This window comes from Schistocerca piceifrons, chromosome 4 (assembly GCF_021461385.2).
Source record: "Schistocerca piceifrons isolate TAMUIC-IGC-003096 chromosome 4, iqSchPice1.1, whole genome shotgun sequence".
Classification (NCBI taxonomy): Eukaryota; Metazoa; Arthropoda; class Insecta; order Orthoptera; family Acrididae; genus Schistocerca; species Schistocerca piceifrons.
The window spans coordinates 607096048-607240226 of NC_060141.1; the positions used below are offsets into that span (position 1 = coordinate 607096048).

Below are 144179 nucleotides of genomic sequence, written 5' to 3' on the forward strand. Positions count from 1 at the left end.
TTTAACTGCGGGTAAGGCAGGTCACGTGGCAAAATATTGTCGTCCGCATAAACGAGTAAGGGTAATTGAGACAGAAGAAGAAAGGAAGCACACTCTGGGGAAAAAGAGACGGAATGGCTAGCGAAATTAGAAAGATCGAACTCGGAAAAGCTAGCAGAAATCGAGCGAGAATTCAAAGGGCATTGTAGAGAAACGGACGATCTTATACTAGTAATGTATTCCCAGTGTAAATTATCAGGACACAGCGCTCCACGTACAGAATCAAGTAATGTAAAAGTAAGAACGACAGTTCCCAAATAGAGAGTTTCGGAGGAGAAACGGAAACGATAGGGTGTAGGGTGGCAGAAGCCGGGAGAAACAGTTACTTTAGTGCGGGCGCGGTAGGAGCCGGGAGACAACGATGAGTTTGCTTGTTTGCGGTCGAAACTGCAGAGTGAGGAAAAGGTTTGTCGAGAACGGCAGGTTCCGGTTCGAATGCAGTCGGAGCCGCAGAACGAGAAAAAGGTGTGCGGATTACATTAGGTGCCGGTTCGATGGCGGTCGATGCAGCAAAACACCGAAAACTTAACGCAGAAGCGGTTGAAACCACTAGCAAGCAATGTGTTGGTCCTGTTGTGGTTTTGCAGCATTAATGTCAATGACACGGGGAAGAGAGAAAATGCAGTGTCCAGAAGAGTCTGAAAGCACAGGATTGCACTCTTCACACCAGAACGAAGCATGTCCGTAGGTATGCTGGTTACCTTTCTTCATATGCTGCACTTCACATCAGCACATGTGTGAATGTCCCCTTGGTAAACACTGTCCTTCATGTAGCCCCACAACCAGAAATTAAGAAATCGCAGGGAGTGAGATCGGCTGACTATGGTGGACAAGCATTTGGAAACGATTGGCTGATAATTTGACCGTTTCCAAATGTGTTTCGGAGAAGCAGTTGAACTTCACGAGCGACGTGGTGGGGGTCGTATTTTGCATTTTGCATGAAGATTCTTGAGTTCAATGTGTCTCTCTCCTACAGGGCGGGTATGACATGCTGGTTAAACATATCACAGTAACGCTGGCCAGTCACACTGCGCGTCTTTGGTCCTTGAGCGGCAACCTGTTAAGAAAAAAGAGTGCGCCAATGACATAAGTAGCCGTGAAGCTACACACTGTGTGACACGTTCACCATACAGACGAATTTCATGCACAGTGATTGGAGGTGAAGATCCCCACACTGTGTGTTCACCTGATCCATCCAAGAAAAATGATATTAGTCTGTCCATAGGATGGTCCCTCGTCATCTTCAATTCTTGCGAGAAAGTGTAGAGAGAAGTGAAACTGTCGTTGTGCGTCCTGTGGTGCAAACTACTGTATGATATGGATGTTGTATGGTTAACATTTGAGAATGGTTCAAAGCCCCTTCCGGGCAGTGGACCACCTGATACATTTCGTGTTCTCCACTTAGAATCTTGTTAATTTTTCTGTACTGGTTTCTGTGGCTTTGGTCAAACAAGAGTACCAAAAGTTATCGCCTTAAAACAGGTGAAGGAGTGCTTGACACTAGAGGAGGACACCATAAGGCTGGAAAGTATAGTGCAACAAGGAGAAAGGTAGCTGAATTCATTTCACATTTACAAGCAAGGGAGAGTCACTACTCCACAAGTAATCTTCTTCGTATGCCAAGTGACCAGAGCATAAACAAACTTTTCCTTATGTATAATAATTCAGTCATATGTGATCTGAAAGTAAAGAAAACATTTTATACGAAAATATTAAATACAAAATATAATTTAAGTTTTGGAACCCAGCAAGTATATCTGCAGCTTTTCCCATAGAATGTGTCACCAATAAAAACTGCTAGAGACACAAAGAATAAGCTAATGATTGAACTTGGGCCATATAAATTAAGAACCAGAGCTTTTCGCAAACTAATGAAGGAAACGTATGACTGTAGCCTGACATTTGTCGTAGATTTACAGCAAGTACAACCTCTCACATTATGTGTTGGTGAGGCATACAGTTATGACTGTACTCCTCTTGTGTAAGAAATGTGGCAGGTAGAGAACCTACATTTTACGTTTGGAATGAAACGCCGGCAGGTAGAGGTTCAGAAGAAAGTTCCTCAGCCATCACCGAATTCTTAAAGAAATTGACCATTGACACATCTGTCACATTTTTCAAATTGTTTGTGAATGGATGTGCTGGCAAAACCAAAAATCAGCAAGCTATTCTTGCTTTCTTTTTATTCAAGGAATCTCCAGTGCGTGTGACTGATGTACTTCTCTGCTTACCTATTCGAGGACATTTCATTTTACCTCCTGAGAGAGTATTTGGACAAGTAGAAAAGAAACTTCCTAAAATTTCAGAAATATTGATTCCCAACACGTACCAGGTTGTTTATGCAGAATTGTGCAAAACAAGGATTTTAGGGAAAGACTGGGAACCATTTGATTTCATGGAACTAAGTAGAATTCTGAGGCCTGTAGAAGGGATTAGTGATCTGAAAAGGATCCATTTGAAAAAACATATGGTAGGTGAAAGGGTAACTGATGTGAAAAACAAAACGCACATCGCCTACTGTTCTGATGATCCTTCAAAGCGATTTTTGCTGTAAGGTAAACGTGGATACAGCTTGAACCAAGTATGAAATAATTGTAAAGTGTCATCACTGATGAGGTTGAAACAAGAATAGGAAAACCACGAAGTCTCAGATATGGAAACAACTGGAGAGAAAACGAAATACTTGAATTTTTCACTCAGACTATCAGGCTTCCATGTTACGTGCGTATTGCCTAAGATACTATTTGTGATTGTTAAGAAGAAGAGCCTATTTCTGGAAAAATATTGTGAACATTCTTACTGTAAATGAAGCACATATTCGATTTTATTCCTACTTCTGGTGTAAAAATGTTTTATTGAAGGCTACAAAATGTATTTTCAAACAATAAATGATATTTTTACGTTCTATATCACTGAGAACTAATCAAAACGCTTTAGGTCCAAAATAGCTGACATCAAAAGGCAGATTGTCCAACAGAGGCAAAAACAAAACCGCATTTTGTCCATCACTGAAATGCTCATGGCTTGAAAGTATAAAAAGCAATTTCCTTGTATTAAACATATTTTGTTCAACAGCCCTACCTGAATATGTGGTGTAAAATTTGTAAAAGTTAATCGAATGTTCTCTCAGTATACTATTTCTCTTCACCTGAAACATTTACTTTTTCAGACATAATGCGTTTTGAAAAGTACCTCCTCAATTTTTTATATAAATAATATGAATTACTTTCATCTTTTAAAAAAAAGGAGATACATAAGTTTCTATTTCTTAAATTTACTAATTTTTAATGGCTATACTTAACATTTCTCATCAAATGAATAAACAGTAATAGATACATTAAATACAGTCTTCATGTTTGGAAAATTGTCAACCACTACAGGAAATACCAAATCTTCAAGTTTCTGATCAAATTCAGACAAACATTTTTATATTTTGTATCTGTTACTGAATTTTTATCTATGGTATATAATGCTGATTTTATAGCTCAGAGAAAGCCTTTTTGATCATTATTTCTCATTAAGACATGTTTTTTTAGATTTTTATTTGATTTGGTAATTCAGTGTAAGATGAACCTCTCAACAGAACTGTATTTGTTTCCTATCTTGATTGATGTCGCTGAAAATAGCCCATACACGATAAAAATTTTTGTTTATTAATCATAATATTTTTAATTCACACGCTTTCATTTGTGATCCTATAGTTTTGTGTCTGGATATTACTTTCCAAAGTATTTCTCTTATTCTGCATTTGGTGCTCAAAAATAGTTTAGAAATTACCTTCAATCCACAATGGATTCATATTCTTTCTTGTACAATTTTCGTAGTTTTCGATTTTACTCCAGTCAAGAAATGATTAAATTCAATTGACTTCATATTATTTTTGAAATTTATACACTGTAGTCTCTTTGCAAATGCTATATCAAACAGTTAATCATGAACTGTTCTTCTGTCTCCTAGTTTCTCAATTAAATCAATATAAAAAGAAAAAATTTATTGTTAGTTCTGTTTCTGTTTCACAAGCACATTAGCAAAAAATGGAAATATCTCTTTTAATCGTTTTGTTTCATTACTTTCAAAAATTCCATCATCCTTCCAATTTTATAATGAGGTAATTGTTTCCAAACACTTCTACCACATGTTAGATGATGTCTAGTAATAAATCGAACTAGATCAACCTTATTTAATTTACTATAACCTCAAATTATTTCTTTCACAATAATCCTGAAGTTCAGCATCCATAAATTTCTCCATTTGGGCTTCCTGTTCACAGAACTTAAAATTTATTAGATCTGTAAAAAATAATATTAAAAATTTCGACTAGCAAATATCTTTACTTAACAGCTATTTAAATATTAATTACAAGATAAACCTCTTTTCTTATTTTCACATATTGCAAAGCAAATTTTTACATGTATTAATATGTTTATGTTTATGTGATGAATTGACACAGAAAGGATGTAAATTTTTAATCACTGGACAAGTTTTACATTTTTTGTATTTGAAACAGTTTCTTGTTTTTATCATTATTTATCGATAATAATATTTTCGAATGTTCTTCACTCGGAATTCACTGTAAATGATTTATGTAATAAGATTTAGAAATATTTTTTCCACAGCCACAAGGAATTCGTTTACTATTGTAATTTTTACCTGAAATTTATTTACTTATTGTCTAGACATTACTCTTTACTCATCTTCTATATATTTCTGGAAAGTAAAATTATCAGTCGACTTTTCAGAGTTACAATATTTAAAAAAATTTGATTTGAGACTAGACTGCTCTGGTTGTTACGAAACATGCTCCATTTTACTGAAACATTTTTACAGGAAAATAAAAACTTTAATAAAACATTTTCTCTTAAATGAGAACGAATATAGATATTTACATCTTTTCCGCAACAAAAATGTTCAAATGTGTGTGAAATCTTATGGGACTTAACTGTTAAGGTCATCAGTCCCTAAGCTTACACACTACTTAACCTAAATTATCCTAAGGACAGACACACACACCCATGTCCGAGGGAGGACTCAAACCTCCACCAGGACCAGCCGGGTAGTCCAAGACTGCAGCGCCTTGGACCACTAGGCTAATCCCACACGGCTTTTGGCAACAAGTTTAGATATGATAAAACCAAGTTGTTATGATTATTAATGAAAAGTATAACCCAGTATTATGCAAATAAAATCTCATCTTTTAGGATACGATGGTCCTAGAAATGCGGTTAGCGCATATTGTAAAGCTTACGAAAATTTCAGTATGTCTGAAATAGTCCTACTTACATATACACAAAATTCAACAAAATATGTCGGTGCACCTAGCCAATGTTCTATAGTTATGAGATCCAAAACGCCTTTTGCTGAAAATATCAAAGATTGGCTTTATGCCGAAGTTTTACAGGCAATTAAAAAACTTGGAGAATACAAAATTAAGAAAGAAATAAAACTGATGCATTAACCCGTTAAGCACCAGTGACCTATTTCGAAGACAGAGCACATATTTGTTTATAAATACACAATAAATTATTAATTACTGTTCTATGTCATTTGTTGATGCTTTTTGTAACAAATGTATGCTTAGAGGAAATTAAAAGCAATAAATCCTACCATTCATTCATTATTGAATACTAAGACACACTTGCATTGTTAGCTCAATTGGAGTTATATTCATTGTTTTCCATTGTTATAAAATTCGGTGTACTCGAAATAGGACACTGGGACTTGGTGTTATCATTTCAGTTATTTGTATTGCTGCATGTTCCAATATGAAACTCTGCTACTGCTGATGTATTTTCATTTTAGAAAGTGGTAATTTTACCAGATTTGTTGCTGAAGTAGTGATGACTCCTCTTTTATATATAAATTACAGGATATAAAGCTACTTTGAAATTTACAGTGTATTATGTAAGTGTATTTATGAATATCTTACCCATTAGTAAATAATACAGTTCCGGATGGCCAGTTTATCCGAGGCAAGCCTATTAGATTTGGCTATAAGTTGTGGTCTCTTTGTGGAGCAAGTGGCTACTGTTTCAAATTTGATTTATACTGTGCAAAGGATCCAGAAGATACTGCAAGAGATGACCTACTATTGGGATCAAGAGTAGTCCTAAACATGTTTGACTGCATTGAAAAACCCGAGAATCATTGTGTGTACTTTGACAATTTCTTCACTAGTACAGATATTCTGATTCACCTGAGAAATTTGGGTTTTCGAGCAACTGGGACTGTCAGAGAGAATCGAGTCGGTGACTGTCCACAACCGAGCAGCAACGAACTGAAGAAGACAGTTCGAGGAAACTATGACTACCAGTTTGACAGGAATGATGACGTCTTATTTGTTCGATGGCACGACAACAGATGCGTTACAATTGATACAAATTTTGACCAAGTTGAATCTTTGGGAACAGCTACGCAGTACAGTAGACAAGCAAGTAGGAAGACCAGTGAAACAACCTGTCGTTTGGAAGTCGTATAACGCGTAAATGAGAGGTGTTGACCACCATGGCTGGTTAGTTGGAAAAACTGTGGTGGTAATTAGACGGAAAAATGGTTCTGGGTCCTATTACACGTTTGCTGGAAATGGCCCTCGTAAATGCCTGACTCCTATACAGACTAGCACATGGGAAAAATGCACAGGATTTACTGGATTTCAGACGTGCTATTACAGTTACATACCTGAAATTGGACACTGGAAGACCGAATATTGGACGTCCAATGGAATATCCATCAAGTCAGTTGAGAGTGATACCAGATATCAGGTTTGATGGAATTGGTCATATGATTGACGAAAGAAGCATGCAAAGAAGATGTGTCAGAGCTAAATGCAATGGGAAACCAAAAACATATTGTGTTAAATGCCGTGTAACACTGTGTGTGAAGTGGATTGTACCATTTCACAAGAAATAAGTAGTTGAGACTAGAATACAGTTTAGTATGCTATACGATACTGTTAGATCACAGTGTCCTATTTTGAGGATGGCCATTATGTCAAAATGTATAAATATTCTTTGGCTATTTTTGAACTTATTGTGGTTCATACACTATCTACATTATAATTAAGGAATAAAAAATCCATTTAAAAAAATAATTTGGGACTTAATGGGTTAAGACCAAATAACTCACTTAGGAAATTTAAATAAAATCAAGAGACGATCACATTCGAAATTTAAAAGGTAATTGAGTCATAGAAAGTTTACATGAAAGAAACGTGCACATAAATATTTTAGTACCTCACATAGTTTCTCAAACAATTAATGCTAAGTTTAGAGCAAGTTTAACTCTTGTAAAATGATTTAACAATAATTGTGGATATTCGTATTATGTTCTTAGAAAACAATGAAGTAATCTAAACAACAATTGTATAGGTCGAAAATAGACATCCTGATAGTGAAGAAATGTGAAGACATAATTATAATTGTAACTCAAAAATTTGTATCAAGGAATGAAAATTATTTTTAGAATTATTATTTGGCAGAATTAATTCTATATTTTAAATTATTACACTCAAGAGCTGTTGGTTAATGAAATAATGAATCTAGGTTTGGCAAACTGGGTTTGTACTCTTAATTATATATCTACACAATTGAAAACTAACTTTTTCTTTTAGCCATTCATCAATATTATCTTTATGAAACATATGAATACATTACACAAACATATAGAACAATCATTGATTTAAGATTGTTCTTTTAGTACATACATTTTTGATATCTTTTATTTGAATGATTGAGATGATTCTTGATGTACTAAAATATACATCCAATTTAATTTATCTTTAAATTTTATTATAAAATCTTCAGATAATATTTGTTCACTTGATAGTTCGTCCCAGTTTACTTTATCGTTAAATTCTCTAATAAATTATTCAGACAAGTTTTGATCACATGATGTTATATTCCAATTACCTTTATCTCATAAAACCTTAGATAATTATTTATCAATTGATATACCTGACCAGTTTAATTTATCTTGAAGTTCTCTTATGAAAGGGTCTAATAATTGCAGATTTTTTGTTAAGTTTTTCCAATTAAATTTATCTTGAAGTTCTTTTTTTAAATTCTAGAGATAATTTCTCCTTATTTGATATAGTATCCCTATCTAATTTGTCTTGAAATTCTCTTGTGAAGTTATTACATAAATTGTCATGAAATTTTGCATTGCAATTTACTTTATCTTGAAAATCTCTTATAAAATATTCGGACTGTTTTCGTGTACTTTATGGAAGATCCTGTTGTCATTTATCTTGGATTTCTCTTCTTAAGAAAAATCTTGTCATAATATTGATATAAAATTCCAGTCCAATTTATCTCGAAAGTCTCCCATAAAATCTTCAGTTAATTCTTACTGTCATGATATACACCTAGGTCCACCCTGAACCACTTTCATTGCTATTTTTAATATAATCACTAACTTTACTTCTGTATGTATTACGTGTTGTAGAAAAAATTAAATAATTCATCAATATACAAATTTTCAAAATCATATTTAATCATTGTGGTAAGTCTTTTGCTATTAATTTATAACATTGTTCAATTCCTGGTTCTTTTGCTTTAGCTTTTAGTTCTTTTATACTGTAATTTTTCACTTTATTGCCATTATTCTTTTCTTCAGTATTATTATGACTATTGATGTGATCAACAAGTGGTTGTTTTCTAAGTTTAGAATATCCTGTAGTGCCTAATTATCCTGCTGCATCTTTTAATTCGTTTAGATTTAATTGCAATCTATATGTTTGTGACTAGTACAGCTCCATCTATCACAAAGCGAAGAAAGTGGTCCAACTAAAACATTCATATTTCCTTATGTACTACACAAATATGTAATAAAAAAGGGGGGGTTCCTATTTAAAAAACGCAGTTGATGTCGGTTTGACCGAAGGTTTCACTCTTCAAGCTAGACGAGTTTCGTTCTTTGTAGTTTTTTCGTTTGATGCTTATTTCGTGAGATATTTGGCATGGTCACTATCAATGGACCACCTTGTATGTCTCACACATTAGACTTTATTTCGTTTTTACTGACCAATACTCATTTAGAAAAACTCTCTTGAATTCCTCATAAGTAGGGCAATTATCAATTACTTCACTCTCACATAAGGCGGCATCACCTTGACTATGGGTAGTGACAAACTGTGTTTTCTGTTTATCGTTTCATGACTTTGGTAGTGTACCACTGAAGCTTTTGATAAAAATGACAGGGTCTGGTATTTTGCGATCAGGTGTTAAACTCTGGAATTGTCTCTTCCATAAGTATGTTAGAAAGAGAACTGGCTGCCCCCTGTTCACAAGCTACGTGAACAAATTGCGGACTGGGCATTGTTGCCGAACAGCTGTTTGGTGTTGCTGCTCGAGATGTCACAATCTGCGTCTGTGGCAACTTATTAGCATGTAAATGAGCCACGCCGGCTGCGTCTTTTATCGCTGCCAGCTCCCATTTTAATGTGTGTACTTCATGTGTAAGTGTCTGTTTCCATTTATAAACTTTGTCGGTGTTTTCACCTAACATTTTTGCCGTGGACAGAGCTTCATTTGTCGCTTTCTTTACGGTTACAGGCAGTTTGTTCCGTAAACATTTTTGAAATTCGTCGTCTCTCATGTTCAAAAAGTTTACAAAGTCAAGAGTATATCTCTACATAAACTTTGCTTCTATAGATTTCTGTTCTTCGATAGCTAGTGCCTGTACCTGTGTAGCTCTTTGCTGCACACAACTTTCTAATATACTTTGTGCTACATCAACTTGGTTGACCTGCTTGGTTACATTATTGACAGCTTCGGGCAAGTGCTTGTATGTTTTTCGAATTTCGTCAAATTCAACACTAATACTTTTGAAGTTAGTTTCAGTTTTACTGAATTTTGTATAAAATTCGTCAGGAATTTGTGTGGAGACAGTTTCTTGTATTTGATGTGAAATGGAGTTCAAAGTTTCGTTTACTAATGTTGGTATATTATTTTGAATTTTAGTGGCCGCAGTTTGAAGTTTTATATTGAAACTGGCGATCACATTTTCAAGTTTTGCGTCCAAACTACCACTCATACTGGTTTTGGATCCTGTGGCTGCAGTTTTGCAGTTTTGCATCTAAACTGTCTGTTACTGTCTTCTGAACTTCTATCAAGTGTGCATTTTGTTCATGAGCTGGACGATCTAAACCTTGCATCTGTTCTCTAAAAAAATGTGAACAGTTCCGCGAAATTAGTACGTACTGATTCACTCTGGGTGGGTTCTTCAGTACTTTCGGCCGTAGGTGCATTTTCACCCGCCGACAATTCATTACTTTGATTTTCGCGACCCGCCATATTTTGCTCGTCACTGCCTACATATGATACTACACCGCGCGGTGTAGCCATTTTGATGTTTCTACTGAGTTTGCCCATGAATCTAAAAAATTACCTCACTGAATTTAATAAAATTGACCGTTAATTCTCCTCAGTTTACACAAGGCAAATGTTATTTCATAGGAATTACTGTTATGTATAGCGAGTTACTATAAAACCATCTAGCGACGACTCTCAGTCGCTCTAGAAAGCGGCCATCTTGCTGACATAACGTTTTGCAAAATTCATAAAAACATTTGAAAGGAATTATGAGCAACGTTTTTTTAGAATTTAACACTCCCTAGCTGACTTTTGCACACCAGGGCAAAGGACAACATTAACGTCCTTATCTCCTTTCTTACTGCGCTTCAGCGACGTCTCGATTCTAGGTTTTTTTCTTTTAGGGATCGTACTGCACGTCTCGTATTACCAATTTCGTTGAAATTGTCTCGTAACGCTAAGGTGGTTTTTCATGTAACAGAAATATACGAATTGTTTTTAGATACCAAATTTAAAATAATACACATACATGCTAGTATACATACATATATAAGTCCTGTACTAAGGGAGCTGTTTTTGGTGGTGGTGGTTGTTTTCATTTTTTATTATTATTATTTTGTTTTGAAATTATTATTTATATTTTAAATATTGAAATTTTGGAATTTAATTACCACCATATTTTTTAGCTTGGTTTCTCAACTGGGATTGTCTGTTGGCGAGTATAATTTCTCGACGCGATTTACGCCTAAAAGCTATAGGACTTGGTTTAGCAGAAGGTGAAATATTGGATGTAGGTTCTATTTTCAAAGCAAACCAAACGTATTGCTCTGATTGGGGCCGTTAATACGCGGTCATTCACCAACAGACATCCCCACGCAAAGTAAACCTTATTTACTAATGAAATTCACAGAAAAAGCTATGGTTATTCTTAATTATAAATATAATGAAATTAAATTATTATTATTGTTACTCAAAACGAGCACAAATAACAGAATCTCTACTTAACTGCGACTATAGCGGACAATGGCTGATCAAGAAGAGAGAGAACAACATATTGCTGGACCGGTTCATTTAACATTACATAGATCAATAAATTACAGTGAGGTTTTATTGTAATCACAGTGTCTATTAAGCAAGTCGTCGCAAAATCCGCTAACACTTTGGGAACATTACAGCTGGATATGCATTCCTCTGCTCTTGGGACAGTACTTTTTTTCTCATGGCACTTAGCTGCACAGGTACAGGCAGGACTGCACAATATAGTCAATGTGTTAGTGCCTCGTGGGATTTTGCAGTAGTTTCCCATCCCTGTTTCTTGTTAAGTCTCAGTTATTATTCAAACTTCTTCGTCCTTTTCCCACCAAGTCGATCTGAAATTATGGCAGTTTCAGTTGGATGAGCCACTTCACAAATGGAAACTGCATCAGCTTCCATCCTGATCCACTTGCAGGACACTACAATATCACTTTAACTACACAGTAACACAAACATCTGTATATGAGGAGCTATTGAGAGCATTATGATTCATTTTTATAACTTCCATTTGTGATACGCTTGCTATTTAGAATTTACAAATCTGTACTAGTACAGAACCATAAAGTAAAACAAAATTAATTACTATTGTTTCACCCCACCTTGTTTGTTTTGAACATGTGTTTATAATCGTCATTCTTTTATTATTCGATGTGACTGACTGCATATCTGTGTTTTTCTAGTTATTATGCATTGCTTCGATGTGACATACTATGTACTTATATTTGAATATGTTTTACTGCACATTTTTTCTGCAAAAGAATTCTCTTGTGCGCATGTCATGTGGTAGGCCATGGTTTCATGCTGTAAACTCATCAGTTTGAGTCGAGTAACTTCCTGCAAATTGGGTGGTGTACGCATGTTAATGGCAAACCATCTAAGTGCATTGTCCAACTGTTGAACATTAGAGAAGTAACTAATAAGAATGCGCAGTTTTGCAGTTGTTGGTGTTCCCCTTATCGCTTTATTCTTCTCAAAATTAAGTATTACACCAGTGTTGATGTGTGTAGTGAGGTACCAAAGTTGTATTTGTGGATTCACAGGATGTTTACCTTGCGAGTTGGTTGAAAACTGTCAGCTGTAGGATGCATGATACTCATCACCTGATGAAAGTCAGAGAAAAAGTAATATTAACCGTTCCCAGTGAAAATTTCCTTGATGAAGTTATGTGAATCATAGCATAACTTCATCGGCATCCATTATATTTGGAGCAAGAAAAGTTTTTTTAGGTGGCCAGTTTTCTCTGAAACTGTCCCCCAACACATTTTAGAATATTTTATGCTCATTTTCCTTGATAAAATAGTCGATTCGTGATCGTACACATAAGAAATGGAATCTAGCGACAGTACTTTCAGTGACTTTTCTTTTTATTGCTTTTTGCTCACTTTTCTTCTTTGACAGAGTGAAGGGACTACCCAGTTGGAAGCCTACAAGCTGGCTAGTGGAGGATGAGAATCCTTTTAAGACGACTTTGCTAATATAAAAGTGTTCCATATGTGAGTAGAATTTGCAGCCACTGGTAAACGTACCTTCGCAGAAGTCTTTTAGCAACATACGAGATCTGTAGCCAGGTGTCGGTCCCAGAGGAACGTGTGATTTTTCGATACGACGCCTTGAAGTAACGTGCGGTTTAAACTTTCAGTATCCAGGGTTCTGGATAATTCTTCCTATTATTTTTCCGTAGAGCACGGGGGTATGTGTCGAATGTCTTACAGTTCCGTTTCGTTTACAAATTGTGCCATGCAGTGGGATCGATTTTCTGCCTTGCCCCACACCTCAGAGCATTATTGGTTGAAAATAGCAAAAACATTCAACAGTGGGAGATTGTGTAACATCCTTACCTGCGTCTGCTTGGAAGAATCTCGGGGTCTTTGCCATTACTAGCCGGCTAGTTCGTGCTCTGACGGAAAACAGCCAAGTTGTAGCGCGTCCGAAGAAAGATACTTCTCACAACACGACAGAATAAAATACTTCCAATTAGGAGAGAGTGGATCAAAGAGTTGTTGCTGGAAGAATGATGAGGCGGGTCTTGTGGTTTCACAGAAAGATGTTTCCACTTGACTACTGTGAACAGTGTGTGTGTGTGTGTGTGTGTGAGAGAGAGAGAGAGAGAGAGGGAGAGAGAGAGAGATGAACTCATGGCCTCCAGCCGCTGCCTTCTGCGTAACGCTAAGAGTACGGTAAGGTACCATCGGCTGTTCCCCACGATATTAGTTCACTCCTTCAGGAGCCAATTATTCCGTTTTAATATTTCACAGTTAGCTAGTTTGCTTTCAGTATGCGCTTTGGTGATCTCACTGGAGTGTAATACTATTTTTTCATTTTCTTCTGTAATTTACAAACCCCGTTTACATTCACTGATCCTGTTCGAGTGTTATCTGCATAACTTTTGCATTTGTCGTGCCCACCCATCTTTTGCTAGTGTTACAGTTCACCATTAGAATCCCTTTGTTCAAGTACTCAATGTTCAATTGTTCATATCTGTGGGTAACTCATGTATTTTACTTAAGGATAATATATCTCATTGTTACAGGGATTACATGTTTCTGTTATAGATTACCCCTACTTTTATTAATGTGACCCTGTGCCTGGTGCTATATCCGTACTGTCTTGTTTTATTGGTCCACCATTATTAGTTTTCATTCAACAAAATGTTTCCAATATGTGACATTATTTCCGTTAATGAACTTGCATAGCTGTATAGGGTGCTTACCTTAACTGTAGGTCATCAGAGATCGGAATTCAGTACTACAGGGTACGCCAAACAGCACGCCCGACACCCTATCACGTGATAGCACTAGCTTCTAGGTTACAACATGAAAGATACAACAGATCGAAAACTTCTGTCGTCAGTAGGTTCAATCTTAGACTCATCTGAAACTGTATTTTATAACTGTGCAGTGAGGATTATGAGGACAACAAGAATATGTCTCTTTTGCGATCTTATAAGCCTAGAACATATTAAACGTCACTTATGGAGAATAAGACATATATATATATATATATATATATATATATATATATATATATTGTAAGTAGGCTGTTTATGTTTTCTTATTGGCAACGTTACGTAGCGCTCAATATGAAAATCACTGGCTGTGCTGTGTGCAGTCTGTGGCTAGTTTGCATTGTTGTCTGCCATTGTAGTGTTGGGCAGCGGCAGCTGGATGTGAACAGCGCGTAGCGTTGCGCAGTTGGAGGTGAGCCACCAGCAGTGGTGGATGTGGGGAGAGAGATGGCGGAGTTTTGAAATTTGTCATGAACTGCTATATTTATATATGATGATATCAAGGTAAATACATTGTTTGTTCTCTATTAATATCTTTCATTTGCTAACTATCCCTATCAGTAGTTAGTGCCTTCCATAGTTTGAATCTTTTATTTAGCTGGCAGTAGTGGCGCTCGCTGTATTGCAGTAGCTTGAGCAGCGAAGATTTTTGTGAGGTAAGTGATTTGTGAAAGGTATAGTTTAATGTTAGTCAGGGCCATTCTTTTGTAGGGAATTTTGAAAGTCAGATTGCGTTGCGCTAACAAAATATTGTGTGTCAGTTTAAGCACAGTCATGTATAATTGTTCAAAGGGGACGTTTCATATGGCGACCCTGCCAGGATTCGAACCTGGATTCTTCTGATTTTTTCTTGTAGTTTGTGTAATTAGTGTAGCTATTGTTTATTGCTAGCGTGTAATTGTAGAGAAAATCTCCTTTGTAGTTGCAGTCTTTCATTGTTGTACAGTAAAACAGTTGTGGCATGCATGTAGATTTGCACCAAGTATTTCGCAGCTGCAATTAACTAGATATTATTTTCAGTGCTATGTTAATGTGTTCTCTTATTTTTGATCTTCAAATTGTGTTTCTCTGTGTTGTCGTGTGAAATACTGTGACAATAATGGCGTGTGAAAAACGTAATACTAGGCTCCAAAGTAAACTGAGAAATGACAGTGAAAATGAAAGCAGTGTGTCAGCGCCACCGAGTAATGAATTAACTGATGTTCAAAGTAGTAATTTGGTAATTGTGCATAGGGAAATGGAGCGGGCTGCAAACAATAGTGTAGACATTGAAACAGGTAGTCAACAGGGAAGCATTATCGATCAATCGGTCGGCAACAGCTCGCCTCAGGGATCTGAAATGACAGGACACAATTTCGCAAATACTGTAGATTCAGGTTTTGGGTCATCACCGTTTTCTCAAATAAGTCAAGACACATTTTCTGCTTGTCAAAATGTGAATGTTGCTGGTGCAAATGCACTGCCGAAAAGTATAGAGAAACAGATTCCAGACACTAATACATTATTATTGCAATTAATGCAACAAATGGAACAAAATCAGAGACAAATGGGACAAAATCTTAAAAAGTTAGACACAGTGGAACAAAATCTTAAAAAGTTAGACACAGTGGAACAAAATCTTAAAAAGTTGGACACAATGGAACAACACCATAGACAAACACAGCAACAGTTAGACACAATGGAACAAAATCTTCAAAAGTTAGACACCACACTTGAACAAACACGTGAAGATTTAACTACTGAGTTACATAACATTGAATCGAAATGTCAAAAAGTCTGTAATGACGTAAAAACACAAATTTGTGAGCATTTTCAACCTATTTTTTCGCAGCATGAAAATGCATTACAGAATCACGAAGCAGCCATAAAAGAACTGCAAACCATTGTTCATGAAAATCATGAGACCTTGTGGGCTAAAATTGTCTCAGTTGCATCTACCAATTCGGTTACGCAACTTGCAAAAACTCAGGAAAACTTAAAGGACACAGTAATATACTCTGAAACTTGGTTCAGAAAGACATACAGAGGAAATAATTTCACTATCGGGGAAAGTAGCCGAACTTTCGGATCAGGTCACTAACTTATCTACAAAGGTAGATGATGATCTGAATGACACAAGACCCGTAGCCTTCACTGACACAGAAGAGTATGAACAAATAAGAAAATTCAAACAAAATCAAAATCAAATCAATACACAGTACAAAAGAGAGATCCGGGAAGTACAAGATCAGCTGACACAGGTAATACAAGAATTACGTATTTCAGAGGATACTCGCGCCCCAATACGGGAAGAGGGACACAGAAATACGGAACAGCCACAAAATAATAACACAGGGCATTTCGGAAATTATGAAAGAAATTGGCAAGGTGCACCGAATTTTGAAATGGAACCGCCGAAACGACGTAACAATGACCGATATGCGACTCGCCGACATGATGACTTTGACTATAAGCTGTTCATTACTACACGTAAATTCAAAACATTTAAGAATTCTGGCAACGACATTCATCCACAAGCGTGGCTCCATCAATTCTCTCATTGTTTTCCTCCCAACTGGTCATCAGAGCACAGATTAGAATTTATGTGTGGCTATTTAGAGAATGAACCAGCTGTAAGAATGCGATCGGTAATTCACGATTGTCACAGTGAAGGAGAAATTTACCATGCGTTCCTCTCAGCATATTGGTCACAAGCTACACAAGACCGAGTAAAACATAGCATCATGATGATGAAACACTTTGAACAATCTGAATTTTCCAGTCTTGTCAAATATTTTGATGACATGTTGCATAAGAATCAGTACCTGTCAAACCCATACAGCCCCTCAGAACTCATCCGCATTTGCTTAATCAAATTGCCTGAACATTTACGACATATTATTTTAGCAGGACGTTGCAAAGACGACATTGAAGCTTTTCAGGGACTGTTACAAGAATTAGAAATTGACACAGACAGTCGCGGGATTCGAAAACAGGAAAACAATCACCACAGGTCACATCCGTCACAATTCCGTGACGACAGAAATAATAAATGGACACGACAAGGCTACTCTCACAACACAAATCGTGACCAAAACAGACACCACCCTTATGACAACCGTTGGCAGAATAATAGTTACAGAGAAAGATCGCATTTCCGTAGTAATGAATATGACAGAGATAACCATAGAAACAAACAATATGGGTACCAAAACAATTATTATCAAGGGAGGCAGAATAACTTCAGACGCAACAATTCGACGCACAGTTACGATTCAGGGAGATATTCTCCACCACGTGACGGACAAGGAAGAAACTACGGAACCTACCGACATGACGACAGACGATATACTCGTAACGACAGACCTGAATTGCATCAGAACTGGCGGGATTCAAACAGAGCAGGGCACTTTCGACAACGTGAATTTGTAGAAGCTAGGTCTCCTAATCCCAATAACGACGCGCGCCAACAAAGGGACAGACAATGACTCGCACCGCAGGCAGCCGCTTGCGCCGGCTGCTCAGAGAAAAATGACATAGACGCTAACCTTAAGAAAAATTCCAGTATTGTTTAACGACGTATACCGCACGATAATTGCGTTGAAGCTGAAACTCTGCGTACTAGGAAGACTAAAGGTTTACACCACATTTCACACATAAAACCGTTTATTAAATGATAATCGCTTTTTAACTTTGTCTTTGCCATAAAACGTTTCACTTCACTTTACTAGTATGCTTCAGAGACTGTTACCATGCAACAATGTTTGAAGTTAAATATCCAGTCTAGAACCTAGGGAACATTTTTAAACAGAAATTATGATTGCATTGTTATAGTGAACAGATGACACAGTGTTGTATTTGTACATTCTTGCTTGTTAGTTGCTTGATTACGTAACAACTATCAGGCTCACATACTTAGAACATATACCGGCACTGCTAATGAGAATTTAATGCAACATTTTGGTTTACTTGAAAATATATTCTGGATTTAAAGTACTTTCAGTGACATACCAGATGGCACAGTGGTTAGTTTATTTGACAGCTACACGACTATATCACGACGCTACTAATGAGTGACAATTTACAATGTTGCTTTTGCAGTGTTTCTGTTTTATATCTGCACAGTTTTCTGTTTTATTCTGGAAAGTAAAACAGGTTTTAGTAGTAACTTTTGTGGTATAGCTACAATGAGACTGCCTTTTCCGTAGCACAACAATACGTTATAGCACAGTACTTTCCTCATCACGGCAATAAGCGTAATAACTAAGACATTTATACGCAAAGCATTTCACTTTTGTGTATTATGAGGTAAGTACATTGACTTTAGCAGAACTTAGCTTTCGGAGGACGATAACTATGACACTTCCACACAGATTATGTTGCAACAAGACCCACATTTAGCGCTACAGTACACATATTTGAGTGATTAATTTTGTACTTAAAACATTTATTTTTAAAGATATTTGAAGTTCAATAATACAAAGGTTTTCCGTAATGCATTTCATTCCACTGCTGTAATCTGTAACACCTGAGGGTATAATTACATTAATCCTCAGGGGGGTACATGCTTACTTTGTGTACCATGTGTGTGGCAACCACAAGGAACCCTAGCTAATATGGTATTTGCTTATACAACTTTACACATCGGTACCATATTTCTCTAACACACAAATTACACAGCTATCTGATCATTTAACAGAGAAAGAAACTTTTTTTTTTACTACATCAGTGACAGATGTTTAAGTAATTACACAGTTGGATAACTTCACACTTATGAAATTGTATTTTGTCAGTACTTTGTGAAATGTTCATATTTTTTCGGAACCATTGTGATACTATGAGAGCTTTGAATGTCGTATTTGTTATGGGATCATGATTTTTAAAGTACGTTTGAGGTAGATGACACTATTGAAATGAGTAGAGAATTTTTTTTAGGTTTTGAAATTATTGCAGAAAGCTACGACGTTTTTGAGATTTGACTGAGGTGTTATGATGTTATTATTACGACGATGTGTACTATGCTGTTGAGATATGTTTATGATCAATAAGATGATGCTACCGTATATGAGGAATAAGAAGTATGTTGGAAACCAAGAATTGTACTTTAAGAGTTATGAAATGTGCGTAAATGCGTGACTGTATCACAATGCTGACGAATATTTTATTTGGACACTTATATTTATAGGATTTTCTTTCTACAGATTTGCAACGCTAATTCTTGACCTGTGAAATATTTTTATGTGAGACTGTCACTGTAGTGGAAACTGCTGTCGTAAATATTTCCGTAAGAAAGTTAAGTGACCACCAGCACATAATGCGTCGCGGGCACCCATCTGGGCGACAGCCGCGCGAAAAAAAAAAAAAAAGCCATTAGCCTTTCAGCAGCACAGGTAGAAAAAAAAAGGGGAGGCCATTATCCTCGATATTGACGTTCCTTTGTAGAAAGCATCGCAAAAACGACACGATAATGACAAGTGTCTTTCTACGAGAGTTGAGAGCTACTGACTTACGAAATGCCACATAGCTATTGAATGATGTTTTATGCTTTGGTTTGCGTAATTGCTTATTTCATTTGACATCTGTTTTCCAGCTGTGTTGCAGCATTGGTTTCATAAAATAAAATTAAATGCATTTGCTAATGTGAACACTTTCTGTCAACAGATCTATTAAATAATAATTTTGTGATCCACATTCTTCAAAAAAGGAGCACTTGGAAAGGAAAGAACAATAAGAAGGGACTAGTAACAGTAACTGCACACATAATTTTCTTTTCAAGTACATGGTAATATTTCTTTTTACAATCAGTTGTTGTGGTGCGCCACTTTAATTACATAGACATTAAGATGTGAATATACATTTCCCTTATCTGCATTGTTGTTTTTACGGTAATATTTTTTCTGCTTGAGCTATGTCATGTTTAGGTATAAGTTACTGCTGTTTGCCAGGCGTAGTGTTACTGAATTTGACTTTGTGTTACTCTGCTAAGCCAATTTTACTACTCATTTATTTTTCTTGTTGCTGCACATTGGCTCATATTAGTTGTAATGTTGCATTGCTTGGTAATCTAGATTTACTGTAGCTTGCTTTGCAATTTTCCATTTTTTTGGTCATTGTTGTTTGTGTTACTTATTTTGTGCTGCTGCATTGCCTCGTTCCTTAGTTCAGCATCTGAGCTCTGTAGATTTAAGTTAGCTTCAGAGGGGGTAGCCTCTAAGAGAATGAGTTGTGATGAATTGGAAGAAATGCATTGAGAAGTTATACGAAAAAAGTACAGAAAACAGGTTTAGGTAGGATTTTCTTGGAAATAAATGTTGAGGTAAGAAATGTGTGAACATATAAATACAGAAAGCATGCTTAGATAGAATTTTTTTTGGTGGAAACAAAGGATGAAATAAGAGGAAAGATATATGAAGTTTTGGGTTGGACTGCAGTACCACATGTTACACTGAAAACGAACGCTGTCCTTTCCTATTGGTGTTATCCCACTATATGTTTGTGTACCCTTGTGTATTTGTTTTCTTCCTGTCTCTGTGTACTGTTTCATAGAACTTTTTTCTCTTCTAATACTAAGTTACATTCACTATGATGAGGAATACTGTTATCCTCAAATACAATTGGCATTAATAATGTGTTATTTACTTTGTAAAGATGTTTAGACATTATTTATTCTGTTTTGTGTTAATGCTCATGTGTGAAGTTGATGTTTCGAAAGTTATTCTGATCTTTTATATATTTACTTATGTCATAATTCCTGTAACATTGATGTATATGTCTATTTCTATTCTTTTGTAAAGCCTGTTTTACTACAAATGTTATCTGTATTGTTATGTTCTTTAATGATGTATTCTGTACCTTTGTTATTGTATTCTCATGTTATAAAATTGTAATTGACACCAGTTTATCAAACTAAGTAACTTGTAAGCATTCATTTCACTGCACACATTTCCGTTGGTCATAGTATATGGACAATATGTGAGAAGTTGGGACTGTTAGTGTTTGCACGTGTGTTACTAATTCAGCAAGGGACTGGATAACAGCATTGCTGGTTCTAAGGACAATTCCAAACTCTTTGTGAGTGCAGAAGTGGTGGTTTATGGACTTGCTATATTCTCCGCAAGACTCTTCGATGGTGAATGTGCACCTGCACAATCGCAACAGATGGCTGCTGGCCATCTCTACAAGGCCTACAGTGGGTCTGCACCTCTGGTGGCCCACCAACGCCATTATTTCTACAAGGACTACAGTGGGTCTGCATCTTGGATGACCCACCAATACCATTATCTCTACAAGGACTACAGTGGGTCTGCAGCTCTGGTGGCCCACCAATACCACAATCTCTACCAGGACTCCAGTGGGTCTGCTCTGTGACGACCTACCTACCAATATTCTCCAAAACTTCGAATGACTCTGCTGTGGGTTTGCTCCATTGTGGCCCATTACCTGTCAGCATGTCAAGAGTCAGCACTGTCTTTCCGTTGGAAGGACATCACTACTTCTTCAAGACTGCATGGAAATCCACTGTGTGCAATTTCTTTTACTAATGAGACTTTGTGAAAAAAAACCTGTAATTACTATTATGATGAATGATCAGGACTATCTTTATGGACTGTGAGAAAATTTTAGCTTTTGACCAACATTGTATCAATAAGTGTGTGCATTTGATTTCTTTGTTATTGTAATTATGAAAAATTTTATCAAATCATTATTGGCCACTGCCCAAAAAAAATTTGTAAAATTTTTTGTCGTTACGTAGCGCTCAATATGAAAATCACTGGCTGTGCTGTGTGCAGTCTGTGGCTAGTTTGCATTGTTGTCTGCCATTGTAGTGTTGGGCAGCAGCAGCTGGATGTGAACAGCGCGTAGCGTTGCGCAGTTGGAGGTGAGCCGCCAGCAGTGGTGGATGTGGGGAGAGAGATGGCGGAGATTTGTAATTTGTCATGAACTGCTATATTTATATATGATGATATGAAGGTAAATACATTGTTTGTTCTCTACTAATATCTTTCATTTGCTAACTATCCCTATCAGTAGTTAGTGCCTTCCATAGTCTGAATCTTTTATTTAGCTGGCAGTAGTGGCACTCGCTGTATTGCAGTAGCTTGAGCAGCGAAGATTTTTGTGAGGTAAGTGATTTGTGAAAGGTATAGTTTAATGTTAGTCAGGGCCATTCTTTTGTAGGGAATTTTGAAACTCAGATTGCGTTGCGCTAACAAAATATTGTGTGTCAGTTTAAGCACAGTCATGTATAATTGTTCAAAGGGGACGTTTCAATATATATATATATATATATATATATATATATATATATATATATATATATATATATTTGAACGAAGATTAAGGAAAGGCAAACCTACGTTTCTAGTATTTGTAGACTTAGAGAAAGCTTTTGACAATGTTGACTGGAATACTCTCTTTCAAATTCTAAAGGTGGCAGGGGTAAAATACAGGGAGCGAAAGGCTATTTACAATTTGTACAGAAACCAGATGGCAGTTATAAGAGTCGAGGGACATGAAAGGGAAGCAGTGATTGGGAAGGGGGTGAGACAGGGTTGTAGCCTGTCCCCGAAGTTATTCAATCTGTATATTGAGCAAGCAGTCAAGGAAACAAAAGAAAAATTCGGAGTAGGTATTAAAATCCATGGAGAAGAAATAAAAACTTTGAGGTTTGCGGGTGACATTGTAATTCTGTCCGAGACAGCAAAGGACTTGGAAGAGCAGTTGAACGGAATGGACAGTGTCTTGAAAGGAGGGTATAAGATGAACATCAACAAAAGCAAAACGAGGATAATGGAATGTAGTCGAATTAAGTCGGGTGATGCTGAGGGAATTAGATTAGGAAATGAGACACTTAAAGTAGTAAAGGAGTTTTGCCATTTGGGGAGCAAAATAACTGATGATTGTCGAAGTAGAGAGGATATAAAATGTAGACTGGCAATGGCAAGGAAAGCGTTTCTGAAGAAGAGAAATTTGTTTAAGTGTCAGGAAGTCGTTTCTGAAAGTACTTGTATGGAGTGTAGCCATGTATGGAAGTGAAACATGGACAATAAATAGTTTGGACAAGAAGAGAATAGAAGCTTTAGAAATGTGGTGCTACAGAAGAATGTTGAAGATTAGGTGGGTAGATCACGTAACTAATGAGGAAGTATTGAATAGGATTGGGGAGAAGAGAAGTTTGTGGCACAACTTGACAAGAAGAAGGGATCGGTTGGTAGGACATGTTCTGAGGCATCAAGGGATCACCAATTTAGTATTGGAGGGCAGCGTGGAGGGTAAAAATCGTAGAGGGAGACCAAGAGATGAATACACTAAACAGATTCAGAAGGATGTAAGTTGCAGTAGGTACTGGATAGAGGTACAGGATAGAGTAGCATGGCGAGCTGCATCAAACCATTCTCAGGACGGAAGACCACAACAACAACAACAACATATATACAAAACGAGTGGATGCTATACTACAGATTCAGTAGTTCAAGAAAGGTCTGGAGAGGGACAAGATAAATTCTTTAGAACTTAGAAATGTTATGCCAGTATTACACGACACACCCGTCCTATGCATGATTGTACCAGTGCCCCAAGGATAGACATTCGGAACCACAGGCTTATTTACGTGGGTTACATTGTTGATTGTGAAAGTCAATATTCCTGTAGAGCTGCTATTTACTAATATTGAAAATTCGGTGAAGCTCTACTGTGCTGCTGTAATTAAGTCACTTTGTGACTCTACAGAATAATGGACTACAATGTGCATTTTATGTCATTCTTGTACAATGTTTACGTTTCACAACGTTTTGGGCAGGGGAGGTGCAATTCTCTATGCACCACTCACCGTGGCAGAGTCCGCCCTTTTTCCTTAGGAGAATGGCAGAACGACCACGTAATGCCAGAAGTAGGAATTCGGTTTGACACTAGTTTGGTAGAAGGGGCGAAGGCAGGACCATATACTCTCTGTTAATGAAGAAGGTGAGGCTCGAAGATCCACAGGAATTTAGAAACTTCGTCACCATGGATATGCTTTGTTGTACGTGCATGATGGGATTCGCGCAAGTGACACAGTAATGAGGGAAGGTATTTCACAATAGGGCAACCGCAAAGACGATAAATAGCTTTGTAAGACCTCAATGGTCGCGGCCGGCATAACTGCTTCGACTCTTGTGGTTGTGCTCTCAACCTGTTCTTCCTGGAATGCTGAAATAACACAAAATATGCAATCAAACCAATCACATGAGATGCTTTCATCAAGTAAAGTCATACGTACACAAATCGAAAGCAAAGTTATCTGTACATTTACGTAAAACATATAAAATTAGAATTAAACGTTTTTAGACATACTTTATTATGGTACAGTGTATCGCTAGATCATGTAGACACTTGTCCTTACTGTAAACTTCAGTAAGCATGCTTATACTTCCTTAGTTTGATTTCATTTGTGGTAATTCCTTTCCTTTAGTCCTATGACGAAGGAATAACAATCGCCAACACAATGTACGTTGCAAAACACTTTTACTAAATAACTGTAGTACATATACACGAAGCATGAGTATTAGAGAGAGATACAGCGCAAGGAATTATGTGTCAAAGATCGGCTATCAAAGAGTCCACAATTCAAAATCGAAGATGATTTTCTTGAGGTCGTTAGTAGCCACAGAGAGGAACGGCTATTACTTTGTGAAAGGAAGAAGTTTTTTTGTGGGAATGGTTATTCGGTAAATAGTCGAGAAAAGTGCTAAAGGAATATTGTCACGGGAAAGCGAGGGACTGATATTCTCTTAGAGGTTGTGTCACCGTTACGAAGAGGTTGTCGGAGATGGTGTAATGTCGTGATGCGATTATGAGCCAATTAATTTTTCTATAGAGCCTTAAGTTTCTAAATTATTCAGTGGAGAAGAATGCTTCATAAGAGGCATTAGGAGATCAGCAAAAGAAAAGAACGATCTAAATACTGTCGACGCACGAAGTAATCAAATATGAAGAGACGAAAGAAAGCATCAGAAAAATTACAATGTTTGGTCTGTTAAAGAAGCGTGGGGGGAGCGGAAGTATACAGGAGACAAAGGCTGGTTAAGTTATTTGTTATTTATCCGTCAGAAGAAAAGTGTAGGTGAACTGCAGCCACAGAAATATCTGATTTCACATCTTTACATTCAAATCAAAATAAAAAGCCTGCTAGTAGACATCTATACGAACGCTATAGATTTGCAAAGACGATTTTAACTCGATTAATTCAGACATTCTGACAGACAAAATGTTAAACTTAGTGAGCAGTTTTGAGCAGTGGAAATATTCGTGTGTTACAGCAAAACCTATTCGGTTGCTCACAGCTAGTTATATCCCAGTTCTGTTTAAACCGTGGAAGTACTCGTATAACGAAGGGCGATGGCGCTGCAGACTTAGTCTTCTTCTAAATATCTGCGCTGTGCACGCAACAGTTGTTTTAAGTAGTAAATGTTACAGCACGTTCGTGAATAACACAGGGTCACAAATGTATTTTATGATTTTTTTCCTTTTATCAAATGCGTATTTAACCAGTAATTTATTTTTATGTATTTCATTAACAGTACAAAGTAACCAACCACCTTGAAATGTAAGGTGGGTCGGATGCTTCTAACTCTAAAAGCAAAGGCTTCTCATTGTTACAGTCTTATTGGTATACAGTTGTTAATGCTTTATTGTAAATAATATATAAAGATTTCTCTAAGGTTACAGAGAATTGAATGGTTAAAAATTGTTAAAGTTATTCCATATAATTTGTTTCTGCCTAGTTGAAGAGAAAATAATTTATATAATGCAAATGTCAAAGAAAAACAAAGAAAAAGAAAATGTAATACAATGAGTGTGGTTTAAATAATTTGCAGTATGTAGAGGGAAGTGATATACTATATTTGGATGTGTAATATAGTCTGAGTAATATGTTGGTTGATAATAGCCTATTCTACCTATTTCAGGTGAGAAGGTCTCGGTAGAACCTCGAGTTATTCTCACCTGAAATGGTTTGTGCTTAAGTATGTTTACTGCGTCTGAGTGTATTGGTATATTACTGGGAGTGTTGCAAGTCAGGACAATACATGCTATTCAGCAGCTGTTTGTTTTTCCCATTGTTTGTAGTTGTGGTATATTCTATGTGATACCTTAGATACATACACCTCGTGTTATACAGATTAAATACTAATTGAGCATTTCATCCATACACTTACGTTTGTAAATTTCTTAGTAGAAACAGAATGTAGTTCATTGCTAATTGAATGCATTATTCCTCAAATAACTCAATATGTTACATTTTTAGTTTTATACATACTTTATACAGAAAATACATTTGATATATAAAATTCATTGATTGTAGCTTTGAATAGAGAAGAAAATATACTTCTGTGTACACTCAACAAGACGGGCAATACATTACTGCTTGTGTGCAGTATACTTTAAACTTTGGTCATGTTCATTTAGTGTTTCTTCCTCGGTTTCGCAATCTGTGGTCGTACTTGTGTCCTCCCATGTGGTTTTTTGTGTTGTTTGTGCTTGTCTACACCTCCTTCCACATGGGTCTTGTCGCTTGTATTCTTCATGCTGACTGTTCGATACAATGTCGGCTGCGTTATTGTGTTCCAATCATCGGGAGTACGTATTATTCCGGCGATGTATTGTCGTTCTGTATAGGTCTCACTTGTGTTAGCGTGTAGTATAGCAGTGTGACATGTTCTGGTGTTCCAGTTTCTCCGCAAAAGCCTACTTCAACGTTAGTTAGTCCCATGAGGTGTAAATGTACCGGATACGGCCTGTGGCCTGTGAGGAAATGGGCCATCCCCCGGCTTGGATGGACGTGTTTCTGTTGTAATCTTTCGCGTGAGTCAGGAAAGAATGAGTGCACTCGTCGAGCCTTGTCGGATGCGCCCCACTCTCTCTGCCATGTTGAATCCGCCATTGTTCCAGTCAGTTGTGTTTTTTCATAATTTAGGTTCCCGTAATTTCGGTGACTTTATGGAGCAGGTCCCCCTTAAGCCATCAAAGTGCAGCTCCATAAATTATTGTTACGTATATAGGGCAGGTCCCTATCACAAACCAAAGTGCCTCTGGCGATGTGGTGTTGTAGGCTCCGCTCATTCTCAGGAATAAACTACGCGGACCTCGTCTTGCAATTGTCTTCTTAGTCTGTATGTTCAGTGTGTGAGCCCAAGCACTTGTGGCGAAGCATGTGACGGATTCAAATATCGCAATTTGGTTGGTCCTTATCGTCTTAATAGGTAATTTGTACTGAGCTGTGTTGAGTCTTGCTAGTTTGTGCATAATTTAGGAGGCTTTATCAATTGTCAATTTGATATGATGGTTGAAATGCTTTTCTTCGTCGAGATGCAGTCCTAGATAACGTGTGGCTTGCTCCCTCTGTATGCTTTTACTGTCTAATTTTAGATTTGGGTTTCTCTGTGTTGTCCCTCTGATCAGTAAATATACAGTTTCGTTGAGAGCAATTTTTTATTTATTTTCTTTGCACCAACTGTTAATTTTCTGAAGCAGTGCTGCTCTCGAGTTGGCTGACACCACTACAAGCAGGTCATCCGCTTACGCCACCATAGCTCTTACCCTGTCGTCACTGTCCAGGTTGTTTAGCAAAGGCTCGATTCCGATGTCCCAGAAAATTGGTCCGCAGATCGAGCCCTGTGGACATCTCTTTGGTATTCTCTTGACAGTCTTTTGTGTACCAGCCTTCCACTCAGCCACTCTGCCTCTGCAGTAGTCGAGGAGGCTATTGTAGTCGGAAGCTGACATCCTCTTTTCCTTTAAGCTGGCGAGAGGGACGGCCACCAAAACTTGTCAAAAGCCACGGCTCTGACGATGATATAAGATTTGTTTGAGTACAAAAACCTTTTACTGTTAATTTGTGTATCATAGTCGAAAAAGCTATTCACCCTTTTAACAACAGAATGCCCATCTAATAATGAAGAATGAGTAATAATACTGTCTGTGGCTGTGCCACTGTTACCCTGCACCCTGGTTCGAAAAACACGGTCTGCATCAGATCATATGAGTTAGGATACCTTCCAACATATTTTTCCTTGCACAAAAAAATTGTTCAAATGGCTCTGAGAGCTATGGAACTTAACTGCTGAGGTCATCAGTCTCCTAGAACTAAGAACTACTTAAACCTAACTAACCTAAGGACAGCACACACATCCATGCCCGAGGCAGGATTCGAAACTGCGACCGTAGCGGTCGCGCGGTTCCAGACTGTAGCGTCTCCAGGCGGCTTTCCTTGCACAGTCACTTACAAAATTAATACTGAAGTCACCACATGTATTAGGTTATTGGTACTTCATATAAACTGAACTAAGAACACTCTAGATTGAGCAGAGATACCCTGAAGTCAGAGTTAGGGGGCCTATAAAAAACAATTGGAAGTTTAGTTTCACTAAAGTCATCTCCCCTGCACAACGTTCAAATATCTGTTCAGCGCAGTGCCGAGATACGACTATGGGCTCAAATGGAATACTGTTTTTCACATTCATGTCCACTCCCCCACTCCGCAAAGCACCCCCTGAATAACAGCCAGCTCATCTGTATCCCTGTAGAGGAAGCCTCTGAATTGTCAAATTGTGTAAGTGTTGCTCCGATATACCAGTAATGTCAGAGTGAACACCTACAAGCATTTCACTAACTTTATCTCCAATACCTCTTATATTTTGATAAAATATGCTAATTCCTTCTTTGCTTGGGTAACTGACCTCCTCTGAAGGTGATTCATTTGTTAGAGGGATATCCTTTGAGCAGGGATAACTATCAGTTGACTTCAATCTGATAAAGTTGCAGCTCTAACACCAACTACTATAGGAACATTTCCATGAGTGATCCCACCACCAGCCACTACAATGTCACCTGCCTTTTCTTCCCTTACCTACTGAGGTGCAGGCCACGCCTAGTGACATCCGTTCTATTGATAGACTCACGTGGCACCTCTGCATGTGAGCCATGGCCTCCGCCATCAGTGCCTTCCCCAGCCTCATGTTAACATGGTGATGAGCAGCATTAAGATGAGGCCAATTATGACGTTCAAACACTAGCACGAAGTGCACATCAGTGCCACCAATTTGAGTAGTTATCTTCACCAGGTCATGACCTACGTCATATTCCCCATCGCCATCAAGACTATTCCATGCTGCACCCACAGTCACTACGTAGCCCTCTTTCGTAAAATTCCTACATAACTACCCTATGTTAACAGTCACCTGAGCCAATCCTGCTCTAGGCTTCACGAAGCTGGTGAACTGCTACTCACTCCCTAACATTTCCTGTTGCCCCGCAACTCTGCCATCCCATCTATCTAGAGGCAGAACTTTCTCTTTCATGTTGCAGTTTGCAACTGACTTAGGCTCCCTAATATCTGAGAACTGCTGCATGTTTGCTACACCTACAGCCGCAACAGGCTCCTCTCTTTTCAACTCAGACAGTTCGTCAAATCTAGTGGTTATACACAAAGTACAACTGTCTGAGTATCTCCACCTCCTAGCTGCCTTCTTATCAACTGGCAGTTTCCATTACCCTGCGTCCTTCACTCTCCTCAACCTACCTAGTTCCTCCTTTGCTTCTTGTTACTGAACCTGAAGGACACGGATTTACGCTCCTGCTCCTCTGTCACCTCATTTCAGGTACAAATTTTGCATTTCCAGAATAGGATCTACCAAGAATACCCACTGCCTTCCCCACTGCATTCCTCCAAATGGAAATAGTTTGAACAAATCTCACACCGTAACCCATTACTCATAAAACCACAACGAAGCACACACTTCTCACTCATGGTAAAATTTTAACAGTTAATGAAGAAACTAAAGGTCTACGTTACCCAAGTTCAACTACAACAGTAGAACTGTTTAGAGAACTCACAATACTCGAAATTCTCTGTCTACTAACAAAGCAACTATTCTTTATTAGTACTACTAAACCACAACTAATACCAATACGACCAAAACTTCACACAGTTACTTAACAAAACTAAAAATTCAAGCGCCCACTGAAACACTCAACGAAATTAAATACAGTGAACGAAAATGTTACTCACATATTTTACCACAAACGGTGGGAAACGTCAGCTGAAAACTGTAGTACGAAATTTAACAAACGACTTCAAAGCACAAAAAACTCTAAAAAAAACCAATGGGCGGAAGTTTCAAGAAGTTTATTAAACCGTTATTTCGCCAGAAAAAGCACGAACCACTACTGAATTTAATAACTGAATAACAGTGCACAAACATCTTTGCCTGATCTTAATTTTAGAACCGCTGCAGCTGCAACTGCACGCCGCGAAATGTGAACACACTGCTAGTATTTGGATGAATGATTGAAAACTACTAAATTTAATATGCGAATACAGTGCAGAAACAGTTTTTTCAGTAGCTAACTTTGCGGGCCGTTGTGGCCTAGCGGTTCTAGGCGCTTCAGTCTGGAACCGCGCGATCGCTACGGTCGCAGGTTCGAATCCTGCCTCACGCATGGATGTGCCTCATGTCCTTAGGTTAGTTAGATTGAAGTAGTTCTAAGTTCTAGGGGACTGATGACCTCAGATGTTAAGTCCCATAGTGCTCAGAGCCATTTTTTTGAGTATAGAGAACGGTTACAGCTCCAACCGCACGCGGCTAACTGTAAACACATTGCTGAGGCCTGAGACTTCGATGAACGACGCAAGCCAACTCACGAATAACAGACCACTCGATTCAATAACACAAAAAGGAAGACTGAGATGAAGGAAAATCCGTTAATAAGTTACTTGTACAGCAAATATTAACATCAATAAACTTTAAAATAAGTATCTGAAGTCTAATGGCGGTCCACTGATCGCAACCGGGCCAAATATATCACGAAATAAGCATGAAACGAAAAAAAACTACCAAGAATGAAACTCGTCTAGCTTCAAGGGTGAAAACAGGAAACCAGATGGCGCTATCGTTGGCCCGCTAGATGGCGCTGCCATAGGTCAAACGGATATCAAAAGCGTTTTTTTTTTTTTATAATTAGGAACCCCCCTTTTTTTTACATAATCATGTAGTACGTAAAGAAATATGAATGTTCTTGTTGGACTACTTTTTTCGCGTTGTGATAGATGGCGCTGTAATAGTCAAAGACATATGGCTCACAATTTTAGACGAACAGTTGCTAACAGGTAGGTTTTTTAAATGAAAATGAAGAACGTAGGTACGTTTGAATATTTTATTTCTGTTGTTCCAATGTGATACATGTACCTTTGTGAACTTATCATTTCTGAGAATGCATGCTGCTACAGCGTGATTAGCTGTAAATACCACGTTAATGCAATAAATGCTCAAAATGATGTCCATCAACCTCAATGCATTTGGCAATACGTGTAACGACATTCCTCTCAACAGCGAGTAGTTCGCCTTCCGTAATGTTCGCACATGCATTGACAATGCGCTGATGCATGTTGTCAGGCGTTGTCGTGGATCACGATACCAAATATTCTTCAACTTTCCCCACAGAAAGAAATCCGGGGACATCAGATCCGGTGAACGTGCGGACCATGGTGCTTCGACGACCAATCCACCTGCCATGAAATATGCTATTCAATACCGCTTCTACCGCACGAGAGCTATGTGCCGGACATCCATCATGTTGGAAGTACATCGCCATTCCGTCGTGTAGTGAAACATCTTGTAGTAACATCGGTAGAACATTACGTAGGAAATCAGCATACAATGCACCATTTAGATTGCCATCGATAAAATGGGCCCAATTTTCCTTCGTCCCATAATGCCGCACCATCCATTAACCCGCCAAGGTCGCTGATGTTCCACTTTTCGGAGCCATCGTGGATCTTCCGTTGCCCCATAGTGCATATTATGCCGTTTTACGTTACCGCTGTCGGTGAATGAAGCTTCATCGTTAAATAGAACGCTTGCAAAAAATCTGTCACTGTCCCGTAATTTTTCTTGTGCCCAGTGTCAGAACTGTACACGACCTTGAAAGTCGACGCCATGCAATTCCTGGTGCATAGAAATAAAGTACGGGTGCAGTAGATGTTGATGTAGCATTCTCAACACAGACGTTTCTGAGATTCCCGATTCTCGCGCAATTTGTCTGCTGCTGATGTGCGGATTAGCCGCGATAGCAGCTAGAACACTTACTTGCGCATCATCATCTGCTGCAGGTCGTGGCTGACGTTTCAGGCGAGCGGTCAGTACATTTGGATGATGTCGTCCAGGATGCCGAGCAGCATACATAGCACACGCCTGTTGAGCATTTTGATCTCAATTGCTATACACCAACACAATATCGACATTTTCCGCAGTTGGTCGATTTTAACACGGGTAGTGTATCACGAAGCAAATACTGTCGGCATTGGCGGAATGTTGCGCGATACCACGTACTTATACGTTTGTGACTATTACAGCGCCATTCATCACAAAGCGGCAATGTGGTCCAGCTAAAACATTCATACACTTCTGGAAATGGAAAAAAGAACACATTGACACCGGTGTGTCAGACCCACCATACTTGCTCCGGACACTGCGAGAGGGCTGTACAAGCAATGATCACACGCACGGCACAGCGGAAACACCAGGAACTGCGGTGTTGACCGTCGAATGGCGCTAGCTGCGCAGCGTTTGTGCACTGCCGCCGTCAGTGTCAGCCAGTTTGCCGTGGCATACGGAGCTCCATCGCAGTCTTTAACACTGGTAGCATGCCGCGACAGCGTGGACGTGAACCGTATGTGCAGTTGACGGACTTTGAGCGAGGGCGTATAGTGGGCATGCGGGAGGCCGGGTGGACGTACCGCCGAATTGCTCAACACGTGGGGCGTGAGGTCTCCACAGTACATCGATGTTGTCGCCAGTGGTCGGCGGAAGGTGCACGTGCCCGTCGACCTGGGACCGGACCGCAGCGACGCACGGATGCACGCCAAGACCGCAGGATCCTACGCAGTGCCGTAGGGGACCGCACCGCCACTTCCCAGCAAATCAGGGACACTGTTGCTCCTGGGGTATCGGCGAGGACCATTCGCAACCGTCTCCATGAAGCTGGGCTACGGTCCCGCACACCGTTAGGCCGTCTTCCGCTCACGCCCCAACATCGTGCAGCCCGCCTCCAGTGGTGTCGCGACAGGCGTGAATGGAGGGACGAATGGAGACGTGTCGTCTTCAGCGATGAGAATCGCTTCTGCCTTGGTGCCAATGATGGTCGTATGCGTGTTTGGCGCCGTGCAGGTGAGCGCCACAATCAGGACTGCATACGACCGAGGCACACAGGGCCAACACCCGGCATCATGGTGTGGGGAGCGATCTCCTACACTGGCCGTACACCACTGGTGATCGTCGAGGGGACACTGAATAGGGCACGGTACATCCAAACCGTCATCGAACCCATCGTTCTACCATTCCTAGACCGGCAAGGGAACTTGCTGTTCCAACAGGACAATGCACGTCCGCATGTATCCCGTGCCACCCAACGTGCTCTAGAAGGTGTAAGTCAACTACCCTGGCCAGCAAGATCTCCGGATCTGTCCCCCATTGAGCATGTTTGGGACTGGATGAAGCGTCGTCTCACGCGGTCTGCACGTCCAGCACGAACGCTGGTCCAACTGAGGCGCCAGGTGGAAATGGCATGGCAAGCCGTTCCACAGGACTACATCCAGCATCTCTACGATCGTCTCCATGGGAGAATAGCAGCCTGCATTGCTGCGAAAGGTGGATATACACTGTACTAGTGCCGACATTGTGCATGCTCTGTTGCCTGTGTCTATGTGCCTGTGGTTCTGTCAGTGTGATCATGTGATGTATCTGACCCCAGGAATGTGTCAATAAAGTTTCCCCTTCCTGGGACAATGAATTCACGGTGTTCTTATTTCAATTTCCAGGAGTATATTTCTCTGCGTACTACAGGAGTATGTAATAAAAATGGGAGTTAATATATAAAAAACGAAGTTGATATTGGTTTGATCTATGGCAGCACCATCTAGTGGGCCAAGTATAGCGCCATCTGGTTTCCCCCTTCAAGCTAGACGAAATTCGTTCTTTGTAATTTTTTAGTTTGATGCTTATTTCGTGAGATCTTTGGCCTGGTCACTATCAATGGACTACCCAGTATATAAAATATTGGCGAGCAATTTAAACAGAAGTCCAGCACATGTGACGTTGCACCACAGATCCAAAGAGAATGAGCTCCGCAAACTGAGCAAGTCAATAAAGCGTAGGTACCCCTCTGGCCCTTACGAAAGCAGTTGTTCGGCTTGTCAGTGGTTGATAGACTTGTTGGATGTCCTCCTGAGCGATATCGTGCCAAACTCTGGCCTACTTTCGAGCTGGATCGTGAAAATCCGAAGACGGTTGGAGATCTATGCCCAGAATGCTCTAAATGTTCTCACTGTGGGGAGAGATCAGATAACTTTGCTGGCCAAGGCAGAGTTAGGCAAGTAAGAACAAAAGCAGTAGAAGCAGCGCCGTGTGCGGGCGGGCATTACCTTGCTGAAATGTATGTCTTGGTTGGCTTGCCATGAACGGCAACGAAACGGAGCATGTGACATCGTCGATGTGTCGCTGCACTGCAAGGGTGCCTGCGGATAACCGAAGAGTTCCTGCTATGAAAAGTGATGTCACCCCAGATCACCATTCCTGGACGTGGGGGCCGTGTGGCGGGCGACAGTCACGTTGGTACCCCACCGCTGTCCGGAGCGCCTACTGAAACCTCTTCGGCGTGGTATTTCAGTGGCTGCAGTAGAATTGTCTTCAGTGATGAGTCCCATTTCGAACTGACTCCTGATGACCAGGGTAGAAGGGTACTACCTGTTTCGGCGTAACGACAAGCGCTGGCACGAACAACAAAAACGCAGGAGCAGAGAAGGCTGTGAAACAACGTCACCCAACAGCACGCTGACTAGGATTGCATCAGGACAGGAGCGGCTACTGTCCGAAGAGAATGTAAGAGCCGTTCCTACCAGCCCCAGAGATAGTAAAGGACGCGCCCTAGCAGGTCCGGACGCTAGTAGAGGAGAGGCAATAGAAAAGCCGTAAATTGTGATCCATATGAACTTGGGTGAATTATTGGTATGGACATTGCATATAGTGAAGGATATCGAATATTTTTATGTCGCCAATTTTTTACGACCCAAAGTTAAGTACGCTACTGGCCATTAAAATTGCTACTCCAAGAAGAAATGCAGATGATAAACGAGTATTCAATGGACAGATATATTATACAAGAACTGACGTGTGATTACATTGTCACGCAGTTTGGGTGCATAGATCCTGAGAAATCAGTACCCAGAACAACCACCTCCGGCCGTAATAACGGCCTTGATACGCCGGGGCATTGAGACAAACTGAGCTTGGATGGCGTGTACAGGTACAGCTGCCCATGCAGCTTCGACACGATACCACAGTTCATCAAGAGTAGTGACTGGCGTATTGTGACGAGGCAGTTGCTTGGCCACCATTGAACAGGCGTTTCCAATTGGTGACAGATCTGGAGCATGTGCTGGCCAGGGCAGCAGTCGAACATTCTCTGTATCCAGAAAGGCCCGTAGAGGACCTGCAACATGCGGTCGTGCATTATTCTGCTGAAATGTAGGGTTTCGCAGGGATCGAATGAAGGGCAGAACCACGGGTCGTAACACATCTGAAATGTAACGTCCTCTGTTCAAAGTGCCGTCAATGTGAACAAGAGGTGACTGAGACGTGTAACCAATGGCACCCCATACCATCACGACAAGTGACACGCCAGTATGGCGATAACGAATACACACTTCCAATGTCCATTCACTACCTTGTCGCCAAACACAGATGCGACCATCATGATGCTGTACACAGAACCTGGATTCATCAAAAAAAAAAATGACGTTTAGCCCATCGTGCACCCAGGTTCGTCGTTGAGTACATCATTGCAGGAGCTCCTGTCTGTGATGCAGCCATGGTTCCGAGCTTATAGTCCATGCTGCTGCAAACGTCGCCGAACTGTTCGTGCAGATGGTTGTTGTCTTGCAAACGTCCCCACCTGTTGACTAGGGGATCGAGACGTTGTCTGCACGATCTGATACAGCCATGCGGATGAGATGCCTGTCATCTTGACTGCTAGTGATACGAGGCCATTGGGATCCAGCAGGTAGTTCCGTATTACCCTCCTGAACCCATCGATTCCATATTATGCTAACAGTCATTGGATCTCGACCAGCGCGAGCAGCAATGTTGCGATACGATAAACCGCAATCGCGATAGGCTACAATACGCCCTTTATCAAAGTCGGAAACGTGATGGTTCGCATTTCTCCTCCTTACACGAGGCATCACAACAACGTTTCACCAGGCAACGGCGGTCAACATCTGTTTGTGTATGAAAAATCTGTTTGAAACTTTCCTCATGTCAGCACGTTGTAGGTGTCGCCACCGGCGGCAACCTTGTGTGAATGGTCTGAGAAGCTAATCATTTGCATATCACAACATCTTCTTCCTGTCGGTTAAATTTCGCGTCTGTAGCACGTCATTTTCTTGGTGTAGCAATTTTAATGGCCAGTAATGTACTGTCAATCTACTTTACTGTAATAAAAACCATTAATGTGATTTGCTTGAATTGTTGTATAGATATCAGAGTAAGCAGTGGCGGCCGCTGTGGCCTAGCGGTTGTAGGCCCTCCAGTCCGGAACCGCGCTGCTGCTACAGTCGCAGATTCGAATCCTGCCTCGGTCATGGATGTGTGTGATGTTATTAGGTTAGGTAGGTTTAAGTAGTTCTAAGTCTAGGAGACTTATAACGTCAGATGTTAAGACCCACAGTGCTTAGAGCCATTTGAACCATTTAGAGACAGCAACATCCTTTAGGCACCCTATAAGAGATGAGTGGGCAGGAGGCCACACTAACCTTTTTTTCGTTTAGCGAAACGAACATGTTTACATTTCTGTACCTTTAAAGTAAGATGTCACTCTTTGAAACATATTGACAAATGTGACGGAAATATCTGGAGTTATTTTCAAACAGTACGTCGTTACAGGTAACTGCGTCATCTGCATAAAGTTTCTAGTATCTGGTCAACCAGATCAATAACATGTAACATGCGTAACAAGGATCCCAAAAAACTTTCCCGGTGTACGCCTGAAGCGACTTCTGCCTCTGTCAGTAACTCTGTACTTTAGAAAACATGCCATGGCTATCGTACTAAGAAATCCGCCATCCAGTTACCAATTTTGTTTGACGTGGTACCAAGTAATATGTTTCTTCTGTTGCCAAGAAATATTGCATCTGCCTTTACTTGGTCCACGGCATTCCGAATGTCATGTGAGAAAAGTACAGGACTGGTTTTCGCATTGTCGATGTTTTCGGAAGTCATGCTGATTGGCAGGGACGAGATCATTCCGATTGAGATACGTCATTATGTTTGAGCTCTGAATATGTTCTAGAATGTTACAACTGATGGACGTCAGTGAGAATTTTGCCGATTAATGATGTTATGATTATGGTTGGCAGCAGTGACCTATGCTTTTGCCAGTCACTAGCCACACTTTTTTGTACAGCCTACAAGTGATCTACGGTACAATGTGATGCTTATCTGCAAACTCTGTGTAGAATCAGACAGGCATCTCATTCGGCCTTGGAGTCCTACTTAATTTTAGCGACTTCAGCAGTTTCTCAACGCAACTGACAATTATGTGACTCATCTTGGCAGTGGTACGAGAAGTAAAGTAGGCGGTAGTTTGGTATTTTCCATAGTAATGGCACATTTGAATACGTAATTCCAATTTTCTGTTCTGCTTTGCTACCCTCAGTTTCAGTTGCTGTGCCTCTGACACACTGTACATATAACTATAGCTTTCTAGGGTTTTTGCTACAGTTCTTTCGATGGTATTTTGATACGTTAGTCGTCGAAGGATTCAAGCGTTCCTCTCTTTCCAGCCAACTGTGTTTCATTCAGCCTCTCTCTATCCCAGGTCCTATGTTTTGTTTTACATCAGTTTCTTTAGAAATTTCTTTACAGCGACTGTATCCCATGGAGGGTCTCTACTGTTGTGAACATACCAAGTAAGTTACTATCCAGAATACGGTTTATTATTATTTAAATGTTGGGCCGCAGTTCTTCTACATGATCCTGTCCAGAGGTAAATGTATTGAGTTTCTCTCCGAACATCCTAAATGCGTGTACCTTCCTACATCTTATAGTTGTCCTGTGTGCTTTAGTAATTATTGTTGCTACAAATGCCTCGTGGTCATTCGTATCAGTTTCAATAAGGACATTCATACAGAGATCAGGTCTGTTTGTTGCCACTAGGCGTATTTCCATCATAAGTGCGCTCCTGAACTTTCTTTTCTATGTGTTTCTCAGGGAATGTGACGCAAGGTGTGCTGTCTTCTCCCAATCACTTCATCGCTGTGCAATCACTACAACCAATATTTTCTATGATCTTTATTTCACTCGTTTTCTGCCCTTCTTATTTCTCCTGTCTATCGTCCCTCCCAAGCGCAAGCTAACTATTCCTAGATATCGTAGCAAGTTAGCTGTTCCTAGATACCGTAGCATGTGCCCCACTAATCAGTGAATTCCTCTTGTGTCTTCCAAAGACTTCTTTACTCCTCTTGCTAGTATGTCTTGATTTCGTACTCTTATCAAATTTTGTTCGAGGTATTATTTCAATAGCAACGTTCGTGAAGTTTACGTATAATGTTGCGTTGTACGAACATATGGGCCATAGATGTTACTGCCGAAATAGTCGAAATTGTAAATTTGACTAAGGTTTGACTTTTACAGATACTTTTATTCCAGTAGAGTCACTTCATACAAGAGTTATATTATAGTCAAAAATTCGTGAGCTATATTTTGCTGACATCTTTGACGTTTCATCGCAGGGCGCTGAGGATTATCTTCGGCGCCAAGCATGTTCTGCATGCGTAGTGATAAACTGCCTGATTTTCTGTTACTTAAAGTAGATTCCATTAGAATATCATTTCCAGACGTGTTAAATAGAACCCAAAATTAAGTGTACCTCGCCCAAATTAGCAATTTTTCTGTAATATCGGTAATAGATATGCGGATCCTTTGTACTGCATTTTTTTTAATCATTTGTACAAAACGTTGTGCGGATCACCTTTTCTGCAGTGCGTTCAAAGGTTTAGATCTCTTAACGGAGTCGGATGATTCATTTAACCTACGAATTAAATCAGTTTCTCTGATATGTACACCGTCTTTTTGTACTACTTGTCCACGTGGTGGTGCAATGATTATACAACTCCTCCTTTGACTCGAGTTTCTTATTCTGATATGATGGTTTCAGTTATCTTACGTAACATTCACCTCACTATATTTCTACAGAAATTGTAGCTAACAAGGAATTACCTATCAGTCCCATTATAGTTATGAATTGGGTCTTATGTTCACCCCCGGTAGCTGAGTGGTCAGTGTGACAGAATGTCAATCCTAAGGGCCCGGATTCGATTCCCGGCTGAGTCGGAGATTTTTCTCCGCTCGGGGACTGGGTGTTGTTTTGCCCTCAACATCATCATCTCATTCCCATCGATGCGCAAGTCGCCGAAGCGGCGTCAGCTCGAGAGATTCGCACCAGGCGAACGGTCTACCCGACGGGAGACCCTAGTCACACGATATTTTTTTATTTTAATTCAGTCTTATTACATTTATTTTTTTTTTATACAGGGAGTGCAAAACCTTTACTATTACTATGAGATAGAGGAGATGCTTTTAAGCTTGCATTTATAAATCTGCTGAAACCCTCTGCCACTATGAAATGCGTATGTTTCAGCAGTTCTCTAGTGACTATGTTTTCTGTGCAGCGCCGGCCGGAGAGGCCGAGCAGCTCTAGGCGCTACAGTCTGGAACCTTCGAATCCTGCCTCGGGCACGGATGTGTGTGATGTCCTTAGGTTAGTTAGGTTTAAGTAGTTCTAAGTTCCAGGGGTCTGATGACCTCAGATGTTTAGTCCCATAGTGCTCAGAGGCATTTGAACGATTTTTTTTTCTGTGCAGCTTTTCTCTTTTCTAAATCTTCCAGATTGCTTATTAAGTTCCGATTTCAGTTACGTCAACTGAAGTTTCTTCTGGCATCTTTGTCTCTGAATCTATTTCCTCTGATTCCATTGTTTCTTGTAGAACTCAATACATCTATCTTTATGTTTCAAGTTATATGCACTTAGTCCTTAATTTAGAATAACAGATTTCTAAGATTTTGTCATCAATGAACTGGTTTAATTTCTTCTGTTTAACTGTAGCCTGTCATCCAAGATGATGGTGTCTATTCATTCCTGAGTACCCTGGCTCCGTGAATACTTTTATCATTTGTTATCATCTAACAGCGGTTAAACAAGTTACGTGTGTTCCAGAGTGAACCGCTTGTGCAACATTTTCGCAGTTCCTGCCATAAAACCAGTTCAGCAGGTTTTCTGAAGTAGCTCTAGGTCCATCGCCGCGTGCGGAGCAGTAAGACAGCTGAGGACCATCCTCTGACGGTAAGTGTTTGCGCATGTTTAACTTTGTATAGCGACAGTCCTTGGCGGCCAATTGTTGTTTTTCTATTTTGAGTTAGTTGTGAAACCATATGAAATTGAAAACTCATACAATTTTAGTTGATTCCGAACGTAGTCTATTCAAATTTTGTTACGCTGACTGAGTACTACATGTTGCTTTTGTATCTGAACTAGTAGTTAAGTGCTCAATGATACGCTGAAACTGACAACAGGGAATGCAGCAAAGAAAATCAGTGTCCACCACACTAAGATATTAGTGAGTACCCAGTGAACTTTTAAAAATTTGTTAGAGCATCATTAATTGAAACTGATACGTATATCGAAAACTGTAAGCATTTTCGGCGTACTAATAGAAACAATATAGAAGGCGGTGTCTGCACTGACGATTCGTTCCCAAATAGTGAAAACTAGCAGTCAATAACATAGGCCTGCAGCACATCGTAGGATTTAAGGATTAACCTAAAAGGTACTTTTGTACCAGTGATGCCAAATCTCTGAGTCTCTCCTCGTCACTCTGACATGTAGAACCTGCACAGACACCGCGAACTGATATATATATATATATCAGATGCGCCCTTTGTCTTTCAAAACTAATTTTGTACGTGTTGCATTGTGTAGTTAGACGTACATCCCTACTGTTAAGTAAACCTACGTCTCTGCCGAGTTTTTTCGTGATGACTGATGAGTTCATCTCTAGCTTTGTTATCTATAAACTCTCTCCATCCGAACGGGCCTCTGTAGGCCCAACGATACCGACCGACCGCCGTGTCATACTGAACCGATAACCATCACTGAATGCGGATATGGAGGAGCATGTAGTCAGCACACTGCTCCCTCGGATGTTGTCAGTTTTCGTGTTCTCAGTAAGCTAGCTCTTCAATTGGCCTCACAACGGCTGAGTGCAGCCCACTTTCCAGCAGAGCTCTCATAATAGGACGGTACCCAATCCAAGTACTAACTAACTACGACAGCGCTTAACTTCGGTGATCTGACGGGAACGGTTGGCTTGTTGTCGGTGATCAATAGGAATCCTAACGTGCTTCTGAATAGGCATATTTTCTACAATTTCTTCATCGTTTTGTAAAATGTAATTATTATTATTTTTAGCTCCGTTTGGGCCTTACCGTTCAATTTGCATTTGACATAAATATTGTTTTCGTCTCTCTGCAGAGTTACCTCACATTTCAGTTGTCACACAAGTTTTCCACTAATGAATCGTTCTTAAACTGTTGTTCTATTTTCGCAAGAAGCTCCTGTAGATTCGTGGTAACATCGGGTATGGTCGCTTCTAAGTCTGTAATTGTTCTTAGTGGTCTTCCTCTATCTCATTACACAGTGAGCACGTTAGTGCAAAGTCTACAATGATTTTCATAAATATATTTCGTTTCTTTTAAAACAGGTATCAATGTTCTGACAATAATTAAATATCTGTAATACTGAGTTTAATTGTCTTGTTTTCGATAAAACCCACACCTCAATTTTCTCCTTGTTCACTTCCTCCGTAGCAAAAGACATACATCTTGATTTTAACTCTATTTCTCCTTCGTTTTACTCTGCACTTCTGGCAATCATTCACTTTTGGCCTGACTTCACTAAACTATCCTAGAATCTTTTAGTTCCCTGTGTCTGCCGCTGTAACGTTACACGGCCTAAGGACCTGACTGAAATAGTCGAGCAGTGCTAAACCTCGTCAAAGCGTTGGTCGCCACCGTCTAAATAATTCTTAGTCTCAGATTCTACTCCTTAATTTCAATGACAAATATCGTCATTTACCAGTAAGTCTTTCTGACAATCAGTGTCGTTGCATATTCTAATAACCTGAAATTTTCGGGTAACATGAAACTGTATACCAGTTGACTGAGAGAATTTATTTATTTACACGTCATTGAGGAGCAAATCCCCAAGGTCATGGAACGTGTCAGTACATGAATTTACAACATAAAAGTAATAACAGATAAAAACTGTTTATGAACCAAATACGTCAAGCTGTAAGTTTAAGTAAATGCAATCAACAGTACAACATAAGAATGTGCTTAATTTTTCAAGGAACTTCTCGACAGAACAGAAGGAGTGACCCATGAGGAAATATTTGTTTCGGTTTAAAAGTGTGTGGATTACTGTTAATATTTTTGAATTTTTGTGGTAGCTTATTGAAAATGGATGCAGCAGTATACTGCACACCTTTCTGCACAAGAGTTAAGGAAATGCGACCAAAATGCAGGTTTGATTTCTGCCGAGTATTAACACGAGTGAAAGCTGCTTGTTCTTGGGCACAAGCTGATACTGATAACAAGAAATGACACTGAAGTACATATATATTGAGAGGCCAATGTCAAAATAACCAGACTAGTGAACAGGGGTTGACAAGAATTTCGCAAACTTACACCATTTATTGCGCGAACCACCAGTTTCTGAGACCAAAATATCCTCTTAGAATGGGAAGAGTTACCCCAAAATATAATACCATAGGACATAAGCGAATGAAGATAAGCAAAGTAGACTAATGTTCATATCGAACGATCACTCACTTCGGATACCGTTCGAATAGTAAAAATGGCAGCATAAAGTCTTTCAACAAGATCCTGAACCCGGGCTTTCCACGACAGTTCACTATCTATCTGAACATCTAGAAATATTAACTGTTGAGTTTCGCTAATCAGATGCCCATACTGTGAACTTAAAACGTCTGGTTTTGTGGAATTGTGCGTTTGAAATTGTAAAAAGTGAGTCTTACTGTGATTTAATGTTGGTTTGTTTTCTAGAAGCCATGAACTTATGTCGTGAACTGCATTATTTGAAACCGAGCCAGTGTTACACGCAACATCCTTTACTACCAAGCTAGTGTCATCAGCAAACAGAAATATTTTAGAGTTAGCCGTAATACGAGAGGGCATATCATTTACACAAATAAGGAACAGAAGTGGTCCCAACACTGAACCATGGGGCGCCCCCCCCCCTCCCCCCATTCGACCGTACCTCACTCAGACCACACATCACAACTATTCTCAACACTGTCAATACTGACCTTTTACTGTATGTTACTAAAGTAATAGGAGAACAAATTTGAGCTACTCCCCGTATTCCGTAATGGTCCAACTTCTGGAGCAATATTTTGTGATCAAAACAATCAAACGGCTTAGTTATTAAAAAAAAAGCCTGGCGTTGGAAATCTTTCGTTTAATCCATCCAGAAGCTCGCAGAGAAAAGGGCCTATAGCATTTTCAGTTGTAAAGCACTTCCAAAGCCGAACTGTACATTTGATAGCAAATTGTGTGATCCAAAATGATCAATTATCCTTAAATACACATCCTTGTCAATAACATTAGCAAACACTAATGGCATAGAAATAGGTATAAAATTGTCTTAATGATGCCTTTCTCCCTTTTTATAGAGCCGCTTTACTACTGAGTACTTTTATAGTTCAGGAAACTGACCATTCCGAAAGGAAAAGTTACAAATGTACCAAAATACAGGGCTAACATGTGCAGCACAGTACTTTGATATTATGATAGGTACTCCATCATATACATTAGCATCCTTAGTCTTCAGTGATTTAATTGTTGAGTCAATCTCCCACTTGTCTGTATCACAGAGAAGTATTTCAGACATCAATCTCGGAAAGGCACTTGCCTAGAGAGTTATTTGATTCCTTGTAGAAAATAGATTTTTATTTAATTCACGGGCAATGCTCAGAAAATGATTGTTAAATACTGTACATATATGTGATTTATCAGTAACAAAAATATTTTTACCACGAACTTACTTGATATCGGCTACCTTGTGCTGCTGACCAGACACTTCCTTCACAACTGATCAAATGGTTCTAATTTTATCCTGTGTATTAGCTATTCTATTTGCGTACCACATACTCTATGCCTTTCCAATAACATTTTTGAGCACATTATAGTCCTGTATGTAAAGGGATACTGTAGCTTGATTGTGATCACTTCTAACATTTTGATATGATTCCCGCTTCGTTGTGCATAATATCCTCATCCCACTAGCCAGCCAGCCAGATTGCCTTTTACTGGTAGTACCCCGTTTCGAATGTTTTAATTAAAAGAAACTCTCAAAGAGCATGAGAAATGTGCTAAGGAGAGCATTATATTAGTCATAAATGTTACTGGCACTATAAATATCCTGCCACTATTGTTCCTTGATGAGGTTTAGAAAACTCTGTATTGGCGTTGGATTAACTTTCCTACATAGTTTCTAATTATATGTGACATTTGCTTGGGTACAAAAGTCTTTTGTGTTAAAATTTGTGCATCATGGCCCGAAGGGAAATTCACCCATTTGCTAATAGAATGCCAATCTACTAATGAAGAATGAATAAAATACTATCTACGGCTGTGCTACTGTTCCCCTGTACCCTAGTTGGAAGAAACACAGTCCGCATCAGATCATACTAATTTAGGAGATCTGTCAACATCCCTTTTCTTGCACAATCATACACAAAATTAGTATTGAAGTCACCACATATAACTAATTTCTCGTTCTTCCTATAAAGTGAATCAAGAACCCTCTCTAGTTTGAGGAGAAATGCTCTGAAGTCAGAGTTATCGGACCTATAAACAACCACAGTTATAAGTTTGGTTTCACTAAATTCAACTGCCCCTGCACAACATTCAAATATTTGTTCAGTTCAGTGCCGTGATACGTGTATCGACTCAAATGGAATACGTTTTTACGTAAGTGGCCACTCCTCCACTCCGCAAGGAACTCCTTGAAAAACAGCCAGCTAATCTGTATCCTGGTAAAGGAAGGCTCTGAATTGTCAAATTATTTAAGTGGTGCTCCGCTATACCAATAATTTCAGTCAACATCTATAAGCAGTTCATTAACTGTATCTCGAATACCCCTTGCATTTTGGTGAAATATGGTAATTCCTTCTCTGTTTGGAAACATGATGTCCTCTGGAGGTTATTCCTTAGTTAGAGGGATTTTCTTTAAGCAGGTATACCTATCAGCTGACTTAAATCTGAGAGAGGTACAGTATAATGACTGGGTCTACACGTTTCTATACCTTTATTCTATGCAATACTGATAGCCGCTTCATTACAGCTCATATCAGTTCATACGTCGTTACTTACGCAGTAACGTATTCAAATTGTAGAGAAACACGATTCGGTGTCATGTCGACCGAAATGTTCACAGGGAAGATATAGTTCCTCCTTTCATAATAGTTCCTAAATATCATTCCTGGACTTACAAATCCGGCAAACTTTCTTCAAATTCAGAAGAAAGGAAACCTTCAAAATTCGAGATCATAATTTACATTTCACTCACAACACTGGAAAAGTCAGGAAGAATGGCGAACTCGAAAAATCAATCATATTTCCTAGGCTTAGTCTTACAAAAACGAGGTTTAAAAAAGTACCGTTTAAAAGTTAAATCAGCTTATCCTATTGTTTTAACTGTTACCTCATATTTTCTGTATTGGATACATAGGGTATTAGTTATTTCTTGAAGGAATATAATTCCATTTCACTACTTCTGTATACTTCCTGTGTACAATATTTTCCACTAAACACCTCTAAATATGTGTTCTGTGGTCTGTTACGATCAGATTCGATATGTACAGAAAACTATCGTTGAGAAAGATTTTAGCTCGTCCGAAAATTCGACACAGCACCTGCTGCAGATGTTGTACAACCCGAAATTCCTGCAGTTTTGAATTTGTTCCATTACCTCATCGACTGCTATCGTAAGGGCGCTTGCAATAATTGCCGACAAACTACGACAGTTTCTCCATCGTATTGGATTTAAACTGGACACTGCGTGTGCGCATCCAGCAAGAAGCGTAAAAGATGATTCCCGATACGGTGTGTACCACTTCTTCAATGATCTGATAGCTGACTAACGTAGTCGTTGGTTTAGTATATCTGTAGAGTCTTAGGCTAGATGCACAGTTGTGACGTCCTTATAATTAATACCACGAAATTTCGACATGAATGGAAGTTGGTTAGAACACATTTCAATATTTTTGTTTCTGTACCCAAACGTTTAGAGGGTCGCGTCTTATTGCAACACGCGTAGGATTGACTATGTATTGATCTTGAGCACCTGGTATAATTTCGTTGTATTCTATATGTAATAGTTTCTTTGTATAATTGTAAATCATCTGTTGGCTATGCCATTTATTTCTGCTAACTTGTATTCTTTATGACGCAAGGGTCCTTTCATTGCCAAGAATACCCACAAATGTTTTGTGTCTATGTGTATTCTACATTAAATGGAAACAAATTTAGATTGCGCAATAGAGGGCTCAGTCTTCAATTTTAGTTACTAATATACAATACGTTTTAGTCAATGTTTGACCTTCTGCCTAAGTTACTGATACTAGCTGGGGAGTTTAGACATTTTTCCATGGTGTATGGGTCATCCATACGGACAGAGTATCGTGATATATTATTTTAGTTTCTATTCTGTTATCAACAGTTCCAGAGAGAGCTGTATTAAAAAGTTTCCCATGCCGCTGAGCAATAGTCATACAATATTTATTGAAGGAATACACTTCCATTTCAGTACTTCTGTATAGTTCCTGTGTACAATATTTGAGCTTTCGTACCATTATCGAGTACAACGCTAAAAATAAGAATACGAAAACAGTAACACATGAAGTAAAAAGATCAAAAAAATTACGATGTATTAGATGGAAGTCGGTGTAAAGTTAAGAGATATGCACTTACGTCTTAGACCATTAACGTAATTTGCTGTGTACTGTGCAGGGTGACATATTATTTCACGTAATTATCGAGTACAGTGCTAAAAGCAAAACATGCAGATAACAATCTATAAAGTAAAACTTTTGAAGTAAGCTAATATACAGTTACGAGAGATGAACTTACTTCTTAGACAATTGACGCAATTCTGCTGAGTACTGGCTGGATGAGATTTACACAGTTCAACGCATTTGCTTAACATCACGTAAATGGTGCAAAATTAACATCTTTGTAGGAACGCAGCACATTATCGTACAAGCATACCATATATGGGAAAATGACCCCATTGCAGGTAAACAATAGACTAGCAAATGTCTTTAAGGTGTAACTATGAAAGTGATGTCAAGGAACGTAAACTCAAGACGACTTGACACATTAAAATGTAGAAGGATCATAGATACACTGAGGTGATAAAAGTCGTAGGGCAGCGATACGCACTTATAAAAATGGTGGTAGCATCACGTACACAACGTATAAGAGGACCGTGCATTGGCTAAGCTGTCATTTATATTCAGCTGATTAATATGAGGTTTCCGACCTAATTATGGAACTAGAAGCATCAGAAATTACATTTCTGAAATCGTTAAGGAATTCAATATTCGGAAATCCTCTGCGTGAGGAATGTGCCGAGAATATCAAATATCAGGCATTACCTCTCACAATGGACAGCGCAGAGGCTGACAGCTTCTCTTAACGACCGAGAGCAGCAGCGTTTCGCATAGTTGTCAGTGCTAATAGATAATCAACAGTGCACGTAATAACCGCAGAAATGAATGTGGGGCGTACGACGAACGTGTCCGTGGGAACAATGTGGCGAAATTTGGAGTTAATGGGCTCTGGTAACGGACGACCGACGCGTCTTTGCTAACAGGACGATATCACCTGCAAAGACTCTCTTGGGCTCGTGACCATATTGATTGGGCCCTAGACGACTGTAAAACCGTGGCCTGCTCAGATGAATCCCAATATCAGCGGGTAAGAGCTGGGGTTCGAGAAGGGCGCGGACCTCACAAAGTCATGGACGCAAATTGTGAACAAGGCACCGTGCAAGCTGGTGGTGGTGGTGGTGGCGAAATAAAATACAAAATCCAAAGAATCATACACGACGATATAGTAAACTCCATAATAATGTAAAGAGTACTAAATATAACAACAGAACTGAAAGAACAGGAATGGGGGAAGGGATGCTAGTGGGAAAGGAGGTGGGGAGAGGAACGGGAGTAGCTATTGTTATGCGACCATCTAATAATTTTGTACTTTTTTTGTTCATAATATATGTGCCCTTCATGTTATTAACGATGCGATGTTTACAAGTAAATGCAAAGATGATGTTTCAGAGGGCCACACCCAAAAGAAACCACATACTGTACGGTTCGATAAGATGTAATGCTTGTAAGCTTGTATCATTTGCATTTTAATGTGTCAGGTCTTCTAGAGTCTGCATTCCTTGACATTACTTTCGTAGTTACATGTTAATGGCATGTGTTAGTCTCGTGTTTACCTGTTTTGGGTTGATTTTCCTGAATAAGATGTCCTTGCACGATAATGTACTGCATTCCTACAAGTCATTATTTTCTACCATTTATATGATGTTAAGCGAATATTATGCTGCACAGTACTATTTTTATTTCATATCTTACTATCTGCATATTCCTACCTTTGGCACTGTACTCGATAATGGCGTGAATTTACGTATGTATTTGTTTAGACCCTCTATCTGTTTAAGTCACTTATCTTACAGAGGACACCTGAAACACTGTAACATTGTAGCAAATGAAAATCCACATCACCATCCAGTTTTGATTGTTACATTGTATGGTTGCATTGCACACGAATTGCGAAACTAAAACATGCAACACAAGGCACCACCGCCAGTTAATGTGTCGCGTTTCCTTCGCGTGTAGCATTACGACCTATACTGTAATATGCGACAGATAAATTGTACTTGAGGTGTCATTCTTTTGTGTTACAGAAAGTTTACTTCAGGAAGTATGGCTACCGCAATCGAATTCAAACTTCCGACGGAGGAACAAAAGGCGCTTGTTCGGCAAAAAGTGGGAACGACTGAGGAAGACATTCGACAGGCTGTATCGAGCTTACGCAGCTGGCTGCTGGCACAACCTCATCTGCCCCACCTGATAGGTCAGTCACAAAGACCGGTTCAACGCGGAAACTCGTTTCCGTGAGCAAGGTCACTAGACAGCGGTTATATGACATACGTCCGCGATGACAGCGGTAATGGTAGTAGTAGTAGAAGTAGTAGTAGTAGCAGTAGAATATGTTTTGTCATTATAAACCAAAGAGAAATGCACATTCTGATTGTGAGGCAATACTGCCTCGAATACCACTTTAAAAGGAGGACGCACAAAAGATTGTTACTTGCGTTGATCTGAATCATCGTCCTCACGTGCAGAACAAAAATATTACTTGCACTAACAGTCTTACGATAGAGGGACGACGTCCTTCACCACATTCATTCAATAGACACACGATCTAATTTTTTTAATCTGATAAGAGTAACTTTTTTATTCTCGTTCTGCTGCCTTAAGTGACCGGTACAGTCAATATAAATGTAGAAAATGGGTTGTTTATTTCAGTACACATAGTCGCGATCGCATTAAACTTGTTTATTTTTGTTTTTCGCTGACAAGTTTCGATCTACTAAGAGATACATCTTCAGATCTTATATTCGTTGATGACCGTAGGAACCGTTGGTGTGGAACAGGTCCATCTGTGCAGGTGTGGAGAACGCTGGATTGCTGCTTTCACAATAGCTTTGTTACGGAAAATCATTTTCCATTATAAAACATAGAGCTGTATTACTATTTTTTATTGGGGAAAGCCGATTTCGGTCCAATATCAGACCATCTTCGGGTCTCAAAAGCAACTTAGTTATGCATTCTCACAGTTGAAATACCAATTGCAACTTGTATTACTATTAATAACTGTGTGTGTATAACGTTTATATCCTGGCAATGTCAGACAATGTTGTGTGCACTGTTTTAACAAAGAACTCAAAACATGATAACAGGACCCAACAATCGTCTTTGTTGTTGTCAGGACATAAATGTTATGCACAAACAGTTAATAATAGTGACGGAATGGTCTGATACTGGACCGAGATCGATTCTCTTCAATAAAATAAAGAGTAGTATAGCAGTTTATTTTATAAAGCACTTCTTAACCTCCCTAAAGGCTGTTCAACTCAGCCTACACAAAATGTTTCAATTTTTTACCGTGTCTAGAAGTCGCTCTTCTAATCTGATTTTGTAACACTTCAGTTTAGGCTGTGGTTTGGGGGCAGTATCTCTGACTAGTAATCCAAAACGTCCTGGGTTACAAGTCCAGCCTCTGATTAACCTTTCAATAAAAATCGTCATTAATGGCCGCCGAAGACCTCTTCATTCTACCAATGTCAAGGACGACGGAAGAGCAGAAAGAGTTTCAGGGCAATCTGTTCCCATTTGGGAGAAACCTGCCCCCAAAAGGCGGAAGAGCCAGAAATGATCCACAGAATGAGGATTTGGAAGGCAATGGAAACCACTACATTAAGAAAACACAGGGTCATAGTTATATGTGCCCTGTATAGTCGGGAAAGTGTCATGATGATCTCTCCATGGGCAAATGATTCTTAGTTAGTCCTCCATTCGGGTCTCAGGGAGAGAACTGCCTACAGGGGAGCTATATAAGAGTAGAAGATTATTCGGTGCAAGGGTACCCTTCTACAGGTCGGGCCATAAGAGATTTAGAAAACCTGAGAAGCGATACGCAAAGGTTCAAAAGGTTCAAATGGTTCTGAGCACTACGGAACTTAACATCTGAGGTGATCAGTCCCCTATAACTTAGAACTACTTAAACCTAACTAACCTAAGGACATCACACACATCCGTACCCGAGGCAGGATTTGAACCTGCGACCGTAGCAGCAGCGCGGTTCCGGACTGATGCGCCTAGAACCGCTCTGCCACCACGGCCGTCTATACGCAAAGGGACAGTGTACATATAGTGGTTGTCATTTAAATGAAAGATGAAGTTAAGTTAATATCAACAGCAGATGGAATGTGTGTGAATGTAGTCTGTCTCAGCGTACTAAATTATCAATGAGAAGCTCTCAGGTTTCCAGGAAAATGGCAACATTAAAATACCGCGGTACTTTCGTACTGATTCCGGGATAGAAACCCGAAAGCTTTTCATCGGCAGGGGAAATGCTGCAATGGGAGTAGGATTCGTTATGAATAGGATGGGAGGGCAGAGAGTCAGTTATTTCGAATAATGCAGTAGCAGGATTGTTCTTATCGTTATCGGCAGCTAACCAACGCAAACAGTAATAATGCGGGTATATACGCCGACATCATAAAAAAACAGAACATGAAGAGATAGGAAATACCTATTAGGGCATTGGAAAGGTAACAGTATGTAAATAAAAATGATAATATAATAGTAATGGCTGATCGGAGTGCTAGGGCAGGGAAAGGAACTGAATACGTTTTACGGGCGAATATGGACTCGGCATTAAGAATGAGACAGGAGAAACGCCAAGAAACCTCCACAGTTAACCTCAGCTCGTGATATCGAATACACTGTTCAAAAATTGCAATAGGACGCAATAGGACGCTTGGAGACTCGGGGAGATACCACATGAATTATATCATGGACAGGCAGAGATTTTGAAATCAGATATTGAATTACATAATAATGTGAAAAAAAACAATGGAATACCTCCTAATATCGTGTCAAACCTCCTTTTGCTTGACGTAGTGGAGGAACCCGACACAGCTTGGCCTCAACAAGTCGTTGGAAGTCCCCTGCAGAAATATTGAGCCACACTGCCTTCATAGCGCATACGATTGCAAAAATGTTGGCGCTACAGGATATTGTGCACGAAATGTACTCTCCATTATGTTCCATAAATGTTTCACAAGATTCATGTCGGGCAATTATGATAGCCGAATCATTCGCTCGAAATGTCCACAATGTTCTTCATAGCAATCGCGTACAACTGTGGTCTGTTAACGTGAGGTCGTTGTTTGGAAAAATGAAGTCCGTGGATGGCTGAAAATGGTCTCCAAGTAGAAGAATATAACCATTTACAGTCAATGTTCGGTTCATTTGGACCAGAGGTCCCAATATTTCCATGTAAACACAGCCCACACCATTATGGAGCCGCCACAAGCTTGCAAAGTCTCTTATTGACAACTTGGATCCGTGAGCTCGTGGGGTCTGCGCCACACTTGAACCCTTACCATCAGCTCTTACCTATTTAAATCGGGACTCTTCTGACTAGGCCACGCTTTTCCAGTCGTCTAGAGACCAGCCGATATGGTCACGAGCCCAAGAGAGGCATTGCAGGCGATGTCGTGCTGTTAGCAAAAGCGTCGCCCAATAACGCCAAATTTCGTGCCACTGTCCTAGCGGATATGTTCGTCGCACTTCTCACATTGAATTCGGTGGTTATTTTTCGCCGTCTTGTTTGTCTGATAGCACTGACAACTCTGTCCAAAAGCCGCTGCTCTCGGTCGTTAAGTGAAGGCCGTCGGCCACTGCATCGTTCTTGATGACAGGTAATACCTGAAATTTGGTATTCTCAGCACACTCTTGACACTGGATCTTAGAATATTCCTAAATGGAACGTCTCATGCTTCTAGCTCCAGCTCCAGCTCCACCAAAACAATGTTCTTTTATAACTTGTGTACGCAATAATACCATAATTGGTATATGTGCATATCGCTATCCCATACACTTGGTCATCTCAGTGTAAAGTGTACCCAGTAGCAGGTATAGTCTCATACCACAGTTTAAAGGAGGTTGAATTTTAGTAGAATCGTCAGGTAGAATGTAGGTCACCAAAGTACTGACGAATTTCTGTAATGAATACCACAACGTGTATTTCAGTTGAAGACCAACAGACCTCTCTATAAGGGGCAATGACAGGAGATGCGCAGACGAATACATATACAAGGAAGATACTGCGACTAACTTTGCCTAACAGAAGAAATCTTCGACTAAATAAAGGAGTATAAAAACTTGGAGAAGAAAACGTATAAGTAACTAAGGAATGTAATAAATAGGAAATGCATGGAAATAGCAGCAGAAAATATTTCAACAAATCGAAAAAGATCTGCTTTTCCCAAGGAACGCCTTGAAAAGTGAAAATAAGTTTCGGTAAATTTAAAGCAAATGCTTCAACATTTAGCGTGGAGGAGGAAATCCTCTCAACAAGAGAGAGGACCAGTCTGATGAAGTAATAGAGTAAGACATGGGAGTCGATGTGAAAAACATATGGGAACTTGTATTAGATTCAGAGTTCAACAATGTTTTGGAAGACTTGTTGTGATCAGATAATATAGCAGAGATTGATAACTGTCTTTCAGAAAGTCTAAAATCATTGGTGGAACTGACATTCGTAGTTGGTTCTTAATATTTCCTAAACTGCAGACGTACCAGTACCCTTCCTGAAAAATATCATCCACACATTTCTGAAGTTAGCTATAGTTGATGAGTCCGAGAACAACCACACAGTCAGCATAACAGCTCACGCATCAAAGGTGCTGAATATCTTAGGTGATGAGCAGCTTGGCTTTGGAAAACCTAAAGGCATCAGAGAGGTTGCCCTGACGTTTCTGTTGACAATGGAAGAAAGTCTTACGATAAATTACTATAGAATTTGTCGATCTAGAAAAAAAAAACATTCGACGGTATAAAATGGTCCAAGACGGTCGGAATTCTCAAGAAGAATGTGCAAGCTATAGAAAATACCGGATAAAATGCGATACGTTAATGGCGATGATTAAGGGTTTGGGGAGCAAAGAAGGCACGATAAAAACGAAAGACCGAGATCAAGCAACGAAGGAAGTAAAATATACATCCATGAGTTGGATTCAAATTCAGATTAAAGTAGTATCTGTAGTAATATTTACTCATGACTATTCTTCCCTCTGGGAGTCGTAGAGGAAGACGGAGTTTGGAACATATACTCCGAAAAAGAAATTGAAACGTTGTATGTAACCCCTACTTTAATATGAAGAGACTCAGTGGTTGATAATGGACTGACTCTTTAAGACAAAAGACTGATGAAAAAAAAGAGAGTTGTGGAAGTTCAGTGTGGTACAACACAGTGTGGAAACACGAAACCCACTTGTGACTGGTAGAAATAGGATTCAGACTCCTTTCGTCTCATCCGCAGTTGTTTTATGCCGTTTTCGCATATCAGCTGAAACATATACAGCGATTATTGCTTGGTAAAGATCATGACAGTGGTCTTTCGTCATCCTTTTCCATAAAGAGCTTATGCTCTGTACAATGCCTAGGTAGCTGCCGGGTCCTGAAAAATGCGTCTTCTTCATTATCTTTATCTCAGATGTAATTCTTATGGTGTTCTCAGTGTAGCAGAGACGACGTCTGACCTTGACATGTATTAACGTGACTTTCTCACACCATTTTTTTTATTTCCTGTTGTTTGCGAGTGTAAGGCCGTGTATTTCTCAAGCCACGGATAATTAAATAAGGTAGTCTTTTTTGCTGAGTTTCTTTTAGAGTTGCGTCTCTTCTTAACTCGCGCGATTTCTGACAGACCAGCGTTCAAAGAAACTAAATCAGCGTCTCACAACACGAATTTTAACAAAACTCATATTTCGCACAACACAGAAGCTCTATATCTGACCGCCGTGTAAGTTCTTCAGATGATGGATAACGTAAGTAATAAAGTAAAATTTGATTTATTTAACAATTTATTTTGGTAGCATTCTGTAGAGCAGGGATTAAGAAACTTTTTCTCAGGGGGAACATTTTGTAAATACCGGCACTATTACGGAGCACTTAGTTTACGTTGATGGTTAATAACATTTTCTATTTCAAATATGAGAAATACTTGCTTTAATCAGTGATTACTTCAAATTTAAATAACTAGTAATAAAAAGGTCTAGATAAATTAAAAAATACTCTCTTTAAAATGTCGAAAAATGATCGCCATAATGTTATTGATAATAACTTTCGGTGGTGCAGTTATTTATTTCCCGCGGAAAATCTAATTCCCGCAGAACACAGTTTGCGAAACCTTGATCTAGAGGATAATGAATCAAAGCAGATTTGTCCATGTGAGTGAACAGTTCGTGTGGTCACTTGACTGTTAGATAACTACAACTAAGACATTCCAAATCAGGCAAAAGACACATCACATTTAATAAAATGTGCCGGGCTCTTTTCCGGTGATCAAATGGATCCACACTGAAGCGCAACGTTTTGTCCCCATTTGTCGGGGACAGTCCCAGGGAGGATCGTAGCTTTTTTGAATGTCCAATTCACACACTGAATCGCTACTGACAGCAGCAAAATTCCGCTGCTGCGTGCTTCCGCGCAGTGGCGTGACGGCACAGGTTTTGAATGCCCAACCGCAATTGGCCGTTGCCGACTGTCGCCGTCCGCCGTTGCTCATCACCCCATTGTGGAAGACTGGAATACATCTTTAGCACCGTAATCCGGATGTTATTCAATTCCACGTCCACTTTCTTCCTACTGAAATTCATAGGGTGTTTTACAATCCCTGTGGCCTCTCTGTATATAGCCTTTCAGAGTATCCTCTTGTGACTGTCAGCACTTGAGTCTAATCAAAATGAATGTGATGGTCTCGTGGCCGGAAAGAAAGTTCCGCAAAGCTGGTCTGTTAATCTCGTCTCTTCTGCAGTTGCCCTTTGCTCTTCTAGTCGTTTTTGGCCGATCTTTTATAGTATCTACATGTATCTGTCCACAGCTACAGTGAATCGCATAAATTCCCTTTCTTCTAGCGGTTGATGAGAATCCTTGGCCAATTTTAGTTTATATTGTACCTTCCAGGTTGTTTGTAGATTACTGTAATGTTCCACTTTTTTAAGATTTTTCCTACGCGGTCAGCAACGTCCTTAGTGAAAGACAGGGAAGCTTTCGATTTCACCGGCGCTTCAGCAACGCTATGATTTCTACGAGGTGGTCTTAACTTTCTTTTCACCTCATCGAACGAATAACTATTCTCGAGCATTGTTTTGTTGAGAAGTTTTTATGATGCCTCGTTTTTGTTGTGCTGCCAATACCGGTGTAGATGACGGTCTGTGTTCGTGGGTTCCGGTACGTGGATGATACGTTTGGTTTGTGGCGGGATTGCAGAGAAGAACCAGGTCCTTTTCACAAACATCACAAATGGGTCAACGTAAGTACCTTCTCATTTTTTCTCACTTAATATTATGTAAGTGCATTGGTCCAGGACAGATGGTGAATTAACGTGAATGGGTTGGTTTTCAACATTTCTTGTGTACTCCGAACAGCTAAGAATTACCACCGTTTCCCCAGAAGACAGAGTTGCCTTATGCAGAGCAAAAGTTAGTGTCAAGATTGTTTGGGTCCAACGTGTCAAATATTGCCGATGTCTGCCAATTAGCGATCACAAATAGGTACCAGCTCTTGTGAACACCGATGTGCATATGTATGACATTGATTCTGTCTTACCAAACTTTCCAGACGTGGCAGATTTCAAATGTTTGGTATCTAGGAGTTGGGGGAGTGATGGATACGCAGATGCCCTTCACTGCACGAAATTTAACGAAACAAGGCAGAAACAATCGGCTATGCGAGGGGTACTCATAAAAAGTTTTAGTTTTCATCAAGAAAAAATAGACATAAAAAATTAATTTTTAGTTTATCATTCCATTAAGAATGCGGATGCACCCAACGATTGTGATATGACGTTCAAATAACAGAGCACAGCAATTAGTTGTCCTTTTCTTTACTCTATTATCAATGCAGTATTTCATTATATCAATGCATGTCCTAGTACGACAGTCCACTATTATGTGGACTTCTGTGACAGTTCGTTCAATACTGTACTCTATCATGTGAAAGTTTCTTGTTTATTAGCAGGTTAATGCCAGCAGTCCTGGAGCACATTGAAATGCCGCGCCGTAGTACCATAGCACATCGCTAAACGACCCGAGAGAAAAAAGAACATCCCACTGACATATGCTAACGCAAAAAAGAAATATAGCAACACCAAGAAATGTTGATGTAAAGTAATGGAATACATTTGTTATGGTAACATATTTAAGGGATTAACACTGCAAGTGACAGCGCGAGAAAAGCCATTGGAAATGCGCCATGCTGGTACATTAATATCCAGTGTAACAACCCGAATGTTGAATGCAAGCATGCAGACGTGCATGCATTGTGTTGCGCAAATGCAGAATGTCGCTTTGTCAGATGGACGTCCATGCGTGTAGCACTCTGCCAGTCTGTAGAGGGACAGTTAGTTCAAAAATGTTTAAATGTGTGTGAAATCTTATGAGACTTAACTGCTAAGGTCATCAGTTCCTAAGCTTACACACTACATAACCCACATTATCCTAAGGACTAACACACACACCCATGCCTGAGGGAGGACTCGAATCTCCGCTGGGACCAGCCGCACAGTCGATGACTGTAGTGCCTTAGATCGCTCGGGACAGCTAGTGCTGCTTGTGCATGACCCTGGAGTTGTCGTCCGATTATGTCCCATGTTCATTCGACTGGAGACTGATCTGGTGATTGAGGAGACCAAGGCAACATGTCGACTCGCTGTAGAGCTTGTTGGGTTATAACAGCGGTATGTATGTGAAGGTTATGCTGTTGGAGCATCCCCTGGAATGCTGTTCATGAATGGCAGCGCAACAAGTCGTTCACCAGACTGACCTGCAAATTTGCAGTCAGTGTGTGTGGGATAGCCACGAGAATGCTCCTGCTGCCATACAAAATCGCACCCCTGACCATAACTCCAGATGAAGGCCCAGTGTGTCTAGTATGCAGACAGGTTGGTTGCAGGCCTTAAATTGGCCTCCTTCTAACCACCGTTTCCCCACTTGCACTGAGGCAGACCCAGCTTATCAGGGAATAAAACTGACCTCCAACCGCCCCTCCAATGAGCTCTAGCTTGACGCCACTGAAGTCGCAAATGGCAGTGGTTTGGGAAGAGAGGAATGTGTGTTACAGGCCATCTTTCTCAGAGCTGTCCTTGAAGTAACCGATTAGAAACTGTTCGTTATATCACTGTGGTGCCAACTGCTGCTTAAATGGCTGCTGTGATAAAGTGATAAGCCGAGCACCATAGTTTTCCCTCTCGGTAGTGCCAATTGGCTGTCCAGTGCCCCTTCATTTTGCGACTGTATATTCCTATGACCACTGCTGCTAGCAATCATTACAGTGGCTACATTCCTGTCAAGTCCTTCTGCAATATCGCAGATGGAAAACAAAGCATTCTGTAGCCCTATTACTCCGCTTCGTTGAAACTCAGTAAGGTGTTGATAATGGTGTAGTAGTGGTACCACCGTTTAAGGCAGGAAAACGTTAACTTTGGTGCGATGTTTCTGAGCACTCAGGTTACAGCCAGGTGCTATTGACAGTAAGTTGCGCTGACCAGCGATTGCGAAGTAGAATGGAGGCCACAAGGCCGTAGGCACAATGAAAGGAATAAATGCAGCGCTTTGCATGGCGCAAGATACAGGCAGAAGAGGGCCACTGGCCCAACCCAGGTGTTATGAGTACATGACTCAGAGCAGTGTGTTAGAAAAACAGAGGCGCACAGCTGCACATAAATAGGCGCCGGTTCACTAACAAGGCATTCAAATGTGACAGCTCTCCGGGATGGCGGGGCGTGTCACACCACCGGCTACACACAGCGGCAGATGGGGTGTCAGTGTTCCAGCCCACGGCGGGTCGCTGGTTCGTTCCTCTGAGGCCAATGCGAGTCTGCGGCCAGCCAGTGGCATGCCACGCCATGGCTCGCTACCTTGGACAGTCTTCTTGGCTCCCAACACATGCCAGAGGCGTCCCGAGGCAAGGGCCACAGATTCGGAGGCTGCATCGCAGCCGCTTGTTGTCGCCGCGATCTTAGCCACGCCAGCGAGGAAGAACGCCGCGGGCCGCCTTGCAGATCCCAGTGGGTGACGCTGAGGCAGCAGGGATGAGGACTACTGAGTTGACTGCCAGCACATCCTGACATTGCCACATCTCTGCGGCTGTACAAGGCCGACATGCAGCAATGCGTTGCATGGGTCGCTGAGGCAGCCATTCTATGCCAAGCCGTTTTGCAGAGAGCAAAATGGTGTCCTCAGCATTGCGGGACCCGTTGATGCAGACCGAGAGGAATGGGGGGCACTGTAGCTCGAAATAATAAATCACTTGGGAACTCAGACGAGTTTTAATAAGGCGCATCCTTACAGTTTCCATCCACGTCTAAGTTCCCTCTACAGCGTCTTTATTGCTTTAAACATCTAACATCCCTCCACAGCGTCTTTATTGCTTTAAACGTCGAGTCTCATAGGTATCTAACGCTCACGACCCTTACAGCATGTGTTTAAAGTAAACATAATTGCACTACTAAGCACCACTATGGTGCAACTGGCGAGAAATTTGGAAAGACATCACCTTTGAGACGTAGAAACACGCCAACCAGCCATCGTTTATGATGCACAACTTCGTCTTGGAGCTGCGATTTTTTTCCGTCAGTGTAATTATGGCTTTTTAGAGGCATGCTATTGTACCATGGTGCAGGGATTTCAAAGATTGCAAATATGTGTATACAAATTTATTTAAGTATTGTATCTTTTTGAGGTGACATTTTAGAAACTTCGATTATGTTTTGTACAGGTACAACTGCTACAGCGAATAGATATATACAGAGCATGACATGAGATTCCTCAAGTCCGATTCCGTTTTCACATCTTTCACCTCCTTCACATGAGAGTTGGGTGGCCTGTTATAGAACACTGTTCTTTTCAGCCAAATATCCCAGCTGGCTATGAGTGGGGTAGTTGGGACAGGGTTTCAGGTTCTGGCAAACGCCAAGGAAAACCTCTCGAAAATCTTTACTGGAACCAGGAAATCCTGATGACAGCCTGATGCAATTGTCACTTGAAACAAATGAACTGGAGATTTCTTGATTATCTGCAAGACAGGAAAACCAAATAAAGTTACGCTAGTAATCTATCCATAAGTATTACAGGCTTAAGACTAGATCTCGAATACGTTCTGCAAGAAGCAAACATAGAGAAAATAAACCCTCTGCAAGGAAACAATCCAAGCAAGATTTTGGTGACCACTTATTGAACTCCCTGAATACCAAGTAGGCTTTTCCTTTAAATGGTGGTAGCGCTGTTGCATACTTCCTAACAATTCGTGTAACATAAGTGACACAATGGTGGCTTATGCAATGCTAACTATTCCTTATTTCATAATTTTGCCAGATGATGGGCGCCTGGAACGTATGTACATCAGCTGCAAATGCAGCATCGAGAAAAGTAAGAAGATGTTGGACGCCTACTATACACTGAAGAACAGATTTCCAGAGCTCTTATTGAACCGGGACCCTCTGGGCGACGACGTACAAGACATCATAAAATATGTGTAAGTCAATAGTTTATGATAATAAAATATCGTATATCACAGAAAAAATTAAATATAGTTATATGTTTTGTTATATAAAGTATTTTCCTTGAGAGATATTTATGCCTGAAGTTATCTTTCAGACATCACATTAATTTAGAATTTTAAGTAATGACACTGAAAAAGCCGTGATTAAATTCAATGTCTGGTTATCTCCATCCATATGTATTATTTACTTAAAGAGGTTTTCCGGTCTCGAGATTCCAAAAAGTCTTTTTTACGCTTATTCTGTCTTAATAATATGCGATCAAAAGGATTTTGTCAGGAAATTATTTATTGTACCTGAAAATCACCTTTGAATGGAAGCGAGCGTACGCCCAATCTAGTCGTACTCGGCGTTTGGGCCGTTTGCGACTCCGATCGATATATCTTTCCCAGTACAGCTGTTCTAACATTCAACGTCGAAAAAAATATCGATATAGTTGATGTACTGGGGCGCATGATGTCTCAGCTACACGCTTTCGACAAAAGTGAGATGAAAAAACAATTTATGGCGATAGCTTATCACGAAAGTCCAACGAATGACAAACTGCAGCACGATTACTGTTCTGAAAGTTATAAACGGAAGCAATCTGACATGAACAGGATAATGGATGCTTATGATCGTAAGCCACTACTGACGAGTGAAGTTATTGAAGCTATTTCTGACGTGTACACACATCTGACTGACGACAGTTTGATGCAAAGTTGACTTGGAGCGTGAAACAATGAGTTCATTAATTTGGACTTACGCCCAAATCAAGTATTTTCGAGTATAAAAGTCGTACAGATTGCTAACAATAGGATGTGCGTCATTTTTAAGGACGAATTTATGGTTTCTGCATTACATTCATGTCATGGGACTTATTATCGGCACCACAGCTTGCTCTTTCATCAAGAAATGAGGCCAGAAACCTCTCAAGTACGAGGGTAAATCAATTAGTAACCACACTTTAGTTATATTTTTGTGTATTTTGGTAGTATTATCGTTTTACGTTGAACACGCATGCTTTGTTTATTTGTTGTTATATCTTTGCAATTTTCAAGTTGCTAGGTTAGTTTCATTATCAAATGTTTTTATTCCAGTCTTTGATCACAATATGAATTCTTTAGACGATGACCGGTTTCAGTCCGTAATGACCAACCTCAGATCTTTTTTACACCATGTCCTAAAGTGATCAGTATTGGAACATTATGGGGAAAGGGGCACAAAGACAAACTGTGTACGTTACAGCGAGATGCTTACTGCCAGGCTGAAGCCTGCAGTTCGAAGCAAATGCCGAGGATTGCTGTCTAAAGCTGTTATGTTGTTGCACGACAATGCCTGTCCGCATACTGTTGCCCACATTGCTGAAACGCTCCAGAAACTAAAATCTGAAGAATTGGATCATCCTCCATATAGGACCGATCTTGCCCCTTCTGACTATCACTTCCTTGGTGCACTCAAGCAGGCATTAGGGGGCCGTCGATTTGTCTCGGACGAAGCAGTGAAAGAAGCGGTGCATTCCTGGCTCGCAGCTGAACCGAGAGCCTTTTTTTATGAGGGAATCGGCAAGCTTGTACAAGAACGGACCAAGTGCGTTGAAGCGCAAGGAGACTATGTCGAAAAATGGTGTTCTTGTAAGTGTCCGATTTGATTACAATAAGATTTTATAACTACTTTCCGTATAATAATTGACTCACCAACGTATTAGGAACGGCGCATATTCCAGATTAGCTCCGTGGCTAAGATAATTGCAACTAGAAAGCCTCGTGTTTCACAAGATGAGATCTTCGGAGAAGAGGAAGGTTCACTCTATGGCCCAGGAACAGCAGATTAATGGAAAGTTGAAACGTTTTAAATGTATACAAAGAAAAACTGAACTCAAAACATTAAATCGTATTTCTCGAGTCAAGTTTTTAAAGTGATTCGCACTGTTAAAAACAGCTTGGTAAAACTGGATGCCGATTTATATTCAATAAAAGAGACAGTTGTAATTTCAGCTTTAACCTTAAAGAAAACAATTCATTTTTCATAAAGTTTGTTATGTGTTTTCATGTAAAGGTAACAGAAAGATCGATTTTCCGTACCTACATTTTCAAGTGGCCGCTATTTTGATCTGCACTTCAGGAAATTTAATTTTCGTGTTTGACGCTATCGATAACTGAGTTATGATAACGTACGTATGTTTAATCTTGACTGCAGACCTATACTTCACCCTCAATAGTACGAACCGTTAGTGGCGCGCTGGTTTTTAGCTTCCAAATTGTGCTGCATAGGCTCGTAAATATACGGTCTAAAGGATATTTAAATAGTGTTCAACATATGTAATTTTGTTTGTTAACAACTATTTGTATGAAAAAAATTTGTTTTTGCATAGAAAATGTAGAAAATGAATATAAAATAAGGCACCAACACAGGTAAACCCCCTGTTCGTTCGCCCTTGATACCTGCCTAGGTCACTCTTTCGTTTCGAAAACTCTATTCATTGTATGATGTAGACGTTAAGCGATTTTTGCGTTAGCAATTTCTTATTACTTCGCAGGACTCTGGTAATAATGCCGCGTCTCACGGAAGACGGTCACCGTGTTATCTGCCTAACGGACATTTGTCCCGACGCAACCAACATGGAGATGTTCATGGTGTCTAAATTGAAATTGATGGCAACAGAATATATCCTTTCATTCGACTATTCTATTGGTTATGTTGTCATCATGGATATGAAGAACCTTTCAGCCGCACACGTAATGAAGATAGGCGTCCGTGACATTCGGGCACTGGAAACTATTGTCAGGGTGCGTATCTGTCACGAAATATTAATGTAATGAACAGTGTGAAGATATTGCTAATTATGAGAGATATTTTTTCTTTTTCTCAATTCTTTTCTTCTGTTTTATTTATTCTGTACGTACAGGGTGATCAAAAAGTCAGTATAAATTTGAAAAGTAATAAACCACGGAATAATGTAGATAGAGAGGTAAAAATTGACACACAAGCTTGGAATGACATGGGGTTTTATTAGAACAAAAAAACTTCACAAAATGTCCGACAGATGGCGCTGGACAGCAAAATCGCTACCGTGACGGATGAGAGGTACGCCGATATATTAAAGAATCGCATCATTCCCAGCCTGGCTGATAAACACCTGCTGGAAAGAACGATGTTTATGCAGAATGGCGCTCCACTCCATACTGCTAGACGCGTGAAAGATATCTTGCGCGCGTCGTTCGGGGATGATCGTGTGCTCAGCCACCACTTTCGTCATGCTTGGCCTCCCAGGCCCCCACACCTCAGTCCGTGCGATTATTGGCTTTGGGGTTAGCTGAAGTCGCAAGTGTATCGTGATCGACCGACACCTCTAGGGATGCTGAAAGACGACATCCGACGCCAATGCCTCACCCTAACTCCGGACATGCTTTACAGTGCTGTTCGCAACGTTATTCCTCGACTACAGCTATTGTTGAGGAATGATGGTGGACATATTGAGCATTTCCTGTAAACAACATCATCTTTGCTTTGTCTTACTTTGTTATGTTAATTATAGCTACTCTGATCAGATGAAGCGCCATCTGTCGGACATTTTTTGAACGTTTGTATTTTTTGGGTTTTAATAAAACCCCATGTCATTCCAAGCATGTGTGTCAATTTGTACCTTTCTATATCCATTATTCCGTGATTTAATCAGTTTTCAAATTTATACTGTGTTTTTGATCACCCGGTATATCTTTGATGGTTTAGAATGTTATTTTCTGTTCAATTTTGTTTTGTTATGCGATATGTTACTATGTTTTGCTTTACTTATATTGCTGCAAGAATCTCTTCCAACTCAATGTGCAAAAGTTTCAATACGTGTTTCATTTTCTTTGTAATGCTTATGTGCAATGCGCTGTGGAAAACCAATTGCAATATGCAGCACTGTTGTATGAACAGAGAAGTGAGAGCGATATCGACAGTTGCATTCGAAGAGTGAAGACGGATGGTGTACAGTTTTGTGGCATCCGTGTGGTTTAGCTTTGTAATCGTGCTAGACCGAAGTACATGGAAATTAATGGCCGCGTTCCTTTTTTTAGACTCTTAACATTGTGAGTTTAATTGAGTACTATAAACAGCAGTGACAATGTTTGTGGGAATGTACTATTATTGTCGTGAGAAATGCACTACTTTGCAGCTAACGGAATTGAGTAAACCAAATACTTTCGAGTTAATATCTCGTGTGCAACTTAATGAGCTTCCACGCAGACTAAAACATTAACGGTCGCCGTGAAATCTTTCAGATGGATTGTAATTTGTGGCACTGTTCTCGCCAGAACTGTAAATTCGCGATGGCGATTGTTAAAAGCGTATGGATCGTAATATCAAGATCATTGGGTGGAACTGAATACGACACTGTTTTCAAAATGTGTAAGGAACGTTAGTCTCAGACCCATGCGTATGGAAAGTTGTAATCGCTCGTATACGAAATCAAATCTATACAACGATTACGTCCGACCAGCCAGTGACCACAAAAACGGGAAGTAGGATAATGTTTTCTCACGGTGGAGCCCATGGAAACTGTGTTTACATTTAATAAGATGTCATACTGTGGCATTCTGATTGTCAAGTTGAGTATTTTGGTCTTTTACAGTTGTATCTAAACGAAAATATCGTTGTTTCCTTAATTATTCACAAATTTATTTGTGAGAGTTTTCGTGTTAAATGTTCTACTCATGTTTGTAACAAGACTCTTACATGGTTACTTTCGGTAAGTTAGCAAAGTAAAACAGGTTTCCTTTGAGTTTAAATTTTCGAATTCACGGTCAAAATTACGCAAAGAAGGTCTTTGGAAACCGGTTTCTTCACAACAGGCAGTCCTACACAGATGTACAGCTCGGAGTATACGATCGCGTCATGATGCATAACCTAAGCTGACTCCATTTCTGCTTTGACCATGATGGTGTTCATAATGAAGGCCACCTATCACTAACCATTTAGTAGATTTCAAAATTGCAAAAATTGGCTGTCATATTTCTGTCATTGTAGTCAATTAGAGCTACAAAATCTATGGAATCGAGTATTTCATTATCTCGTTGCTGTGACTAATTTATTTGTAAGCATAGTTATTATCTAAATGCCTACCTAGTTTCTGTCTTTGTTTCTAGAGATTTCGCTTGAAAATATTACGTGCTGTACGCTGAACAGAGTAGTGCAGCTCCGAAAGTAAATTCTGTGTAGAATGACGAACTAGCAATTATAGTAGTGACGAAAATCTAGATGTAAATGTTGTCAGGAAATAAATTAAGAAGGTGTTTTGTCCTTACCTTCTACAAGAGTAACTATTTTAACTATATTTATATGAAACTGAAAGTGGAATAAATTATTAATTGAAGATAGCTTAGTTGATATCATTATTTGCTATGATTCTACGGAAGTCAGTTGAAGATTAGATGGTTAGATGTAGTAACTAATGAGCAGATAATAAATCGAGATGGGGGGAACAATTTGGCCCAACTTGACTCAAAGAAACGCTTAGGAAGCAAAAGTTGTTACACGATCTGTTCTAAAAAGAGTGCGCAAATGACGATATACTGGCGAGTCTGCAAAAAGATCGATGCGCGAAGCTTAGTGCAACTACCACAGTCATACTTTAGCAAAACGTCTTGTCCAGAACTCGAGAAAATTTAGGTCCAACGTAAAATCACGATGTAGATCTAAGGCTTCTATCCAGTCACTAGTTGATCAGTCTAGGGGTAGGGTGGCGGGTGAGGAGGGGGTGGGGGCAGCAGAAGAGAAACAAAAGCCGAAGTTTTTTAAATTTGGCATTTAAGAAAACTTTGATGCAGAAGAACTGTAAAAACACACCGTCGTTTGACCGTTGCATAGACTCCCGCATGGAGAGTATAGTAACAAGCATCGCTGGTGTAGACAAACAACTAAAACTATAGAAAGTAAATAAGTCGCCACGTCCTGATGGTACCCCGATAAATTCGGTTAGGCGAAACGGACTATACAGCATTGGACCCACTGGGAAAAAAAAGCGCAGGTGACTCCTCTGTAAGAGAAGGGTAAAAGAGCTAACCAGCAAAATTACAGACCAACGTCTTTAACATCCATTTTCTGCGACTGAACAGATTCTCAGTTCGAATATGACAAATTTCATTGAGAAGGAAGGGCTTCTCTCCACAAATATGAACGGTTTTAGAAAACATCGCTCGTGCGGAACTCAGCTTGACCTTTCTAGCATGAGATCCTGCCAAGCCTTAAAGAAGGCCAAAAGCCGCATTTCATATTCCTGGATTTCCGTAGAGCATTTGACACCACACCACACGACAGTGTTGATTGTTAACGAGGGTATAATCATACGAAATAGGTTCCGGGGTATGAGAGTGGCTCGACGATTTCTGAAGTATCGGAACCAAGCACGTTGTCCTCACGGCGAGTATTCATCGGAGACAAGGGTATGGTCGGGAGTGGCCCAGGGTAGTGTGGTTTTCTATATACATAAACTTTCTGTCGGACAGGGTAAGCAGCTGTGTGTGGCTGTTTGCTGATCATCAGAACGTGTCGCTGTTGTGTGCAGGAGAATAAAATATAAGTTAGACAACATTTTTAGTTGGTGTGGTGAATGGCAGCTGGCTCTAAATACAGAAAAATGTCAGTTAATGCAGAAGATTAGAAGAAACAAGCCCATAATGTTCGAATATAGTACCAGTAGCCTGCTGCTTGACAGAGTCTCGTCGATCAAACGTCTAGGCGTCACATTGCAAAGTAATATGAAATGGAATAGTGGGGGAGGTGAGTGGTCGACTTCAGGTTGTTGGAAGAATTTTAGGAAAGTGTGATTCATTTGTAAATGAGTCCACGTTCAGGACGCTAATGTGAACTATTGTTGAGTACTGTTCGAGTGTTTGGGATCCACACCAGTTCGAATTAAAGGAAGACATCGTAAGAATTAGGAGGTGGGTTGCTAGGTTTGTTACCGGCAGATTCGAACTACACGCGAGTATTACGAAGATGCTTGGGGAACTCAGTTGGGAATCACTAGCAGGAAGGCGACATTTCGAGAAGCTCTCTTGAGAAAATTTAGAGAGCGGGCGTTTCAGACTGACCACCGCCAATGTAAATGTCGCGTGAGGATCATGAAGATAGAATTAGAGAGAGATTATGGCTCGTATGGAGGCATACAAATAGTTGTTTTTCCCTCGCTCTGTTTATGAGTGAACAGAAAAGAAAATGACTAGTAGTCGTATAGGACACCTTCCGCCACGCACCGTACAATGGGCTTCCGGAGTATGACTGTTGATGCAGATGTAGGAAGAAAGGATCAGTCGATACCATACATCATGAAGAGTCAAGGAATCGCCAATTTGGTAGTATAAATGTGAGTGTTGAGGGTAAAAACTGGAGGGAGAAGGAGGCATGGATACGGTAAGCACGTTCAAATGGTTGTAGGTTATAGTAATTATTCGCAGATGATGATGCTTGCACGGGGTAGGCTAGCGTGGAGAGTTGCATCAAATAAGTAAAATCTGTATGAAAGTAAAAAATTTACAATCATTAAGTTTGGGTAGCTTAATTGATACAATAATAATAGTAATACTTGTTGTTCTTGTTGTTGTTTCTGTTATCTACTGACTGTCTCTTTTTAGAATGATATTACATAATGGTAACAATTTATGAAGGTGAGTCAAATGAAAACCTTAAATTTGTAATAACAAATCGAGATTTCGCGTCGTTATCCTGTAAGTTGGTAAGCGTGCTACAAACAGCGTACAGAATGACCTGTAGGTGGCAGCATACTGCAGATGCACATATACCGTCGCAGTATCGGTATAAAGATGGCCGTCCCACTTGCGACTTGCACCAGGGAAGAAAAGCGTTCTGTTATTCGGTTTTTGCTTAGTGAAGGTGTGAAACCTATTGAAATTCATCGACGAATGAAGGTTCAGTAGGGTGATGGATATTTGTCACAGCAGCAAGTCTACGAATGCAGCAGGAAGTTTGCAAATGGTGTGACTTCAGTGGAAGATGCTCCTCGTCCAGGTCAGGCACAACGAGTTGTGATTCCACAGAACATTGCAGCAGTTGAAGCCATGGTGAAGGAAAACCGCCGAGTGACACTGAATGACATTGCAGCATGTTTACAAATTGTTCATGGGTCAGCACACCACATTGTGCATGATGTGCTCCAGTTTCACGAAGAAGGGTGCCACGGCAGCTGATTCCTGAAATGACAGAACGACATGTTGATGCTTGTGAAGAACTTCTTCGGCGCTTTGGACGAGAAGGTGATGGCTTCCTTGCAGGAATCGTTACTGGGGACGAAGCCTGGGTTCACTTCCACCAACCGGAAACGAGAGTCTTCCTCATCCACCACACGTATCAGACCTTGCCCCAAGCTATTTCCATATGTTTGGACCACTCAAAGACGCAATAGGAGGAAAGAATTTCCATTCTGATGAAGAGGTACGCCACGCGGTGCATGAGTGTCTGCGCGGACTACCAAAAGAATTGTTTTCTAAAGGAATTTATGCACTCTGTAAGCGCTGGAGGACTTGCATTGAGCGTGGGGGAGATTATGTTGAAAAGTACCACTTATGCACAATAAATAATATTTAAAAAATATTTAAGGTTTTCATTTGACTCACCCTCGTATTTTACAAATTAACACATGCAACTCGACGATCTGCTGTGCAGATATTCTGTACACCTGTATTCAGCTGTCGCCAACAGTCTTCGATATTATCTGCGGGATTATTAGTACCCACAAGTGCAGTTTTACATCATATTCCTCACTCTTGGGTTGCTCTTCGTCTTCATAACGCGCAATAGGTTTTGTTAAAAAATTGTCCCATTTTAAGTAATTTTGATCCAAAATGTAGGTCTTGTTAAGAAAACTCATTCACTTTTGATTACGTGTGATTAAGCATACATTTTCGTTATAACTCACAAATCAGGCACTGAATCTATAATGCCGAGTATTTCACATATTTACGGTATTAATATCATATCCAAAGAATGTTCTAATTCATGGTACTCTGTCCGACCCGTAACGATGTTCCCACACTAATAATTCCTTCAGTGATGGAATCAGCGATGTCTCAACCTGCTTCACTGTAGCTCACGTAGGGTTCCTTTACAGGGTATATTTGATATTTTAAAAGATAGACAGAGAGGGAGAGAGAAAGGTTGGGGGGAGAGGATTGGAGCAAAGGAAAGGAGAGACAGATCAACTTATACATGGAATTGTGCACGAATCGCATTAACTGCTTCAAGTGGACGCTGTGCTAGAATTTAAGAACCAACATGGGACTTAATCTTAACTGTAATGGTTGCCAGAATAATATGTTTTTCATCTTAAATTTTTCTCAAATTGACTGATACCTTTTACAATATTATTTTACCTATACCTATGTGTTGCACTGTTAACTAACTTTGTCTCTTTTGTTTTCGTGTGCATTTCACAGAGAGCATATTCCCGACGTATTGTGACCGTACACTTGATAAATGCACCGAAGGTAATTGATATGTTACTTTCAATCGTGTATGCAGCCATTCCGGAAAAATTACGGAACAGGGTGAGTAAGTGGACTTGACTACAAGCGCTCTGGTAATGGGTTTTAATGATAGTCCAAAAAGCAGTGATGTTCGCCAGTTTATATGCATTATGTAACAAATTTGATTTGCAAAAAGACTAAAGTTTCTCCTTTGCCTTAACACGTGTCTGTCAAGAATATGACGGCACAAAACTGAAATAATCAACCATTAGAACTAAGAAATGAAAATTTCGATTTTATAAATTACACGACGGTTATTTTTAACTACATATTAAAAAAAAAGCGGTATATTTATTCGATAATCCGTTAGTAAGTACAATTGACGCTTCTTAAACTACGCAGACACACCTACTTATGTGATAAATACAGTCGGTGACAGTGAATTTCAAAGTTTTGTGTCTACTATCTTCTGTTTTATCCTTCATAAATGAAGTTCTGCTGCTGAGATAGCTCCTAATTTCAATGAGCAACGATTTTGTGTCTGGCTTCGATCGATGTGAATACACTAATCAGCCCTAAATACACCAATCAGCCCCGTGCATATTTAATTTTTATGTCTTGTGAGTAGCAAATAATTGTTCTTACTCTCGATATTAGAAAAGTAGCAGTTAAGCAATTAATTTTCCATATTGCAGTCAATTGTGATCCTCTAAGTTGTTGGGAACGAACTATGTTACGAAGGTAGTAATTGTAATGTTGTTGAATTATTTACTAAATGAACAGAATGAAATGAACCGATTGTTACTTTCACCGAAACAGTAAGACAGACGCCATTTCACATTCTGAATATGCAACAATCGTATAATACAAGATACTTTCTGCCCCGTTTGCTCCAGTAACGGGTTTTTCTATTACACGGTTCTTATGTATCAAATAATCTCTCACAGCAGCATGGCTGAATCATCTAGAGTCCTTAATCGTTCCTATGCAATGCTGTATCCATCTAAAACGTTTCTGACCCGTGCTTCCTCCCAAATGTATTCTCGTAGCATTAAAGTATTTTCCAAGATATTCCACGTCTTTTCTGTATTCAAATTACCTTTGCTTTTAATCCATCCACATTGCCTTCATATCCTTGGACCCACATTCTTCCCGAATATTGATGTCCAGTTTACACTGTTCTCCAGTACTGCATTGCAGAAATAAGTTAGAGACATCTTTCTTAATAAGGCAGCTACTGAGATCGTAATGTTTTTATGGATAGCTTTCTTGACGAGTCCTAACCATTCACTTGTCTTTATTGCTTTCAATGTGAGCACATTTCAATAAAGCTTTGATTCATTTTCTCTTATTTTCAACTTTTCATCAGGTGCTGCCTCTTTCTCATTGTTACTCATTGCTTGTTTTCTGCTGCTCACAGTTGCACCTAAAAACGCTTCATTTTAATAGATTGAAAAAGTCTTCATTAAATACAACGCCCTGGGTATCGGCATCCAGTGGCATATCGGCATCTAAATTTATCCTTTGCCATTCCCACGACATTTAGTACTGGTACTGTAGAACTCTTGTGTTTCACCACGCATATAAAACCAATAAAATTCTAACAAACAGGATTCGAAAGCGGTTGACATTTATAGAACGCTTTATATCCGATATTTACAGAGTTATTGTCTACTAGTTGTGGAAGTGCCTAAGCCATCTGTTCTTTTACTAATTACCACCAAAAGTAGGGATCATTTGAATTTGAGAACGGGAGATTTGCCAAAACGGCGCTTAGTAGACTAATCTCAAGAATATTTTTTCTGTGATACAACTAGCTAACTACCCGGCATTGCAAGGGTATGCACTTAACCCAGCTTCTTAGCCCATCTCTACCTACCTCCTCAACCCCCACCCCTCTTTGCCTGTTACCTACGCCCTCTTCTCTGTCCGTCTCCCTCACCTCCTCTCTGTCGACCTCCTCGCGCCTCCATTCTCTGTCTATCTCGTCCTGTCCCAGTCTCTGTCTGTCTCCTCCTGCCTCCTCTAACTGCTCTGCGTCTGTCCATATCCTCCATTCCCCACCTCCATCTCCAACTGCCCCTCTCTCTGTCCATCTCTTGCTCCCCTTCTCTCGGTCATCTCAGCCTCCTCTCACTGTCTGTCCATCTCCACTTCACTTTCTACGTTTATTTATTCCTCCCCCATCTCTCTGCCCATCACTTCTTCTTTCCTCTTTCAGAGCATTGCCTCCTCCACACTCTCTATATCCATCTGCCCTCTTTCCTGTATCTGTAGTGAATTTCCTCGTGCAGTTTCTATTTCAGGCACTTCACTCTCACTGACGTCATGTCTCCTGAACAATGTGCCGTACAGTGGTGTAATTTGCAGATGCATTTAGTGGTGTATTTTAATGCTGTCTGCGAAATGTGTTGGGCACAGACTTAGTTACAAAGATGAAATAAATTAAAACATAATGCATGATGCAGCATTGCTTCATGCAGCTCAGTGTTTATGATGTCATATCTATCTACTATCCCCCCCCTCCCCTCCAATTTCTTCTTTCCCATTTCTTTGTCGATATGTCCACCTGCCTCATATCTGTGTTCAAGTCCACCTGCTCCTCTCCCCTTTCCTCTCAGCCTTACCACCTCCACTCCACTAGAAGGTTGCCGGTTCTTACTCTCACAGTATTTCTTTCCAGCTAGTAATATTTGTATCAAATTTGGTTCAAATCAACGCCGATATTTACGAGAAGCTTTGCCAGAACACGCACGTGTTAATGTGCACTGATGAAAAGAAAATGGCAAAGGATGCAGAAGGAAATGTAAACTACTGCATTAAATACACAGAGCGTGTATTCACAGGATATGTGAAAGAAAAAGTGATTGATGATATCTCCATTGGCAAAAGATTCTGGACTAGATCCTCATCCGGATCTTCACCATGGGACTGTCAAGAGGGGGGGAGGAGGGGGAGAAGGTGATCATCAGAAAAACAAACTGAATAACCAACGAAAGCTGAATACTCTACGAGTCTGGGTGTGGAATGGCAGAAGCCTGAATGTGGTAGGGAAGCTAGAAAATCTGTAAAGGGAAATGTTAAGGCACAATCCGGGTATAGTAGGGGTCAGTGAAGTGAACTGGAGAAGAGACAAGAATTTCTGGTCAGATGAGTTTAGGGTAATATCAACAGCTGCAGAAAACGGTATAACGGGAGTAGGATTCGTTATGCACAGGAAAGTAGGTCTGATAGTGAGTTGCTGTGTTCAGTTCTGTTGTAGGGTTGTTCTCATCAGAATCGATAGCAAATCAACGTTAGCAACGATATTTCAGGTATACATGCTGAAGTAACAAGCCGAAGATGAATATATAGAGAAAGTATGTGAGGTTACTGAACGAGTAATTCACTATGTAAAGAGAGATAAAATGTAACAGACATGAGGGATTGGAATACAGTTGTAGGGGAGGAGTGGAAAAAAGGGTTACAGTGGAATAAGGGGTTGGTACTAGGAATTAGAGAAGAGAAAGACTAATTATACTTGGTGAAGGTCGGAGCATATTTAAGTGAGTTTATATTATGGTCAGATAGAGATTCCGAAATCAGATGCTGGATTGTAAGGCGTATCCTGAAGCAGATCACAAAAGTAGGCTGTAAATTAAAATATATCAGGAAGAATCAGTGCTCAAAGGAGTGGGATACTCAACTACTAAGGAATGAAGAGATACGGCCGAAGTTCTCTGAGGGTATCGATACTGAGATCAGGAATAGGTCAGTAGGGCTGCGAGAAGCTGGATGTACCTTCTGTGATATTGCAGAAAGTCTTGGCAGGAATATAGCTACTGTACATGACTGCTGGCAGCGGTGGTCACGAGAATGTAAGATCGCAAGAAGACCGGTCTCCGAACTGCCGCATGGCACTGCCGAGAGGGTGGTTCTGGTGCATCGCACTGCGTCCACAGCAGCAGTTTGAGCAGTGGCTGCCACCACAATGAGACAACAAACTGTTACAAACCGGTTATATCAAAGACATTCTAGGCCAGGCGCCCTGTAGAGTGCATTCCACTGACGCCAAACCACCGCTTGCGAGTTAGGTGATGACATGCGAGAGCTCACTGGAGGGAAATGTTGAGAAATGTTGTGTTTCCTAATGTAGGCGAGTTCTGCCTCGGTAACAGTGGCGTTGTTAGGACACCAGTTTCGGGCCAGCAACCAACCTGTCTGCGTACTAGACACACTCAACCTACACCTGGAATTTTGGTGAGGGGTGCGATTTCGTATGACAGCAGGAGCGCTCTCTTGGTTAGCCCACGCACTCTGACTACAAATTTGGACAACAATCTGGCGATTCGGCCTGTTGTGCTGCCCAAGTGGCACATTTCAACAGAACAACGCTCACCATCTTACCGATGTTGTAACCCAACACGTTCTACAGAGTGTCGACATGTTGCTTTGGGTTGCACAATCACCAGGTCTGTCTCCAGTCGAATACATAAGGGACATGATCGGGCAACTCCAATGTCATCCACAAGCGGCATTAACCGTCACTGTATTGACCGACCAAGCGCAAGAGGCATGGATGACCATCCCACCAACTGACAATCGGCACTGGTACAACACAACGCATACACGTTTGCATTGTTGGATTCAACATTCTGGAGGTTACAGCTGTTATTAACGTGCTAGCACTTCACATTTCCAGTGGCTTATCTCACGCCTTCATTAACCAGTGATCTTGCAATGTTAATCGCTTAAATATATTACCTAACAAATCTATTCCAGAGATTTCATTACGTTACATTGATTAAAATTCGATGTTGAGATTTTTTCTGTTTGTGCATTGCAAATAGCTCTAAGCACTATGGGATTTACAATCTGACGTCATCAGTCCCCAGTGTATTGCACATATATTTAACAAAATACATACATATTTGTACACATATTTCACCTGTATCTGTAGTGAATATCTTCCTGTAGCTTCTATTTCAGGCAGTTCAGTCTCACTGACGTCATGTCTCCTGAACAATGTGTCGTACAGTGGTGTAATTTGGCAGATATATTTAGTGATACACTTTTACACTGTCTGCATAATGTGTTGGGAATAGAGTTAGTTGCAAAGACGAAATAAATTAAAACTTATCTTCTTCTTCTTTCACAGAGGACAGCAGTGACACCAAGGAATCTTATCATTTATATCCTTCCACCTTGAATTATAATTCCACTCTTGAACGTTTATTTCCGTCATTGCTTCTTCGATGTATACACTGAACAGAAGGGGTGTCTTATACCCTTTTTAATCCGAGCACTTCGTTCTTGGTTCTTGTACATATTGTCTATTACCCATCTTTCCCTCTAGCGTACCCCCATTTTTCTGAGAATTTCGTACATCTTTCCCATTTGACACTGTCGAACGCCTGTTACAGGTCGACAAGTCATATGTACGTCTCTTGATTAAAGCCAAACTGAGTGTCATCTAATACATCCTAAATTTTATTTTCCATTCTTTTGTTTATTATTCTTTTCAGAATCCTGCATGCATGAGTTGTTAAGTTGATTGTGCGATTGTTCTAGAACTTGTCGGCTCTTGAAATCTTCTGAATGCCGTCGATTATTCTTTCCCAAAAGTCAGATGGTAAATCGCCAGACTCGTACATTCTACACACCATTTTCCCGAGTTATTCTAGAAATTCTGAATGGATGTTATCTATCCCTAAAGACTTATTCGATCTTAAAACGTGCAAGGCTCGTCTAAATTCTGATTCTAATTTTGGATCCCATATCACTTCTATACTGACTTCTGTGTCCTCTTTTATCAAGTCATGAGATAAGTCCTCGCCCACATAGCGGTCTTCAGTGAACTCTTTCCACCTATCCGCTCTCTCCTCTGCGTTTAACATTGAAATACCATTGCACTCTTAATGTTACCACCCTTACTCTCAGTTTCACTAAAGGTTGTTTTGATTTTTCTGTATGATGAGTCAGTGCTCCCAGCAATCATTTCTTTTTCGATTTCTTCACATTTTCATAGAATCATTTCGCCTTAGCTTGCGAAAACTTCCTGTTTGTTTCATTTCTAAGTGTCCGTGTCTCCGTATTCCTGAATTCCCCGGGACGTTCTTGTACTTCCTTCTTTCGTCGATCAACTGAAGTATTTCTTCTGTTACCCACAGTTCTTCGAAGTTACCTTCTTTTTGCCTACGTTTTTCTTACCAACTTTTGTGGTTGCTCTTTTCAGATATGTCCATTCCTCTTCCAGCGAGCTTCTTACTGACCTATTCCTGATCTCAGTATCTCTACCCTCAGGAAACTTCGGCCGTATCTTTTCATTCATTAGTAGTTCAGTATCCCACTCCTTTGAGCACTGATTCTTCCTGATATATTTTAATTTACAGCATACTTTTCATCATTACTAATTTGCGATCTGCTTCAGGATACGCCTTACAATCCAGCATCTGATTTCGGAATCTCTATCTGACCATAATATAAACTCACTTAAATATGCTCCGACCTTCACCAAGTATAATTAGTCTTTCTCTTCTCTAATTCCTAGTACCAACCCCTTATTCCACTGTAACCCTTTTTTCCACTCCTCCCCTACAACTGTATTCCAATCCCTCATGTCTGTTACATTTTATCTCTCTTTACATAGTGAATTACTCGTTCAGTAACCTCACATACTTTCTCTATATATTCATCTTCGGCTTGTTACTTCAGCATGTATACCTGAAATATCGTTGCTAACGTTGATTTGCTATCGATTCTGATGAGAACAACCCTACAACTGAACTGAACACAGCAACTCACTATCAGACCTACTTTCCTGTTCATAACGAATCCTACTCCCGTTATACCGTTTTCTGCAGCTGTTGATATTACCCTAAACTCATCTGACCAGAAGTTCTTGTCTCTTCTCCAGTTCACTTCACAGACCCCTACTGTACCTAGATTGTGCCTTAGCATTTCCCTTTACAGTTTTTATAGCTTCCCGACCACATTCAGGCTTCTGCCACTCCACGCCCTGACTCGTAGAGGATTCCGCATTCGTTGGTTATTCAATTTTTGTATGATGATCACCTCTCCTCCCCCCCTCCCCCCTTGGCAGTCCCATGGTGAAGATCCGGATGAGGAGCTAGTCCAGAAGCTTTTGCCTATAGAGATATCATCACACACTTTTTTTGTTACATATCCTGTGGATACACGCTGTGTGTGTTTAATGCAGTGGTTTCCATTGCCTTCTGCATCCTTATGCCGTTGATCGTTGCTGATTATTGTGCCTATAGGGACAGTTTCCCACACTGAGGTCAGTAAAGTGCCCAGAACATCTGTCCTCCCCTCCACCCTTTTTGACAAAGCTGTTGGTAGCACGAGGGTAAGTTGTAATGCAGGAAGTCATCGCCATTGCTAACGATTTTTATTCAGAATGTAGGCAATAGTGGGGTTCGAGCCGGGCATCAAGGACGTTTTACTTACTAATCAAAGACGGTGTGTCGTCGAGTGACATACTTTTCCGGTTACATTTAGCAGTATAGGCAAATATTTTGTGTCAAATACGTCGTGAATGTAGTTGCTACTAAAGACGTAATAAACAGACGAAGACGATCCGGTATTTTTTCACGCATCTCAGTCTTTATGATGTCCTCTTAAACTACGTTTCGTACAGTAATGTAATTTTGCACGTAGATTCTGTGGTATATACGAAAACTGTGGCAAACTTTCTTTTGCATCCTGTTAGTAGTAAAAAGCAATAAATTACAACGTAGTGTTGGAGATTTTGTGCATGAAAGCGAAAAGCGCTAAAAGTTTTTACTTTTGTGGGGGCTGCTAGCGATAAAGGATTTGTTAAGTTTTGAAACTGTGTGTGAAGACTTTTGCGAATCACTATGTTCTCTCATTCTCAAATACTAGATGAATAAAGTCTGCGAATTCGAGTGTCGTAAGCTACACAACTTGTTCACCTTCTTCCCGCTCCTCTGATAGGTATGTGGTTCTTACCGCCATAGCGAATCTCTCCAGACAGTAAGTCACGTTCAAAGTTAGCTGTAGGGATTATGAGGGGTATCTGTGAAAATTGGAACTACATCTATTAAAATTATGTGAATAATAAATTATTGTAATTTGCCGTAAGGTGTCTAAAGCCCTCTCATCGAACGAGAGTGTGCAATATGTTCTCCGTTTTGCAATCGATCTATTCATAAGGTATGTACTGTATAAAATTCAAATTTTACTTAACAAGCGATTAAATAAATAGGCGTGCATGAACTGTACAAGGAACAAACGCTGTCGAATGTATCCTATGATACAGAGTTTGGGATATGTGGGATAAACCATTAACAATGAAATTTAGTTTGAACTAGACTTAAAATTTATTATACGTAATCAAATTTGAAAAGCATTGCATATTTATATAAAAACGTAACGGTTCCTGGTGCCTGCTTGACATAACCACTTCAGATTCATAACACCACACAGTAGATAGAAAAGGAGCTAGAACAATTACATACACCACAAACACATATAGTCGGCGAAAGGTTTGCTTCACTGGCCTAAGACAAAGTACGAAAAACTCAAGCCGTGGAAATGAAAGAGAATTACTATCCGAAATGCAGACCAGATCGGCAGTGCCTGTAAAACACAGCACACACGTGAAGGCAAGTATATAATAAGAATGGAAAACCGAAGAGCTAACGGCTCGTTTGTTTTGCAGTCACGGGGCCCTAGCCACACTAAGTCAGACCAAAAAGACTTAAATATTCCGAAAAGTCGGTTAATACGTGTTAATACGTAGGAGGGACTACCCATATAAGGAAATTGTCCCGGAATAATTTAATACAGGAATTTACATAACACTGTAAAAGTACATTGTTAATCACAACGCTGAATAACTTTGACCATAGGTAATTTAACTGAAATGAATAATTTTTCAGGCGATCAACAGTTTCTTTCCAAAATCTTTTGTGGATATGGGGTTCGATCATAATTAGCAATACACACAGATATATCACTTCAATCTCTAATTTAGTTACCCTTCAGGTAACTTGGTTTTATCCTCCAAATCTACAGTGGCTGGAAGACTTGTTGAGAACTGGTATAAACTTCCCATGCAACAGTTCCTCAAATTAAGTACAGTCTAAGAAGAAAGGTAGGTAGCTTGGAAGGAGCCAAATTTAAGTTCATTTTTCTGAACTTCAGTTTAAGATTATGAAGCCTAATATCTTCTAAGGAAATGAAGTGACTTGAAAAGAAGATGGAAGCAAACTGTAAAGCTCTTATTTAACACTGTGGACATGATGAGAGTGAATGATTTTGAAAGTAATTGTTAAGAAACTATAAAAATAAAATCCAGCCACAACCATTCACACAATATGAAATAAAACTTCTTGAGCTAGTAAATGCTTTACTAACTTTTCCAACTATCAAAAAATGTCATAAAATTCTGATATTGTAATCTTTTGTGTTGTACCTGGTATATGATTTCAAATATTATATCAGAATGTTAGTGCAAAATAGAGTAGAGTATAATTTTCCACAATTAATTTTTTGAGAATTCTAGTCTAAATCACATTATTCGTTGATTTATGTACATTCACTAACACAGTTCAGTGTTTCATTAGCAGACATTCATTTATAGCTTCCGTGATAACTTTGGGGTTACTATGGCCTTTGGCAAAAACATAGTTTGATCTTTCGTATTTATTGCATTTTCATCGACTGGTGGTTGTATTTGCACATAAGTCATATGTAAGTTCACGATCTGTATATAGTGTTGTACAATAAGTGCAGTGCTTCAGGTCTGTGGGTGTTTTACCTTATGCCTTACCCCTAAACTCTCTGCAGCCTATTACTTACTTCATCAGCCAATCTTCAAGCTCCACGTAACGCTTTTTCCTTCACTCAGTCTGACCTTTCATTGCGTTTTTCTTGAATGCCCGATACAGTCTTCGTTGTTTATTATCAGCGTCATCCCTGTAGTGTTCACATTCTCCAGTAAAAGCTTAGGAAATTACTGTAACTAACAAGATATATATGTGTACATTGTACTGTCAGTGTGTGTGTGTTTGTGTGTGTGTGTGTATGTGTGTGTGTGTGTGTGTGTGTGTGTGTGTGTGTGTATGCGGAGGAGAGGGAGGGGGCGAGTTAGGTAGGTAGGTAGGTATGTGAGTTTCCTAAAACAGGTACAGTGCTTATCCTTCATTGCAACGTCTACGTCCTCCGTAAGATTATCACTAGTTGCTGTTGTAACTTCATTCTGCAATGTGTGAAGACGCTCTCGTCAAGTCCTGTGTAATGGAATGGTCAGTTCACGAATGTTTTAATGTCAAGATTCATTTTATTTGTCTCCACAGCTTCGTCTACTGCTACCTAGGCAACATCTCCCACACAGGAGCCAATTAGGATTACTTTACAGTGATAGATATCAAATACCATGCAGCCATCCAACATTTACCTCAAAATGTGCTCTTTTCTTGGTATTCGAACCATGTAGGCTTAATTTGAATGGTCGTGAACTTCAAAATAGAACACTGCACCCAAAATTCGTGTAGAAAAGGATTATTCCTGCTGTGAGTCCCCTTTCTCTTTACACTTAGCAACAGTCACCGGGGCACACTCTGAAAATACACTCCTGGAAATTGAAATAAGAACACCGTGATTTCATTGTCCCAGGAAGGCGAAACTTTATTGACACATTCCTGGGGTCAGATACATCACATGATCACACTGACAGAACCACAGGCACATAGACACAGGCAACAGAGCATGCACAATGTCGGCACTAGTACAGTGTATATCCACCTTTCGCAGCAATGCAGGCTGCTATTCTCCCATGGAGACGATCGTAGAGATGCTGGATGTAGTCCTGTGGAACGGCTTGCCATGCCATTTCCACCTGGCGCCTCAGTTGGACCAGCGTTCGTGCTGGACGTGCAGACCGCGTGAGACGACGCTTCATCCAGTCCCAAACATGCTCAATGGGGGACAGATCCGGAGATCTTGCTGGCCAGGGTAGTTGACTTACACCTTCTAGAGCACGTTGGGTGGCACGGGATACATGCGGACGTGCATTGTCCTGTTGGAACAGCAAGTTCCCTTGCCGGTCTAGGAATGGTAGAACGATGGGTTCGATGACGGTTTGGATGTACCGTGCACTATTCAGTGTCCCCTCGACGATCACCAGTGGTGTACGGCCAGTGTAGGAGATCGCTCCCCACACCATGATGTCGGGTGTTGGCCCTGTGTGCCTCGGCCGTATGCAGTCCTGATTGTGGCGCTCACCTGCACGGCGCCAAACACGCATACGACCATCATTGGCACCAAGGCAGAAGCGACTCTCATCGCTGAAGACGACACGTCTCCATTCGTCCCTCCATTCACGCCTGTCGCGACACCACTGGAGGCGGGCTGCACGATGTTGGGGCGTGAGCGGAAGACGGCCTAACGGTGTGCGGGACCGTAGCCCAGCTTCATGGAGACGGTTGCGAATGGTCCTCGCCGATACCCCAGGAGCAACAGTGTCCCTAATTTGCTGGGAAGTGGCGGTGCGGTCCCCTACGGCACTGCGTAGGATCCTACGGTCTTGGCGTGCATCCGTGCGTCGCTGCGGTCCGGTCCCAGGTCGACGGGCACGTGCACCTTCCGCCGACCACTGGCGACAACATCGATGTACTGTGGAGACCTCACGCCCCACGTGTTGAGCAATTCGGCGGTACATCCACCCGGCCTCCCGCATGCCCACTATACGCCCTCGCTCAAAGTCCGTCAACTGCACATACTGTTCACGTCCACGTTGTCGCGGCATGCTACCAGTGTTAAAGACTGCGATGGAGCTCCGTATGCCACGGCAAACTGGCTGACACTGACGGCGGCGGTGCACAAATGCTGCGCAGCTAGCGCCATTCGACGGCCAACACCGCGGTTCCTGGTGTGTCCGCTGTGCCGTGCGTGTGATCATTGCTTGTACAGCCCTCTCGCAGTGTCCGGAGCAAGTATGGTGGGTCTGACACACCGGTGTCAATGTGTTCTTTTTTCCATTTCCAGGAGTGTAGTATTGATTCCCCCATTGCAGCTCAGGGCGAACGATTTGATTTAGTATGCGAAATTTAACCAGGCTTGCTTCTTTTTAAGAATTACAGATGTTTCCGAAACAGATTTTGGTTCAGTGTTTTGGAACAAAATATAAAAATATAACATAGAGAAAAAGAAAACCACTTATTAAATTTTGTTGAAACTGTAAGGTGAACAGTAATATTTAAAGTCCCAAAGGTTTAAAAAAGTAAGAAGTGCAGTGGGGAACAGGTAAAAGTATTTTGGTCTTGAACTTCGTAGGAAATAAATGTTGTCAAGTTTAGAACTTTCTCCTAGCATAAGCAAGTTTTTGTTATTCTGATATTTGTAGATGTAATTTCAACATAATATTTTCATCTTTAAAATAGTGTATGGGGACATAGAGACTGAATCTGTAAATTCTCGAGTCTTACAGTACTTCTAATATTCAGTTATTGTACATATCTAAACGATTAAAATGAAATACGAAAGCATTCCAAAATTGTTTATGACAAGTATTGGAGTGTTACAGTTAAATGCTTAACATTAACGTGTTTTTCAGGAGTTTCACAATTTCAAAATTAAATTTTCCCCGTATACAGTACTATTTGTATACTACCTTTTTTTGGTATTGTTACTGTGGGGACATAGGCTTCTATTGTCACCATTCCAAACGTATACAAGGACGACAAAAATTTATGCACGTATCTTTACGTCCTGTACTACATTTTAGCCCTCACGTAGGCGATATCAACTAAATATATTGTATGACTGTTTCAATCATATTATTCGACTTCCGTTTTATCTCTAACTATAAGGTGACTATGTGAGAAAATTTTCATTAGGCGCAGAGCCAAGCACTTCACACTTCCACGCCGGTCTCACGTGGTCATGATATAGATCTCATACGGTCTTCAGGAAGAATCTCAGCAGTTCCCTTAGACCATTTGAGGGAAGGATCAACTGTTGTTTTAATTACTGTGACTTTATAAATACGAAAGTTCCATCGTTACACTCTAGCAGGCTTTGTTGCCTCCTTCTTTATTGCGTCCTTGCAATAGGTTCTCTACTACCCTCGCGCTCATTCATCCTAAAAGTCTCATGTTATGCGTCGTGTAACGACATAAACTTGTCATTCGTGTCGGGAAGTGGGATACTAAAACAAATAACTTAAATTAAACGTGAACCACTTCACACAAGTTTTTCATTACTCTTTGTAATGCTGTATATAAATGTGGCACGCTCCTATTAAAGTGACAGAAATTGTGTGAAGTCATTCACTACTAACGAATTACTTGCCTACAGATTCACGTCCATCTCCCGGGATCGCAAGAGTTATTCAAACATGTGGAGAGAGATCTGGTGCCTAACGAAATGGGTGGTACCGGTGGTGCTTCACGGGACCTGATGGGTGAGTATAACAGCAGGCTAAATTTCACGCTCAGTTGACAGTAGGGCAGTAGGGGAGAAAAAAATCTTAGGAGCCCAATCTTATATTTTAAGGAGACCGTTAGGTCTAGAACAGTAAGAAATGTCTGCAGCCAAGTAAAAATTTGGGCACGTAAATTAGTCGATTATGTTAAAAAATAAATGCCAATCTTTAATGTTTATTATTTGAATCACTTTCGGTGGGTGAACTAACAAAAGTTTGTGGAATTCAGCTACGGCAAAATTTACCGATATTCCTCAGACAAACACGTGCACTCCCATAAAGCAGCAGACTGCATTCATCTCAACCACACAGTAATGACATTGTGCTGAATACGATTAAGGCAAAGTAAAGGGTGTTTCAAAAGATACAGTACAATTTAAATGTGTCATATCATCCAAACTAATTAAAATATTCACACCATGTTTGGTTTATGTGAGGAACTATGTCACAAAATTTTTAAGCCATTCAATTAATTTCAGCACGTGCATCCGTGATAGCACGCACAACATCCAGCCTGTATTTAGGATCTATCCAAACTCGGCGCAACATATCCGCAACGAGTGCGGAAGAGGCAGCAACCATTTCGTTCCTTAAATCACTGGTATGGTTGACTGGCGTTTGGCCGACTCTGTTCTTGACACACCCTCGTAGAAGTCCTCAGGTGTAATGTGAGGCCAGGAAATTGAACCACATCTGTCTTACCAACAATCTGGAGTAACCTGGACTAGAACGTCTTGCACAGTCTAAGCACAGTGTAGCTCTGCGCCATCTTCTTGGAAAATTACTGTGTCTTGGTGCTCAGCTAGCTGTGGTAACGCAAACAACTCCTGCACGACATGATAATTGGTAGAAGCAACTGCTGTTTCTAAGAATAAAAGTGGTCCCGCAGTGCGATCAACCACCAAACCAACATCACACATTGACTTTCGGACTGTCACGTACCTCTTACGTCACATTATTCCCTTTGGTTGAGTCTCAAAAGCGAGACTTGTATTTGTTTCCCTTACATTACAGATGTAATGCTGCTTCGTCAAAAAATGTTAAGTTATTTGCAAAATTTTCATCCTCCTCTTAAAGGTGAAGGTTGTCCAAAGCGAACTGCCTAGGTTGTGGCTTGTCGTCTGGTTTCAATGTGTGCAACTGCTGCAGTCGTTTCAGGAGGGCCTAGTGCACGGTCGTCATAGTGGTTTGCAGCTCCGGCGACGGCCTCTGAACAGATCTCTGCAGTGAACGTTGAAAAGCCAAACTGATCCGTTCTTGTCGGCTGCACTTGTTTGAGGTTGTCAAATATGTTGCTTCATATCAACTCTTCATGTCTGCACAAAATTCCTGTACCGCCGGCGTATCGACGTCCGCGAAGGTGGGTGGTTCCTATGCCGTACTTAGCCGTTCTTTTGGGTCTCTTTGTCCGAACTGTTCTGAATAATCCACTCAAAACAGTAAGCTTTTACTTTGTCATTATGCTTCACTCGCGACAATCTCCAACACACACAAACAAATGTTTATGAGTTTGTGTGTCACATAAGCTAAACATGGTATGAATATCTTTATTAATTTGCCTGCTATAACACATTGAAATTATAGCACACCTTGTATTTATTTGTTGACCCATTCAGTGTATGGTTTTTGAGGAAAATATGCTTGTGTGCCCTATAAGCCCTCCTTTCGCATTCTCAGTCTCCACCTGTGCTTTCCATTACTACTATTGAGTGATTTGCCACATTAATTCGAAGACTGACTTGTAGATTAATCATTAACCGACTATCTGCACATTTCGTTACTCACCTCTCTTTAATATTCCGCACTGAATGTATTTGCTGAGGCTGGCTTACTTTCATTTAATATCTTGTGTTACAGGAAATTTTGGAAACAAAAGCCGCTTCCATAATAGACTGTATTGTTTGAATCGCTGAACTATCTTTAGTTCTTGTTACGTTACCGTCGAAGCTTATTCCCATGAAACCCGAGAGTGTACCGCTAATACAGGTTCTACATTTACAATACTACTCTGCAATTGACACTTAAGTACTTGGCAGAGCGTTTGTAGAACTACTTTTAGACTACTTCTCTCATTTTATTACAGTAGTCACAACCCTTAACACATGAGGGAGACATGAAAATATTTACGCATTCAGAGGGGAAAGTTCGTGAAAACAACTCACCGAATCGAAAAGCCCCTTGTTACAATGATTTCCACCCCATCCGCGACACTCTCTCCACTATTTCACTAAAATGCGAAACGAACTTCAGACGGACAATTAAGTTTAGGCTGTCTGATCAGTCGGTTTTTTTGCATATTCTGCGAATGAAACAGTATCTTTGGTTCGCCTTCTCCACTCTATTCTCTGGTGATGGTTCCAGTTTAAGTGGTTCATAACTGTAATCCACAGGAATTTAGTTGAATGACAATATTTAAATTTGTGTTATTTATCGTGTAATTGGCTTCTTTTTGTACCAATGGTTCCACACCCACGTTTAGGATGAAATGCCACTTCCTGCACCATACGTATATCTTGCTTAAATCATTTAGAAATTCGTTTTCGTCTTCTGACGACTTTACTGGACAGAAAACGACATCCACATTTGAAACAATCTCAGAGTGCTGCAATATTGGTCTCATTAATAATTTATATGCATTAAGAAGAACGGAGGGTCTGTAACACTTCCTTGCAGAACCCCCGATATCACTTCTGGTTCAGATGACTTCTCGTCATTTACTAGGAACTGAATGTATAATTGTAAAATTTACTGTATAGTGAGCCACTAGTTCGGTAATTTAGCATATCATAGTTCAGTGCTGGAGGAGTTAGTGACCGTAAATTAGCAGCTTCCATAAGATACTATTTCGTACAATAACGAACAAGACTTTTTCACCAAAAGGTTCATGCCCGGTGCCAGATAGTTAGTCTGTTAAGAGCCTGAAGTTACTCAATCAAAACTCTATTCTATACTCCCGAACTCAGAGGAATTTATACCACTTATTATAATCATATTGGACTGCAAAACTCGACACCGTATTTTCCCATATGTTCAATAGAAAAATCGGAAGGTATCTCGCACAGTGAGCTAAGTTTATTAGTAAACTTAACACTCACTTAAAAATTGAGACGTGTTCTTCTACACAGCTTGACAAAAGCAGTGAAGCACCCACGAGTGGAGGAGGAAACGATAGGAAACCTTATTACCTGAGAAGGTATGTGGTTTTGTTTCACTCATTACAAAATCGAGTCAAATTTGCAAAGATCTCGGCAAAATGAGCCTGTTATCGGTATGACTTTGCACCCCTTCTCGCCTCGATATGTGAACTGACACGACTGGGGCTTTTCCGTACGGCCATTGAATCCTTTCATGAGGTAAGATGGATCAGAACTGGTGTAACTGGTCCTTTATGTGCAAGACACTGGCACTGTGTCGGAATCGCGTCAGGGTTGGTCCCGCACACGTTGTCTAGGAAACAGATCAAGGGATCTTTCTTGATGCAGGAGTACCTTAACAGCACACACAGTATACAGAGGCAAGTGCGATGTGTGGGCGAGCATTGTTCTCTTCAAATGTGGCGCCACGATACTGACGCATGAGACGCAACACATGTGGACACTAGATCCCCGTGATTTACCATTGTGGTCTCACCGTTATTTCTCTATCACTCTCAGCCATGAGCTAAACGAGGAATGATTCCTGGACTAACAACGGTATGCCTCCACTAAATATTTATTACAGGTCACCACCACACACGTCGACAATGGTAACCTGAGGCAGTACGGAACCCCGATTCACCACTGTTCACAATGTGACGGCGTTCATCAACAGTCCATGCTTCCTCGTCAAGGCACCACACCAGACGCAGTCGGTGGATGGAAACTCCCTAGTTCGTCAGCTGCTAGGTGTCGACAGTGGTGTGGGATTACACAGAACATTGCAGGAAGTCCACAATTATTATTGTAAAAAAATTTTTACTACCGTGGTGGGTTCAGCAGAAGAAATTACTCTTACTATGGTATAACTTTCCAGCCGTTCATACCAGCTTATGGTTAATATTGGTCATTTGACTAAAACCAGCAGGGAAGAGAATTGTGAAAATAAAGAACAGCTGTAAGTTCATTATGAATTTTAATAAAGTACTTTACTGGTTGTCGGATGGCAGGTGGGGGTGTGAATTGTTACATGTGCTCGGTGCACAGTTTGGCGTCCCTCTCTTGTGATGGTCACAAGTGGTCAACCGGAATACTGACGACCAGTACGCCTATCCTAGTTATCACCTCCAGTCCAACATAAGGTTACTGTCGCATCTGAATGCCACAAAAACCTGAATATTGCACCATTCAACCAGCCGGCCAAAAGCCGACCCACATTGAGACCACTTTCAGCCTCTGTCGTTGGTGATGACGCTTTCAGTCGAGTACGCAGCATCTCCGTGTCTTTCACAGTGATCGCTCAACATTTGATGCTGTTTCCGTTTGTTACATGCGCTATCAGAATTGGTAACAACAGTAAACACGGGCAAGTAAAGCACCCTGGTGGTCGTACTTCATGTCACAGAGAACTGTAGCTCTAATCATGCACATACACGACGATGGAGTGTATGTGTACGCATTTACATTGACATGTGGCCATGTCGTCTGAAAACTTCACTTCTTGGTCAGGCAGAGTATATCTCGACTGATAACCACTCATCGTTCATACGCAAACACGACTTAGTATTTACTATTGAGTCTTTCTGATTGAAGAAAGACAGGGTTTTAGAGTCCGGTCGGCTATGGAGCGGGAAGAGACGGGCCACAAACTCTTTTTTTTCAAGCTAACTGCCACAGTACTCGCCAAAACAGATATAAGGAAACGACGAAAAGCTTAAACTAGGATAACTGGAAGGGGAACTGAAGCCCTTAAACATTACGGCGCTTGGATTACCTTAACCAACCCACTCTCTCTGTGTTTTATGTTCGACGCAGTCATGACTAGATCTTCCAGTTCCCTTAAAAATCGCTTTTCTATTAAATTTATTTACGTAGTGGGACACAGATGGACTCTCCTTCTTCTTCTGATTTTCTCTAGCATTTTTACCGTCTACTCTGGAGTCCCTTCTTCCAGAATTTGGAAAATTTTATTTCGTTATTTAACTTTGTTGCTGGACGGCCTTCCTGACACAACAGTCGTCAAGGTGACCTAAATGAGAAATATGGTGTGCATCATCTGTCTGCAAAACGTGTAAACTTTCCTCTGTATCTGATAATATCGCATTGTCTGCGGCGGAATTTAGGGAGCAGCCGAGATTTGCCAAAACGAGCTTGGGATATCGCCCAGGATTGATGACATACCAGCCAATGGTCGTTAATCCTCCATGTAGATTCGATCCGGATTTGGTACATCTACTTTTCCTGCGTGTTAGCGCTTGCGTGCTACGCTATATGAGCAAGACGGATAGAGATTGATTGTTAACCAAAAGTGCAAGATTTTATTTTCAAAATATTTTAGCTACCATAGTGCTTTGAGATACTGGGAACGTTATCTAATAGAGACTTCATCGAGGAACAGTTAATTTCATTTATTCCCTGCTTCATATTCCCCACTTTACATTTTCCTTTTCCACTGAGCTGATCTCACGGGTGTCAAGCCAAGAGCCGAATGGCTCCTTATTCATGCACCTTACGAGGACGGAGGAGTTAATTTAAATCTGCATCCTGCGCCATCTTCTATTTTTCGAGTAACAAGTCATCATGAGATGCATAAGATGTCTTTGGGTTTGTTGACGCATGAAGGAAAGTTCAGTAAATATTTTTATCAGAAGATCACACAGTCTACGAATCTTGATTAAATATAATTGCTCTAGACGGTCCAGTGCACAGTTGAAATGGTAGCCGCTTTCTCTCTTTTATACAAATACACTCCTGGAAATTGAAATAAGAACACCGTGAATTCATTGTCCCAGGAAGGGGAAACTTTATTGACACATTCCTGGGGTCAGATACATCACATGATCACACTGACAGAACCACAGGCACATAGACACAGGCAACAGAGCATGCACAATGTCGGCACTAGTACAGTGTATATCCACCTTTCGCAGCAATGCAGGCTGCTATTCTCCCATGGAGACGATCGTAGAGATGCTGGATGTAGTCCTGTGGAACGGCTTGCCATGCCATTTCCACCTGGCGCCTCAGTTGGACCAGCGTTCGTGCTGGACGTGCAGACCGCGTGAGACGACGCTTCATCCAGTCCCAAACATGCTCAATGGGGGACAGATCCGGAGATCTTGCTGGCCAGGGTAGTTGACTTACACCTTCTAGAGCACGTTGGGTGGCACGGGATACATGCGGACGTGCATTGTCCTGTTGGAACAGCAAGTTCCCTTGTCGGTCTAGGAATGGTAGAACGATGGGTTCGATGACGGTTTGGATGTACCGTGCACTATTCAGTGTCCCCTCGACGATCACCAGTGGTGTACGGCCAGTGTAGGAGATCGCTCCCCACACCATGATGCCGGGTGTTGGCCCTGTGTGCCTCGGTCGTATGCAGTCCTGATTGTGGCGCTCACCTGGACGGCGCCAAACACGCATACGACCATCATTGGCACCAAGGCAGAAGCGACTCTCATCGCTGAAGACGACACGTCTCCATTCGTCCCTCCATTCACGCCTGTCGCGACACCACTGGAGGCGGGCTGCACGATGTTGGGGCGTGAGCGGAAGACGGCCTAACGGTGTGCGGGACCGTAGCCCAGCTTCATGGAGACGGTTGCGAATGGTCCTCGCCGATACCCCAGGAGCAACAGTGTCCCTGATTTGCTGGGAAGTGGCGGTGCGGTCCCCGACGGCACTGCGTAGGATCCTGCGGTCTTGGCGTGCATCCGTGCGTCGCTGCGGTCCGGTCCCAGGTCGACGGGCACGTGCACCTTCCGCCGACCACTGGCGACAAACATCGATGTACTGTGGAGACCTCACGCCCCACGTGTTGAGCAATTCGGCGGTACGTCCACCCGGCCTCCCGCATGCCCACTATACGCCCTCGCTCAAAGTCCGTCAACTGCACATACGGTTCACGTCCACGCTGTCGCGGCATGCTACCAGTGTTAAAGACTGCGATGGAGCTCCGTATGCCACGGCAAACTGGCTGACACTGACGGCGGCGGTGCACAAATGCTGCGCAGCTAGCGCCATTCGACGGCCAACACCGCGGTTCCTGGTGTGTCCGCTGTGCCGTGCGTGTGATCATTGCTTGTACAGCCCTCTCGCAGTGTCCGGAGCAAGTATGGTGGGTCTGACACACCGGTGTCAATGTGTTCTTTTTTCCATTTCCAGGAGTGTATTATGTTAAAAACTCTACGTAAAATATTGCATCACCATATTTCACCTCTTTCACAAAGATGACAAATACTGTACAGTCTCGTCAGTAAATTCCCCCTCTCTCGTGCCGTGTTGAATACTGCACCTAAAACTGGACCTTAACAATAAATTTATAGCTTATCTTTTATGCTTTACCCTGTTATTACTTACAGTGTCATAAGTCAGAGAACCTAAAGCTGTATGTGCTAATTACCGCTCTTGCAACTGTAATGAAAATCTTATTAAGAACAGGCACGTTTCTGTTTGTTCTACAGCATCTTCAGTGGTGAGGTATTTTCTTTAATTACTCTATTATACTTCTTTTACTGCGTGTATGTGTTGACATTTAGCACACAGCACTTTGACTGCCCATAATTTATTCACTTGTCAGCGTTAACTGTGCTCTTTCAGCTTCTCAATACAGACATGTGAATATATTTAGTCCAGTGAAAGTGCTATGTACAAAATCCCAACACATACACGTGGAAGAAAAAAAAAGAATGAAGTAAAGAACAAAAAACCTGGAAACAGCAGATGCTGTAGAATAAAGCGAAACCCATCTGATATTAATAAGACATTCCATACTGTTGAAAAGACAGTAATTGACCATACAACTTGTATATCTGCAACTATGGAAAAGAGGTTGAAAAACAAAGGTAACATGTAGAGCTGTGAGTGTCTGACAGTAGACTCACTTCAAGAGCTTATCTCAGGGGTTTGAGGATCACGCTTTTTTGTGTTAAACGAATTGTCAGTCTACAGCTAAACTCAAGTGAAACAAATGAAACAAAATGTCTCAGATTTTGTCTATTTTTCCCACAATCAATCGGATACAACACACATTTAATATTTCTAACATGCCCACACATTCTCTAAAATCACAGTTAACAGTATTTAAAATTTCACACCCACACACAATCATATTCATTCATCTTCTTTCACACATTGGTGGCCCCAAGCTGTATCATATTCCATGATTCTTTTTCTTGCGTTTTCACATATAGAGTAAAATCACAATGTTTTATTACATTTTCATACAACAAAGAAGTTAAAAATCACATCTCATGTCTTTTTAAATTTTCAATTAGTTTATTTTTGTAAATTAGTAATGATTCACCATTAAACTCCTCTTTCAGTTACCCCATTCCCATTATTATATACAAGTGGAACATGAGGTATCAGACCATGTAACTACATTATTCCTGGTGTCCTTGTAAATATTTGAGTTTTTGTATGATAAATTAAGCTATCCGTATCTGTGATAAAACAGTTTTACTTCTTTGCTGGAAACATGTTCAGTACTTATCCATAAGAAAAGTCTAAGTTACGAGTCTATGAAATATCTAAAATCATCTTTCCTGCTACTGTCGGTTTTTCAAACATTGCATTAAATATGTTTAATGGCTGGCGAATTTTCGTTACAAAGAGCGCACCTTTGAAATTTTTTTTTGAATCAATTTAGCTGCTCTGTATCGCTCTTACCACAATCTCGCTAGTTTCGTGACCATCATCTTTCATACGGTTTGGATAGTTTTATCAAATACACTATTATTCATAAGTTCGACACCATTATTCTCAAAATCATAGCTTGCAGTCATACATTTGCTTGCAATTATTTTTATGTATGGATTCGTCTAGGGACTCTGTCTTAGTGATATACCTTTATGAGTCTTTTCTAACGTCATATGTTTAAAGAAATAAGCTACCAAGTATTTGAACACATCTGCATGCAGTAGCATGTCAATTTTCAGACATATATCGGAAGACTCTAAAAAATTTCTTAAATTTTAATAAATTCCACACCCTGCTAGTTCTTTGCTTCTTATCGTCTGTTATAGCTTTACCTGCTAATAAACTTAATCTTCTCAATTAGAGGCAAATGATCATCTAGAAATTATGAGTCGTTACTCACATACTCAAATGGAAATACATGCTTCTGACTAAGTAAATTAATTTCGTATTCGACAGGATGATATGGCTTTATTCCTTTGAGCTCATGTTACTTCAATTAAGATGCACACTTTTCAAGAAAACATATCAAATATTTAAGTTAATCTATAAATCAGAAATTTATGGCGCATCTCCTCTATTGATGCACTACTGAAAATGGAATGAAAACTGCTCCTTTTACAGCAATAAACAGGCGAGTAGGCATATAACAGAAGGGAACTAGTTTCTCGACATATCTGGCAGCTTAAAAGACAAAAACACATGTTGTGGTATTCGCAGTTTTTTACTTGTTAGTACAGGGTGTCCGACATAAAAGAGTTACGCCTAATGTACTGGTTAATCTTCTCTCGTGAAGTGCCAACACTGTCTCGAAAGTTGACTACACTGTATTTTATTAGAAAGTTGAATGCAGCCGTGTTTCGTGCATCAGTTTTTGTGAGAAACTCGTATTGTTGAGTTGTTATAAAAATGCAGCAGTTTGCATTAGACTAGTCAATTGATATCGTGGAGTGTTACAGAAAGACAGTCTCAACCAAGGAATGTACCGTAAATAAATGCTAATAGGAAACTTCCCACAACCAGCACTTTTATTAGTACCCATGTCATGTAATGCAATGTATCGTGTCAAATTAAGTAACATGATACCTGATGTACCTTATGCAATGTCTTACAACATGATACATGCCATCATGTCATCTAACGCGGCATTTGTCACGTAGTGCAATATGAAATAGCGTGTCATAAAAGTTTAGGATTCATACATCCTCACATTGGGACACTTCCTCCTATTGATGCCCCCTCAGTCTCTGATACTTCCTATTGTTGATGCAGCACCCCACCCCCCTCTCTTTAGAAGCACGTAAATTTGTGTCTATTTGTTGCTACATCCTTCGCCAGATATGTAGCAGTGGGTGGATTTGGGGAGAAATGGTCCGCTCAGGAGAAAAAATCAACCGCTATGGTCAAATCAAAAAACTGTTTTAGGTCCCCTGAGGAACAAATCCACCGTCAGATATGTTATCCATACACATAAACGTTCTTAGCTATTACATGTATACTCTTCAGCCATATGATATTATAATTTAATATGGCTGACGAATCTTCTAGACTTAAGCGTGCAGGTGCGCCAGCACCTTGCAGCTACGACAGCTCACTGTACTGGGGAACGATTGTTAACTCGTAAAAATCTCGAATATATCAATGTCTTTGAGACTATTAAACAAGTCGAAAAGCAAATTCCTGTCTTTCACATACCTAACTCTTCCCAGAACTTATTCACCTTCTTTATACTACGGTAGGAGCATTTTTCATTCTCCTTCCCAACCTTTACTCTACCATGATTTTGATGTTTGACCACCATAGCTTGGCAACCGATGTAAATTTTTGTTGACTCGGCAGATTACTGATACAGTATAGGTTTCTTTACTGTCTCTCGAATCGTGTTGCTTATATCGTGGCAATGGATAAAGAACAACAGGAACGCCATTAATTTCATGTCTTTGTCTACCCTCGTACAAAATTTCGACTGATTCACACAAGTTTGAAACCTATGAGTGGTACGCATATAAAAACTCAGAAAAAACTTTTTGTTGTACGTAAAATTGAAATGAAGCTACATTACTGAAAGGGAGTTTTGAATTTTATTGTAAGAAAGCATTTTTTATTTATTTCGTTCACTTTTGACCGTTTCCACCCACGCACGTATAAAAGAATTGTACGTGCTACATTTAACTCCATTTCAAACCACCACATGTCGACAACTAATAAAGACTATTGGACAAAAGAAAATTTACTTTTGGCTCCGTCTATGTTTCCACCTTCGGGCAAAGTTTGAACTGATTCGTAAAAGTTTCAAGTACAGAAATGGCGCGCTTGGTAAACGTGATTTGTGCATGTCTTCACGTAAAATTCCAACGGCGCAAATACAGATGAAGTCATTAGCTGAGCATTAATTTCAGCCCAATTAAAATCTTTTGCAAAAGGAATTAATCGATTCGTACAATTTGCCTGGGCGCCGGTTCTGTTAGTCATTCAGAAGTTCCTTAATGTACTGTAACATAGCTACAGCAAGACGGATGTTCAAATCGCTATACAAATGACTAACCAAAAACTTTTTACCTCTTTTTCGTAGCTCAAATAGGAACCGACCCCCAAGAGCCCCCCCCCCCTCCTCCCTCCTGCAAACCGAGATACTGCGTGCCGTCTTTTTATTGATATTTGTTAAAGCACTTATCCGAAGTAACGATACCCTTCTCAACGTATACGATTTCTATTGCTCCATATTCGATGGTAGCAGAGGAATGTGGTGTGGATTTGTTTACATTTTACGTTGCCATCGGTCATCGTTGGTTCACATAGGTTTGAGATCAAGAAATGACCATCTTAATAGTCTGATTATGAAATACGCTAAGGTAACAAAAAGTCATAGAAAAGCGATATATACAGGTGCCAGTAGTATCGTGTACCCAAGGTATAAAAGGGCAGTGCATTGATGGAGCTGTCATTTGTACTCATGTGAAAACGTTTCCGACGTGATCATGGCCCCACTACGGGAATTAACAGCCTTTGGACGCGGAGTGATAGTTGGAGTTGGACGCATGGGACGTTCCACTTTGGAAATCGTTAGAGAATTCCATATTCCGAGGTCCACAGTATCATGAGTGTGCCGAGTACACCATAATGCAGGCCTTACCTCTTACTACGGACAACGCAGTGGCCGACGGCCTTCACTTAACGACCAAGAACTGCGGCGTTAGAGTAGCGTTGTCAGTGCTAACAGACAAGCAACACAGTGTGTAATAGGCAGGACGTACGACGAACGTATCCGTTAGGACAGTGCGACGAAATTCAGCGTTTATGGTCTTTTGGGCTTTGGCAGCAGATGACCGACACGAACTCCTTTGAAACTTCCTGGCAGATTAAAACTGTGTGCCCGACCGAGACTCGAACTCGGGACCATTGCCTTTCGCGGGCAAGTGCTCTACCATCTGAGCTACCGAAGCACGACTCACGCCCGGTCTCACAGCTTTACTTCTGCCAGTATCTCGGCTCCTACCTTCCAAACTTTACAGAAGCTCTCCTGCGAACCTAGCAGAACTAGCACTCCTTTGCTAACACCACGACATCGCCCTCAGAGCTTCTCGAGGGGTAGTGACCGTACCAGTTGGACCCTGTTGTTGTTGTTGTGGTCTTCAGTCCTGAGACTGGTTTGATGCACCTCAGACGATTGGAAAAAAGTGTTCTGGTCAGACAAGTCTCAAATTTAGTTGGTAAAAGTAGATGGTTGGCTTAGAGTGTGGTGTCGACCGACGAAGCGATGGGCATAAGTAGTCTACAAGGTACTGTGCAATTTGGTAGTTGCTCCATAATTGTGTGAGCTCTGTTTACATGGGATGGACTGAGTCATCTGGTCAAGTGGTTATGTTCGGCTACTTGGAGACCATATGTTGCCATTGGTGGACCCCATGTTCCCGAGGAAGGATGGAAATTTTACTGGATGACAATGCGCCGTGTCACAGGACCACAGCTGTTTACAATTGGTTTGTAGAACATCCTGGACAATTCAAACGAATGATTGGGCCACTCAAATCGCCCGATATGAACACTGTCGGACACGTATGGGACATAATCGAGAGATCAGTTATAGCCCACAACCAATACCATCAACACTTTCACAATTATAGCTGGTTGTAGAGGTAGCATGGCTCAATACTTGCACAGGGCACCTTCAACGACTGACTCAGCCCATGCCACGTCTAGTTCCTGTGCTACGCCGGGATAAAGAAGGTCCGAACGGCACTGGAGGTGGGGGGGGGGGAGGGGGGTTCCCATCACTTCTGTCGCCTCAGTGTATACCGCTACTTAAACGCTAATCGGACAACATACATTTGCAGCATACCTACATCGATCAGTAAAATGGTAGTGACTTTTATGTTTCACATCTCCTTCCGTAAATGGTTATCGGCAAATATAACAGACATCTGCTGTGTAGGACATTAATTCTTCTTCAGGACTCATGTCCATCTTCTGTTCAGTGGACGAAATCTGAGACTCGCTACCTCTGTACAATTTAAACTCTGACTATCCTTCATGGTACGTACAGTGTATACTGAATGGTGCATTAGATGTATTTGGTTAGAATAACAACCAGAGTTGCTGCTGATATCGTAAGTAGCAACTCTTTCTAGCAAGCAATTTGCATTAGCATAAATTATAAAGGGAACTAGTCGTTAAAATTGGTAAATTTTATATACTCATTCCCTCCATACTGTCGATACTGCTGACTGGCTTAAACTTCACACAGTCAAGAGTGTACTCAAATTTTTCTAAGTATTGAATATAATACAAACAGCGCTCACATACATCAACTGAGCTACGATGTGGAGTAATGCTGTTACATGCAAGTTTCTAAAGGCTTTTTATGTGACAGAAATGGTATGTAGCTGTATTAGCAATCCCTAACATTGATGAGTTTGTGTTTGCTTAGTGACATGTAACGGTACAACACGAAATTCTTCCTCAGTTTCGTTTTGTACAACCATGCACTCATAATGAGAATACTGGACATTAACAGAGGTACTTTTGTTCTTTTTTTTCCAATATATACACTTACTTCAGCTCTGTAGGAAACATTATTTTAGCAATATTTAATTTGTTTGCATATGGAAAATAATTAGACACCTATTTTGTATCCTTATTTACAGGATATAAACCTGTTACAATTGTCCATTTGAAACAGGTGTTGTGTATGTCAAAATTTATCACTGCATTTATTAGCTATCACTTTCGCTAGTTTTGTGTAGTCTTGCATAAAATCCTTCATTTCAATGAACATGCAGTTGAACTATTTCTTTTAATTTCCAACCATGATATCCCTCATCAAAAATCCCACTTTCCTTTACAGTGATTAGTCATAAGTTCCGAACTGCTGATTCCAGCGAGTCAAGGCTTGTTCCAATAAGTCAAATGCTTAGGCATCAAGTTCAGACTTGCTAATGTCAGCTGAGGACTTGCCATTGTTTGCTGAGCCTGCAATATTTTAATTTCTTCCTAATATGAATTCAATTTATGTAACAATTTTGATGCTTCTTAGCGTAAGAACTGCAATAATATACTTTACACAGATTAATTATTGTTGACCAGTTCATACATCAGTTAACACAGACAGGAAACAAAAGCCAAAAAGTCACTCCTGCAATGTAATATAGAAAATCAGGCTGTCACGGTAATCTGAGAACTAACAGGGGTGCATGACTGAGTTATAACATAGATATATCTGATTACACTGTACTCAAAGTCCAGCCACGCTTACTTGAACCGTTCACATTACTTAATCGTTCTTATTATGCATTTACTCACACGCTGCACTCTCATATACGAAAATTTCTTAAGCTTTGCATCCAAAGAACGGCACTCTGGGTGAGATTGGTACATCATCAAATAAAGAACCAACTAAGACTATGAATGGAAATACGTTTCTGAGGCCGTTTTTTCTCCAGTTCGGTCGGTGTACATTAGTTACAACTACTATGCACAGTAGCACTCATCGGAATTCACTGAGCTTCCATGACCAAAGTATAATTCTGATTGACAGGACACTTCCGCCTTTGCCAAAATATCTATTCATGTATAAAATCACAGCAACACTGCTGCTCTGTGCCCTTGCCACTCTTTGCCTTGCTATGCTTGACTAGAAACGAAGCACCAGGATAGTTTTGTTGCAACTAGGTCATTAGTGATGGTCCATTAACCACAGTGAGACAGTATACAAGTAGACAATCAACATCGGCTTATTTATGGGCAGTAGCTTGAGTGATGGCTTACGACGTGTCGTAAACTTTGTTCATTGCACTAACTTCAACTAAGGCTGAAAAATATTGTTACCACCAAAGTACACTTTCACAACACCACATAAAACCACTGTCTACGTGACTGTACATATTCAGACTCGGCTGACATAAAATTTAACAAATAAAATACTTATTGGCAACTGAATTGGGATTGAATTTTGATGCAGGTCCTGCTGCAGCGAATACCGTATGATTTGTCATCCACATTTATCACTTTTTGTAGTAATGTAACGTAGGACAAGCAACTTTAGTAATATTTTCCCCTACTGTAATATAGTGTCCCACACTGGTTCCTCCTATAGGTTTTCTTTCCGAAATCTAATTGAAGTAATGTCTTCTTAATACTATGTCTCAAAAACTGTAAATTCTGGGTAGACTAATTTTCCTTTCCTGGTGTTCAAGGCCTGTAACAGGCCCATTTTGTTGTAGCCAAGGTGTGTCTGCCCCATCAAACTGCATCTAAATTCTAGTTCTCCCATCACATTCTTACGCAAACCCTCCTGAACACTTTCCAATATTGTGTTCTGAGCCCCCACCATGATGAAGTGCGATTCTCAGATGATTAGAAGACCCACGGCTGAGAATGGGTGCATTTAGCTATAGCTTAATACAGCTAATTCTAATTCCAGTGCATAATTAAAATTGACATAAGTGTTGATCTATACGCTGATCACAATGCAATTTTTACCAATCGATCTTAAGTAAAATACGCTATACATATATGTTGTGTTCCAATCTTCTTTCTCATCTTAATGGCCTATCATGATTCCAAACCTAACACATCGGGAATGAGCGAGGTCAGTGATATTACATATAAATGACATGCCTTAAGTCGACTGAACTCCACTGACAAGAAGAGTAAGCTGTGTTACAAATGAAATTCCAGAAATGCTTTATAGAAACATTAGTCATTTTTAATCAAGCATCGATCATATATTCCTAACATAACTGGTATGACTGGAGGTTATGATAAGCAATTTAGCATGTTTCAAACATCTAAACCAGTGATCATAACTGTCAGACGACAATTTTGCACTTCCATATGTCTATCAAAATAATTTTAAAATGTCGATTCTATGTAGCTGCAGTTTGTCAGTCATCGGTGCTTCAGAAAATGCACATCTATAATGTAAATAGTACGATTGTTTGTCATAACAATAAATGTGACATTATTAAATAGCAATGGTCAGAACTGTCTGACTAAAATGTTCCACTAAAATTTATATATCAAAATTATATAAAGCCTCCTTTTGTTCATCAAGCCTCACTCATTTGTATAAGCTATATTCATCCCATAAGTAGTATGATTTTGCACTGTTTCTGATTGAGGGTGACTTAGTGCTTCGAGACTTTTCTGCAGGTAACTGCTCTGCCTGATTAAGTCACCTTGTGGAGCATCAGTGAATGTCCCCTGGGTTGTGGATCATCGTATATCCGTCGGATCGATTTGAAGCTGTCAGTGTGTGTCTTGTACCATCTTTCATGTAAGATGTTAGTTCTGTTGACGTCTTTAGACGTAAAAAAGTTTTCTTGAGATCACTTTACACAATCTATTCATTCCTGATACATGAATTTTTATAGGAACTCATTCCAGTGAAATACAATATAATAAATATGTGTAAATAATGTATTGGCCGTATCTTTCCGAATTTTGACACATTTTTAGAGGTGTAAATACTGCAGTGTTGTAACATCTACACGTATTTTTACAGACATTTTTGATTTAGTGTATCATTTCACATACCAACGACGTAATAATATCTTAGAAGTATGTGCCGTTCTGTAATTTAATATGACTTTAATGTCAGCAGTGTCAGATATGAACTCTTGAGTTTGTGAACCACATGCACTTAAAGGTTTTTTATCTTACGGCACTAAAAGTAAATTAAAGGAAATTATATAGGATCATGAGACACAGAGTTTACTGATGAAGCAGTAATGTATTTGACATTAATATTTTATTGAAGTATAAAAACAATTAGTAATTGCTTTGGTTACAAAAAACAACTGTAAAGCTCTCTATCTCACTCAACAGTAAATTAAAATTTACCGAGGTGACCACACTATGCCCACTAAAATGATCTGTCAGCTGACCATCATTGCCTGGCCCGTACTATCCAGAGTATGGGCAGTCATTCTATCAGTTGACTATCATTTCCATAAACAGTAGTATCTAGGGTACTGACAGGCACCTTGTAAATGGTCTATCATTGCCTATCAGGCCCCTCCCTACCACCACCACCCAATAGTAACCAAGGTGATGACGGCTACCTTGTCAACTGATCTTCATAGCCAAACTCAGCAGTATCCACGGTAATGGCAGTTACCCTGTAATCTGACCATCACTGGCCCATCGAATAGCATCTAGGGTAATGGCAGTCATCCGGCCAATTGAGCATTATTGGCCTCAAGTAAGTATAGTGTGTGTGTATGAGTGTGTGTGTGTGTGTTTGTGTGTGCGTGAGTCTTGTGTGTTTGCTTACATATTTATGATGTGGAAATAGCGTCAGTTACATCGATATAGCTTTGCATATTGTTAATAAATAATTCAGGTAGTTTGGATGCTTTTGAGTATGATGCCAGTTTATGCTAAGTTCGAATCATTCAGAGACTTCTGGACATGAAGTCGTCTTTGACTGCATTCTCTGCGAGATTACAAAGCATAACTGAGCTAGTTCTGCCATTTTGGAATTTTTAAAAATTTCCTTCCATTTTAAATAGCACATTAGGTATAATTCGTCATCTATAATTCTTTCTGTTAAAGTTCCTTATACCATCACCGCGCATTTTGAATTACCAGCCACAACTATTTTGCAATTTTTTAATTTCCCAGCACCGCCATCTTGCAGTTTTGCAATGTACCTTCACCGCCACCTTGTATTAACCGCAACAGCAGTAGTAACCAGCAGTGTAGATTTAACTGTGCACTAGAATGTCCATTAGCATTCTACTTGATTCACCTCTGCTCCCTGTAAAAGCCTAAAATTTATGCATTTGGGCTCTGAAATCGATGGCATCCACGTTTGCCAACATTATGGATTAGATAAAAAGAGAAAGGACATAAGCTATGTGAGAAATAGAATGTTTTGCATCTCTTACTACCATCTTCATTTATCTTGTTACTGGATATATGCATTCACGTCCATGAGCACTCCATGCACTCAAGGCACATCATTGAAGAAAGCGAATGTTTTTCTTTTTTTGGTTACAATTGCGTATTCTATTTTCAAGGCCTCTGCCACCTGTCATATGAATACTAAATGGCATCTCATGTTAAAGTAAGCAATATGGACATATAGATCTAAATAGCAAAGTAAAGAAAGCCAAAAATTATTTTCAGATACGGGAGTGCAAGTAGAAAGTAGCAGAGTTAACGTGGTTACGAAGTTTACGATGCTGTGTTCAGTATGTCTGTCAAATAAAGCTCAGCATTTTCTCTTCAGAACAGGGAGAGTGTATGGCAGTGTGTTTAAGCTATGCAGAAACTTAAGAGCTCATCAACTTCATTGGAGTGCTTCTACCTCGTTGGACCAGTAGTGTGGCGTTAAAATGACTATTGTAAGAAAAATCATTCCAGCATTAATGAATCAATATAGAAAACGAAAATCAAAATACTATGAATAAATATTTTAACGCCGTTTCTCCAAAATATGAGACCTATATCTTAACCACAACTCAGTCATCCCAACCTCATCTGAACACGACTGGAAGAGTGACCATTAGAATAGAGTGACAACTATGCTACAATGCTGGCATAATATCCGTATTTAACCTTACTAATAATAAGTCACTTTAAAAATCATATTACAAACTAGAAATCTTCACCATTTATATTGCTATTTAAACGCTAGTCAGACAACACACAATTGACTAATACGTATCTAACGTTAATGTTACAGCTGGCCTCATGGATCGGATGGTAGCACTCAGAGACTGGTACAGGGAAGAAGACAAACACGTAGTGGATGAAACCAGAAGACCAGCAGACAGCCAGTACGATTACGAACTTTTCGGCGTGGACGGGTCCTTCAAAAAACTGCAGGTGGACTGACCGAAACGGTTTCTTCATGTCAATTTTCTTCGTGATTCTTATAGTACTGTGATCAGCACTAGTCACGCGTAGATAACCTCTTAATTGAGTCTGTATGTTTTATAAGGTTCCATACTGTGGTTTCTGAGGCTTCCGCAATTCAATTTGGTATTTTGTTCATATTATTTTAGCTGCATGTTTTCTTACTCGTTAAGCGTTCAGAGAAATGAACATTTGTGATAGTTTGCATTAAAATGATGTTAAATGAACCATGATGACTGAAATTCAATACCCTGCTGCTATAAACCACATTTCCGCTTTTAATTGTTCTCTAGTGAATATACAGCTGAAAAATGTTATTATTGTTCATAGAGTACTTATTTTTCCAGTTTCGTTTCAGATAGCATGAGGAATGTACCCTACATGAGCAGTTTAAGTTGAACTACTAGCAGATGTAACTATAGCGAGCATATTGTCATACAATGATCAGATACAGTGACAGAATTTGAAACCCCTGAGGGGCATGAGTAGAGCCAATGTTTGAGAGTTCATGGTCGTCTGAGTCAAATATGTTAGCAGAGAGTGCTCGCCGGGAGAATTTGGCTTGTTTGACGTGTCAGTGGGTGCTTGTTACAATAGATTAATAACTAATGGGTCATCGCCGGATGTGTTTGCATCTCAAAATGTTAATTACTCTTGAAGAGACCAATATAACCTGAGTGTCCAGTTGTCAAAATGGGAAAGAAGTGCTGCACTAAGATGAACACATTACAGTAAAGATATTAACTGCCAGTACAGACACCAAAGTGTGCACAACATCATATTCATCTACATACATGCTTGACGTATTCTCAAGGTATAAGTGGATATTATTGTTTCATCAAATATAACTTCCCCAAAGGTAACCACATGTCTTATTTCTATGTATCTTTTGTATATTTGTCACATTTTAATTTCTGGCGTTATGATACTACTCCATCTATTTTAAGATCTTGATGTGTTGTATATATGTTGTGCGTTTATTTATTTAAGTTGCGTTATGATAGGCAGGATTGTTTGTGATAGTCATCAACTGTATTTGACATGCTGAGGCACAACAGATAATGTCACCTCCCCACAAACACCCAAAGTGGGCCAGTGAAGTCAATATTTCTTTTTTATTCTGGAAGTGATGATTCTTTTTAGGAACAGGAACTGTGTGACTGACAGACCAAGTGTACATAGACAAACCACATTACCTGAACTCTCATACTCCTGTGACAAAATCTTAAAAGTACAAGAAGTTGTGTAATAGTTCACTGCCTAGAGCTGAGGATGAATGTGACGTGTAGGCCGCTACAGGAATGCGTGGCATGCCCAAAACCCCGACAAGGACAGCGACAGCTTCACTGAAGGGGTTGTCAGACTCTAGAAGGGTCATCCCATTTAAGGTCTAATTTACAACATTGGGGATGCTGCCTAATAACAAGTAGCTGGGGGGGGGGGGGGGGGCAATTGAGCTAACTACAGGCAGTAAAGTTACAAACAAGCAGGCTTATTGTTGCATGGATGCTTTCTTCACTGTTCAGACATGCAGACAAACATTTGAAGCAATGCACAGTGGTTTATTTTTTGTAAGGGAGATTACAGCCAGTGGTAGGACTTCCACAATGAGGAACAGCGTCAGAATGAGACAGGACTCCCTGTATTACACGCCATCCACTGCGAAATCTGAAATTTTCTCTCTTAAGCCTAGGAGGCACTATTACATGGCATCGTTCACTGTGTGGTGCTGCAAATTGCGCATACTGATGACCAAGAATATCTGATAGAAAGAGAACAGAGTGAGGGAAATGGAAGGCAACTATGAAGCAATTCGAGCAGAAGAGACAGAGATGACCAAGAGAGCACAGAGTAAAGAGAGAGGGGCTAGTCAGTGAGTGATATCAAGCAATTGAGCAGCATCTAAACGTATGGGAGAGTCCATCGACATCTAGCACACAGATGGTAAGTCGTGAACGAGTATAGGAAGGGACAATAAGCTGACAGAGGTGAGAGGGTGTGCAGGCAATCCGAGTAATCAGAAGAGAAAATGAGTTTCCCTTCTTTAAGCCTGCCAATCTGTTGTCGACTCAGTCTGTGCGCTTTGAATCACATCATAGCCCCGATTTCTATCGTCAGTTTCTGCTCCATGCAGGATGTATGACGATTTAAGCATGTGACTGTATTTCCTGGTCCGACCTCAGCCTCCAAACATCATGCTAACTGCACTTATGTGTGGCAGTTACCGCAGACAATAGTTGTCAGGAGCAGACAATAGATGTCAGGAGAGCAATAACAGGAACATCCCTACGTCCACTGAGCACACAATACCTGAAAGGGGTGAAATTTACCAGCACAGGAGAAAGGACAAATGAAGCCATCCACGCTGTGGAGGCAAAACTGTGGATCACTGAAGTTGGAAGCTGCCAGATGTCAACCTGTCGCCACACAAATAATGAGGTGGAGTCACTTTGTTGTGCTGACCCTTCATTTGCCACGCACATGTTCATTCAAAACAAACTCCACTCCGTTGAGTGATAAGACGAGACAGTTCATCCCTCCCCTTTTCTTACCTGTTTACTGAGTCATGTATATGATCAGGTCAACTGGCCTTGACATTCGTATCTGTAGTGCTGATATAGTATGAAACGTAAATGTTCCCTAGTTTTAACCATTTAAACCTTCCTATACTAAAGAAATGCACTGTTCAGATATATACAACCTACATTCAAATAGGACAAAAACTTCTAATTAACCATATTTTTGTACAGTTCAGATCGTTATATTCCAATATATTGTTGAATAATAATAATAATAATAATAATAACAATAATCAGAATTTAATTTTCAAAAAATTCTGATAATAAAAGTAATAATAATAATGATACAAAGAACTTTAACTAAGTAAATTCTAATTTTAATATTCTTACAGGGAAAGCATGAACCAAAGGATTGTTTACAATAATGCATTCTTCTAACAAATCATTACATTATTTTTCTTCTCTCTTGCCTTTTTGTTATTTTACTTACAGCTGGGACACATGAAGTCACACTATCGAAAAAAATCACATCTAAGAAACAACAGTTCTCGATACAGAAAGTTATTTTTGAAAGCGTTAATATTTGTTTTCTAACTTTTCTTTTACATCTTGCACTTTGGAGACAAGTTGGGACCACGTGTTTTGCAAACATGTTTATTCCATTTTCCGCACAATATATTTGTTTTATTGTCAGTTCATGCTGGAATGAACTCATAGACTGCATGTTCAAATATTTTTTTTTTGTACTGATTCTGACACACCATACTTTCAGGATTTTAGATGCTCCTGAAACTTCTCAGAGAGTCTTTTGTCCTTCGGAAATGCATCGTTGATGCAATGTGTTCTGCGACCAGTAACTTCCTGAATTACTCCAACAATATTTTTCTTTTCGTCAATTTTCATACATTCAACATTAGGCTCATCTGATGTACAAAAGCAGGTGTATTTTAAGCAGAAACATCACCGACATTGCGAAAATCAATTTTGGGCCAGCTATTGGTTTTTCGTTTGCGTGAAAGTGTTCCTATTAGCTAATCTAGTATATCTACAGCCCCTTCCCCTGAATTATAATACGATATCAGTTTTGTCTCCTTATCAGCCCCGTCACTGATTCCATCGTCATGATGGAGTGCGCTTATTACTGCAACATCCTTATTTCCCTTAGGAAGGTTATTGACCACAGTAGTGTCATTCGTGAAATAAAACGAAGACCTATGAGCCTTCTATTTGATAACATTATGTGGAAGCTCTTTCCCTTATTACATACAGTTCCCAAGTGGCTAACTTCCTTTTCAGGAGCAGCTGCTTTGTTCTTGTATGACGAAAGAAGTTCTCATATTTGATTATCTGAGCTCGCAACTCAGATGTAAGATCATTAATCACCCTCATTTCCTGATACGTTATGGTGCTGCTCCGCTCTCCTTTCGTGTACAAAGTTGTGTTTTCGTAACGTATGAAGATTTGCTTTCGCATAGAGTCCTTGTTTTAATCCTATTTTTCGCCAGTTTACTTTCATATTCTGTCAGAATAGGGAGCGACGTCGAAATGCTGCTAAGAGCTCATCGACGTTATCATTTCCTCCTGGATTATAAAGTTTTAGAAGGACTTCTAACCACTACTCCTAAATACTACAAACTGCAGAATGTTTATCAGCACACCACTTTACCTGTATGGTAGATTTCTTATCAAATCACAGGGAACGCGGTATCATACAGAATGTTTCATTTGACATTGCTCGAAATATGTACCGCTCATTATCCTTACCCCACAAACATTTTGTATGTTCCCCATGTGATCAGCATATATCCTTTTCAAGGGATAAGAGTCCCAAATATGCGTGAAGACCCGAATCGTCAGTGTTTGCCAATTTTTGACAATAAACTCTTTGCCTCTCATTATTTGAGATTTCTATTATTTCATTTTGAATTACTGTGCAAAATACTATTCCACACGAATTATTTTACGTCACTTATTCTGCAGGTTGTATTCCTGGAAGCATCTAGGACACTCTATATGGCATTCGAATAGGCGCACATGTTGCGCTGTGGGAGTAACTGCCATTATCTATCCCCATCTTTAGGAACAAAAGACTATAGTATTCTGCGCAGGCTGTGCACTGGCATCAGAAGACTTGCTTTCAGTTGCGTTAGTGATATGATATTCGGTCTTGGAAAGTTTCTTCATCTGTTGAGGAATTTCCTAATTCTTCCAACTCAACATCAGTCAATGACCTATCTGCTATGGCATCAGAATTCAAACTGAGCAGAAAGAAACAAAGATTCGGATAATTGAGTAGTCCCAAACAATTTCTTGGAAAAACAAGAAGCAAGCACACACAGAGATTTTATTGATTGTTCAGAATAATTTGGAACGACAAAAATAGATATTAGCGTAAAATATAACAGAAAGCAAAATACCATAAGTGACATTACATTGATTATACCAAACACTATACATGTCAGTATTTAGATTTATGACCAGACTATTTAAAATATTTTGAATCATTGGGGTATATATGTACTGCTTAGACATTTTCAGACAAAGTGACTGAATTTCACGAAGTTTTTTTGGTATTTAAATAATGAGTTATAACAATTGTGGGCCATATAGACCTGGATGGAGTAGCGCAGTTAAGCATTTGTTCTCATTGTTACCTGATCTGCGTACTAATTTCCATGATTTGCATTAATTATAATTTTGGTTCCCAGCGTGGAGTGATGTGCATTTTAATTTCCTTGATCCAGTATCAGTTTCTTAATTTGTTATATATTTTGACGCCCAACATGGGGCTGTGATTTGATCATATCTTCCTTTTATTGGTAGTGTGAGGACTTGGGAGGTATGAGACATGAAACATGATAAACTGACGTCACGTAGCTGTAGAGAAAATGCTAATGTTTTGTGTGCAATGTAAGGCACATGAATGGTGTCTTTGTCTCATGAATGAACAATATGTAGTGGATTACTTATTTAACATACTCCATTACATTCTAATATTACACCTGTCAAGGATAACTTAAAATGTTTTCTGTAGGATTCCAAGTTAATAAAGATAATTACTTGTGCAGTTACATCATGAACACTTCTTTCAAAATATAAAATTAAAATATATGAAGACTTAACAATTTAATGATATATCATATCTATATATACATCTAGAGATCCTTATCTTGAGTTACGATCACAAATCTAGACCTCTAACTTCCATACAGGTTCTTCAGGGTTTATGTGAAATTGGATAGTTGAACACAATGAAGTGTTATACAAACCAAAACTTTCCTGAATTACAGAAGTTATATGAATCTGTTGTGAATTTATTAACTAGTTTACTGAGCAATCTGTGAAGAAAACAAAAAAGCAATTTGAAAAAAGAAGTTAATATGTTGTGGGAGGAGAAATTAAATTTTTAGGTTTGCAGGGGCACTGTAATTTAGTCAGAGATGGCTGAGGATTTCGATCGGCTATTGAAGTGAATGGGTAGGGTCTTGAAAGGAGATTGCAGCATGTACACCAACAAAAGTAATACAAGGAAAATTTTATTCGGGATTTTAGATTAGTTGATGAGAGATCAAAAGTACTAGACGAGTTGTCTTATTTGGAGAGCAAAATATCATGATGCCCAAAGTAGCGAAGATGTAAAATGGCAAGCTGGTATTATTAAGGAGAGTGTTACTGGAATTGAGTAATTTATTGACATTAAATATATGAGTTTAAGTGATAGGAAGTCTTTTTTGAAGAGGATTGTAGGTTTGTAAAGAAATGGAATGTGGATGATCAAAAGTTCACAAAAGGAAAGATAGATGTTGCTGAAGTACACTGAAGATTAGATTAACAGACTGGTTAACTAATGAGGAGGTACTGAATGAAAGAGGTAAAAAATAGTTATGTCACAACCTGAGTAAGGGAAAGCTTATGAGGACACACCTTAAGCCATCAAGAAATAGTGACATTGGCAATGGAAGAAAGTGTGAAGGGTCAAAATTGTATAGCCAGACCCAATTTTGTCTACAGCAAGCAGTTTAAATGGTTGTAGTGACTATACATGAATTAAGTGATGCATGAAGAGTCGTATCAATCCACTGGTCGGACTAAAGACGACGATAACGAAAATACAGTATTTTGACCGCGGTATTTGCAGTTTCTAGTGTACTATGTCGAGTGTCACGGTTAGCCGGCCGCGGTGGCCGTGCGGTTCTAGGCGCTCCAGTCCGGAGCCGCGCTGCTGCTACGGTCGCAGGTTCGAATCCTGCCTCGGGCATGGGTGTGTGTGATGTTCTTAGGTTAGTTAGGTTTAAGTAGTTCTAAGTTCTAGGGGACTGATGACCACAGCAGTTGAGTCCCATAGTGCTTAGAGCCATTTCTTTTTGGCACGGTTAAATTCCCACCTGGCGAGACATTTGTATGGAGTGGCCCTGAGACGTCGGAGGGTGTAGGAAAGTGATTTCCGTGTACTGTCGTGGTTGAGCAAGTGGCAAGGATAGCTGGGTGTAGTCAGTTGATGCTGGACAGGGTCACGAATGAGGACCTTGAGAATCTGGTGTGCCGCGGTCCTGTCAACCAGATGTTATTCAGTCTGCACAAGATGTGGCTGTCATGTGGACGCAACAGCCTGGTGGAGTGGTTTCCTTGGTCAGCGGCAGTGACAGCAGTCAGGCTGGAGACAAGGGTTTCTTCATATCAAGAGGCGCATACTTGAGTGCTTTTGCTGACGACCGTCACACACTTGTGGTATTATGATGGATACAGTGTACTGTGTGGTATACAATCAGCAAGCTGGGTGTTCTTGCAAACCATATATGCTTCAAGGAAGTTCGTGACTGACGTGTGACAAATTGATTTTGTTTATCGATCGCACACCTGAGTATGCATGTGTGCACAGTGAGTGAGAGTAATTCAGTTATATATTACACTTTGTGTATGCTTGATTAATTGTATTAATCCTAAAGTGTCTATTTGAAATACACCTGAACGCTACTCAGATGATAATGCAGTTCTGCTGAAAAATCATCTAGTTACTATTTCTATGTGAATTATACAGGAATTAATTATAATATAAGCAGTTGTAAGGTAGCAATTTTTGATGATGGTATTGGATGTGTTAAGTTTTGTAAAGGAAAATTATATATATGTGGAATTGTGGTCAGAGAAACAGTTGTTAGGCAACAGTATGTGTGTCTGCGATGGCAGTACTGTGGAGTCGTAGAATCTTTGTCAGTCAGTAGCGGATAGCTGCGGTCTGCAGCGGGCGGGGTTTCATTGAGTGTGCATTTTAATGCACGGACGCGCTTTTGGAACTGTGTGAGTTGCAACTATATTACGGGGAGGAATGATGACTCAGAAGAGTGGTTGGATAACGTACGGACATGAAAAAGGTTTTGGAATGAAGAATAAGGTATTATTTTATGAGATAAAAAGTGTATTTTTTATTTGCGTAGACTTGCATTGTAGGTCCACTTCAGCCTCGTCACAGTCTCTTGATTGACTTTCTGAGTTAATTTTCTGTACCTTGGAAGCTATTAGAATAAATGAATTTTCATATTAGGACCTGTTATTGTTTACTTTGATTCGTTCCTTCCTAACTGAAATTTCAGTACTTAAATTTCGAGTCACGTCTTTTATAGGCATTGTGTCAAAATTATGAACCCAGTTTCCCTGGACCAACTGTAATTAGTTTTTAAAAGTATTTTTTAACTGTTGAGGAGTCTGGCTGTGTTGCTGCTTCTGCCTGTACTAAATTTGCAGATGAGATTCATAATAGGTGATCGTTTCGTTTCCTTTTGCGCAGTTCATGTTCTGGCAGTTTCTTTATTTTACCAGTGCCAAATGTCAGTGCAGAAATTATCTTGTATTTCAGGTTATATTCTTATACAGTTTTTTTAATGCAGTTGCCTTTTTTTTTCAAATACACTACTTGATATGTCTGCGTAAGCAGAAGAAACTAATGATCAAAGTCCGAAAACAATTTATTGGACTGTTCAATTAACCAAAACAAATTCTCCAAGTATAACACCAACACAAAACAGTGATCCGTCTTCGAATCACAACTACATACATGAATAATATATAAAACAACTGAAATAATTTCCTACTAGTCTCCGCCAGAGACTTCCCGATATACTAAGCCTAATCCAGAGGTCAGCGAGAAGATACAACCCGCGCTGCTGGGGCGGCAGCTATCCACGTCTGCTGGCGGCCGTTGAACTGCCGATGTGCGGCCGATCGCCGGCATTTATAGCGATTCGGCGGATGAGTACCTCGGAACTATTTTCCATCGCGTGGTTTGACGTGTGAAAATGGTTCCGGTATCTGCAGCGACATCTTCCTTATGTTTATGCGGGCCGGTAGTGGCCTCTAATGGCCGCTGGTGTCTTTGCTGTGTTGTTGTTGTAGCCGTTCATCAATATTGCCCGTCGGTTGTGTAGTCCTTCGGTGTGCCTGCAAGGCGTGCAACCCGCGGCTGCAGTCTGTCAGTTTGGTTGCTGATACTCTAGGTGTCGTGATGTCTGGTGGACAAGGCCACAGGACTACTGATCATTAAAATTGTTACACCACGAAGATAATGTGCTGCAGACGCGAAACTTAACCGACACGAAGAAGATGCCGTGATATGCAAATCAGTAGCTTTTCAGAGCATTCACACAAGGTTGGCGACGTACTGACATGAGGAAAGTTTCCAACCGATTTCTCATACACAAACAGCATTTGATCGGCGTTGCCTGGTGAAACGTTGTTGTTATGCCTCGTGTAAGGAAGAGAAATGTGTACCATCACATTTCCGACTTTGATAAAGTTCGGATTGTAGCCTATCGCGATCGCGGTTTATCGTATCGCGACATTGCTGCTCGCTTTGGTCGAGATCCAATGACTATCAGCAGAATAGGGAACCGGTGGCTTCAGAAGGGTAATACGGAACGCCGAGCAGGATCCCAACGGCCTCGCATCACTAGCAGTCGAGATGACAGGCATCTTATCTTCATGGTTGTAACGAATCATGCAGCCACGTATCGATCCCTGAGTCAACAGATGGGGACGTTTGCAAGACAACAACCATCTGCACGAACAGTTCGACGACGTTTGCAGCAGCATGGACTATCAGCTCGGAGACCATGGCTGCGGTTACCCTTGACATTGCATCACAGACAGGAGCGCCTGCGATGGTGTACTCAACGACGAACCTGGGTACACGAATCACCAAACATCATTTTTTCGGATGAATCCAGGTTCCGTTTAGAGCATGATGACGGTCGCATCCGTGTTTTTCGACATATCGGTGAACGCACATTGGAAGCATGTATTCATCATCGCCATACTGGCATATCACCCAGCGTCATGGTATGGGGTGCCATTGGTTACACGTCTCGGTCACCTTTTGTTCGCAATGACGGCACTTTGAACAGTGGACGTTACGTTTCAGATGTGTTACGACCCGTGATTCTGCCCTTCATTCGAACCCTGCGAAACCCTACATTTCACCAGGATAATGCCCGACCGCATGTTGCAGGTCCAGTACGGGCCTTTCTAGATAGAGAAAATGTTCGACTGATGCCCTGTCCAGCACGTTCTCCAGATCTCTCACCAATTGGAAATGCCTGGTCAATGGTGGCCAAGCAACTGCCTCGTCACAATACGCCAGTCACTGCTCTTGATGAACTGCGGTATTGTGTTGAAGCTGCATGTGCAGCTGTACCTGTACACGCCATCCAAGCTCTGTTTGACTCAATTCCCAGGCGTATCAAGGCCGTTATTACGGCGAGAGGTGGTTGTTCTGGGTACTGATTTCTCTAGATCCATGCACCCAAACTGTGTGAAAATCTAATCACATGTCAGTTGTATAATATATTTGACCAATGAATACCCGTTTATCATCTGCATTTCATCTTGGTGTAGCAAGTTTAATGGCCAGTAGTGTATTTTACATTGGTCAGGTGTACTGAGCGTGAAATTATTGGTTTGGTTATTTTTTTGCTTATGATTAAAATGGGTTTTCAGACACAGGATTCTTTTCAGTTTCAAGTAAGTTATGTGGCTTTGAGTTCACTAGCACATTTAGGTTGCCAGTTCACGTTCCCAGGTTTGTATTTAAGGTAACACACATACAAGTAAAGGACAGTCAATGAAATCTCATTGTCTGAGTAGAATTACCTTCCGTGAAGTGTTCCGCTTCGAACTGAACTCCAATGACTAGTAAAGACGTGTCTCGAGATTCGCCAGACAGTGATGGCCTACCAACCTGATTGTTGCCCTCCGTACGATGCGACTGCCAGACTGATGGTCTGCCGTGACATTTCTATTCATATCAGGATCTCTGTAGTTGTCATCTGCGGTATCCTTACAACACAGTGGTACGTCGACGATGTTTTGTAGCGTATCATGGCAAGCCAACCCAGGCTTACATTTCAGCAAGATAATGCCCACCCACATACGCGAGTCTCTACTGCTTGACTCGGTGCTTGCCAAATCATACCTTGGCTGACAAGGTCACCGGATCTCTGCCCAGTTCGAAATGTTTGTAGCCTAATCGGCAGAGCCCTCCAGCCAACTCGCAATTTTGACGATATAACGTGTCAATTGGACAGAATTCGGCACGATATCCGTCAGAAGGATATCCTAAATTCTATCAGTCAGTGCCACGCAGAATATATGGTTGCACAAAGGTCAGTGGACCAAAGCGTTATTGACTTGCTTAATTTGTAAAGCTCTATCTCTTGAATGAATCATCTTATTTTTCTGAAACTGTACTTGTTTTTCGGTACATTTACATCACATCTTCCGATTTACATTCCATTCGGATAATTTCGTCGTGGAACGTCGTTATCTTTTGTCTTAGAGTGTAGTTTCGTAGAGATCTGTGGGTAGCCGGTTGTGTCAGTTATTTGGTGACAGAGATGTAGTAGACCAACGTATGGTTGTGTGTTGAGAAGCTTGTTTTTCCGTCTTATGTTTTCCTGCTGAAGTTGTCTTAGATGTTGTTAAGGATGATGACCAAGAACCACAATTATTAACTATTAATGTTACTGTCTTATGTATGAAGTGGTTTCTTCTGTGGAGGCCTATTTAGGGATATTCGTCGTTTACATAAATATCTTTCTCACTTTATTGAAAATGTATTTCTATTCTGTCATCAGAATTTTTCTGATGTTAAATAAAATAATTTTTAAAATTAGTCCCATGTCTGCACAAAACCCAGCCCACATTCTACTCCAGATAAATCCTGCGCTGTATTTGGTTTTAGTGTGTGGTCGTGTGTTGTGCCGAATGGTCGTAGGCTGACAGTATTAAAATATAGATAAGACACTGTGTTTTGATCTCCTGTGTAGTGTTTGAGGATTGCTGATTTCTTAGTAGTGGCCTGTCTGCAAAGTAACCGGACTGACTTCACCATAATAGTGGAAGATTGTACCTCATGATAGGTATGAACTACGAGAAAGGGAAGGTAAGGTGTGGCAGATGCCGTTTGCAAGGATTTCACACTCATTACCAGCAATATTTAATAATGAGGACTTCCCTACTGATTCCACACCTGATACTGTGATGTGCTCGTACAAGTGGTTGACAGACAAGAAGGACGTGTTCGGGCTCAAGGATGTGGGACGTTTGCAGTTAACGTAATTGCACGCTAGTAGTAGTCCGGCAAGTAGGATAGCAAGCGCCTTCCACAAGGAAGGGGCTATTATAATAAGAGTACACTTACAACTATGTAAATAGTAGTTCCTGCAAGGACTCTGCGGAAATTAATTGAATTACATTGTAGGAGCAAAGAATGGTTAGACGAGCAGTTTAGAGAGTATATTAAAAATATTTGCATTGCTGCAAATGCATTTCATATCCTGACCACGGATGTCACAGTGTTGGCTAACAATATAGAAGGCACTAAGCCACCAGACTGGTAAAGGGTGATGTTAGCCCACTTCCATTGTACGTTCAGCATATCAGACTGAAGGGTTTCGGTATGTGGCTAAAGGCAGGGAACATGATCCCCAGTAAAGGGCCAAAAATGAACTGAGTTTGCAAGAAGATAGTTGAAAACGCAAATGTTATTTCCTACGTGGGCGAGAGATTCACACAGTAAGAGAAGTGGGGTTCCAATGGTGCAATGAAGTGTGTCAATTATATTGGTGCACAGGTAGGGATAAAAGTCAGGTTTGCTTATCACCAAAACGGAACACCTTTTGTCTGTTGGGAAAGTAACAGCAAACTGATGTGTGGACTGTTAGCTACTGGTAGCTCAGTCACTTAGGTATGTGATGAGTAGTTTCGCCCTCACCAAGAAGTCTTCGAGTGGTGAACCGGGCATATTTTGCATGATAAGGGTCACTGCCTGTGTTATTGCATATCGGTTAAGCCACACGTTCCAAGCATTTCCTGAGGAAACTGTAGGAGATGGGGCAGGATAATAAGGTGCTGGTTGTGTATTATATTTTGGGGACTGCCAAGCACCAGGACGGAGAAGAGTACCTGAGGGTAATTACACAGAAAATAGGAAAAAAGGAGAAGCTGTTGCATGGGGGCTTAATTAAATATGATTGAAAATATTTTTAGTTTTTAGTAGCTGTATGTCCGATTACGCTGTGTCTCGTAAACGGTTGGCCCTGACTAGTTTTTGTACGCAATCTGACTGCATAGAATAACAACAAACAATGAAAGAAAATTTTCGTTAACACAGTCAATTAATTAAGTCCCCAGCAACTATAAAACCTACTAAACCAAAGCACAAGTGTAATTGTTCTGTGTGTGGGAGTGTGACTCAACGTACACATCTGGCACGGTTCTTCTCCAACAAGACAAGAATTTTTAAATACCAATTATATTGACGTGATAAAAGAAAATTAGACATACTATAATTGCTCAAGTAAAGCAGAATTACACTCTAATACAAGAACACACGCCAGATACTTTGTTGACTGAACCTGTAATGACGCATTATTTAGGACACCGAAATAATGAAAAAAAAAGAAACGGAGTTTGTTACCTCATTTATATTGATGAAAATCACTCTAATCCTTACAATATATCTCCACACCGCCTCTCTACTACCACATCTCAACAAGACTCTTCAGTAACACATCTCAGCAAGCACAGCCTACTAGCACATCTCAACAAACACTTTCTGCTACGAGTTCTTAACAAGCACTGACTGCTACGAGACCTCGACAGGCACTGACTACTACGAGCTCTCTCCAAGCACTGTGGAGGCGGCTTAATAATACTCTTTGGCGCAATCTCTGGCGCTGTGGCTCAGTGTAGCCACCTTTCATATGCCTCTCCTCCACAGGCCAGAATTTGATGGTATTTTTGCCAGCATTGGTGGTGAAAATACCACCAAATTCGTCCACAAAAATACAGACAAAAATAAAAGATAATATTAATACCTAAATATCACATATTTAGTTAAAATTTTGGCTTTGAACTGACCTTTCAATAACCTAATATATAAAATACAGTAGGCAATACAAATTCTTTCATACATGTGGCTTTACATAATAGTTTACACAATACACAAAAAATCAGTTTATACAAATGTTCACATAAAATGCTTTCAATGATTCGTTCCAGTAGTAGCACCCAGCGATGGTCAACAGGTGCAAACACCAACAAGTGACATCATTTTAGTAAAAGCAGTTTCATCAGTGGCACCCAGTAAAGTTAAGCAGGTACACACAGCAACAAGTGACATTATTTCAGTAGAAGCAGTTCATCAGTGGCACCCAGCAATGTTGAGGAGGTTCAGACACCAACAAGTGACATCATTTCAGTAGAAGCAGTCCATCAGTGGCACCCAGCAATGTTGAGCAGGTGCAGACACCACAAGTGACATTATCTCAGTAGAAACAGTTCCATCTGTTGCACCTAGTAGTGTTGAGCAGGTACACACACCAACAAGTCACATTATTTCAGTAGAAGCAGTTCATCAGTGGCACCCAGTAATGTTGAGCAGGTGCAGACACCAACAAGTGACATTATTTCAGTAGAAGCAGTTCATCAGTGGCACCCAGCAATGTTGAGCAGGTGCAGACACTAACAAGTGACATCATTTCAGCAGAAGCAGTTCATCAGTGGCACCCAGTAAAGTTGACAGGTGCAGACACCAACAAGTGACTTCATTTCAGTAGAAGCAGTTCCATCAGTTGCACCCAGCAATGTTGAGCAGGTACACACAGCAACAAGTCACATTTCTCAGCAGAGCAGTTCCATTAGTGGCACCCAGCAATGTTGAATAGGTGCAGACACCAACAAGTGACATCATTTCAGTAGAAGCAGTCCATCAGTGGCACCCAGCAATGATGAGTAGGTGCAGACAGCAAGATGTAACATCATTTCAGTAGAAACAGTTCTAACAGTGGCACCCAGCAATGTTGAGTAGGTGCAGACACCGACAAGTGACATTATCTCAGTAGAAGCAGTCCATCAGTGGCACCCAGTAATGTTGAGCAGGTGCAGACACCAACAAGTGACTTCATTTCAGTAGAAGCAGTCCATGAGTTGCACCTAGCAAAGTTGAGCAGGTACACACAGCAACAAGTCACATTATTTCAGTAAAAGCAGTTCATTAGTGACACCCAGCAATGTTGAGGAGGTGCAGACACCAACAAGTGACATCATTTCAGTAGAAGCAGTCCATCAGTGGCACCCAGCAATGTTGAGCAGGTGCAGACACCGACAAGTGACATCATTTCCATAGAAGTAGCTCCATCTGTGCACCCAGTAATGTTGAGCAGGTGCAGACACCAACAAGTGACATCATTTCAGCAGAAGCAGTTCATCAGAGGCACCCAGCAATGTTGAGCAGGTGCAGACACCGACAAGTGACATCATTTCCATAGAAGTAGTTCCATCTGTGCACCCAGTAATGTTGAGGAGGTGCAGACACCAACAAGTGACATCATTTCAGTAGAAGCAGTTCCATCTGTGGCACCCAGTAAAGTTGAGCAGGTGCACACACCAACAAGTGACATCATTTCAGTAGAAGCAGTCCATCAGTGGCACCCAGCAGTGTTGAGCAGGTGCAGAGAGCAGTCTATAATATTCACTATCACTTATCACACTGTTCATCAGCAGAAGTTAAACATGTCCTAGTGGCACCAATCATGTAGAAAAAGTACAAGTAATAGTCCATAATATTCACTATCACTGATCACACTGCTCATCAGAGTTTATTAGCAGAAATCAAACATGTCCTGGTGGCATCAATCATGTAGAAAAAGTACAAGTAACAGTCCATAATATTTACTATCAAAGTACAAGTAACAGTCCATAATATTTACTATCACTGATCACACAGTTCATCAGCAGAAATTAAACATCTCTAAGTGTTACACATCATGTTGAAAAGTGCAGGTAACAGTCCATAATATTCACCATTACTAATCAGACAGTTCAAGCATGAACAATAGTTTGAATACACATACAAATGCTTTTACACACTAAACATATAAATTCTAATAAACACAAAAATGATATCAGATAATTGTCGTATTAACTATTACAAATACACAAATACCAGTAAACCTATAATCTTTATGGGTGTCAGTGCAAGCCACTACAAACAAATAACATTTAGGAGATAGGTGGGTAGGATTAGGAAAGGAAAACACACAAAACACACTCACTCATCTTTCATCCACATTAAGTACTACTGTGTAATTGAATAGTGTTAACTGTGTAAATGCAATTCTGTCAAAATTTGATGTTCATCTTGTGTATCAAGTAGTAGTGGCAGCAATGTATAACAGTCGATAATAGTTAAGTCAACGTCATAGTCATCATGTCAAGACCAATGTTTGCCAAGCCAGATCAAAATGTACGGTTGCTGAACAACTGTCAGTGAGCCAAGATATGCAATTACTTCCTCTCTCCAAAAAAAAAAGTTATATACTGCTTAGTGATTTAACAAAGTGTGTGTAGGCAATCTTCCTTCCACTTTAGTGTTCTAGTCTGCTATCTTCATCTTCCTTGTTCCATATAGACCAACAAAAAAAAAATGCTCCTCACTTACTTTACCTCTTATACACCAAAACTCCAATAATCATCAGCATCACATAATCTCAATACTTCAATAATACCTCTTACGTCGATACATATAATCCTTATCATTAATAGCATTTACCTTACCTCTTGTCCACCAAAACTCCAATAATCATCAACTTCACATAATCTCAATAATACCTCAATAATACCTCTTCAATGCGTCGATACATATAAACCTTATTACCAATATCATTTCACTTCCATAACAACTCTTTCCTCTAGTCAGTCTCCTCGAACAAGTACAGATAAAATCCTAATGCAAACCTCATCATCCCATACAATCCGAAGACACACTGTCAACACACAACCTCTGTGTAATCCATCTGACCCATATCTTCTACTCATTATGAATTATAAACAAAAGAAATGCATACATGACCTCTAACAGACTTAGTTAGAATAACTCTCAGTAATTAAGTACGATAACGGAGTGTGAATGATCATAATATTTCACAGGGTGTACATAACTTCAAGAATTATGGCAGAAGCAAACATGTGAAGTATTTCTTGTGTCAAGTATCACTTCTTGTTTCAATTGCTCACGAAAAATGCAGTGTAATAACTGTCAATGGTCTAAACGTAGTTTTGGTGTATCATGTCGTTAGCTTCCTTCCTATTAGCATACATTTATACAGCTTTCATAAAACCTCCAGCTCATGTGACTTCTATGAAGTTTCTTGTACTAATGTTGTTCGTCGAATTATAGCAGTTCATTTTCTTATCTTAAAAATATGAGGCACTGAGCGTAAGCAAAACAAGCAATAGCGAGTAAATATAGTAGAGAACAGAATGTCAACAAGTGGATGCAGCACAATCCTTACAACGAGGCTCTGCGAAGCGAACAATCTGTAACTAATACCATAGTGTAACCTAAACTCTATGTTCGTACACTGTACATCAGCATTGCTATATACCAAATTAAAGAGTAGTTGTGACAACAAACAGAAATGTATAAATATGCAATCCATACGCATAGCAGCAAACAGGTCATTAGCATCATATCAGCATCAGCAAACAAATGTTCATATGTCATCTTAATAAGTAAACGTGAAGGCGCAAGCAGATAAATCACAAAGTATAACTTACATACATATCAGCACAACTAATCAGGTGACAATTATAATTTAAATAAATTAGCACAGAAGGCACATAATTAAAAAATATGACATCAGTGAAAAAGCAGTGCAGCCAAGCGATGCATAATATACACAAGTTACAACCCAGTTCATTAATAATCATTGTCAAAATCAGTTAACGTACGCAAGCACGTCGCTTCACAAGTAAATTCATAGGACATGAAATTTAGCACAAAGTATGAATCACGTAATCGCGAGCAGCAAATTACGTCTAAAGTACATACCTAAGTGGAAATATGTTACCTGAAAAATGAACTCAATTAATAGTTACCTTTTTTAGTTTATTAGTTTCTTCTTCGAAATTACATTCTGCCTGAAAATTTCTCGATAGCAAGTCGTCTTAACGTCGGACACGCACAGAATTTACCTGAAGTTCTTAAATATTTTATACAACCGTATCCTGAAAAATACTGAATGTTAATAACATAATTCATCAAGTCACTATAGCTTTATACTGAATTTAATCGGAGAAATTAGGTTGTGTATTTGTTTACGGCTGTCAGTGCATTCGCACTGAGCGCTCGATCAGCTGTAGGCGCGTGACGTAGGAAGCAACTGTTTTCGGTCAACGACTGCCTTGTGCGGCGCGCAGACTTGACTGTTGCTTTGAGTATATGCCGCCGCCAAAACACAGCGCAGTATCCTTGTACTCTCCGCATGTTTACATGTAGCTGTGAGTTTCTCTAAAGTATGTCATTCCACAAAAATTTTTACGTTAGATATATGATGTATTCCTCTAGAGCGTCGAGATTTAAGAGTTTCTACTTCGACAGTGTTATCATGGATAATTTTACGAATTCTATATGGACCGTTATAAAGCAGAAAAAATTTGCGACACAAGCCTTTTCCTTTGTGAGATAAACGATGAGACTTAATTAACACCTTCTGACCAACTGACAAGATTTTTGAACGACCAGGACGCTTAGCTGATTTCTCTCTTCTAGCAGCCGCAGATGCAATATTTCGTAGAGCCAGGTTGACAACTTCAGAATGCCGCAGTTTCCGTGAAGGCGGAAAAGGAACTATTTCAGAAGTGCGATTTGTCGGTGTTTTATTTTTTAATATCAATATAGGCGGTAAAGAAGTTGAATCATTAGGGATTTCATTCAGAATGTTTTGAAAAATATGAAGGTACTGATTCCACGTTCTGTGATTCTGATGACAATAAAGACGACACAATTTATTGATTTCCTTCATCCATCTCTCTGAAGCGTTAGATTGAGGGTGAAAAAGTGAAATGAAGATTGGTTTAATCTTACAACGCCGTAGAGTACGAAGCCAAATTTTAGAGCGAAACTGTGATCCATTAACTGATATAACCTTATCAACATGACCCACTTCTTTAAGAAAATTTTTGATGAAAGCGTTAGATACTGAACGAGCTGTTGCTTTGCGTAACGGTGTAAAACACACATATTTTGACGTCAGTTCCACTGCTACGAAAATGTACGCAAAACCATTAGTAGATCGAACCACTGGACCGAACAAATCGACTGCAGCCATCTCCTTTAATTTCGCTGGAATGATAGGAAACAACGGTGCTCTGTGAGAAATTGTTGGCGGCTTAGCTTTTTGACATAATTTGCATTTGGCAAGAACAGATCGAATACGTTTTTCCATATTACTGAAGTAGCAATTTTCTCGTAATTTATGAAAGCATTTTCTGGGACCAAAGTGTGCATAACTGAAATGCGTATACCAAATCAATTTATTGACCCACTCATCAGGAATACAAACTAACCAAACAGAGTTGTCGACCGATTTTCGTTTAAAAAGAATGTCATTGCGGACTAAATAATGCTGTCTAATCGCTACGCTTTCCTTTCTCTTCCACTTCTCCTTAATGTCCTTCCAGATTGGATCCTTATTTTGCTCCTTAGCGATGTCCTGGAGCGAAGACGAAATAAAGTTCTCAAACGCAACACCTTGAATATACATCAAACAATAATTGTTTTCTATGCAGTCCTCTTCAGCACTTTGTTTCAAACCCACAGGTGCACGTGATAAGGCATCAGCAACAATATTTGAAGAACCCTGTATGTAAACAATACTAAAATCAAATTCCTGTAGATACAACGCCCATCGTGACAATCTGCCGTGAGTTAATTTTGTTGACATAAGAAATTCCAGAGCTCGATGATCGGTAAAAACCTTAGTATGTCTGCCAAACAAAAATGTGCGAAATTTTGTAAAAGCCCAAACGACAGCCAAAGCTTCAAGTTCCGTAATCGAATAATTCTTTTCTGATTTAGAGAGAACACGACTTCCAAATGCAATAGTCTTCTGTACTACAACGCCGTCTTCTTCTATCTCTTGAAATAAGTGTGTGCCTAGGCCTTTGTATGATGAGTCCGTCGCCAAACAAAAATCTTTAGATAAATCCGGATGTGAAAGAAGTGGAGCAGCAACTAAAGCATCACGAAGCTGTTCAAATTCTGACTGAGCTTCCTCATCCCAACACCAATTAGATTTCTTACCAGATAGTTCACATAAACGAGGTGTGGCCAAATCGTCCAATCTAACAAAGCGTCGAAGAAAATTACTGACACCAAGGAAACTACGAACATCACGTTTTGTAGTAGGAACAGCATAATTACGAATAGCGTCTAATTTTTCTGGATCAGGAAGAATACCTTCTGTAGAAATAATGTGACCGAGAAATTTCACCTGTGAACGACCAAATTCAGATTTTTCTAAGTTCACTTAAATGCCAACTCTTGCAAAGATACGTAACAATGAATCCAAATTTTGTTGTGCTCACTCCAAGAATGTTTAGCAATAAGAATGTCGTCAACATATGAAGTAATATTGTCACGAAGATAAACAGGTAAAATTTCATTTAAACCACGAATGAATGCTGCTGAAGATACAGTAAGTCCAAACGGTAATTTCCGAAATTGGTAACAGTTACCAAAGGCTAAAAAGGCAGTATATTTTCTACAATCAGGGTGGAGTTCTATTTGCCAAAAACTTGCGCGCATATCAATCGTGGATAAAACTTTAATTCCATGGAAATGTTGAAGAACTTCATCTAAATTTTGTGGGCGGTCAGTTTCAGGAATGATGATATTATTTATCTGTCTGGAATCCAGAACCAAATGAATTGACCCATCCTTTTTAAGAACAACGTGTAATGGGCTAGTATAAGGACTGACTGCAGGCTCAATAATGCCCTGATCTAACATGTACTGAAGTTCATTCTTAACCTTGTCTGTGTAAGCCAAAGGAATTGCGTACGTTTTCCCCCGAAATGGTGTGTGTTCTTTTACTTTAAATAAATATTGTAAGCCTTGTGTAGTTCCTGTGTGATGACTAAACACTGTAGCATGTGAAGTCAAAATTTGGTGCAGCTCTTCTCTTGCAACGTCATCTGGCACTTCAGCTTTCTTAACCTTTTCATTAATTAATTCTTCGCTATTAATTATATCATCCATCGCGTCTCTGTATCTATTGTCATTGTCATGAATAAACACACTGTCGTCATTATGCTCAACGAAAACATCAGAAGTAAGAAACCTTAAACATTTTGTATCTGATTCAGATCTTGCTAAACACTCGAAAAATTTCAAACATATCGGCATTCCGGCAACAGTCAAATTCACACCTCCTTCTTTAAAGTTCAAAATTGCCTTATGTGTGTTAAGAAACTCCATACCTAATATAATTTGTGTACTGAGTAATGGAACAATAATAAAATTAGCAGAAAATTCGTATCCTTGACAAATGAAATTTAGGTTGGTCTGTTGTTTAACTTCCACACTTTTTCCATAAATCGCTCCTCGAATTGTAGTTTTAGAAACAGGTAACACAGGACAAGCAATAGTTCTTACACATATACGATAAACTGATTCACCAATGACATTCAATGGGCTCCCCGCAGTGAACTTATTCTTACCCACACTTACTTCAATAACAGGATGTGAAAATGCGTCTACATTATTTTCCTTTTCGTCTAACAAAATGTCTCTCATGTCTTCCAGGCGTGCGTAGTGTAAAGTCGTAGTGTCATTACTTTCTGAACCGTCTATATTGCTGCCAGAAGCCGAAGCTACAAGTCATTGTCGATTGTTTGCGTCACGTCTTTGATTATTCGCGTCATTTCGCGGATCAATTTCTACTATTTGCACTTGTCTTTCTGAAGTTCTGTCACGTGGAGGATGCCAATTAGGTCCCTCCTGTCTGTTAGATGCAAATTCTTGGTTGTGTCTGTTATAAAAATTTCTATTTTCCTGTCTGTCTGCATGACTACTCCTTGTATAATTTCTACTGTCACTTCTGAAATTATTGTTGTATCTACTACCCTGGTTATTTCTGTAGAAAGAATTTCTATTATTGTATGAATAATTTCTGACTTGATGGTACCGATTACTGTTTCCGTATGATTGTTCATTCCGGTAGGAATTACCGTTATTATAACTGTCTGTGTAATTTCTGTTAGACCGTCTGTTATTGTCATAAGGATGGTATCTATTGTCCTGTCTGTTTCGTCTGTCATTCTCAAAGTTACCCATATAACGCCCGTTCCGATCATTATCCCTTTTCTCTGAAAATCTATTGTAATTACTGCTACTGAAAAAATTACAGGAAGTCCCGTCGTCATTGTCGTACTCCAGTTCTTGTAGCAAAGTCTTAAAAGTCTCAATATCGTCTTTACATCTTCCGGCTAAAGCAATTTGTCTTATGGATTGTGGCAGCTTAGTTAAACAAATGCGAATTAATTCAGTCGGGCTGTAAGGGTTGGAAAGGAACTGATTCTTTCGAATCATGTCTTCAAAATATTCTGCTGGCGTGCGGAACTCCGACTGTTTGAAATTACGCTGCATAATAAGACTGTGTTTGACTCTGTCTTGCGTGTTTTCGGACCAATATGCCGATAGAAATGCATGATAAAAATCATTCAGATTATTACAATCTCTAATGAGTGCGCGCATCCGCGTCGCCGGTTCGTTTTCTAAATATCCACACATAAATTCCAGTTTGTGACTTAGTGGCCAATTTGGTGGGAGTGCGTACATAAATTGATCTAACCATGCACATGGATGTATGTCATTCTTAGAATTGCGGAAGATCTTAAATTTCCGAACAGTCAAAAAGTGTTTATAGTCAAAGTTTTCGCCTCGTGGCGACAAAGACCTACCGCGTCTGTCCCAGTCCGAATGTCGATTATTGTCAAGTTCGCGCGCCTGGCGCTTCCTTGTTGCTTCTCGTAAATGAAATAAATTACTTTCTTCATACCCCTCTGCTATCTGTGATTCTAAGTTTCTTCTACTGTCTTTTCCTACTATTTCGCCTTCGATTTGTTTGACTTGCTTTCGTAATGCCTCAACTTCCCTTTTAACGCGTTCATTAAATTTTCCCTAATTTTCAACATGTTTTTTATGTTCTGGTATTCTTCGGTTTCTGCAAATGGTAATGGAGCTGTATCATCCGAATCTCTGTCCCCATGTAAACTAAGATTTGTCAATTTATCTGAAATCTCCTCAACTCTTTCCGATAAGTCACCTATTTGTTTTTTCTGTTTATTTACGTCTTCCGTAAGTGTCGTGACTCGGGTTTCAGTATTGACACACTTGGTAGTTAACTGTTCATATTGTTGTGTTAGGTTATTTAATCTGTCATTTGGCACGGATTCCTCGATTCTCTCAAATATTTCTTCCTTATCTTTTGCACGTTGTATATTTCTGTACTATCACGCGATCTCTTTCTTCCTGTTCTCTATCCTGTTCCCTTTTTCTAATCTCTACTGCAACTAATCTATTATTGTGAGCATTCCAAATCGGTTGTACTTCTTCTCTGATTTCTTTCTTTAATTCATCTTTCATATTTTTGAAACATGACCCTATTCGTGAATCTAACCGTGTTTCCAAAGTTCCCATCTCTGTTTTTAATTCAGATCCTAACTGTGATCCAAGTGAGTCTAACCGTGTTTCCATTGTTCCCATCTGTGTTTTTAATTCAGATCTAAACCGTGTTTCCATTGTTCCCATATCAGTTTTTAATTCAGATCGTAACTGTGATCCCATTGTTCCCATCTCAGTTTTAAATTCAGATCGAAAATTTAATATTGCACTCATCAACTGCTCCATATTGACTTGTTCGAGATTCCTTTCGCCCCTATCATTTCTCACAAAACCAGCTTCCTTCGTCATGGCTGTAAAGCTATCTGTGTTCGATACTATTCCAGAATCTTCTATCGTTAATCTCGTATTCTGTGAATTTTCTGATTGAGAAAAATCTTGAACTGGTTCCGGACTGTCTTCCCGACTTATTAAATTGTTTTCAACTCCATTATTCATGATACTGTTGTCCTGTGTTGGCGAGTTCGCCATGTCAACAATTTCGTCATTCTCACTATTCATCATTTTCGCCTTTTTCATAGATCGCGTAATCATTTACAAAACATACAAAAATCGTCACTGTACGAAAATTACACACAATGACTCTTTATCTCCAACAATACCATTCACACGAAATGTTTCCCTCAAACACGATTAACGAACAATTGAAATAATTGCACTAAATTGTCAAACCCATAGACAAGACAACAAATTTAAATTTTGGAAAATACCATTAGAAGAATCTACACATGCAAAATAGACTACAATTACTAACTACAAACTACTACAACAATACTACTGTCTACTATTTTTACAATCAGAAGATTCCAAGGGACGATCCTGGCAGGGTCGCCACGTGCATGGGGGCTTAATTTTAAATATGATTGAAAATATTTTTAGTTTTTAGTAGCTGTATGTCCGATTACGCTGTGTCTCGTAAACGGTTGGCCCTGACTAGTTTTTGTACGCAATCTGACTGCATAGAATAACAACAAACAATGAAAGAAAATTTTCGTTAACACAGTTAATTAATTAAGTCCTCAGCAACTATAAAACCTACTAAACCAAAGCACAAGTGTAATTGTTCTGTGTGTGGGAGTGTGACTCAACGTACACATCTGGCACGGTTCTTCTCCAACAAGACAAGAATTTTTAAATACCAATTATACTGACGTGATAAAAGAAAATTAGAAATACTATAATTGCTCAAGTAAAGCAGAATTACACTCTAATACAAGAAAACACGCCAGATACTTTGTTGACTGAACCTGTAATGACGCATTATTTAGGACACCGAAATAATGAAAAGAAAGAAACGGAGTTTGTTACCTCATTTATATTGATGAAAATCACTCTAATCCTTACAATATATCTCCACACCGCCTCTCTACTACCATATCTCAACAAGACTCTTCAGTAACACATCTCAGCAAGCACAGCCTACTAGCACATCTCAACAAACACTCTCTGCTACGAGTTCTTAACAAGCACTGACTGCTACAAGATCTCGACAGGCGCTGACTACTACGAGTTCTCTCCAAGCACTGTGGAGGCGCCTTAATAATACTCTTTGGCGCAATCTCTGGCGCTGTGGCTCAGTGTAGCCACCTTTCACTGTATTCGGTAAGGAAGGCAATACTCTATTGTAATCCTAGGATTAGTAGTATACCCATGAGAGTGGCACCTACGGAACTCGTACCCATGCTGTTTCCCTACCATCACTATTCCCCATTGGGCATACACTAGTATGTCTTTAAAACACACAAGAAGGATATGGATGGAAATATTCGAATTACCTTGCTAGCGTATGCATTCCATTATCAAGGCGCCACAGGATACTAAGCGTGGTACACAACCTTGGAAGCCAGTTCATCACTCGGTGGATCGAATTCCGAAATCACAGATCACAGACGGAGAATAAGTATGCTATAGTAGGCATAGATACTTTTTCTAGATTATCTTGGTTGTTTCTCACTACAATAATGACCACAAAAGATGCGACATACTCGTTGACGTTCCCGACAAACTTACTGTTTGCGGGGAAAGTAAACAATAACCCAAAGGCAGCCTTGATCGCTTATGACCTCCCTGACCAAACTCAGTGGGATGAAACTGTGGAATGGCTGATGTATACCTTTCATACAGCTGGGCATGAGACGCTTAAGAGCATGCCGGGAGCACCGATGTTTGTGTTCGAGATTTATGGTCGACTGAGGATTTGTTACTGGGCAAGATATTCCTCAAGGAGGCAAGGCAGAGGTGCCACAGTTCCCGGTATAATATTTCGGTGCTCCATGATCAAGAGGCTCAGGCTTATGACAAGCGAGAGACACCCGAATACACTTACGGTTGGTGATCGAGTAGACCTCAGAAATTTGGTAGCGGAGGACAGGTTGACGTATAAGCTTCCGCTTCACTGTAAGTGCCCTTTAGAGATTGTTAGGTTGCTGCCCTCTGTCATGGCTGTTACTAAGGGTATATCGACATCTAAGGAATGCAAGTCACTCACCAATTAGCCTAAACCAGCATATGAGCAATGATTTGTTATCGTATACGTGCGGCCTAGGTTGTTACCAAAGGTTGATTGTATTCCGTCTGCTGATGATGGAGCTGTCAAGAAGATTGATCCGCAGCTTGGTCTAGTGGTTAGCGTTGTCGCACCTGGATCACGGGGTTCCAGCTCCGATTCCCGGCCGGCTTGAGGAATTTCTCCACCTGGGGACTGGGTGGGTCTTGTGAACCAGAAATAAGTTTTATCGTCCACTTGTAAACCTTCATGAGTGGGAATATGTTCCACCTTGGTCCCCAAAACCGACATTATAATAAAGTAAAACCTGAAATGATTAAAATAATAATTACAATACTTCTTCATCATTTCGTCATCATTCAGGAAATGGCGAGACTGGAATGCGAAAAAAATGGGCATTTGTACGGGCGCTGATAATCACGCCATTGAGCGCCCGAGGGACCTATGTTTGTATTATTCAAAGTGTATTTTATTCTGGTTTCAGAGGTATTTTGATGTTAAATAATATAACCGTTAAATTGAGTCCTTAATCTGAACTTGTCTCCAGCTAAATACTACACGGCACTTCATGCCAGAAATTGTGATGAAAATTATGTCAACAGTTATCAGGTTGCGTCCGAAAGGCTTACCTATTGGACACTTATCCAGAATCACGCAAGGAAAATACTCGTACCATTCTGATTCCGACTCACAAGGAAAGCAATGTATGGAAGTTACATGTATATCTACTCATTGCTCTATTATCCTTTCATTAAGTCGAAATGAGCCTCATTCATTTACCTGAAGACTGTGGTCAACACAGATCTTGAACTGCAGTTGATAGCTTAGGATAACAATGACAATGATAATTAATACGGAGCTGTAGGTTAACCAGTACCGTACGTAGTCAACCCTGAGGCATTAAAAGTATTTATAATATGTCCTTCACCGCCAAAAGTCTACGGGAAGGCCCAGTGTCTTTTAAGCCCAGCCTCACAAGGCTTTGGCGACCTGCTGGCAATCGTGGCAGATAGCACGAGCCATTGTTCGAACACTTCGAGCTTCGGAACGTGACAAATGGACTGCCAGAGCTTAGGCGCTGTCAGGCATACGCTGCTCAGCTGACATCCTCTAGACTTCTGCTCGTCGCTGGGTACATCTGTAGCTATACACAAATCCCTCCTGCAGTCAAGAACTCTGATTTAACCCGTGCTACCGACTGGTCGAAAAAGTATTTTGACTGCAGCTGAGTTTCGAACCATCTGGCCAGTGTCCTACGAAGTGATATCGCAGTACTTAATTAGACGGTAAAGGAAATTAAACTAATGGTGCCTTAGTCACCTTCGATATACTTCCACACTGCTGCTTGGTGAACGAACGAAATATCAGACTCGCCCTTCGTGATTGAATTGACGAATTCCAAGAGATAAAAATAAAACAAGTCTTTCGTGACGGAGAAAAACCTTCAGACGTAAAAGTAACTTCTGCCGTACACCAGTGGAATGCTACAGGACCTCAATGCATACAATATATATAAATTAGCTTTCGGATGACGTCGGAAGATGGATGCAAATGTTCTCAGATGCTGCTGTTGTACACAGATAATTCGAAACGGTAGAAAACTGTAGCGAAAACACGACGAGCATCGTTGATTGATGCAAGAATGGTCAGTTGCCCCTAAGGATGAGAAAATCTAAGGTGTTGCTCATAAAAAGGCTGAAACTCCTCTTATTGGATAATTACATGATTCCAAAACAATCAGTAAAAGTAACCACATTCATTAGGCTGTAACTCTTCTTATTGGATAATTACACGATTCCAGAACAATCAGTAAACGCAACCACATTCATTAAATACCTGCGTGTATGCGTATGAGGAGAACAGAGTAATCTCAAATGGAGCAATGAAAGGGTAGATCCTAGGCTGAGATTCACTGGAACAATCTTCTTGGAGTGCAGTCCAACAATGATGGTGGTAGCTTACAAAACACTCGTTCTTCTTATGCTTGAATATTGCTTAACGGTATGAGACCGTTGTCACACACGACTGATAGGGGAAATGGAAAAGATCCAGAAAAGAGCAGCACTTTTCGTCACAGGTTCGCTTAGTAATTGCGAAAGCGTCATGGAGATGCTCATGAAACTCAGGCGGCAGACATACCAAAACGGTCGTTATGAATCACACTGTGCTCCAGTGTTAATATTCCGAAAGTATATGTTTCTGCTTGTGTCAACCAATACAGTGCTACATCCCACGTATATCTCGCGAAAAGGCCATGAGGGCAAAAGTGGAGAGACTCGAGTTCACACGGAGGCTTTACGGCAATCGTTCTTTCCGCACACCATTCGTGAATGGAACAAAAGAAAATGGGGCGGGGAGTGACAGTGGTGCACAAAGTAACCTCTGCCACACATTACAAAACATCTTGTACAGTATAGATACTGATGATCGAGGGCGTGCTTAACCCTCTCAGACCTGCGCTTTTCATGGAGTGAGGACAATTTTTCTTTATGTGGTAATGCTCTTAGGTGATTTTTCTAATGATTTTACATGCAAGATTTATACGAAAATATGTACCCGTTGTCAAATATATTTTGTACTCTTGGCTTCATATTATGGGCTGAAATAACTAGTTGTGAAATGTTATCCATGGAAAAAAGTAAAACGATCATTCAATAATTAAGATGCAAGATAACAATAACATTCTTGAATTATAAAATGGAGTATAGCCAACCAACCACGACCTTGTATTCTACTGGTCACAAACTGCTGCCCACTGCTACACTGAATAGCCGGTATTTTCCTGGTGACGCCCAAGAGTTGGTAGCACTTGGACGTGATAGGAGGGTTGAACATTCGCAAATATGTATCTCAGATATCCAAGCGGAAAAAACTATTTCTGCTGCAGGTAAGACGCAGTAAAAGTTCATGTACACAATTGTAGCCAGAGGATCCGAAAAGGTTAAAAGTAATGCCTTATAATTTAAAGCTTTGTAAATAAAACTTACGCTGTTATCATTCTACATCTTTATTCTTCATGTCCACAAATTGGCAGCCCTCTGGCGCTATGGGGCTCCGCACTGTATCCTGTAACTTGGCGGTGAATTACGTGTTTTGATATGCGGAAAACAGCGATCTGTTATCGAGTTTCACGAATTCGTAGTGTTCGCCCAACCTTGGAGCACCGTCTCGTTCAGCACGGCGAAGCCAGACTACAGACTGAAACAGTCCGACGCCGTGGGTTCGCTGCCATTGATCACCCTCCATACAGTCCAGACTTGGCCCCATCCGATTGTCATCTGTTTCCAAACCGTACAGAAAGTCTTCAAGAACTTTATTTTGATAGCAACGCAGCGGTGCAAGTGGAGGTGAGATTGTAGCTCCGTTGACGAAGTCAAACATTCTACAGTCGCGGTATGAGCAAACCGGTCTCTCGTTGGGAGAAATGTGTTCGTTGGCACAGTGACTATGTTCTGAAACATAAATGTAGACATGGAAAACAAAGATGTAGACTGTGAATAAAGTTTGTTTTATGTAATAAGATTAAGAGTCTTTTATAAAAAAATTCGGAGGCTTAACTATTCAGCACGTTCTCGTGGATGCAGATCTTCCTTAAGTGTAACACTTCAGCTTGAGAGTCTGCTACTACAATTTTATAATTTCTGTGACGTTGTTCCAAACTGAAAAATAAATCATCTTAAATAGTGCGGAATAACCTGCTTAGAAGATATTTTTCCAAATTAACCGTACCAAACTTTTGTTAGTTTCTGTTTTATTACTTTGAGACTAGTTATAGCCTAAGGTCATTTTCTCGCATCAATTTTAAAATTTTTATAATAAATATCAAGTTTCTGTAATTTCGAAAAGCAATCCATGATTACTTATCATTAGGCGATATGTCGCCCTGTTATATAGTATGGCATCGTCGAGTTTGGATGATATTCCTGGTATACGTTGACAGGAATTTAGTTTCCTCTCCTAAGCTCTCTACAAACAAAACAGATGTCACCTACTTACATTGTTCGTGTGAGGGTGAGCCGATAAATAAGTCTCGCTAAATGGGACCGAGGCATCACTACAGCATGTGCCAGTTTTATTTTTGTGATACTTCAGTTTCACATGGCGCATTTCTTGCTCGAACAGTCCACGACTGTACTGCCGGTCCATAGTGCCCAACCTGCACAATATTTCGGCGATCAGACATGTCGCTATCGTCAGGTGCGCTGACGAACTGAGCTCCTGACGCTGACGCTGAAAAGACGAACCTCTCCTTGGCTCGGGGTGGTGCAGTTTGGACAAAATTTGTCATATCTGCGGGTAAAAGAGAGAAAAATATATTACCATTCTTCTTGATTGGTATAACCCGAAAAAAAAAGAAAGCACACTCTGACGGGGATTCGTAAAACTTAATCACTCAGCAGGTCAGGCCAACGCGTGATCGGCCTGTGATGAGGTTGTTGGCCCAGCCCACGGATGAGCCGGTTGCCGGAATGTCCCGCTTTCTCGTAGAACTTCCAAGCGATGGCGCGAAAGCTGTCTCGGAGAGCACTGAGCTCCTGAGGGCGGGCGACTGTCTTAAATCCCCTCCCCGTGCGAGGCGTTCTATCCGCGTTCCGTGCCCACGGCCGCGCGACGGTGTACAAAAAATGGTTCTGAGCACTATGGGACTTAATAGCTGTGGTCATCAGTCCCCTAGAACTTAGAACTACTTAAACCTAACTAACCTAAGGACATCACACACATTCATGCCCGAGGCAGGGTGCGAACCTGCGACCGTAGCAGTCGCGCGGTTCCGGACTGCGCGCCTAGAACCGCGAGACCACCGCGGCCGGCCGCGACGGTGTTCGCCGAGACGCTGGAGTCGGCGTCTGTGGAGGCGTCGGTGTCATTGTCTCGTCCGACCTGGTCACCCGTTTGTTTCCTTTGCTGTGTGTCTTTTTAATTAGACTCAATGCTGGTTCCCATGCCTTGCTGAGTCCGTTCCTGTTACGAATTTCGATAGCTTCTCTAACGACGCTGTCCCTGGTATGTTGGTAGTCCGTTTCTTGGTTTTTGGTCAAACAGTGCTCTGCCATCGTCAACTTATTGGGGTACCTAAGTCGAGTGTGGCTCCGATGTTCTGGGCAACGATCTTCGATGGTGCGCACTGTCTGTCCAACATAAGTCTTTCCACACTGACACAGAATCTGGTATATGCCAACCTTCTGCAAACCTAGATCGTCTTTGACGCTTCCCAATAATGCTCATGTTTTATTGGGTGTGCAAAAGACAGTTGCTCCTCGGTGTTTCCTCAATATTCGCCCTATTTTCCCCGATAGTGCGCCAGTATACAATATATAAGCAGTGACTATCTCTTCCTTCCTAACTTCTTCCGTCTCCACACGCTGTACTATAGAGGTGGGGCAGAGAGCGCGTCTGATCTGCCATTCCAAGTACCCGTTTATCGGGAATAGTTTTGAGATGTTCGAGCTCATGGAGAAGACTGCATCAGAGATGGTGCGCGCCCTGTGCACCAGTGTTCTTAGCACCCCATTCCTCTGCGAAGGGTGGTGGCAGCTATCCGAATGCAAATACAGGTCGGTGTGCGTTTTCTTCCTGTATACCCCGTGGCCCATGGTGCCATCCACTCTTCTTTTGACCATGACCTCCAGGAATGGTAATCTTCCTTCCTCTTCTGTCTCCATAGTGAACTTGATGTTCGGATGTATGGAGTTTAGGTGTGTAAGGAAGTCTAGGAGCTTCGACCTTCCATAGGGCCAGATCTCGAACGTGTCATCCACATGACGGAGGAAACAAGTAGGTTTCCATTTGGATGACGCCAAAGCCTCCTCCTCGAAGAACTCCATATAGACACTGGTGACAACAGGCGAGAGTGGGCTCCCCATTGCGACTCCTCCTGTTTGTTCATAGTATTCTCCATTAAAGAGAAAATACGTGGAGGTCAGAACATGCCTGAAAAAGTCGTTCGTCTTCTCATCAAATTTCTGTGTAATAAGCTCAACTGACTCTTGCAGAGGCACCCTGGTGAATAATGAAACAACGTCAAAACTCACCAGGATAGCTGAGTCTTTCAGCTTGAAGTTGTTGGGAAGTTTTACGAAATCTACAGAATTACGAACGTGATGAGGGCATTTACCCACATAAGTGCTTAGTAATTCTGCTAGGTATTTGGCCAGCAAATATGTAGGTGCCCTAATGGTGCTGACAATTGGGCGTAACGGCACCCCTCCTTTGTGGACCACCACAGACGCCGACGCCGACGCCAGCGTCTCAGTGACCGCCGGCGCCGCCGCTGGCGCGGACCGTGGAGAGAATGACTCGCAAGGGGAGGGGATTTAAGAAGGCCACCTCCCTCAGGAGCTCAGTTCGTCAGCGCATCTGACGATGGCGACATTTCTGATCGCCGAAATATTGTGCCCGTTGGACACTATGGATCGGCACTACACCCGTGGACTTTTCTAGCAAGGTTTGTTTTCGTTTCAACACAGAAGAGTTAAACAATTATCCCATTGGGTTGATTTTATAGAGCATCCGCAAATGAGCTGCATGGTGAGAGTGAATATATTCGCTTCAGTTGTATCGTTCTTTCATTATAAACACGACCGATTTCGGGACAATTATATTCTCTTCTTCAGGTGTACAAATTTAGTAGTAGTCAGATGATCGTATGCCACGTGCGCCAGATTGCACTCTGGAATAGGTGGTGGCGACGGTGTGGTACGAAGTGGTGCGAACGGGCAGCCCACCTGAAGATAGGAACATAATTTTTCCGTAACCGGCAGTGTTTGTAATAAAACAGAGTCACTTCTGAAGTGCATATTTTGAGTCTCACTTATCCCATCGTTTCAAGAAGTCCTGAAAACCCTACAGCACGAAATTCTTGTGGCAGCAATTGCACTGAACGGGTGACCTTTCGGTCTCAACAAGTTTACTTGGCTCCTGAAATTGCTGAGAACGACAAGACCGGTTTGTCATGGGTATAACGAAACATCGCTGCACGTGGAAATAATGTGCAATAACTGCAAAACCAGGGCTTCTGGAACACAACTTGTTTGTGATTTTTTCTTGAACTTTGTTTAATACCTGTATCCAATGGAACACAGCTTTACATGAGATACAGTTCTAACCACATACCAGACGATGCCCACTATGAAAGTCCTCTGCGGACAGACCCTCCATGGCCCACAAATATTGTGTTGGTGTAGTTAGCTACTCAATTACAGTACACCCGTCACCTTCCCGTGACTGCAGATGACTAAGCGATGGCTCCGAAATACTGCTTGTCGGCTACCTTCCACGCGACATGGGATCGAAATTTTAAACGATGTGCGATATTCTGGCGTTTGCGATGTATTTATTGACTCACCCTCGTACATCGTTAACAATGATGCACACAGTATCGAAGTTCATAAAAAGTGTATGTGTAGATACGTGGCATAAATACATAAGAGAGTTGGAAGGTAGGTTGTTTTTACAAATATTCGTATGATCTTTCTATTGTGACATACGTTTGCTGCTCGTAGTACTCCTCTTGATAACTAAATTCCCTGTAGTATACGCCATTATCCATGAATCATTGAAATTAGTCACACTAAGTCAATTACAAAACAGTCTTAGCCTTCGTGGGCACTTGCTGACAAATTTCCTATCTACATCTACATCCATACTCCGCAAGCCACCTGACGGTGTGTGGCGGAGGGTACTTTGAGTACGTCTACCGGTTATCCCTTCTATTCCAGTCTCGTATTGTTCGTGGAAAGAAAGGTTGTTGGTATGCCTCTGTGTGGGCTCTAATCTCTCTGATTTTATCCTCATGGTGTCTTCGCGAGGTATACATAGGAGGGAGCAATATACCGCTTGACTCCTCGGTGAAGGTATGTTCTCGAAACTTCAACAAAAGCCCGTACCGTGTTACTGAGCGTCTCTGTTGCAGAGTCTTCCACTGGAGTTTATCTGTCATCTCCGCAACGCTTTCGGGATTACTAAATGATACTCTAACGATGCGCACTGCTCTCCGTTAGATCTTCTCTTTCTATCAATCCTATCTGGTACGGATTCCACACCGGTGGGCAGTATTCAAGCAGTGGGCGAAAAAGTGTACTGTTACCTACTTCCTTTGTTTTCGGATTGTATTTCCTTAGGATTCTTCCAATGAATCTCAGTGTGGCATCTGCTTTACCTTTTGTGGCGGTGTTCGTAGCGACAAACACTTGGCTGTAGAAATGGCTTACGAAGTCACCGCCACACTTTTAATAGCGGGCCGACCGGTCCGCTGGAACAGTAAACAGAAAGATGAAAACCCAAACACTCTGATTAAATAAAAGTCGGTACTTATCTTTATTAATGAAGATACAGAAACACAGTAGTGAACTCTGTGTCTACAGAAATCTGTCTAGTTCGAGTCGGAGCGGCTAGGTCAGCGTCGGCTGACGACAAACAACAACTCTGCTGCGATGAACACATAACTGACTAGCAAGTACACAATTCGGTGGCGAGTATACAACTGAGCGGCGAATACAGAACTGTCTTAGCGCTCGCGACTCCAGCGCTTAAGAAGCCAGAAGCCAGCGGTGGCGCGCGCAGACTTGCGGCGATTTGCTGTCTCGCTGGCGCTGCTTATGCGGACGGCGTCCGGACTTTGATGCTGCCAACCTTTTGGCAGCGGGCTCGGGTGGCATTACTGGCTAGGATATAACATTACCGACGATTGATTTTATATGGTCATTCCAATTTAAATCACTCCTATTGCCTACTCCCAGATCATTCATGGAATTAACTGCTTCCAGGTGCTGACCTGCTATATTGTAGCTAAATGATAGGGAATCTTTCTTTCTATGTATTCGCAGCACATTACACTTGTCTACATTGAGATTCAATTTCCATTCCCTGCACCATTCGTCAATTCGTTGCAGATCCTCCTGCATTTCAATACAATTTTCCATTGTTACAACCTCTCGATATACCACAGCATCATCCGCAAAAAGCCTCAGTGAATTTCCAATGTCATCCACAGGGTCATTTATTTATAATGTGAATAGCAACGGTCCTACGACGCTCCCCTGCTGCACACCTGAAATCACTCTTACTTCGGGAGACTTCCCTCCATTTAGAATGACATGCTGCGTTCTGTTACCTAGGAACTCTTCAATCCAATCACACAATTGGTCTGATAGTCCATATGCTCTTACTTTGTTCATGTAACGACTGTGGGGAACTGTATCAAATGCCTTGACTTCAAACTTGCTGTTTTCGGCTCAGGTTCATTTGAAGATTTTTTCTGACGTTTCGCCTGCGCGAGTGGCTGGCATAGCTAAAACTTCACCTTCCATAGCCGGTGGCATACTGTAGTCGACATCGTGACCGCAGGTCATACATATCCGACGCGTCAATGTCCGTGCTCATTCCCTCTGTGGTTCCCCCTGTTGCCTTCAGCGGTCGCTCTTTGCCCAGGATCCGTTCACCTTGAGGATTTCCATTTTCTTGTTGAAGCTACTGTAAGGTTTGTGGATTCCTATAGCTTCCCTGTACTACTTGGTGTGGTAGCTCTTCTCTAGACCACGAACTTCCATGTTGACGAATTTTATTGTGTTGTCTTTCTCACAAAGCGCACTACCCACCACTGCCGATTTCTCCACCTGTACCTGCCTCAAATGCAGTTTAATATTCGGTGATCCTAGTGTTGATCGGTCATCCAGTCTTTACAAAATAGAGTTTTCCACGTTTATATGGTATGCGGTATATTTCCGACATTTTAAGCTGATCTGGAACACTCCTTGATTTTCTTTGGCAATTTAGAAGTAGTCTTTACGGTGTGTCTGCGCATTCTGCTGCCGCTTTTTGTCCATGGGAATGAACAGCAAAAACTTCGTCTCCGAGTGTTTGATTCGGTGACATCACTTACGTGATTGGTAGCACTCATTGTTCCTTATGACGCTACCCAGGAGCTGCATCTGGCGTCTGAGGTGCAGCGGCTCACATATTCGTCTTGTGTGAGTCGCGACTGAATTAAACAACAGTCTTTTCTGGCTCTTGTGGTGATTTGACAGTTTGTGCAGGTATCGGTCCGTGTGTGTCTGTGTTATCGGTCCGTGTGTGTCGGTTTTCAACACAAGCTGCGTCCCAGGTTTTTACGATCCTTCGTAACCAACACATCTACATAGAGTAGCTATTGACCCTTTTCTGCCTCCATGGTACATTTTATTTTGGTATGGACACTGTTCAGACGCCATAGGAATCCACCAAGCTGTTACCTTGGGTCAACCAACGAAGGTATCGTAAACGTATCTGTACCACAGCTTATGCTTATGAGGTGCCGGTTCCTACACCTGTGCTTTTAAATGTTCTCAGACGAAAAAGAAACAATTTCGCCTCTAGCGGTGAAGAGCATTCTGAGATTTAAGTACATTCTTTATATCTGCATCCCATGTATTGTCAACGCACTTTGTGGAAAATGACTCCCCCCCCCCCGCAAGTATTGTGTCACCCGTTATGAAATACTCCAGAAGGGTTGGCATAAGTTTATGAAACACCCTGTAGTTGCTTCTTATGATGTAGTGGGGTAGAGAGAGTGGAAAGTCTCTTGTCTGATGACCTAAATTCCCTGTGTCTTCAGCCTCCATCTTGTAACAATATCAGAACACGTTTTATATCGCAGTTTTGGTCTATTGCACTTAGAAGATAGATATGGTACGCACCCATTCCAAGTAACAATAAACATTAATTTAATACCATTAGGACACTATTTTCAATAATCGGCGATAATTTTACTCCCTGAAACAACATGGAAACTAGTAGTTCTTGATAAAAAAATGAATAATACCTTTCTGCAGTTAATTGAATGTTGTTCAATTATGCACTGGGAAATATTCGCGCTAGAAATCTTGATTTTTGAATTATTCAAGATAAACGCACTCCCACATGCCGTTCACACTCCAATAGCCTGAATTTTTAGTATGTTGTTAACGGTACTGCTCCTACCACTGTACAAGTATATTTTCGACTAAACGAATTTCTCCTCGTTTTCTTTCCTTGACTAGACTACTAGTGGACTGAGCGACATGAATTGCTCTTGACATAAAGGCTTTTTGCGTGACCATGGAGACATGTCGATTGTCTGAACAGCTCTAGTGAAAGCTTGAGCAAAGAGAGGCAAAGTCGGAATAATGTTTTGTTGTTAGGTTCGAAATCTTCTGTAGCTCTTACACCGTATAAATTCAATACTTTCCCACAAAAAGTTGCAGAAGTATTGGCCCGTATCGAGTTTTTTAACTTAATACGAGGTAATTTCATATTAGTGTCTGAAAATGTATTTATATATCGACTGTTTCGTATGAGAAAACATAGCTTCGTTAATGGTATTCGAAATATGATTGTTTAATTCTGCAAGAAAATATTTTTCAACCAACAAGAACGGGCAGAAAGTTAGTGCACTGAAAGATTATTCATTTCTCAAACTTATGAACGACTTCATTTCGCTACATAATTTCAAGTAACTCAACATCTCTCAAACGAGCGACGATGAACGGGAAATGGTGTTTACGTCAAAGTGCTAAATGTGTGCTGCCATGTGAATAATGGGACGAAAAATGAAAAATTTGCGTTGTTTTATAACTCACTTGTATAAAGTAGGGGCACATGATATCATAAAGAAGTGCTCGTCAACACTGTTCATAATGTCTCTGAACACCAGTATCACCCTTTTAACTTTTATCTTAACGATGCTATGTGTTAAGATGAGTACTGAAACTAATCCAGTAAGACTCACCTATAGCGATTAATTTGAAAAGAGTAGTCAAGTGCACAGCTTAGGTATTATGTCAAAGTGACTTTAGAACCCAAAAGCTAACCCGAGAAGCATGACACAAATTCGTATACTTCAGTTTCTATTCAATTTTTGGCATAGATTTTATTGAAATATCTATATTTGATAAAAAAACACATCATATAACATGCAAACATTTAGAAGTCGGCAAAAGTGCCTACGGAGCTCAGTTTACTCACTTCATGAGGCACCGCACGGTGGATATTCAGTAACTAACTGTATCAACATATGGCAAGCCAGAGCTGTACTACGAAAAATTATTTTCGATTATCGTAATTTCGTTACAGTCCGCCATCCAAAGGGTTCACATGTAGGAAAACTTGGCTTAGTTCTAGCTGGAAAAAGGGCTTCCATTGTAGTGAGATCTGCAACACGACTTTGAAGACGGATATTCATTAAGTTTTAATGTGACACACCGATCCAAATATGCAGCGCTAAGCTTCATTGAGAGTAAAACTTCCATTTATGTGAAAAGTTTAAAGATTTTTGCACTGTAAGAAAGGAATTAAAAATGAATTCAAATTACAGATTAAATACAAAAACAATCCATTATTTGGTATAATAAGCAGCAAAATACTCAATACATAGTGCTATAATAGAGCATTAAGAAAATCTGTGTGGAATAAATATGCCGAAGAGCGGCAAAGATTAATTTACGTACGTGAGAGTGGCGTAGAACAAGCCATAGGAGATCGTATCCTAGGTAATTTTTGTTTCTAAACCGAAAGGACAAAAACTTCAATACTTCTTATTCATCTTTTAAAATTTGAATAAAAAGATATTACCATAATCTAGCAGGTGATGTACATTTTTTTAGATGATAAAGTAATTCACCAAAAACATTATGTTTTATTTAAAAAGACAGTATCACGACTCTATTTCCTTCTGTAATGACGTGTTTGTATTTGTATATTAATATTTTTATCCGAGGTGTCTTATTGTAGTATGCGTCCTTTCAGACCCAGCAACTTGGTGTTCTAAATATCGAAGTCTGATGTTTCGTCTTGCGATCGTAGAAATTCTAATTTGTAAAAACGCAACTCTAACCTCTAAAAAGTATAATTATGTAGTTTTATCAACAAGTCAACCATTATTGGTTACGTGCATGAAAGGACTATTGTAGTTGTGTACTAATGTTTATTTTATTTGTTGTTTCATGCTACAAAACTGTTGATGTTCGGAGAACCACTGAAACTGATAGTTAAAATTCATCGGACAAGGAAATTAAAAGCAGAATTGATAAGAGAAGAACCAGAAAAGTTAACGTGCAGCAATGGTTAGCTACAACACATTAACAAGAGCGCATATGTGTCGTAGATTATGTCATGTGAAATGATGTTTAGTTTGAATTCGATACAGCTTTCTTCATTTCAATACTCATATAAAATACATTCAAACTGCAAAACAGTATAACAGTAAAACGTAGAACATTGTTTTAACAAGATGGTTTTGTTTGGCTACATCAGCTAGGAAAATTAAAGAGACCTTTGGAGATAAGAGAACGACTTGTATGAATATCAAGAGCTCAGATGGAAACCCAGTTCTAAGCAAAGAAGGGAAAGCAGAAAGGTGGAAGGAGTATATAGAGGGTCTATACAAGGGCGATGTACTTGAGGACAATATTATGGAAATGGAAGAGGATGTAGATGAAGATGAAATGGGAGATATGATACTGCGTGAAGAGTTTGACAGAGCACTGAAAGACCTGAGTCGAAACAAGGCCCCCGGAGTAGACAATATTCCATTGGAACTACTGACGGCCGTGGGAGAGCCAGTCCTGACAAAACTCTACCATCTGGTGAGCAAGATGTATGAAACAGGCGAAATACCCTCAGACTTCAAGAAGAATATAATAATTCCAATCCCAAAGAAAGCAGGTGTTGACAGATGTGACAATTACCGAACTATCAGCTTAATAAGTCACAGCTGCAAAATACTAACACGAATTCTATACAGACGAATGGAAAAACTAGTAGAAGCCAACCTCGGGGAAGATCAGTTTGGATTCCGTAGAAACACTGGAACACGTGAGGCAATCCTGACCTTACGACTTATCTTAGAAGAAAGATTAAGGAAAGGCAAACCTACGTTTCTAGCATTTGTAGACTTAGAGAAAGCTTTTGACAGTGTTGACTGGAATACTCTCTTTCAAATTCTAAAGGTGGCAGGGGTAAAATACAGGGAGCGAAAGGCTATTTACAATTTGTACAGAAACCAGATGGCAGTTATAAGAGTCGAGGGACATGAAAGGGAAGCAGTGGTTGGGAAGGGAGTAAGACAGGGTTGTAGCCTCTCCCCGATGTTGTTCAATCTGTATATTGAGCAAGCAGTAAAGGAAACAAAAGAAATATTTGGAGTAGGTATTAAAATTCATGGAGAAGAAATAAAAACTTTGAGGTTCGCCGATGACATTGTAATTCTGTCAGAGACAGCAAAGGACTTGGAAGAGCAGTTGAATGGAATGGACAGTGTCTTGAAAGGAGGATATAAGATGAACATCAACAAAAGCAAAACAAGGATAATGGAATGTAGTCTAATTAAGTCGGGTGATGCTGAGGGAATTAGATTAGGAAATGAGGCACTTAAAGTAGTAAAGGAGTTTTGCTATTTGGGGAGCAAAATAACTGATGATGGTCGAAGTAGAGAGGATATAAAATGTAGGCTGGCAATGGCAAGGAAAGCGTTTCTGAAGAAGAGAAATTTGTTAACATCCAGTATTGATTTAAGTGTCAGGAAGTCATTTCTGAATGTATTCGTATGGAGTGTAGCCATGTATGGAAGTGAAACATGGACGATAAATAGTTTGGACAAGAAGAGAATAGAAGCTTTCGAAATGTGGTGCTACAGAAGAATGCTGAGGATTAGATGGGTAGATCACATAACTAATGAGGAAGTATTGAATAGGATTGGGGAGAAGAGAAGTTTGTGGCACAACTTGACCAGAAGAAGGGATCGGTTGGTAGGACATGTTCTGAGGCATCAAGGGATCACCAATTTAGTACTGGAGGGCAGCGTGGAGGGTAAAAATCGTAGAGGGAGACCACGAGATGAATACGCTAAGCAGATTCAGAAGGATGTAGGTTGCAGTAGGTACTGGGAGATGAAAAAGCTTGCACAGGATAGAGTAGCATGGAGAGCTGCATCAAACCAGTCTCAGGACTGAAGACCACAACAACAACAACAACATCAGCTATAAAATGGATTAAGAAAGTAATATTCAGGCAGAAAAATTTTTAAATTTCAATTTATGCATTTTCGTAGCAGGGGATGGCTAAAAATCAGACATTTGCTCTCAAAATGAAATTTAATTAACAGAAGTTTAGTACATGGATGGTTAAAACAAGTGGAGAATTAGTGTAACGTAGAAAACGCAGAACCTTGACACGGACAGTGTTGTAGATAACGGAAATGACCACTACGTGTTACAGAATATCACATTAAATACACAAAACGTGCACAATAATGAAAATCTGTAGGGAAATATGTTTAGTAGGATGAATGAAGCT

At 40.3% G+C, this 144179-nt stretch overlaps 1 protein-coding gene across 1 annotated transcript; it reads left to right on the forward strand.

Annotated features, from left to right (window-relative positions):
- Positions 1-40467: 40467 nt before the first annotated feature.
- Positions 40468-102998, forward strand: LOC124796363 (retinol-binding protein pinta-like). Its single transcript, XM_047260521.1, has 7 exons — positions 40468-40575; positions 49291-49460; positions 60556-60715; positions 63259-63508; positions 70157-70267; positions 83510-83615; positions 102657-102998. Exons 2-7 carry the CDS (start codon positions 49310-49312, stop codon positions 102806-102808), a joined length of 930 nt encoding a protein of 309 aa, XP_047116477.1. The 5' UTR covers positions 40468-40575; positions 49291-49309; the 3' UTR covers positions 102809-102998.
- Positions 102999-144179: the final 41181 nt, after the last annotated feature.

Excerpts from the sequence above, each read along its gene's own strand:
- LOC124796363 (XM_047260521.1), top strand. The coding sequence starts at position 49,310 with ATGGCTACCGCAATCGAATTCAAACTTCCGACGGAGGAACAAAAGGCG. Across the intron at positions 49,461-60,555 it reads TCATCTGCCCCACCTGATAG|ATGATGGGCGCCTGGAACGT; the intron begins GTCAGTCACAAA and ends TAATTTTGCCAG. Across the intron at positions 60,716-63,258 it reads CAAGACATCATAAAATATGT|GACTCTGGTAATAATGCCGC; the intron begins GTAAGTCAATAG and ends ATTACTTCGCAG.